We start from the raw sequence: 144,179 nt of genomic DNA on the forward strand, positions 1-144,179 counted from the left end.
CTTTGAGAAAAACTAAAATAGCGTTAAAATTTGACAAAATTTAAATATAACGGTAGGTTGCTTACGCTAAATGGCTTGGTACATATTTTTAAAAATAGTATTTTTTTTGAAAAAAAATCAAAGTGACCAAGTTTTATTGTAAAATGCTAAATAACTTACCCAACTTTAAAGAAAAATTGAAAAAGCGTTAAAATTTTATCCAATTTGAAGCAAAAGCGAAAAAAATGCAAAATATTTGACCAGGATTAAAATAAACTGAATAAATACAAAAAATGCCCAAAAAAATTGTCCAAGTTTTGGGCAAAATTTACTAAACCCTGGAAAAATTTACTATATGTTATAAGCGAGTTAAAATAAAATGCTGACAATTTTACGAAGTTCGCAGGAAATACGAAACAAAACGTTAACCAAACTAAAAATATTACCAACGAGCACAATTAGCGATATTTTTTTCTAATAGTCGTTCTTAGGCATAAAATATTATATTTTGCTTCCAAAAGACAATGTTTAATTCATACAATTTTTAAAAACGCCAAAACAATTTTTTAAAGAAGATTTTTCTTACTGATTTTCCGTGTAAATGTTAAGGAAATTATTTTCCAAGGGGATTTTAATAATTTGGGCAGCAATATAGTTTGTTATCAATTTCAATCGTCGCTTTTAAACAGTCAGTTTTTTAACGTATTTCGAGCTACGACTTGTCCTTATACAATTCACCCTCCGCACGGTTTTGTGGGGAACTGGAAATTTAATAATTGAACCCGCGGTCCACGCTTCGCTGGGGGTGAAAGGAATAATAACTCGGTGAAAAGCTGCCCCCTGTGCGTGGGTTACTATACCAACCGTTACTGGACCCGTGCCAACCTTATATTGGTTCGGTTTTAACGGTAAACTATTTCGTAACTCTCCAAGGTATGCTAAAATAGTTTAAACGCTTTTGGAAAGTTATGTTCTGCAGGTTTCTTTAATAAACTTGGGTATTATTTTATGATTTATGTTTGTTTACTTTTATCCTGCACCTGTGTCCTATTTTTAACTTTTTTTAAAACATGTAAATCTAAAAATGTGTATAATTTAGTTAATTTCATAACATTAATGTCGCTTTTCATGTGTAGGGCTTTTGTTTATCGTAAAACTAGGATATTCCGTTTTTGATATATATTACCTTACGTTTATTTTACACCTCTGTGCTATATTCTACATAATTCGTATCAAATAACCTTAAATCAGTTTCGAATGTAAGCGTGACAATTTAGTTTAATAGAATTATAATTTAAAGTTAAACAACTTCATATAAAAAGTCTGTTCCGTAATTTTATTAAAAATACTTGAGTTTCGCACTAAACTTCACTTACATTATACAATTATTAAAAATATGTAAAGCTTTAATATAATTTCGTGTTTTACAACATTTAATTGTTTTTTTTTTGTCTGAAAAGCTTTCAGCAGAAATTTCTAAATATTTTGAATCAAAACAAACTCAATTTCACGTGTCTTTGTTTGTTTATTGTTTTCTTGATTGTGACGACACAATATTAGACAAAGGGGCGACGCGATCGCGAAAATAAACGACCATACAGCAAAGAAATAAGAAATAAGGGGCGGGCGTTTCATGACGTCACGAGAATGACGTCACACGCAAGCAGAACGAAGGTAATTAATACGTGAACGAAACACACAGTGGCTGGAATTCAAAAATAAAACGTCAGAGTTATTTTCACGGACAGCTTGTTTATACGGAAAACACAGTTTAAGTCGGATGACGAGTACGTTTATCTCGGACAAACAAGGTTAGCAATAAAAATAATAATAGGTTGGGGTTGGCTATAGGCTAGTTAAGCGAAATTGTGTAACATGATATTTGCAGCACCAGTTTAAGAAAGCGAGGAATTCTATGCGAAAGAGCTAAAAGCCTTTTTTTAAAGCGACAAATTTTAACTTATATTCCAATCTGTTAAAATTTCGTAAAATGGTCTGTGGTTTAAACACATTTTTTGATTACATTTAGCAGAAATTCAAACTAAAATGTAAAAAAAAACTTTCAGAAAGTCGAAATCTTGGGGAGACAAAAGTAATTCTTCTTCGATTTTCAAAAAGTCTATCGACTAATGATTGAGATACGATTAAATCCAAAGTTTAGCGATTACAATTTAGTCCATCGGTTTACCATTACAACGCGGCTAACGACCAAAGCCCTACGCGTGATTTCTACGCTACTGCCTTATTAAATAGTCGCGTTCGCTTGTTAGCTGAAGCTGGCCAAAGTGCGTCAAATTCGTAATTGAGCTTCTTTGCTTTTAGCGACCTAAAAGCGAAAATGTTATCCGCGCTCTCCAGCAATCTTCAAAGCGATGCAAGAGCACGATAAGAAATGCGGCCTTGGGGTAAAAATGACAGCCCATCGTGTAATGTCGATTGCCGTGTTTGGCGCGCAAGGTACAAGCGACTGGTCTGCTGTACAGACTTACAGGCGACTGGTGTTCTGTCGGTTTGCTTTGCTAATGAGCTATTAGGTCACGGCCACGGCTATTAGGGCTGCCATTAGACGCATCAAAGAAGTTTGTTTTGTTTTTATTGGGAGACTTAATAGGAAAATCTTGGAACCTAGAATTTCAGCAATTGTGGATATTATAGTTCCGGAGTTTATTGGAGTGTGGTTAATTGTGGGCATAATCTAGGAAGCTAACTAATTAATCAAGATTTCCTTTGTGGGGTTTTGCGGTTACTGCAAAAATACTGTTTTTAGCTGTTTGTATTTTCTCTATTTTTGGAAAACGTTGCTAAAAAGTCAATCACCTTTAAATGACCCGGGCCAATCGTCAATTAAAAAAACAAGTCGTTGCTTTTGAATGCCCGAATTTTAAGTCAATTTCAAATCTTATTTCGCTCTGTGACCACACAATGGCATAAACAATGGTTGTTTGCTCCGGCTTTTTAAATGTCATCAAACCTTGGGCGTTGGTCAAACGTTTTTTACGTCTAAAAAAATGATTTGTAGAGCGCACAAACTAAATAGAAAGGCGTGATTTCCTATTTCAAGTGACGCAAAAGCTAAAAAAAAGCGGGAAAAGCCAACATAAGGAGAAAAAACGGACTCATCTACATATAAAACGCACTACACTGCGCAAGGTCTTGAGTAAATGCAAGCGATTGTAAAAAACGCGACAAAACAAGCGTAAAATATAACTTTCCCTAAATATTTCGCGACTTAAATGCGACATTCCTGCTTACAACGTGGTTCATGTGTAGGTCAATGAAGTTAAAAAAAATTGTTTGACCGCTAAAGTTCATGCTTTCCGATTTTAATCAGAACAACTTTTAACCGTGTATTTAATGCAAAAATGTGTATTATTAAATCAACATACCATCGTGTATTTTCCCAGGTTTGAAATATTTGAGTTTTACTTGTTAATAATCAGCTGAGCAGTGATCGTTTAACCGCTATAACTTTCCGTATTTAATCAGAACGAACAACGTATTGTTCGTTGTCCTTGTTTTACTTGTTAATAATCAGCTAAGCAGTGATCAAAAAGCAGAAATCTGCTGCCAATTAATCACAAACCACCTACACTGTTGTGCCGACTGACAGTCAAGTTTCTCGACGGGGTTCGAACCACCGACCTCAGTACTTGGAGTACTCATGCGCAGCGGCGTAAGGTCGATGTTGGAAGTGGTAATTTCCGTAGTAGGGATTCGACATCGGGGGAAATCCCGTCGAATAATCGGGAACTTCCCCCGAACCGCTACCTCCCCCGAAAACGTCGCCTGTCGCCCTCAAGTGGTAGTAACTCGACTGCTCTCCCCCGTATTGGAGCGGCGACGTCGCCTGGGGGGTGTTCAACGACGTCACGGCCCCGCTCGATGACGTCATCGAAGCGTCGTTGTACCAGCATCGTGACGTCACGTGCTCGCTGGGGGGCGACGGAGTGCCGGGGTAGTGGACCGTGGCGGGAAGATCGTGACGGTATTGTTGTTGCGTCACTGGGACGTCATGTCGCGTGGGCGACGGGTTGGCGCTGACGTCACTGTTGTAATAGTTGTTGTTGTACTGCTGCAGGTTGAACATGGACGAATCAATCACGTCACTAGTGTTGGGGGGGTATTCGGCGTCGGCGGTCTGCTGCTGGGGGTGCAGGGGGCCGCTGGAACCGGAGGAGTCGGGCCTGACAAGGTCCACCTTGTCCTGGAGCACCATCAGGGGGGTGCCGGGGGTAATACCCTCCCCGAAAACCGGGTCCTGGGCGTTGAATGCCTGCGTCGAGTCTAGGGGCTCGGTCTTGGCCACTGTACCCTGCAGCTCCGGATTGTTTGCCATTGTGTCGTCATCGCTCTTGGTGTGACGTGGTGCTTCGATGACGTCAGACTTTGTTTCCGACTTGGAGTCGTCGGATTGGTAGCTGCTCGACGATTTGCGCTCGAGCTGGAAGACAATTGGACGTTTGTTGAGTGACAATGCTCGCAATATGACTTCATAGACTAACCGGCAAGAGATTTGGGGGTATTTGAGTATTTTTTTGATTTTTTTTTAATTGGACCGTTTAAAGACAGGATAAAAATATTAAAAAAATATCAGCGTTTCGTTTATAAGACATTTTGCTCATTTAAAACAAATTCTGCTTTTGCAAAAGGACAACATTAAATAGACACAAAACTGGATGCTTTGAAGAACTTTTAAAAACAACGACAATAAACTTTTTTGGTTCAACAAATTAAAAATCATTTCAGGTTTGTTTAAATGATCAGCTCAACAATCAACGACCTCTTTTTACCTTCTGACTCTTATCCTTAGGTCCTCCCTCCGACTTCTTCTTAAACCTCTTTCTCCTGCGGAGGTAGCTGCCGTTCTCGAACATGTTGTAAGCATCCGGGTCCATCGTCCAGTAACTTCCCTTTCCTGGCTTCTTATCGTCCCTGGAATATTCGGAGAGATTTAGAAATGATAAAAGCTTTCAGACAAACTTCATTTGACGATTGAAATTAGTGTTTCTCAACCTTTTTTCGCGGCGACCCTAGTACTAAGCGTTAGTATAACAGCCAAGTTTTGCGTCTCAATCAACTTGGCTGAACTTTTTCCAAGCGAACAGAACATTAGTTCGTGTTGCTTCCGCATTTTTTTGTCAATTAAATTCAAAAGTATTCACAAAAGTTGTTTTGGTGATTTAATAGGCGGCCGCGGTTCCCAGACTTTTTAGCTTATGGCGCACGAATAAAAAAAGAATCGGTCAAGGTTCTAAAATTGCTCATTTTTTTGCATTATATGACAAATGTTACACTTATGTAATTTTTTTAGTAAATGGTGTGCATTCAGGTATTTTTGTCCTACCTGTGTGTATATTTGTAATACGAAAAATGTTATTTTGCAAAGTTAAAAATATTTTTTAAGGTAAGCCGCGGAACACAGTTTTGAGCAAGAACTGATTCAAACTTTTTGCTTAATCTTAATCTCTTTTTTTGTTTTAATCCACTCTTTCTCACCTCGGTATTTTCACAAAGCATTCGTTTAGCGAGAGGTTGTGTCGAATTGAGTTCTGCCATCCTTGCTTATTCTCGCGGTAGAAGGGGAATCGGTCCATGATCCACTGGTATATGCCGTTCAATGTCACCTGAAAGCGACGTATAAACGTTATTTAACTCAACGAATCACAATTAAAGCTCTTATTTCTTATTCAAATAACCCTTTTGGTGTGAACGAGGTTTTTAAGTTATGGTTTTAGGCAGCAGATAACAGCTGAATTTACCAGGTGAATGAATGAAGTTACAATACTTTGTTGGAATATTTTTAGCATAATTATTGGAGGTCTAATAACGTTTTAGTGAGAATATAAAAGCCATACAGAAGTAGGTAGCACTTTGAACGTTTCGAATTGAGGGGGCTTTTATATTCTTACTACACGCTAATGAAATCTAAAACTTTACTTAGTTATAGGACATTATGATAAAAATTAAAAACAAAAATTCCACACACTTTTAAACTTTAATTTTTTTTGTCTGCCAAACTGAAAAAAAAAGCATACACAAACTCTTGTAATTTTTGACTCGCAAAAAATGCAAAATATGCACACTTCTAAACTTTTTGTCAAGCAACATGGATATAATAAAAAGTGCAAAATTACTCTTCCTAATTTTCGGCTTAGGTAAATAAAAAACAAAAAATATTTAAACTTCTCAAGTGCAACAAAATGGTAAAGGAAAACAAAAATCACGCAACATTAACATTACAGTCGAACAAAACGTTAAAAAACACACTCCAAACCTTCTTATCTGGAACGTTCTGAATGGCCATAGCGATGAGTGCGATGTAAGAGTAGGGAGGCTTCACCATGTCCTTATTCTGCTGGTGATGGTGGGGGTGCATCACCTGGGAGCCCCCGTAGGTGGACGCGAACCCCGGGTGCGCCCCATAACCGTCCCCACGTACAGAGGGGTGCTGGACGCCTGCTGGGGTAAAAAAATTGGGTAAAAATTAAGTAAAGTTGTAATTTAAGAAAGAAAATAATAACAAACAAAAAATGGGTTAAATGCTGAATTTGATGATAAAATGGAGAATTGTTTAAATTGAAAGAATTAAAATGTTAGTTGGAGCTGTACATAAAAACCTAATGGCTGTAGGTTGTAGTTAAACGCAAAATAAATGCGAAATCACTTCAGAGTCTAATGTTTTTGTACTCTATCCCTCAGTTAACCTTCACATGAACGAGAGTTACTCAAAATCGCTTCATGTAACTTAATTTGTGCAGCAAAAAGATCTTTTAAACGTCGTCTGTCAGCTGCGAGCCGCCCAACGCGCGATGCGCCGAAAATCGCGTCGTAAACACGGGGTTCTATTATTACGTCACAGGGATGGCGTTTATGCGCCAATTCGGCAGTAAACAGAGTGGAGTGTCGACGAGGCGAAATTTTCAGTGTGACGTAACAATGGCCAACGCTTTCGAAGGCGCGAAAGCGAGTTTTACTCGAAATCACGGCGAAATTAAACGAGGAACGAGAATAGCGGCAATCAATCGACAATTATTCGCACTTTTTCGCGGCTAAGCCTGGGAAATTGCTGGAAATTATTCTCCGCGGTAACTGTGTCAATAAATATGAGTTTTCTGAGCCGCGGTAAACGCTGAAGGTCTGCGATCCCGGAACGAGCAAATTTTGACACAAAAAAATTTCGTTTGAACTTGACATTCCTTTCTCACGCCTTCGTCCTATGAAAATGTGACGTCATTTGTTGCGTTTTGAAAATATAATTTTGGAATATTTTTTTTACACTTCATTTTTTTTGCTATTTGTTTAGTGCCTTTACTATAGTGTTATGTACTTATTTAGTAATTTTACAAATTGGTAAATTACATGTTTAATTAATATTTATAGAGGATGTTTTTAGATTTCCATACAGAAGTAGATATCGTACTAAAAGCATTCAAAAATGCTACCTACTTCTGTTTATGATATTCATTATACGTCTAACTAAAACCTCCAGGCATTATGCTCCAAAGTAGTATTTCACTTTCCCAAACACTTTTTCCCAGCGTCAAGTTTTAAGCTTTTGATTGGAGTCGGTCTTTTTCACGCCTTTTAAATCCTATTACCCCCGTAACCCGGCTAATTCTTTAATTGTCGCGGGATCGCTATTGTGACGTGAGAAAAACCCATTGTCTCCTCGATTGTTTAACGCTTGTAATGTCAACAATGATCTGCTTGTTTTGTCGTTTTCAGCTCTCGCTTCGCTATTGATCATTTTGAAAAACGGACAACGAGTTACTTGACACATTATGTTGCGTTTAAGTCATTATACGATTTCCATTAAAATTTTAAATCGATATTTTTACATTTTCCATCGATTTTCCATTTTTTCATTTAAATTAGCAATCAAAATTTGAACATTTTATATCGATACTGTCAATATAGCGTTTCGTTTGTCTGTAGCTTACCATTCATAGTTTTAAATTTGCAAAAAATCTGTTTACACTCTTTTTACGTTAAGTCTTATTTAAATTTTAAATGGAACCGAACAATTTTTATCTTTTTTATTTTTTTTATATTTTTTTCTTTAAATTAGCAATCGATACTTGTTCATTCTATATCGACAACGGTTGTATCGATGTAGTGTTGCGTAACAATGGAATTCAGCCAGCCAGTCGTTTTTAATACAGTTACCAGCGTCAGAAATTCACAAAACGCTGGCGCTATCGAGTCTAACCGAGCGTTACATGAAACAAAAGAGTGAGAAAGTGTTTTTGTTTCTTGGCACGTGCCAGCCATTCACTGCAGTTCAGCCGCTAACTTTGTATCGACCAGTATTGTCGGGCTGCGTTGCCGACTCTTAAAATTCCACCCGAGCGTAAACCGGGAATCAAAATGGCGGCCGTTTGGAAAATATTTTAAACGAACGCGTGGCACCTTAAATGCCAAAGGGCCTAAAAAACGGGGTTCAGTTTTGACGCTCATGAATTTAAATTTAGCCTGAAATAACTTTTTCTCTTTATTAGTTTGATAATATAATCCTTATTTATAGATTACTGTTTAAGTAAATGCTTTACCCAATTAACTCGAAAGACAGTCGCTGCTATACCTTTATAGTTACAATATTGCTGTTTTTTTAGGATGTTTTTATACACTTTAAGCAATTCTGTTGGTAGGGTTGTTAAAAATAAAATAATTTTGTCGACTTTCGAAAAAATAATTAGTACAATAAAGAGAGAACAAGTCTTTTTTTTCACTAGCTTATGGTCTGGTTTATCCTGTGTTTTTTTACAAAACTTTGCAATACGGCCTGTTAATGTGTCAATTTAATGTGGATTTACATTTTGTTGGGGTTTTAAAAAGTATTGTCAAATTAAAACTTGATTAAAGTTAAAAAAAAAACGCTTTAACGATTTCGACAAATTAGCTTTGACACCAGAAAATTTACCTAAAAATACAAAACGCCCCTAACCTCCCAAAAATATTAACATCACGAATTTGGGGAAAAAATGTGTTTCCGAACCATGACTTAATGAACCGGTTTTGGGCCAATTTTCCCCGAACCGTTTTTAAGGGGCGAGTTTCGAGGGTCGTGGGTTCGAACCCCATGCCCACGCAAGCGGAAGTGAAAGCAGACTTCGCTATCCGACTCCCAATCTCACATCTGCGAGGGAAGGGTTCGATTGACAAGTCTGAAGAACTCTTTAACCGCAGGAATTTGCAAGGCACTAGAAGCCTGTCAGTTTGAGCATGTTTCCAGGGTTTGCAGAGCCTAGCGCTCGTAAAAACGGACATGGCGGCAGCTGAGTGGCTTGTTTTGCCGAAAAATGACTTGACTTGTCTTAAGTCTTTAGGTCGAATGACTTTGGATAAAAAACAACAGTCATCGTGTTTTATTAAAAAAATTGGCGTGAATTTGCTGGATTTTTGCCCCGATTTATGCTTTTATAACAGTTTGATCGCATGTTACAAAGATAATCCATTTTTTGTTGTTTGCTAAATGAACTTTTTTTTTTATATTTGCTGATCAATTTTTTTTGTGTTTGCTAATTGGGGAATCTCTTGTTGAGCAGACATGGCGGCTATTCACCCTGCTAACCAATTTATTTTGGTGTATTATTGGGAAGAAATCATTAAAACAATGCAAAAACCGTGAAAATAAAAAACTAAATTTAGTACTACTTCGACCTGAAGACAAATCAATGTACAGTCACAAATTAGAAGATAAAAAAAAAAAAAAAACGTAGCTCGTTTTGCCGCAACCACCGCAACCACCGATTGCCACAACTTGCAGCTGAGCGCTGCGGAAATTTGTGGTTTTCAATTGGCTTTTTGAGCGGAGTAAAAGAATCCTCGCCGTCCAAGAAGGTCCGGTCGTTAAAGCGAAATCATATTTTCTCAGGTCTCTGCGTTTTTATGCCCATCCGCACTTTAAGGTGCATTGAAACCGTGCTTTAGATCACCGAGATTTGCTGAAGTTTGCATTTAAAATTGTCTATTTTTAGAATTTTGACGCAACATTTGCGTCGCAGTTTTATTTTATTTTGTTTTTTGTTTTATATTATGAAAAAAGGCTCGGTTTGATTTTCTGCATTCGTTTTTTTAAACCGAAATGTTTGCTCTAAATCGGTTTTACAACATAAACATCATGCAAATATTTCGGGTTCCCCCACTTTGTTTTTAGAACTTAAGGACGAAATAAAAATATTTTCCTTACAGATGCATAAAGTTAAATTTTTACTTTTGTTAATCCGCACAATTCAAAACGTGGTTACGCGTATCAATCCTCGGCCATCCATCTTATTTACTTTCAGACTAATTTGTTTCAAATGGGAGCGCATTTAAGATTGCGATCAAACGAATAAAAAAGTAAAATTTGAAAACAAAACGGCCCTTTTTCCAGCGATTCAATAAATTGTATGAAGCCTTTGACTATGATAGAAAAGGTAACTTTTTCACAAATCTTTAAGAACGCAGCGCTGTATTTTTTACACTTTAAAAACACGTTAAAATACTAAACTCATATTTTTTTTGATTTATCAGTATCTAAAACTCAATCAACCATAAAGAAAAAAGCACGCAAATAGGAAATGTAAACCAAACCAGTGTTTTAGCTAAGTGGGGAAGGGCCCCAAATAAACTAAATTAGAAGCAGGTTAGCCAAATTTAGAAAAATTAAATAAAACCAGGGGTTGGTGATGTTCAAATAAGAACTAAAGCTATAGATTGCAATTTTTATTATTTTTATAATGTTTTATATAGTAACCGCATTACATTTTTAGCCTGCGAAACTATAAACCATCAACCAGCGGTCCAAAACCTTTTGTTTACGTTTAAATATTCAAATTTTGACTCTAGGAGTCAGCAAAAGGACAGGCAGAACCGATGCTGGCTCGAAGCAGCTATAAAGGGTTTCCCAGCCGGGCGTGGGCAGGTTAGGATGTGGCGTTTTTCCGCTTCATACTGGAATGGCAGCCAATATACACCCGCAATGTCTCTGCTGCCAAGCGTCTTGGACACTTCTGCGACCTTATACAAAGATTGTGGGACGCCCTTGCTTAAAGCCCTCGCATATAACGGCGAATTATGCCAGTATTTTTTAATCGCTGTTTTTTTAACAAAAATTACTGGAACGGCCGAGCAACTTGGGGCCAAGACCTTAAGATTGTGGACGCCCTTGCTCAAAGCCTTAACGTATAGCGGCAAATTATGACTGTATTTTTAATGGCGTTTTTTCAACAGCTTCGACATTTTACTACAATTTACCTTTTTAAATTGAGCAACTTGGAGCTACGACCTTATATTAAGATTGCGGGGTGCACTTGCTTATACGGGAAACATTAAACGGCAAATCATGGCCGTATTTTATAGTCGATGTTTTTTTGAATAGCTTTGATATTTAACGACAAAAATTATCACTTTTTAAATTTGGGGGACTTGTAGCTACGACCTATTATGATTGCTGGACGCCCTTGCTTATAGCGCCAACATAACACGGCAAAATGTGAGCGTTTTTTTAAAGCTTTACCATTTTTTTTAATATTTGGAAAACAAACAATATAAATGCTATGGTCAACATCATAAACAAAAGTAATTCATTTTGGCACTTTCTAAACAAAAAACTTGAGCTGGACAAAAATAAATTAAAAGAATAATTAAAGACAAAGGAAAAACATAAGGATTTTTAAAAACCTTTTCAATACGCCAATCAATTCAAAGCACATTCAAAGAGTTTGTGTTAACCCTTGTGTGTGCTCTCAAATACACTTCGTACCCCGCATTTCGTTTTGATATAAATTTCAACGACACCTTGTACTTGAACGCCAGTAATTTCGGCGCAGCTTAGAAGGCAGTCGTTGCGTTGGAGATCTTACATCTCGCCCCTAAGGCTACATTTCAATAGCAGGTTCTGGCTAAAAGCAGCAATTGAAATAAATTGCGCCACCACCAAAACCCTTACCAGTCAGTCGCGATTGAAGCGTCCGATTATAAACAAGGCCCGGTTTGATGGCTGTTTATGAAGAGGCCGGCACCATTTGTTGGCTTATTTTACGGCCGGGATCGCCAAAATGACTACTTTGTGTTTTGTCGCTTCGTTTTAGCGCCGTTATTCAGATCAATTCCTAAATGCTAAAAATAGGAAAAATATCTATTTTATAAAGGCAATGTACTAGAACTAATTGAAAGAATGACTGGCTATAGTTTAATGATTTTTTATGTGGCTTCTAAATAGTGACTGGTGCCATTTATTGGCTTATTTTAGTGCTGGTAAGTTGAGCTAATGATTTTTCCCTGTGTGAGAAGTGTTAATTCGCAAAAAGCTGCACAAAAAAACACAAATTGACTAAACATAAACTATAAACGCCATATCATTTTGTTGTAATTTCGAACAATATATTTAACTCTCACTTAGTCCTATTGGTTTTTAATCATCAAAAGATAGATACAGTATTGACGTGTTAGTATTGTAATAATCTTCTCCGCTTTTTCAAGGGCAATTCGAGTTCAAGAAGACCCATGCTAAAATTCATATTTTTGGCAGAATTACATCTTTAAAAAAAAGTTTTGCATAAAGTGCCAAGCAGCAAATATTACGTACTAGAATAACAGACAAGAGGAAAATTGACTTTAAACAGAGGCAAGTTCAATTTAATTTTTTTCGGTCGATTTCTTTTTTTAAAATTTTTTTACAATTTTTGTTTTCAAACTCAAGTATGGGAATACTACGTGTAGAACAGCGAAGGTAGCCATTTTGTTGTGCAGTTTTCGAGAAAGCGTTGACATAAATAATGCAAACAACGTTCCTTGGGACGAGGGCATCCAAGGGACAAGCTATAGGCGTATCTACCTTTGCTATATCACTGGATCGTGCCACAAAAGACGTTTTTATTTTTTATTTTTTTATTATTATTAATTTGTGACCAAGCCTTATACCATCTCTAACTGAAGTGCTTTTTTGGAGCCTATAGTTTTACTAAGTTATATTACGATAAATTGAAAAAAGCTTTAATGGCTGGATGTTGTAGTTAGATGTAGTAAGAATATTAAAGTCCACACTGAAGTAGATAGCGTTTTGTGTCTGCGTTGGAATGAACAAAGAATTCCTTTACATCAGTTGAAATAAATAACAATTTATTCGAAACGTTAAAAAATGCTACCCACTTATATATGGGCGTTGATGTTATCTCTACGTCCAGCTATAACATTCAGCTATTGTGCTAAAACATTTTTTTTCGTTTTCTGGTCGTGTGGATAAAGAATTTGCTTTTCCAAGTATTTTCGTGAATAGCGTTACGTAAATTTAAAAATTTTAAACAATTTGGCGCGAATTACTTTGTGTATTTATTTTATTATCCCCAACGTTATCTTAAGTTAAAGTTTTTTTGTGACTTCATCATAGAACTACGTAAAATCGGATCGCTCGACTTTAGTTGGAAAAAGTTGTTCTACAACGTCATTGTTTTACCACATAACTTCGGCTGAACATAAAACGAACTTAAAATCTAATCAAAGACTTATGAAAAAACAAATAGGGTTTTTAAAAGACTTAAAAAAGATTCAAAGCGTTTGTTGCAACCCCGACCCTGCCATAGAGAAGTGAGGTGCCTATAGTGGATGTGAAAGCGAGATAGTGGTGCGTTACGAGTGTGAGCAATATCGTCACAACAGAGGTAAACATTGACGCGTCGACTGGCGGTTGTACATCAAAGTGAGGTGCGACCTCCACACATGGACCGGCAGACCCTCAAGCGTTGCATCTGCCCGCCTACCTGCTGATTCCAACCCTGATATAACGAGCTATGGTCGAACTTTCGACCTCCTGTAGCCATTGCTTGGGCCCGGTAAATTTTGTGACTGTTTCATGATTCTGTTTTTTTTCTTCTAATCCAGTGTTTCTCTGCGTTTTTGTGACGGCCTGAATGCTTCATGAATAAGTTTTTACCCAATTATATTCACAAATTCTTTGATCAGTGAATAAGACGTACGACAAATGGCATTCTTTCGTATATTTCTCAAACTGCGGAGAAATTTCGCTCAGACCAATCTCAGTAAACTAACCATGTAAACTACAAAAGTCGGCGACCCAACCAATAGAACGGCCACAAAATAAAGCACCATTAGGACTTTAATTATCTAAAACTGATTGTAAGAGTTGTTTTACTTGTACTTTGACAAATAGTTTTAAACTTGAAGATTTTGTCGCCAATAAAAAATAACGTTTTAATTAAAACCCGACAACTTTTGATTTGTGCAGCTGACGCATATTCTGGACAGTATCAAAATACAATGCATTGATAAAGCGGTGTTCGGGAACCTGGTAAAAGTTAATCTCAACTGAACGTGGAAACTGTTTTACTTTAACGGATAATTTTAAACGCAAATAGATGATCGTTTGAGTTTAAAAACACAACATTTTACGTCGTTATATGGCATTCAGTGGCTAAATTTCACAAAATATTCGTGTTTTAATTCAAGTTCGGCTCTAGAGTTGACAACTGAGCTTCTGGCATACAGCACACTACGCAACATAAGGCAGATTTCAAGCGCTGATATAAGGCGGTTTCAAGCCTTTTATTTCGAGGCACGCCGGCCGGGCATGTTTTACGCCGAAACAAAAGTGTAAGCAAAACTCAAGACGGCGGTAGTTTGAAGACTGTTTGGGCTGCGTATGGTTTTCTACAGTATTTTGGAACTTTTTTACCTAGAAAGTTTTAAGCGAAATTATTTGACGGTGAGTTACATGTTTTACGTCCAAACAAAAAGTAGAAAAAAATCAAGATGGCTGATATGTTTGCGGCCGTACGGCATTGCATCTTTCGTCTCGATTTGACGTTTCATATTGAAAACTTGTAACGGAACGAATTAACAGCGGCTTCATGTTTAGTGCCGAAACAAAAGTAAAAAAAATAGGCGGCTATTTTAAGAAGGCGGGTATTTTGAGAAGTTTTTGAAGGCTGGTAATCCAGATCAGGGCTTTCCAAATTTTCATCAATTTCACACATAGCTTAAAACCTATATAATATGTTTTTTCTTCCCTTTCCAAATGTAAAAACAAAAACCTTAAGATGCGCAATACAATTTTTCTACAGTATTTTTCGACCGATTAATAGTTAACACCCTGAAAATTTGTGGCGGTAAGTTTTAGGCGAATTTTTTAATTGCTTAGCTTATAAATCAACTTTACGTTAACGCTAAGGCGTAGAAACCAACTCTACAGGATAAGAGTGTAGGCAGTGTACGTTTGGAAACAACACACATGCTGATATGTTCGACCTTATAGGATGCAATATGTGCAGTTGTGCACGCATGTCGCATATACATAGCGTACTTATATCGAAAAGCCTTTGGTACAGCAGCACCAGTAGTCAGCCTACGCATGTTGTAAACTCGTGCCCGCACCAGATCGGAAAAAGCCGGAGTTGTGAACTAATGTCCGTAAACTAACGCGTTCTGCAGCGATGTAGCGCGCGACATCAATTATTTGCCATCACTAGCGCGATTTATTAAGAATATCAAAGCCCATACAGAAGTAGGTAGCATTTTGAACGTTTTCAATAGTTCGCTATTTAGTTTTAACTGATGTTAAAGATTTATTTATTTATTCCGACACAAACGTTCAAGATGCTACTTACTTCAGTATGGGCTTTGATATTCTTACTACGTCTTACTACAACCTCCAACCATTGTGCTCCACTGGCGCTATTATTTGTCTTTTCGCGGCGAAAGTAACTTGACGCGAAAATATGCGAACGGTTCTCGCGTCGGGTTTCGTAAACTTGACAGGTTGATTTTTCTCCGTTTTGTGTTTGTAACAGTATCACGCCTAATACTGATACAACAATATATCTTAAACATTTTTAGCCAAATAATAATCACAAAAAAACTTTTTGCAAGCCTTAATTGAACAAAACACAAATAAAACAATGGCTAAAAAAATTCAAATTTAATTAATATGACCAATGTCTTTGTATAGTTTTGCAATTTCCCCAATTTTTTTTAAACTTTTCAGTGTGCGCTACTTTTTAAATTATTTGAACATTTCGCCACCCTTCACGTCCCATAGTGATAAACAGAACATTTCTTATTGTATGTGTTGTGTGTTTTACGAATTTTGAAGTAATGTGCCCCATAGTTTGTGAAATGGAATCAAAGTTAACATTTTCTCTTTAAAAGTCAAAAAGTATAATGTGTAGTAATGTAAAACATTGACTGCACAGTTTTGCAAGTGCTGCATGAGGCTATAATAGTATACATTCTATTTTCATTTAGCCTTAATCAGCCAGCTTTTAAGTCCATAGCCTCTGTTAGTCATATCAAACTACCCAGGGGCTGTCGGGGCCTGTTTTAGGTCAGCCAGGTATTACTTGCGCCAGATATTTGTCCAGGTTTCACGGCGCAATCATATCTGCAATTAACCTGCCGTGTTTCGAGCCTTTGATTTCCGGGCGCGTGCCAGATCGGGCATGTGACTTTACCGGACAAAAATGGGACGCAACAAATCTATAGCAGTTTTTCGGTTATGAATCCCATGAAAACGTAAACTCTCAAAATTAGAAAAAAACAAAAAAAATCTAAATTTACAAATTGTTACGTAAATGCTGTATCTTTCGACATATTCGCTGGATAAATTTCGCAATTTGTCGTGTAAATAAGTGCAAAGATAAATCCCGTGGCTTAAACTATAATGGGGACGTATAGCTGGTTTCCAAGTTTTATCTCTAAATGTTTTTAAAAATCTTCAGCACGTACGCAGTTAAAGAAAATAACTAAACTATTATTGCCAAAACTATATTTAAAAAACAGCCTGTCCTATGAAAGCGGAATTAAAAAAGGACGCTGATCTAGAATACTAACACAGCGTTGAAATTTAACGCACATTATTTGGGCTAGGGTGGGTCAAGTATTATTATATTTATTCTTCCAGTTTTCAATTTTGACGATTCATTTCGTCACTGGTTTTCGTTAATGTTAAAAAAGGTGGTAGGATTCTAGACCAGCGACAAAATCTCAGCCAGTTATTGTTAACTTGAAATAAAAAACACAAAACTTACTGTAGCTGGCCGTAGGGTAGTGGTAATATGCCGAATCTGCAGCGCTCGGGTGACTGGAGTACATTGCTACGGCGTTTGGAGGTCCGACTGTCGGCAGAATGTCGTTGCTTGGTCCGGGGTGACTGGTAGGCTGGTATCTGATTTGCATCGTCATAATTACAGCAACTTGGCAGAGCGAAGAATACAAGCTCCGTTCAGCTGTACAGAGTAAATAAGCTAAGGCCTGAAACAGTAGGTTGTATATGAAAACACCTTTGCTTCCCTTTCTATACAACTGCTGCCGACGATGGATCGTTTTACGACAACAAGTGATGTTATTAGAGGCCTCGTACCTGTTTTTACCCACGCCGTTAAGTTTTTCTTTGCTGCAAAACCCGCGAAACCTTCTTAAACAAATCCTACGCCTCAAGAAAACAGTCAAAGACCACGCGACATAATCCCGAGCAAGTTAAACAATGAGCCCGCTAATGATGTCATAATTAGCGATGTTTTTACAAGCTGGCACGCGTACGGTAAGAGTTTGTTTTACTAGCGCCTCTCTCTTTTTACCTTGCAAGTTACATCGAAATCTCTTTTTGGGCAATTAATCCCCCTTATAATCTCTTCGGCAATCAAAAACGCAACGTCGCCATTTTATTGTTCAACTCGCTGACATCTTAAAAAGCTAAAAGTTCAAAATCGCCTAAGACTTAAAACAATATTAACGCCGTTGATATTACTTAACATTATTTTTGCGCGTGCATTCGCGGCTATATTAGACTTCTCTAAAATTTATTTTTCTGCTACCTGTTGCTTGGTTTACGCCCACCTTCCAACTGAATTCCAAACTGTACAGGCCTTGCCTTTATAATAAGCTACTCCTACATTAAGCACGCTTATTAACCTTTATATTATTTTCCTTCGCCCCGTTTTGTCAAGGCAGACCAGGGTTAAGTGACAGGCCTTTCCCCTTCTTCCACTTTTGTACTGCACCAAAAGTTACCAAGCAGTTAATGTTATCGTAACCTGATGCTCTCTTCTAAACCCCGTTTTAAAAAAATCTGTCCAAGCAAGACCTACAGCGACACCTACTGGACTAAATCAAGTTGTGCTGTCGCAAAAAATCTTTGCTGCTGATTTTTAAATTTTGGCGAGATTTTTTTATGCTTAAAATAAACCTTGACTTTTAAATTAATATATGTTGCTACAATTGGGTTTTATTATTGATAACAGCGCTGCATTGCCAAACTAAAGTGGCGCGAATGCTTTTTGTCTGAACAAACAAACTTATGTTATCTTTTACGGATTGTAAGTAAATAGAAAATGAAATGTTTTTATAAGGTGTTTATAGATAATAACGAAATTCTCAACAACAGGGTTCGTATAGGTGCGTGTACACAGTTTATTGTACTTATAGTTGCTGTTTATATTGGCTTTGATGAAAACAATGTTTTTTGAACCCTTTTCTTCATAGAACACGAACAAATTATAAGGCAAGTTAAACGACTCTTTTGAGAGAAACTAGCCACTAAATTTTTTTTGAGAAAAAAGTTTTTCTACACGAGGAATTAGAACATAGATTAGGTTTTTAATTAGTAGGGAAATTAGTGTTGTACTTAGTAGCGTGGTTTGGCGTTGGGTAAAATGCTGTTTAGGCCTGATTCTGACCATGTAGGTCTTATTTCGAAAAATTTAGTTCAAAATTAGATGTTCCTACGACTAGTACACCGAAAGCCATCGCAGACTCACCGAATCTGTTGATCTATGATGCAAGCAGAGCGGACTAGAAAAACAACTAGCCTGCAGTGAGGTTCGAAATTATTACGACTATTGTGTATTAGTCTTTATTTGGTCTTATTACGAACTGTGTATTTATTCCGACGTTGTTGTTGTTCTTATTTTTATCTTTTTTATGGGTGCTCAACTGTTTCTCGGAACCCTTGCTCATATGTTGGAAATAGTTTGTCACAAAACGTCTCAAGGGGGACGGAAAAAGTAGAAATCATAATGAAAACCTAAACTTGGTGTTTAAAAGGCCAACTAATTAAAAAAACATATGCTCGTGTTCCCGAAAGGGCCACGGTTTAGAAACGCTGCACTATAAAGTCAAACAAAACCTTTACTCTTAACCATTCCTTATCCGTCTTAAGGAAGAAGGTTTAGGCAGAAGTCTTTCAAACCTTCCCCCCCCCACTTTTTCTTCCCACGCGCCCGGAAGCAAGGGACGTGCGCATTTCCATTCAGAGCCTTTATTACGTCACGGAAGCGTCTCGATGTGGGCGATTGTCGTTAAGTTCTGTGGAAGAGAGGATAATGAAAAGTGCGCACAATCGTTATCTTAAGTAAATTTGTAAGTTGATGGGAATCAAATCAAAGTTGTTCCAAAGTATGGGTTTCGAAAGGTAAAAAAATTGGTTGCAAATTCGATTACCATCTGACGAAAATTGCACTGTTAAAAATTTATTTATAATTTTTTTTCTTCTGCTCAAGGTTGTTGCATTGCAACATAGACTGACACATTTGTGTGAAGTGTATGGCCGACAGTATTGATGCTGAGTTACCCTAAAAAATTGTCCAAATCATTAATTGGGTATACTGTTGAATTTAAACAAATTTGGTGTTAGCTTATATTCGCGAAAATATACTTGTGTTCCATATTGAGAACTTTCAGTTATTCACAGCAACTAAATAGATGGTGTTGGAAAATGAAAATATTAACTACATGTGCCTATATTATTTTTGCCCCGTCGCTTCCTTACAGAACATGTTGTGTTTATTTTAAACACCGGGATAAAAAAGCTGCGTAAGTTTTGAACTTTGAAATGAAAATTAAATTTCCTGAAGTTGCTCAGCGCTTTATATGGGTCTGTTTCGATTTTAACCATCATTAAAAGTTTCTCAAGGTTTAATTTAGGCCACGTCTGCTCTCGAGCGGTAGTTTTTTACTACAATATATATCGCTTGGTGGGGCTGCTGAGTAAATGCGAAAGCCAAGTTCTGTCGAAACGATTTCTTCAAGTTCTTAAACGATTTTTATAATCCAGAAAGCAGCGATTTTCTTACAGTTTGCATCGCATGATGATTTACGGCTGAAAAAAAATTTACGTTGATCACACTTTATAGTAAATAACTTTACTCACCAATTTTACTTCCCCGACAATTGGTAAATAGCCTTAGATTATTCCGATAGGTTACATCTTATTGAGATAATATTATATCTTATTTTTCCGTGCATATTACTGGGTATCTGGCATGAATATGTTGTTGGTCTTAATACTATGGTAATATAGATTATTTTACAGTAGATACTGTTTGTTTGTGAGACTAATTGTGAGTTACCGAGCGGTAAATTATATACCGTTCGTTGCTGCCTGCTAGATCATAAACAGTACAAAAATAGTAATGATGAATATTTAGACCAGTTTGATTCTAGCATAAGACCAACGTTGCTTCTACTAATAAAGAACTATTAGCCTTTTTCTTATATCAAATAAAAATGTTGTTTTTTGTCATAGAGCAATTTTTAAACAATATCGTATTACTGCAGTTACGGGTCATTGAGCTCGTGCTTAATCAACTGTTACGGTTGACCCCACTTGGAAACATTTGCAAAGTTTGTGATCTTAACATGTTTTTTATTATTTATTTTTTAAGTTTTAACTTAACGTTGGCAATAAAGTTTTACATTAATTTGATGGTGATATTAAACAAGTATTTGCAGTCAAAAATAATCGTACTTATAGAATAAAAGTGTTGACAAACACTGCATTAGGCTTTATAATTATACAAATTATTTTTTCTACATTAACCATAATTTTTTTGTGATTTACTTTTTGAATATTCTTATAAAAATATTTTTGTTTTGTGGTTTTAAAAAAATTAGTACTACAGTCCAAGTTGGAAAGTAAGGCCAATTTCCCACTCGGCCGCGGTCATAGCCACACAATTTATGTAAAATCAACTAAAAATGCGGTCAGCCGCGTCGCGCTAACGGTTTTCAGTATAGTACTCCATTTTGAGCAGTGCAAATTTTACAAATAACGTTATTACAGCCGTGCAATTTCGAGCTGCAAAATTGTCTACCTCGTGAAAAATCCAAAGTTTCCAATCTAAGAGGTTAAGAAGCAGTCATATATTCGTTGATAAAATGTTTAATAGACGACCGTAGATTACCTTTTTTTGGAGTTGTGCCGTGCCAAAAAACAAAAGTGAAAAAGAAACGTAGATAATTTATTGGACTCAGTCAGAAGAAAAATTTACCATCAAAAAGTTTGTTGCATACATATACTGCTCGGTGGGTTTTGATACTATTAAAAAAATGACTTATATATGTTTTCATTATTTAGATTTAGAGCTTATTTTCCTAATCATGGCGCACAGAATATTGCAAAATTTATCTAAAGCTCCCTACAAATTTTCAAATCTCAATAAAATTTCAAGAACAGCTTCAAATTTACCGTTGAACCCGGATTGGGTTGAACTTGCGAAAAAACAATTGCGTGGTGCCGACCCGAAGGACAAATTAACATGGAAAACACCTGAAGGAATCGTTTTGAAACCTCTTTATTCAAAAGAAGACACAAAAGACACACCAGATGAGTTACCAGGTATTGTAAGTTATTGTGGAAATTCTAGCAACTTGGCACCTGCGAGTTTTTTCCACAAGCTAAAATATTAAATATTCACCACACTTTTGCGATATTTCAAGCTAATGTCCTGTGGAGCAATACTTTTCCAGACAGGTTATTTACCAGAAATCAAGGACCCCAACATTCATTCAAATTTTATGCAATCCACTTTTTGTACATGTTTGCTTCTATCATAAACATTTTTAAAAAATATACTCATATATTTTCATTGTTTTTTAAATCGTCTAATGTTTAAATTAATGAAATATTTCATAAATTTTTATGAATGTTAGCTTATGCCATATATTTTTGATGTTTGTTTAACAGAGTAATACTTTTTTGTCTGTTAGGTAAATACCCTTACACCAGGGGTCCTTACCCGACCATGTATGCCAACCGACCGTGGACAATTCGGCAATATGCAGGCTTCAGCACGGTTGAGGAAAGCAACAAATTCTACAGGTTAATTTTGAAATATAAGGAGGGTTATATAGAGTATATCTGTATTTATAAGTGTTTATTTGTGTACCTCTGTCTTTTTGTTCAGAGTAAAACCAAGCTAGACAACATGAGCAACGTTGGCACACTTATATGTAATATTTGACAATACAATAGTGAACTTAAAATTTTTAGCACCAGAAAAAATATCAAAGTATAAATCACTACTTAAAAGGAAGTATATTTTCAAACTTCCGAATGTGAAGTAGATCATCATTAAGATATTTATATATTCTGTATGGTAACATTTGTTCTCAAAGTTAGGGCCTTTCATAAACTATTTTAGAATAATGGATATTTTAGTTGCAATCAGGGTTTTTTTAAGGTTTGGTTTGGGTGACCGCTAAGTAGTTTTAAGAGACCGCAAGTGTTTCATTTAAATACCAAAAAATTGCAAGTCCAAAATTTGGGAATTCTCTGGAGAAATTTGGGGGACCGTTTCGGCACCTTACAAAAAACACTGGTTATAATTGCTTTTTTCTGTAGAGACAACATCAAAGCTGGTCAACAGGGTTTGAGCATTGCGTTTGACCTTGCCACGCATAGAGGTTACGACTCAGACAACCCAAGGGTCAAAGGTGATGTTGGAATGGCCGGCGTTGCCATCGATTCAGTCGAAGATATGAAAAGGTCAGTAATCAAAACAAAACTTTTCACTATGTTATATATTTGATTTTGACAAAATATTTTTGTTCAAAAAGTTTTAAATTAGCCGGATACACTATAAATTAATTACAAAGCTGTATTTATATATAATTGTGTGAGAATACCTCCATCATATTTATCAACAAGTATGAAAAAAGCTCCACTAAACCACATCTAGAATATTTGAGCGTTTGTAATATGTTTGGTCTAAATTATTACGAAAGCTTTAAAGATTGCTTCTTTATTCCTTAAAACAGATTTATTGTGCCTAAAATTGTTTAATTATTTGTATTGTGCCTAAAATAAAATGGCCCAAAATAGTGCAAAAAAGTATATATTTTGTGATACTTCTACATATTTGTGAAATAGCAATAAAGCATATCTCAATCGGAACCTTAGATTATTTGAGGGGATTCCTCTTGACAAGATGTCGGTGTCAATGACGATGAACGGAGCCGTGATTCCGATTATGGCCATGTTTGTGGTGGCCGGGGAGGAACAAGGCGTGACGTCGCAACAACTCACCGGAACCATTCAAAACGACATCCTGAAAGGTGTAAAATTATTCATGTTCATATCTTTTAAAAAAAATATATATATACTAAATAAATGAAACACTAGCTGATTTGTAAGCTGTCTTGATTTGTGTTTATTTTTTAAATGTACCCTTAGATAGGTTAAGCTGTTTTTTTTTAAATTATTTTAGGCATTTTTTACAAGGTTTACTGTTTTAATATGAAGGTGTTGGGTTGAGCTGTTTTTTTGTTTGCATTTTTTTGGGTAATGTTATTTTAAGCAGTATTTATTTATAAGATTTATGCAACTTTTTCGTTATAAAGATGTTAGAAAATTGTAGCTTATCTCTGTTTTAATTTTTAGCTCAATGTTTGTTAAAAAAAATAGCGTAATTTGTTTTGGGAAGTTTTTGCTACTTGTTTTGGAAAACATTTAGTTTTAGCCATTTCTTCTATTTTGTTTGTTCTGTATCTAATTAACCTAAAAATTTTAAACTTTATCACACTTACATCCTTAGATGAATTTTATATGATAAAGCAGCGATATGTTAGCAGGTTTGCTAGAGCGACCTTCTTCTTTTTTTGAATAGTTTCAACTTAAAGTTGTTTAAAAAAGATCTATGCACTCACAGAAAGTATTTTTGTGCTTCAAAATATACATTTTGTGGGAAACCCAGCTGATTTTATTTCTTAATCCTAGGAGTTATAAATATTTCCAGTTGTCCATTACATCAATAAAAATGTTCAAAGTTACTTTTCAGATTAACTCCAGACAAAACCTTATAATACACTATTCAGAAAATTTTTGGCTAAGTTTGTTTTATTTTTGTCTTTCAGAATTTATGGTACGCAACACTTACATCTATCCCCCAAAACCATCCATGCGTATCATCTCAGACATTTTTGCCTATACAACAAAACACATGCCAAAGTAAGTTTATTGTCAATCATATGTTTTTTGGTAGTTTTATGAAATGTATTATTTAGTTTTTTAAAATAACCCTTCATTTAGTTTTTTAAATAACCAGTCTATTACAAATATGGATCAATTGTTTGTATGAACCTCTGGGTGAAGAATGATTTTTGTTAACTGTTTTTTAGTACAACTGTAGTCCTTTGAACTAAATTGCTTAAATATTTTTTGTCTTTTCATTGGGTTGAGCATATCTACAAATAAGTGATTCTGTTGGTATTTTTACCTTTTTACTTCAGATTCAGTAGCATTAAGATCAGTGGTTATCACAAGCTATTTTCGTTAAGTGTGGCCTTGGAGTCCATATTACAGATAGAGTACTCACATTCATACTATTGGTGAAGATATAATTATTGCTCTTTCTTTAGATTCAACAGCATTTCGATCAGTGGTTATCACATGCAAGAGGCGGGTGCAGATGCAGTGCTGGAACTTGCGTTCACGATTGCTGATGGGATACAATACTGCAGGACTGGTCTTGAGGTAGCAAATATACTCCAACTATCTTTTGTATTAGTATTTATATTCTTAAAATGTTATTAAACTCATGTATTTAGTTTATTTACAAAAAAGTATTCTTATTATTGCTTTGAATTCAATCGTGTACGAATTAAGTTGTATTTCTTAATTTTCTCAAATAGAGCCTGACTTCATATTTTGTAAGTAATATCACAAGATAAATTAAATTAATACAATAAGATTTATATTTGAAGGTATTAACTAAACTCTATATTAAGTAAAATTCAAAGGTTGTTAGTTGTTGTAAAACAAAAACCAACAATGTTGCAACAGGTGTAGTTATATTTATAATGTTTATCCACTATATTTTACTCTTGAATATTTTTTACTGAATTCTCAACAGGCAGGTTTGGACATCGACAACTTTGCACCACGCTTATCATTTTTCTGGGGCATCGGAATGAACTTTTACATGGAGATTGCAAAGTTGCGGGCTGCAAGAAGATTATGGGCTCATCTCATCACAAAATTTTTCAACCCTAAGAATCCAAAGTCATGTTTATTAAGGACCCATAGTCAAACATCGGGTATAAACGTGTTTTTCAAATATATGTTATTATATGGTGCTTATAACTTATATATTGATGCAAACATTACAAATTGGAGCATTAAGAGTATTGCATATATTGTAAGTGGCGTAATACAAATTTTAAACTTGATTTGTCTAAATATGCTTTAATTGCAAAATTTTACCACCAAGAAATTTTACAAAATTGTTTAAAAAATGAACAATTTAATCAAAATGGGTTGATTTTTGTTAATTACCAAAGTTATATATCTTACAAAGACTTGTATTTTCTACACAGAGCACGCTTTTAAAGAACAAATAAAAATTTTGTAGAAAGTGAAAAAAAAACATCACTTCTTTCAGACTTTTGGATGTTCTATTTTTAGGTTGGTCTTTGACAGAGCAGGACCCCTACAACAACATAATCCGCACAACGATTGAGGGCATGGCTGCCGTGTTTGGAGGCACACAGTCCTTACACACAAACTCATTCGATGAGGCACTTGGTCTGCCAACTGTAACAAGCGCTAGGATTGCAAGGAACACACAGATTATATTGCAGGTAAGACATAGAGTGGTTCATTACTTGTATATCAAGGTAACACTCGTATACATTTTTTCATTTTAATATTTATTTTAAAAATATAAAAAACCTTAAAACAAAATGAAATGACAATTCAATCTAAATATTTTATGCAATTATTTCTGCAAGTGTTTGTATTTCTTTTTGTTGTTAATATAAGTTGAATAGAAATGATAAAATATTCATATATTATTAATATTTTTATTGTTTATATTGGGATCTAATCATGTTCCAACAATGCTAGTTGTTGATCTTTTTATCCATATTGTAAGATCAAAACAAAACCACTAAGGTTATAAAAAGATCTAAAACAACTTTTTCAATAAATTTGTTCTAGATCTTAACTATAACCTTTGGGGTTTTATTTGGATCTTTAAGTAGAATTCGTGCAAATCGCGCAAAGCAAAATAAAATGTTTTATAAAACTCTATAAATCTAAAGCTAGCCAATGCGAAAAATACAAGGAAACTTAAAATTTGGTCACCTAAGTATTTACTTTGAATGCTGGCTTTTTTTGCTGATCAAAATATTGCCTGTATGTTCGATTTTAGGAGGAGACTGGAATTGCAAATATCGTTGATCCATGGGGAGGTTCTTATATGATGGAAAACCTCACCGATGATATTTATAATGCTGCCATGAAGGTAACTTATACCTTTAAATAGTGTATGTAAATTGTGAACAATTTTACCAAGGTTTCTAAAAGAACGTTATAAGAATATCAGAGCCCATACAGAAGTAGGTAGCATTTTTAACGTTTCAAATAACTCTTTATTTATTTTCAACATCAAGCTTTACTAAAAAATCTTTGTACATAATTCAGCCAAAGACCTTATTAACTTTTTATTAATAATTGCGCTTTTGAAAACTGTAGCAATTCAACGCTAAGCATTCATGTTTTCACCACTGGACGTTCAAAATGTTGCCATCTTTTTATGTAGCTTAATTAACAAGGTAAAGCTGTTTTTTTATGTTATGGTTGTTTTAAGTTGCATACGAATAACCCAGGGCTTCTCAAACTGGGGTCGCAACCCTGCGTTACATCTAGAAAAGCGTTACATCTAGAAAATCGATTTTTTTGTTCTGTTTGATATTCCAATAACAAACGTAATGCAAAAGAAAACCCTTAAAATGCAGAATTATTAAACAAATACGTGCCAAAGCAGCCGACAAAAAATGTTGCGTTTTAAACTGGTAAACCTACAGAAGGTGGAGGAAAATTTTAATTAAATAAAAAGGGGCCACAGACTGAAAAGTTTGGGAAGCCCTGGACGTTTAAAATGTTGCAAGTGCCATCTATTTTTGTAGAAAAATTATCAAAGTCAAAGTTTGTTTTATGTTATGGTTGTGTAAATTTGCATACGAATAGCCTACCAAACTGCATAATTTGTAGATTATTCTATATCATTACTCAGTTGCGTGTATGTTAGTAATAAAAGGTGATAAAAAGTTGTGTTACAAACTGTAAACAAATATCAGTACAGAACTTGTTGAAGATGTATTTTATTTAATTGCGTGTTTGTTCGTTATAAAAGGTGATAGACGAGATAGAATCTCTTGGTGGAATGGCACAAGCTGTGGCAGAAGGAATCCCTAAACTAAGGATTGAGGAATGCGCTGCAAGAAGACAAGCAAGGATTGATTCAGGTGATAACAGGGTTACTGCAAACTGCAAAGTATTTGAATTTTTTTTTTTTTTTTTTTTTTTAAACTTATTGAAAAGTCTTTGATAAACCTATGTTTTTCCAAAAGTCTTTTAATATACTTTGAGAATGTATGTTATGTCTGGCTTAAGTAATGCCCTTATAGAAAGACTTTAAAGTCTTAGAAAAGATGATACAATTGTACATCGAAAGTGTCTTAAAAAAATAAAAATATTTGATTATGTCATTTATGCGGGATTGTTTTCCTATTATATTAAAAAAAACGTTAGTATACCGATTTTTGGTTTTTAAAACCAACAAATTTTCCTATAAAAAGCCTTTGAATGTGTTTGATATATTTTCGTAAAATTCTGTGTCAACCTTGGATTATCAAAATTATTCAGTTTGTATTTCCGCTACATCAGGGGTTCTTATACTGGGGTCCATGGAGCCCTTGGGGGTACGTTAACTAGGTTTAGGCCGTCCATGAAGGTTTAATTGACATATTATTGTATATTTAAAAAGTATTCAATTTAAAAAAAAAAGAGTTTAATCAAAAATAAAACGGTTTTGTACCGCATGTATTTAGTCTTTTTTCACATTTTTTGGACTGGAAACAGCAGATTTCTATAGTCTATTTCAATTGTGACGTAAATTTATGACGTCATAAAATTTCTTGCCTGTATTGGTCAATGCGAAGCAAATTTTTTTAAAGGAGTCCGCGGTAAAAAGGAAACCCTGCACTACATGGCGCAAGTATCAATATCATAGCGCCCCCGGCCACACGTTAATAGAATACTTACACAACTAAAATAACATCCCGCAGAACACATACACCGAAACCGAACTGTAGCATTGTTTTTCAGGTAACGAGGTGATAGTAGGTGTGAACGAGCATCGATTAGAAAAGGAAGATCCAATCGAAGTACTTTCGATCGACAACACGCAAGTCAGGGATGGTCAGGTCGGTAAAACTAACTGAATGCAAACTTGATGTGGACCTTTTATTGTTAGGTTTTTGTTGTTTGGTTAATATCAGTAGCGATGCAATGCCAAGTTTTTTTTGCTATATACAGTTTTGTTCAGAAGCAGTAAAAAAATTACCAAGTCAGGGCGGTAAAAACTGGTATATTATTATTATTTGAAAAATAATGGGACTTGATTCGGTCCATTTGTTTTTTTAAGGAGGAGTTTAATAAGATATTTTTTTGTTCGAAAAAAATGAAAATATATTTTTTCTTACCTAAACATAATGTAGGTAGCCTTTTGTGAAAATTTAGAGTAAGTCTTAAGATAATGGCCGAAGGCTGCAGTATTTACTTATAACATTGTGAGCTAAACGTTGTTAAAAAGCTGAAATGTTTGCAAATCCGACACACCCTCAATTCCCTCGCATGGTGTTCGAGCGTGATAGATACTGTTTGTAGGTTAAACTTATAACCCTGAATAAACAATATATGCTTTTTGCCGTTTCAGATCAACAAGATCGAAAATATTCGCAAATCACGAGATGAAACAAAAGCGCAAGAAGCACTTACAGCCTTAACACAAGCCGCAAGGTTTGTAACAATATTTTTTTACTAAACAGCGTCAAAATGGCAAACGAGAACTATCTTACAGCGCGGAACTAAATAACGCGTAAAATTGTGGCTACAAACAGTTCCTGCAAAAAAGTAAAAAAAGCTTTGACCCATTCTAGAATGCTCTACAAGTGACATGATTGTGTATATATTATCATTCTTGTTATTGGAGAGGTGATTCTGAATTTCGTAAAAGCTGTTCAAGGTTTTTGAAGATTTTATGTAACTTTTTCTTTAAATTTCATTAATTTTTTGAATACCCTTTTAAATCAACTGAATACTTTTACTCCAAACAGTATATCACAGGGGTGGCCAACCAATCAGATACCAAGAGCCCCATTTGTTACTTGGTAAACCGCAAAGAGCCACACATTAGACATATGGAGCGAAATAAATTGGCCTATCACTCCATTTCTTGCTCACTCCACAAAGCGATCGCGGGAAGCGCGAAAAAGTGCCTTAATTTCGTTTAATAGATAAAATTTAAATTTAGAAAAAGACGCGACGCAATGATTGAAAAAATACACATTTCTCGATATAATGTCGTATATCAAAATTATTTGGGCATATTTTTTCGTTTATCTTGTTTCAAAAGTGTTACTATAAATATAATGGCAAACAGTCTGAGTCGAAACCGACAATAATCCATAACTTAACCAAACGAAATGGAAACCAACTCATAAGTGCAACATGAACGTAAGAGCCGCATATAACTGGGTGAAAAGCCGCAGGTTGGCCGTCCCTGGTATATCACAAAATCAAAATCACCGCGTCCTATTAAATTAGTTTACCGTTTGTAGATTTCCTTTCTAAAAATATGCTTTCCACCACTAGGGGCGACGGCAACCTTCTCAGCCACGCGGTGGCGTGCGCGCGCTTGCGTTGTACAGTGGGTGAGATTTCTATGGCGATGGAGGAAGCGTTCGGGAGACACAAGGCTGTGGATAGACTCGTGAGTGGAGCTTACAAGTAAGTAATGTGTGTTGTATACTTGCTTCAAACTCTGTAGGACTACCTGAGTCCCTTGTCCAGTGGTTCTCAACCGGGGTGCCGTGACACTCTAGGGTGACATGTTTAACGAGATATTTCAAATTCTTTAGGATTCCAATTTTTGCTCCATAAGTTTCTTAGCACAATATTTTTGTTCGGTCAAAGTGCCAATAATTAAAATGGTTTTATCAACTTTGTTGCATAGTTAATGTGCTGTTGCAATCTCGTTTAGTGTAACGTTAACGACTCAAAAAAAAAAAAAATACGGGCGAAAGAAAAAATACGGGCGAAAGTGCCGCAAGCTAAAAAGCACTGGCCTAGTCCGACGTGCGCAGTGACAATTCGAAACTGATAAGGCCGCAAACTGTTAATTGTAAATGTGGAATAACATATGCTGGATTACTTCCCATCCATGTATTGTGGGTGGATGGATTATATGACGCCTATGTGTGTTGTTTGCAGAATATATTAATTTTTTTAGTTACGTTAATGGACGAAATCAGAGCCGGACTCGGGACTCCACGAAATCGAACATTTGGCCAGAGTCGGGTTATTTTTTCCTGACTCCATGCGAGAGATATTTGGCATAATTGCATCTTCGCAATTCCAACAAAAGCAAAAAAACTATTAGAAAAACGATAATTGTTAAGAAATATGTTGAAAGTTTAAAAAGTTTAATAGCAAATATGGTGAAATATTTTTCAACCACGTATTGTGAGTGGGTGAGTTATATGTCACGGCTATGATTGCTGAATAGCCACCGCATGTAAGGCTGAAATACAGGCTGGAGATTCGGGCTGGAATCAGGTCCTAAGGACTCGACTCCACAGCCTTGGTCACAAGTGTATTTTTGCCTTTGGAACAACGTTTTTTTAAAAAAAAACCCTAACCTAAACCCCAGATAATTTAAAACGTCGCTTTATTTTTCTCCAGAACTGAGTTTGGTGAAAGCGACGAGATCTCGGTTGCTATGCAACAAGTTGAAGAGTTTGAGAAGATGGACGGACGTCGGCCCCGGATCCTGGTAGCCAAGATGGGCCAGGACGGCCATGACCGCGGCGCCAAGGTCATTGCCACCGGGTTTGCTGACCTTGGATTTGATGTCGACATTGGACCGCTATTCCAGGTTGATTTTTTTGTTTTTGGGGGTGTGTGTTTAGCGTGAAAGTTGGTAATTTTATGTAGATTATTATCAACTGTTTTCTCAAATCTTTCTGGCGTTTTCACTGCATAAAAGTTTTAATGGAATGTTCACACAATGCTACATAATTTGGGGCATAATGGTTGAAGGTTGTAGTAAGACGTAATATCAATATCAAAGCCCATACAAAAGTAGGTAGCATTTTGAACCTTTCGAATAAATCTTTGTTCATCGATGTGGAAAATAAATAAAGAGTTATTCGAAACGTTCCAAATTCCACCTATCTCTTGATGGGTTTTGGTATTCTAATTACGCCAACATTTTAATTTAAAATTTTCGCAAATTTAGTAATTAAATCACATTCGAAAAAGGTGAAAAGTGCTAAATTATATTTAAATCAAGTCAGGAAAACGAAAATGGTTTAAAAAGTGAAACTCCTTATTTTCCAATTCCGCAAAAAACTAACGATTTTCCATTTCGCGTCAGACGCCATCGGAGGTTGCGCAACAAGCGATCGACGCCGACGTCCATTGTGTCGGAATAAGCACTTTAGCGGCCGCCCACAAAACGCTCGTGCCCGAACTCGTACAAGAATTGAAGAAACTTGGAAGAGGAGACATACTCGTCATCGCTGGAGGTGAGTAGACGTGATATACGAGTAGCGAGTTATTGGATGAGTAGCAATATACGAGTAGCGAGTACGTTTGTTGGACAAGTTGTGGGTTTGTTACACGGGTGCCAAACATGGAGGAGTCGTAGACAGGGTGTTTTGCGCACGGGGGAAAACTATACGATTGCCCCCCTCCTCCATGTTTAATTACATTTTCTATTACATTAAGCTTTATACAGAAAACAATTCAAATTTTAATAGAACATTCTATGAAGAAGCGGCCTCATTTTGTCATTTGTAAGCTTCATTTTGGCGCCCCTGTACCCCGACGCCCCCTTAGATCCGAGTACGTGTTGCATTGTTCTATTTTGTTATTATAGAAAATTATTGACACTTTTTGCGATCATTATAACTATCAAGATACGAATTTAAGAATCTTATAGTGGTATAATACCTGTTTTCATATATTCTGTCACTCTAAAGTCTAACTCAATCTTATGCTTTGATAATGGAGTCCATTTTGTCTTATGGCTTCTTTTTGTACCCTCATTAATGTACATCATTGAAAAACGCCAGACTTATTTTCTTTTTCTAAACACGAATCAAAATTACCTAAAAACGTTGCGATGATTAAGCATTAATTACTTTAAGTTACTGTCGGTTTACGACACGATAATTCCTGGACACATATCTAAAGTCACATTTAGTCAATCTCGAAAAAAAAAAACAAAAAAAAGTGCAGTTGCTAACAAACATAGTCATATCAGTTTACTTGGTATCAAAGCCATGTTAAACAGGCCAATTGTCATCGGGTTCTGCAGTATGAATCGAGCGTTTATTACGTCACAGGGGTTATTCCGCCGCAAGATTACCAGTTCCTGTACGACTCAGGCATAGCAAGCGTATTCGGGCCGGGAACCCGCCTTCCGCAAGCGGCGCAAGAGATCATGCAGCTGATTGTGAAGAATTTGAAGGAACGCCAGCGCTCAGGATAAGCGCTTATGATCAGTTTGCCTTTTTTCCTCTTTCTCTTCTATGCTTTATTTATTCCGCTGTCGTTGTTCTTTTCCATCGAACGCCATGAAAGACTCACCGAATCTATCGATCAATGATGCAAGCAAGGCAGGCTAGAAAAACAACTCGCCTGAGGTGAGGTTCGAACTCACGACCTAAGGGTATCTTTCATTGAGTCGTTGTTCGTGTTTTAAATAAGGGTGGCCGATCTCTCTTTTACTTTATTTCGATAACCAATATTTTGTGGGCGAAAAGTACGGCCGTTTAGATTCGATACCAAATGACGTAATTACTATGTCAAAAATCTAATGAACCGAAAATGAAAATGCTGCAATATTTATCTTAGGTTTTTAGGCAAAAAAATGGCTTTTGCGTTATAAAGCTTATTTAATATTTACTCCACCTGACATTATTTTAAAGTTGAGACTATTTGTTGGATCGCAAGACATGGCTGTATGCACAGAATAATTTCATCATTTGGTGCCTACTCTGATCCGATCATTGCTAGGGTATCTATACATTTTATTGTGGAGGTCGAACCAACCAGAAAAAAGGTTGGAATTTAAAACTTATTACCATGTCACGCATTGTCACGGAAGTATACAATGTTTTAACGACAATGGAATAGTTTCTTTTAAAACTGGGGTGGGCAATCCGAATACGAACCAGAAAGTATCTTGGTGGTCGCGTTGAAAACGTACTTCATACAACGTGTGATTTATTTTAAAAGAATCTTTAAATATCCTTGTTTTGACAAGCTGGTTAGAGTAGGAATAGGCGAGAATGCCTTACTAAATTTATGTATTCAATAAAATATTCTGAAATTTGCCTAAAAAGTTTTATTGTGAATGAGCTTTGGGCCCCATTATATTGCTTGGCGTCTGCTTTAAAAGGACATTTTCCCATTTTTTAGCATAAATATTCTTAGGAAAAATAAAAACTTGTTATTAACATATAAATGATATAACCATCATGGTAAAGGCTGCTTTCAGATCGGCACATTTTGTAAACACTTCAATATTGAACAGTTTGTACAGCCTGGTGTAAAGAAATGGTCCAATTCAATATTTGACACCAGTGGTAATTGGGACAATCGCGTACGGATTGCGAAGCTTCTGTGTCTACCCTACGTCGCGTTACGTATTTGTGCGTACAAACGTCGTATACGTAACCAGGCGACAAACTGACGTCATACAAGACACGCATGTTTATTATGAAGTATTGACCTGTTTCAGCACCCCATAAATACAAACGGCTTGAGGTGGGTTAATCAAATACCGTAATAACCTTCCCTAAGGCACCTATGGTGTGTGTGTTTTTATTATGTGTAATGTTGCCGTTGATCAGAACGACTAAGAATAGCACGAACACACCGACTAACACTTTGTGAATAATTCGGTTAAAGTTTTTTACCCGCTTCTGTGCTTTTAAACACGTATATCAGTCGTAACGAAACTTTTCTCATGAAGGACTTTTAAAAAAAGTTTCGTATTGACCTTTTTTGACTCAAATATTGTAAAACAAAGGACAAGATAAATTATATTGGTAAGCTATGTGAAATTGTAGTTAACTTAAGTTCAATAAAATTTGGCATAGTTTTGCACAAAAAATGGTTTCACCTAATAAAGTAACCGTATTTTCCAAACATTACACAACTTTTCCAAAAGAATTTAACCTACAGGCAGGATCCAATCTGCGGGCCGTAGTTTGGGTACCCTTGCCGTACCAGTGGTTCCTAACTTTTTTTCTTGATATGAGAGGCTTGTACTTCTTTATAAAACCGATCGTGCTTTTGCTTGAATTTACCACATGCCCCTTTAGCATAGTTTATAATGTTTCGCTTACCTTAAATAAATAAATATATAAAAAGCAATTTCATCTTTGCTGCAACTTATTTACAGTTTATGCAGATCAATCAATTTATCCTACTTGAAAATACAAAAGGCCAATAAGCCAATAAATATGTAATAAAACATAAAAAGCCAATGTATCTTAAAAAACCAAGCAGGTAGTTTGATTTAAATTTAACTCACGTTAGCCAATATTATTTAATTATTCAAAAATCTACATTTTGGTTACATTACTAGAAGTAGGTTAATTAACGATTTTTTCTACAAAGACAAAATCATTGTATAGGTTGTTTTATTGAACGGCAACACACAGAATGTCTTAATGCAGGGGTGTCCAATTCAAACATGCCGACGTGCCAATTTTTATCTTATAACTTCTTCCCGTGCCAAAGTTCAACAACTATTTTTTTTCTAATATTTAAAGCGCTTTTATACAAAAATAAAAGCAGTATAGTGATATAATATCAGAAGTATATAATTGTTTGTTTTCCTAATTGCTGGGATTGTTTTGTATTGTAAATAAACAATGACAATTGGCTGTATAACAAATTTAGCTTTTTTGACAATCAGCTGTATTTTTTGGCGGCTTGCATGTCATTTTTTATTAGGCAACGTGCCACATTTAGCATGTGTGCCTAATGTTGGACACCCCTTGTCTTAATGTGTTACGGTAAAACATCATTTTGGTGTTACAGTGTCATGTTAAAAAAAGAAAGAAACACTAAAAACACAAAGTTTGCAACTTTGTCAGAATTAACGAAGCAAATGTTATTTGTGTTAATCACTGCAAATTGAGAGATACTTTTCAAGAACAAAATTGGTAAAAATAATCCGGTAAAACAGTTAGTTAGGTTAAACATTTAAATAACACAGCTTTTCTTAGGTAAGAAAATCACCTAACTTCATCTTTATACATAAATATTTAAAAGCAATATATTATTTGGATAGTTTTTGTGTAATATAAACAGTTCTAGCCACCCAAAGCACAAACTGTAGCGTTAAAAGTTTGCAATTGCAACAGGCACTTTAATCTATTTATAATTTAGCACACAAAAAATACATGCATAGTTGCTGTCAAGCTAGTATACAAGTTAGAGATAAACCAATATATCAGTTTATGGATAATAGCAGCCGGTTCTACTACTGCCATTATATTGGTATCAGTAAAAAATATAGTATATAGTGACATTTTATTTTACTATGCTAATAGTATATCGAGTTTTCCTAAAAAAACAAATTTCGGAAAAAAATATTTTTTGTATTTTTATGGATTACTGTTTTCAGTATCACACAAAGTTAATTCACAAAATAAAAGTTGTATAATTCAACTAATCAAAATATACTTTCTGTATCATCAGTATTTAGAAAAAAAATTAATAAGGTTTATGTCTTTATAACAACTTTTTAAATTTAATGAGATAAAATTATATATTTACAACACATAAAATATACCAAAGTAAATCTAGTTATAAAATTAATAAGTAAAAATAAACAATTCAGAAAAAACACACAAATATTTAAAAATAAATCTCAATCACTTAAGTTAGTTCATCTCTAAGGCAGCGATAGGCAACCAGGCAACTTTTTAAAGGCATTAGTCGGCTGGAAATAGTTGTTTTATTAGGCAACTTGGGAATTTGTGAGCTTATTAAATGTGTAATATTGCAAATTACACTTTTGTTTTTAGCATTTTTCAAGTGGAAATTTGCAGCCAGGCAACTCTAATAGGGCATATTTTTGAAATATATTTGCTTTAGTGAAATTTTATAGTGACTGCACTTTGTAAAGATTCTTCTTCTTGTTCAATGTAACCTCATAAGTAGACCTAAGGTTACTGATACCTATCTAAAGTATTCTGCTACGGTACTTAAAATAAGTTACAAGTGCCTTATAGTTTTATATAAAAAGCACAAAGGAAATATATTTTTTGCTATAAAGACCAAAAAGCTTACTTAAAACATTTCTGATTTTACTCTATAAAGACAATAGCAGAGATTTCATTTAGAACAATTGTTCTGAGGTAATTAGCGTGAAAAGTACGAGTTTAATTCCAAACTTAAGCCAGGATATTACACAACATTTTTTTGACAAGTCGCAACAAATATGGGTGATTTGGGATTTTTCTTGGGTGGCGTAAGACTATATCATTTTTTGGATATGTATATATATTGGTTTTGTTAATGCTAACTGAATGTATACTAGATTAATTATCAAGGGGGATCTATGTAATAAAATAGTTTGACAATATTAAAAAAATAAAAGTGTTTGTGACATTTTGGCTTCTGGACAAGTTTTTGGAAGCTGAAACAGAATTCACTTTTCCAAAGGAAATTTCATTCTATGCAAAGACATGGTAAAAGTTTGAAGAAAGACAGATAGTAAAAAGTGTAGTGATCAATTGCTTATTAAAAGAGAAATGAAGTGATGTTAAACAACCGTTTAACACAGAGGAGTGATATTTGCGAAGTGCCACAGGATCCATTGTTTACAATAACAACAAAGTGCAAGAAGTCCCCAGTCAGTAAACTGATTATTGGATGCAAATTTTAAGTATAAAAATAGATTTTATTACTATCAACAAGTTTATATTATTTTGCATAATATTATAAGCCTAACAGTCATAACATTTTGATAAAATTGACATATTTCTGTTTTCAAACTTTTTAACACCAGCTCATGCTACCATCAGTGTTAAAATAAAGTTTTACAAGTTTTACTTTACTTGATGGCATGAGATTTTTGTTAAAACGTCTGAAAACAGAAATACATGAACGAATTTTACTAAAAAATATCAATTTTTTTAATTACATGTCTAAAACAACATTACTGCTCTGCCAATTCGGGAGTTGTAATAATAAATTCTGTTGGTACGTCCAACAGCAATGGGAGATGGTGCAACAGAATATCCTCTTTGTTAAATCTTTCTGGAATGGCATGCTCCAACTCAAAATCGGTGCTTAATCGATCAGGGAGACGATGTTTCAGCTCCGTTGTGCCAGGATTGAACAATGGAATTCGCTTTACCAAGGTGCTTTCCACTAGCTTAGTTTCAGGTTGGCGGTGTGTTAGAGTTTGAGGGTTCAAAACAATTTCTGGGACCGATTGGTCAAGGTAACTTGGTACGTCCTTCATAATTGGGTCGCGCTTGATCAAAACGCTTTTACCCTTGGAAAGAACGGGCTTTAAGAACACCAATTTCGATGGAGTCTTGTTGCATATTTCAGGGTAACTCTGCTCTAAGATGCTCCCTTTTTTGTTTGAAATTTCTGGTGTGCTTTGCTCCAGCAAAGACGGAGTTGTGTTTGCAATTTCTGGGATATTTTTCGTCAGGGTGCTTTCGGTCTTATTTGAAATCTCTGGCTTAGACTGATCCAAAGAAACGTTCGGAACTTGGGAAATAAACTGAGCCTTCTTGTCATTTTTAACCTTAATGTGATCAGGGTTGCTTAACAGCTCTGGAAAAGTTTGATCGACGTGAATATTATCAGCGTTGTAAACTAGAAGTGGGTGGTCGATATAGAGTTTCGTGTTTTGTGGGTTATTGATACCCTCAGGAACACAAATAGAATAATCACCTTCCTTTGTTTGTAACAATGGGACGGTTATTGTTAAAGTCGACTTACTTTCATCTTTCCTTGGAACTGTGATGTCAAAAGTTGATTGAACCTGAAATATTAATGTGACATTCTAAAATACACCGACTGGTTATATTCAAAATATTTTGCAGTTGTTTTTTTACACAGATGTATATTATGAGGGTTGCCATAAATTTATGTAAAAAATTAAAGACATTCTAAGACTTTTCCAAGAAAATTGCGAAGCTTTAACAACCTAAAATAGTGAGCCGCTCAACGTTTATAATTAAAATTGAAAAACAAATCGATATAAATGTCATGATCAACACAATTAAAAAAAAATTGTGACAACCATATAAACATGTTTGACAAAACTGATTAAATGTGATATCTAAAACACTTATGGATTTTCCTGTATAATAAAATGTAAAAGAAAGATATATTTAAACTATTTGGTAAAAACACAAACCTAAATATATTTGATAATTTTAAGTAATTTTTAATTTTTTATACCAGTTTTTGCTAAACAATTATAATGTAGATGTTAAAGCAAAAACTATTTATACAAAAATCAATACAAGCAATGAAACTTTATAAACTACCATATCAGTAATTAATAAAAAAATTGATTTAAATGAAAAGTAACTGATTCAGGCAAAATGAAATCTTCAAAACCATGCAACATGCAAATAATCGAACTTTGCTTAATACAGTCTTTTAAACAAATTATTTTGAAATGACTTAAATACGAGTCAAGCTTTTTGTGAAATAACTCAAGTCCAAGTCAATTTGTTTTAATATAATAAGTCAAGACAACCAAAAAAGTCAAGGATTTTTCAACTAGAAACCACTTAATCACTGAAGGTAAAGAACAAAAAAAGCAACAACAAAACCAACGTCTTTAGGAACAAAACTAACTAAGATTGACTGTTATACAAATCACATTTTGTTTTTGAAGAAAGACGAATGTAAAAGATTGACCATGATTGAAAACAAATTTATGAAAATCCTAAAAGAAATAACATAGATGTAACAACATTTAATAGTTTAAAATTACCCATTTCATTGCTGGGTTTTCATGGTAATAAGTAAGCTGTGATTTCTTCAACTCAGGTTCGGTCAAATGAAGTTTACTTTCAGTTGTTTTGTAGTCTGGTGGAATGTTTAAACGAAAAACAAGTCGAATAGCTTCTTCTCGCCCTTCATAAGGGTTGTATGTCGCCATTTAAATCAGAAATGAAAAATTATACACTATATGTGCTATTGTTGGCATAAATTAGAGTTACTTTGAAAGTGTTGTGTCAACAGCGAAGACATGTAATAAGTTATGCATTTAAAAAGATTTTGCATAATCTTTGAAACATTTATGTACAACTATGACTTTTATGTTTGCTGGACATATTTATTTTATTTTTTATCTATGAAATAAGACGGCAACTTTTAATCTAAATATTTAAAAATAACCATAGTTTTCTAATATGCATTTTTTTTAATACCGGAGAAATTTAATATCCCGTTTTGATTCCTGAATACAACAACTAAAAAACATTTTTTCATAAGAAACTGTTATCAACCTTAAAAGAAATGCGTACCACAAAACCAGAAAAAAGAAAATTTCTAAAAGCTGAAAGGTCAGAAAAAGTTTGGCAATATCTAAAACAATGTTTCCAAACCTATGTGTCGCAACCTAAACTGGATGACCATCATCAACTCAAGTAGTTAACATGAAGTAGTTAACATGGTTAGGTTTGTTAGGATTAGTTCTGGGTTTTTCTCCAAAGTTGATGAAAATGGTAGAAGCAATACAGAGACAGGACTCATATTTGTTAAATTTAAGCTTATTAATGCTACTGTCGTGTTTCGTCTTTGTTCACTTTAAGCTTACAGAAAGTTAAGTAAAGATAGTTAGGCTGCTACCACTTTGCTGTTGAATTTACGCTGAGTATTTGGGTTGCCGCCAAATAGGTTGAGAAACACTGATCTAAAACATGACAAGTTATGGTAAAATATCATTGCAACTAAGTTGGGCCAAAGTGAAGAAACACATTCCGCTGTCAACAATATCAAGATGCTATAAATGTGTCCTGTTTGTCTTTAAACGATGCCATGCACATCTATACGTTACTAAGCTCTGGAATCCATGTGGGATTGTTATGATCCATGACCAACAATGATACATAAAACTGTTGTACACAATATGAGTTCAATACAATTTAGTGGACATTTTAAAACAAGCTGTTTTCCAGGAAGAGGTAGCATTACTAGGTAATAAGGTTTTAGTATTATGAACAAGAAGATTAACATACCTAAACTTCTACATTGGTTTGGTATTAGCTAGCCTGCATAATGTGCCCACTGTAATATACAGTTGAAATGAAGATATAAAGAGGGTTACTGGTAGACTTAGGGATGCTCAAAGTAGAATCCCAAGGTATTCTAGAATAATAGGTTTCGAATCTAGAATAACGAATCCAGAATAGCGAATCCTAGTATATTTTTATTAAATTATTTAACCTCGATTTTGTTTGGAAAAGGGATTATTCTTAATCTACCCTACAGGACCCACAATCACAACAATAAATCGCCCAAACAATTTTCTAACATGTGTACATTATAATAAAAAAATCTCCCATATGTTCAACATTCTTAACAAAGTTCTGTCATTTGAAGCAGTTGTGTAAACTGTAATATGTCAACTGTCCAGGTTGTTGCCTAAACTTATATTTTTGCCAATAGTGAGTACAATGCAACACTGCACACAGAAGTCTTAAGCAATTCGGTCCTGTTTTTTCAAGCATTGTTGGGTCTTGGGGCTTATTTTTTACTAATGTGATCTGTTATGCAGTCAAATAATGCACTGCAAAGAATACAAAGTTACTATTGACTTAACGAATTTTTGACAATTAAACTGCGCATAACTGCATAACCTCGCTGAATATTGGCCTAAAGTTGACCTTAAGTAACCCTATAGCGCATTTTGTGGACGGCCAGCACGTTTTACAACTTAATGTTACTTTTGCAACTTAACGCATTTAGGGAAATTGCGAACTCCACACCAGACATTACTCGTTGATCGCTCGCCCAATAACGCTTGATTGACACTTAATTATTACACGAAAGTTATCGCGAGACGCGGTAATTGGTCACCCGAAAACGCTGACATTGCACTACCAGGTTACATTTAAAGCAAGCACTGTAAATTGGTCGCCGCAGCGAGAGGCCAACTTACCACACGCGTTTGTGCAATTAGGCGCAACAATCGGCGGTAAAACATTAAATTATATCGGTTCCAATTATCCGAAATAAACGGCAGAATTGGATTCGAATCCAGATGGGATTCGATATTCTACTTTGAACATCCCTACTGGTAGTAAATTTTCTTATTTACAGACTCTATCATTATGCTTTCAGTCATACATACAATAAAGTAGGCCAAGCAATGTATAGTAATGAATTAATATATGCTATTCTATGAAACAACAATTAGGAAGTTCAAAGTGCATTGCCAGTGATATTGGTGCAAATTATTGCAATGCCAAATTACAAGGTTATTTTTTCGGTTAAACTGTGTAAAACTGCAATGTCATTTCAACACACACTCAAACAACATCGCAAGAAACTTTACCCCCTGTTGGGAGGGCCACAATTTCAAGCATGCTCAAAACCAAATACCCTTTTAATGTCTGGCTCTTCGTGACTAAAAGATTCGTCGACATGTTTCAGTTCGGGTTCATTAATAGAAAGGGCCGAAGGGGTGACTAGAAAATCCATGGGAAGGTTAATCCGGAACTTAATTTTTTGACCATCTTCATTCTGCTCGTAAGGACCCATGACTCCAATTTTTAAACTAAATTTAGCCTAAAACCAAACGTGCCCTGCAAAAAACACAAAATGTGTGTTTTAGAATTTGTTTGCCATAAAAGGTAGTTTAAAATCGATAAACATGAAACCAAAGTGTACTTAATCAAGTATTACCAATGCCTAGCAACGCCAAAACATTATTTTTAACAGAATTTATGCAGCATTTGCACTAATACATGATTTAGCATTAATGTTGTTTACCTAAACCAAATAGTGTTTTTAACAAACTTTACCTGATTTAGCAATAAAAAGGGCGCTGGTCTAGAATCCTACCACAACGAAACACCATTTGGGTTAGGGTGCGGGTTAGCGTTTGGGTTAAGGTGGGTCAAGTATTATTATTAAACAAAGAATATAATAATACTTGACCCACCCACACCCAAACGCTAACCCGCACCTTAACTCAAATTTTGTGCGTTGATTTTAGAACTGTGGTAGGATTCTAGACCAGCGCCATAAAAAGGACACTGGTCTAGGATCGTACTACAATGTACATTATTTGGTTTAAAGTGCGTGTTAGCGTTTGGGTTTGTTTGGGTAGGTTACGCAAAATTATTAAACTGTGGTAGGATTCTAGACCAGTGCCATAAAAAAGTATGTCTGCATTTAAAAAAAACATTTTTGCATCAGTAAGAGTTTTACACATTACAGTGTTGTTGAATTTACTTGATCAGCTGATCCTGATGTAATTTCCGCTGCATTTTTATTGAAAGTTCAACAAACCTTGTGACCAAATCAACTATTACCCTGCTATTGGTTTCACCAATGTATTGATTACAAGGTAAATAGAGTCCATTTTGGTTTCACAATCTTTAGAAATGTTTATTCCTACGACCGGAAAATCTAGAAAATAAAACTATAGCTAGTTTTTAAATCATATTCCCCAAATATTTGCACGTCCTTAACAATTTTAATGTATTGAAGAACTTGGTATGCAAAACTGCCATAAAACTATTTTTTTGATGCACAAATAATAAAATGGTAATTCAAACTTTTTTCCCAAATTTTAAAACATATTCTTAAGGCCCGTTTACACTACAGCTGCACTGAGCGCAGCTGAGCTGCAGTGGGCGTGAAATTATTTTCACTACAGCTGCAGTGAGCTGCGCTGGGCGTAAAAATTGCTCCAAAATGTAACGTTTTTCTATAACTGCTCTTGGCTTGAGTTTAGCAAAGCGTAACTTTAAGCTAGCTGCAGCTGCTGCACCGGGCTTGAGTTTAGCAAAGCGTGAAACGCTCGCCACAATAGAATTTAAATGCTAATTACGGTTTCTTCAGCTCAGTACAGCTGTAGTGTAAACGGGCCTTTATTATTAAAACAATACATATACAATATAGCTTCTCAACCTATGGGTCGCTGTTTGATTTGGTTGGGTCGCCGACCGCAGTAGTGACATGTTCATACTAATTAAGATTGGTTCTGAGCAAAATTTTTTTAAGGAAAGCAATACAAAGGTGGGAAGCAATACAAAGGTGGGAAGCAATACAAATATTGTCTTAGAACAGGGATCGGCCCGCGGGTCGGATCGGGCCTGCCGATGTAATTCATCCGGCCCTTCGCCTCTTTGACAAACTATAGACACGAGTCCATTTCAAATACTGTTTGAGCATTTTAACTAGGTAAGTGTTTTGGCTTATTTAAGTAAAATATTTTCAAGCTATAAAGGCGCCATGTATACCATACCTTAAATTATGACGTCACGTTGTGACGTAACTTGTTACAATATTTCTGAAAATGTCTACTCGTCACCTGAACACAAATCCTTGATCCGGCATTTCTACACAACAAGGCACATAAATTATATTTTATAAGTGGGGTCCGTTTTGCCCCGTTTAAAAATCCACAACAAAAGTTAATTTATTCATAAGGTATGCTTTTTTCAGTTTTTTTTTTTTTTTTTGCTTAGGAGTAACTTTCAATAAGACCTTTCAGTTGATACCCTATTCATCAAAAAATATTTTGTGAAACTCGTAATATAGCATTTATCCCTCAAGGGGTCCGTTTTGCCCCGCCTTCCCCTACCAAAAGAAAAAATCGCGCTCGCTACGCTCGCCAGGTGTGCCTTGGCTTACAAAGTCAAAAGTTAACAACTACTGAGCTTGATTAACTCTCGCGTTACCTCAAAGTAGTTTTATTACACTTTATTAGTAGGCTATGGATGACGCCGCGTGAAATCGAATTTTAAACCAAACAAACACTTTTTGTTCGCGCATTGTGCCAACACTTTATTACTGCCTCCTTAAATGTAATTAAACACGTTTTTTTGCAAAAAAGATGCAAGGCCCGCCTTAATCACAATTGTTCTAACATTTTAATAGTACAATTCTTAGTTAACATTTTGTGCGGCCCGCAGAAAACTTTTTGAGTTTGGTTTTGGCCCGCGACTACAAAAAGGTTGCCGACCCCTGTCTTAGAATAATTATTAAAATTTGAAATTCTTTATTGCTAATGCCTATTTTTTGTTCGCTTACAAGAAGCTAGTTTTTATTTCTTTTACAAGAAAAAAACCATTGGGTCGCCAAAGCTTAGTCGTCATACTTACGCCTAATATTTGGGTCGCCACGAAAAAAGGTTGAGAAGCACTGCAATATAGGCATTGAATAAATTTTTATTAACGTCGTTTCGCTACTGAAAATTTGCATCACAATTGTCGCGATTTCTTAGCCGTCAGGTAGCACTGAAGAGCATGTTTATAATTACCATGGAAAACGAAAAAAGATAGCGAAGGTTTTTGGTTTAAAGGCATGGATGTCGCGTATTTCTGAAGAGTTTTTGCGCTGGTCTAGAATCCTACTGTATTTTCGTCCAGGGATTTATATTGCCAACAATATTTGTGTTAGGGTGCGAGTTAGCGTTTGGGTGGGTTAAGTATTATTATGTTGTTTATTATCTTATATTTATATTTATTTCTTCTTTGAAATTTTTAATTTTGTTTGTTGTTTCGTAACTGTAAAAAAAAGTGGTAGGATTGTAGACCAGCGCCCGAGTTTTCCCTATATGCACTGTCTAACTTTGTATTAATTGTAAGACTGTAAAAAAATAAATAAAAATGGCTAATAAGTTATGATTTGTGTCTACAGATATACAATTTATTTATATATATATATACATCATTTGTGAATAAACTTACACGATAATACAATGAATTATGTAAATGCTTGGATGTTTTTGTTGCTCGCTGTAATACCAATCGTTGCATCAGAGATTGTCGTCGAAGATGGAATCACGTTAAACAAATATTACACACACAGTGAACTTGAACAAATATTGAAGGGCACCCATAAAGAATGTGAAAGTATGAAACTTGTTTAAATTTCTAAATTCTGACATTGGTCATGTTTTTGCTTAAATTGATTTTTGTCAGGAAAATTGTTTCTTTTTTATGGCTTAGTGTTAAAATATTTTGCTACTTAAAATAAACACAAAAAATCCAACCAAATATATATATTGTTTTATTTTTAGCTTCATACCTTGTTGCTTAAACTTCAAAATAGACTAAAACATATTTTACACTTAGATCTAGTGGAGCTTAATTTTATAGAATGTGTTTAAATTTCATTGACTAATTCTAAACATAATTTCTCTGCTATAACCTAAACAGATTTGATTTTTGTTTCTAATCATAAAGTTGAAAATTGAATTTAAAGTTTTTGTTAAACTTATGCAGATGTTAAAATTTTTGATAAATGTTGATATTTTTATATTGCTATCCTGTAAACAACATGAATGTTATGAGCATTGCACTGTTTGCTATTTACAATAAACTTGAAAAATTGTAGAAAGAATATCAAAGCCCGTACAGAAGTAGGTAGCATTTTGTGAATGCTTCTGTATAAAGTTAAGTTAATGGCTGAAGATTGTTGGTGAAAGAGGGCACTTGTGTATGTTATGCAAATGGATAAAGTGCTAGTAGAAATGTTCAAAATTTACTACTTACTTTTTTATGGGCTTTGATGTTTATTGTATATCTAACTAGTACTAAAACCTCCATACAATTTCTCAAGATTTATTCAAATCGTTAAAAAAATGCTCCCTACTTCTGTATAGGGTTTAAAAGTCATTTAACATATAACTAACCTCCAGGCATTATGCTCCAAACTTAAAAAAAATGTGTTAATAAATTTTGTGTGTATCAATACAATTCTTTCTGTTGCAGGCATTACTCATGTCAGATCGGTCGGAAAAAGTGAGCAAAACAGAGATCTGTGGGTAATTGTGTTTGCCAAGAACACATCGGCTCATCAACCAGGTAAACACTTAACATCAGCCATCAATATTTGCTCACTGTATCTTTCGCTTTACGACTCCTCAAATTCGTACACAGGCGCAGGAATCATAAATTATTTCATAAATTTCCCCAAAATATAAACTATTGTCTGCGCTTTTGGTTAAAATAATGCCACAAGACAATTTCATTGAGTATATGTAACAATTTCATTGAGTATATATATAAAAAAAATTTGTTTGGCTTGTATTTTTAGAGATTGTTTCAACCTTAAAAAAACACTTGGTCTGCATCTTAAGGCATTGTCAACTTTATACTATATTGATACAAACTGTTTAACAAAACACATAAATTATATATCGCTGGAGTTTTAAACTGAAAGCATTTATTTTTGGACCATATATTTAATTTTTTTTTATAAAATCAAGAGGAATTTTTAAGCTGTTTTCAAAAATGTCCAGGATACAATGCAACTGTGCCTATTTTTATATATATATACCACAGAGTATTAGCAAGCCGTTTATTTTCCCACTTTATCGCACAGGTGTTCCTGATTTCAAATATGTTGGCAACATGCATGGCAACGAGGCAGTTGGGAACGCAATCCTCATCAACTTTGTGCAGTATTTGTGCAAGCGCTACAATCAGGTATACGAATTAGGTTAAATTTTATTTATTAGTTATTGTACTGTAAAATGTTAGGTAACCAATCAAATCAGAATGTCGAGTGTAGCTTATTTATAATTGTTGGTCACAAAGGCATCTTTATCTGCATTGTTTTACTTAAGGGTATAAAAATATGTAACCTATTAATACAGTAACTGAAGGATCAATTTATATAGCATCAATTTTATTTTTTTAAATGGTTCCAAGAGATTTTACTTATTTTTGTAGGGAAAAACAAAATATATGAAATGACACTCTGCATTTTAAATTTTAAATTATATTAAGTTAAAAAAAATTGGATTAGAAAAAAAATAAATTAAAAAAAAGCCTTCACAGAATTTACTTAACCTTACATTGTAAAGGCTTGCTGGTCTTGTTTAAACAGTAACTCCTGTTAAACACACTTAGGCGTCACCTAAAAGTCACTGTCTGCAAATAACAATTTTAAACTAGTTATTAAATTTAGTATAGGTTTTCCACAACCATTACTAGAAATTATGTTTTTCCAGTTTTGACCTTACATTGTTTTTATGTTACAACCTGTATTTATGGTTCTTGTCATATTTAAGCAAGTGTGTGCCTTTGGTATTTCGATAAACATTTTCACCTTGTATTAATCCTAAATCAAAACTGAATATTAGAATTAGGAATCTGTTTTTTTGTGCATAACATTTATTTTATACTTGTTTGGAGGCACACAGATTCATCAATTTCAACAGACGATTGATTTAGTAATTTCTATTATTTTTTGCAGGGCGACCAAGAAATTGTGCGGTTGGTTGATAACGTTGCCATCCATATTATGCCAACGATGAATCCAGATGGTTACGCGAAGGCTCTGCATACTGATATGGTATGACTGTGGACTTTGCTAACTAACATTTGATTTTGTATAGTTGAGATTCATAAAAAGTAAATAATAATTTTTGTTGCAGAATGATGTGTCTTTTAAAAGTGACACAATTTATTTAATTTAATATAACAAATGTTTTGAGTTACATTGAAATCAATTAAACTTAGTTTGTTATTATATGGCAAAGATTCTTAAATTAATCGTAAATAATGTAATTTTTAACATTTTGTTGTTTCAATTCCGTGAAATTCTTATTCTTTTAAAATTTTCTTCTGTAACAGATTGAAATGGGGCAAATTTGATAGGCTGCCATTTATAAGAGCTTTCCATTAAATATTCAGTAGCGTGGTTCGTTTGACATTTGGGACTGTGCATTGTCATCCATTGTGGTAATATGCATGACATTTTCAAGCTGTTGCCTTTATCTTCAAAAGGTGCAAAATCAATAACAGTATGTTCGTTTCTATGCAATTCGTCCTGCATTAAAGTGTGTGCATTGTTTTTTAATCTTGTTTTTTAAAATCCAAGTAAATTATATGAAAAAAAAGTTTTTTTTAAAGCTTTAATGAAGAATGTGAAGGTAGAAAAGCACAATTAATCTGTAAACTTAAAACTTAAATAGAGCATAGTTGGAATCTTGTTTTTCTGTACACATTCTATTTGCTATTTAAGAAAATTGAATTTGCCTTCAAATCATGAGGCTGATATGTTAAAAAATCAATGTTTAAATAGCTGTGTAAATCTCTACCATCAGCGTGTGCCTTGTGTTGAAAAGAGTTTAATGTTTTAATTAAACCACATTCCATACTTGTTAAATACAATCAGACTTTGCGCAGCTATTCATCAGGTGTGAATCATATCCTTTTTTAAAGCTTAGGCTTTTTAAATTGCAATACACTGTATTGACTGCAACGTTTTACCGTTTTTGCAGTTAGTGCTTCAAAAATAACTATCTGTGAAAATTCTAAAAGGTTGAAAAATTGACTTCCTGGTTTCAATAGTTTAAAAGACATGGTTTCATTTTGTAAAATTTAGCTTCCTATTATATTCAAATTTAGATTTTTCTAATGATTAACATTAATAAAACTATATTGTAGTAAAAATAAAAGTGTAAACTATTTAAAAAAAAAAAAAAAAGATTTAAAAAAAATATTCTGAGTTCTGACTATTTTATACACTTGTTTTAAATAAAAATCCAATTTACATATAAATTTATATATTTCAAATCAACTTTTAGGGTAGATTTTCACACCATGCAAATATATAACAAATGTGTTATATTAGTTTTAAACATACTTATTAAAATTTCAGGGTAATTATCCTAAAAATTACATCATTGGACGAAACAACGCGAACAACGTTGACCTGAACCGCAACTTTCCTGACTTCGACAGGATCGCGTGTACCACGAAGGAGACAAGCCACCTTGCTTTCAACCGAGAATATGTCAGACGAGCGTCGCAAGGCCTTAATGTAAGTATTTTTTATTTAGACGACTAGTCACTAAAACAACGCCTTTAAAACTAATTTTTCAAATATCTGAATATACTGTTACTGTAATATACTGTTACTTTTAACTGTGCTTAAATACCACAGACCATTTCGCCAGGGCCCTCTTACATAAATGTCCTGTAAATAAACGATATATAAAGTTTTTCGGGTGACATTAAGTTTTTCTGGTGTGTATAACATTTCAAAAAAAAATAATTAAAAAAAAATCCATGCCAAGTGGAATACGGACTGAGCTCCTTCAAAACAACGTTACTTGGTTACTTGGTCACTAAAATCGACCCGTACATCAATATTTTTCGTGTTGCGTTATGGACACTGCATTGTTATTATAAACCGCAGTTAATTTAACTTTTGTAGCATTAAGCAATGGGGATTTTACGTTCTATTAAAATTAGTAATGTCCTATAAAGTGCGTCTAATGTTGCTGAATTTGGTAAGAAAGTTGGCATTTCTTGTTTTTATCTTTATAATTTGCTGCAACTTTTGCTAGCAATATTTATTTTTATGATGAAAGCCAATATGTACTTTTCTACATATTTGTATTCTAGAATAATAGGTTTCGAATCTAGAATAACGAACCCTAATATATTTTTATTAAATGATCTAACCTTGGTTTTGTTTGGGGAAGGGATTAATCTTAATTTACCCCACAGGGCCCACAATCACAGCAATAAATAGCCCAAACAATTTGCTAACATGTACACATTGTAATAAAAAAATCTCCCATATGTTTAACATTCTTAACAACAGTCATAACCTCGCTGAATATTAGCCTAAAGTTGACCTTAAGTAACCCTATAGCGCATTTTGTGGACGGCCAGCACGTTTTACAATGTAATGTTACTTTTGCAACGCATTTAGGGAAATTGCAAACTCCGCCAAACTCCCCACCTGACATTACACGTTAGCCGCTCGCCCAATAACGCTTGATTGACACTTAATTATTAGACGAAAGTTATCGCGAAACGCAAAGTAATTGATTGCCTGAAAAAACGCTGACACTGCACTACCAGGTTACATTTAAAGCAAGCACTGTAAATTGGTCGCTGCAGCGACAGGCCAACTTACCACACGCGTTTGTACAATTAGGCGCAACAATCGACGGTAAAACATTAAATTATATCGGTTCCAATTACCCGAAATAAACGGCAGAATTGGATTCGAATCCCATCTGGATTCGAATCCAAGGATTCGATATTCTACTTTGAGCATCCCTTGGGTCGCAACCCAAAATTGTGTTGCCGTTTTTATTGAAATTGATTCTCAACATGTTATATAATACTTGGAGTTGGTTCTGAGTAAGATTTAAAACATGAATTGTGGAGGCAATACAAAGACATAAACTCATATCAATTAAATCCGAACTCGCTTTTCAAAAACTTGATTGAAGAGTATTTAATCGCTAAACTTTATCTGTTGTTCTTACTACCAGTGTTTAAGTCAACGCGAAGGTTTAGAAATACTTCTTTAGAGGTAAAAATTACACTGTTTTACCCCCCCCCCTAAAATTGTAAAAAATCAGTAAAAATCCTTAAAAAATCAAGAATATGCAATAAATCGCCGTCATAAAACTCGCATCACCGTAATTTTCTGCAATAAAAAATGGCGGACAATTTGCGCATCGGAATGACAATGGGTCGTTGTTTGAACGCCTCCAACGTGTCGTGCTCGTTATTATCGATCCAAGCGTCAACATTGTGGTGCGTCTTGATATAGGAGCCCCTCGATGTTCATTCTGCGGTCTGCGGAACACCACAGATGCCAGCTGTGGGCTGTTTGGACTCTGGCGCCTTGATAAATAACGTCTCCCCATAAGCACATACGGTTTGAGATAGGGAATAAGGGTTCCTTCTGAGAAATTTCCGTACTAGGTAAATTGTTTTTAAGATGCTGCACAGCCTTGAATGGATTAAAAATTTTACGAAATTATAGAATTAGGTATAAGATTATATAGGTACACTTATGCACGGGAGCAGATACGGTTTGAGACAGGAAAATGTTCCCCCTGAGAAATTTTCGTACTAGGTAAGGTAATTTTTGGATGCCACAAAAAAAAAATGTGGGGATATTGAATGTATTGTTTTACTTTAAACTTAAAATAGATAAATTACCTTTTGAATAGGTAGTTTATTTGCGCATTTTATCTAAATTGTTGTTGTTTTTTTGTATAAAAATAAATCACAAAAAAAGAGTACAAGAGGGCCGCTAACCAATTTTTTTTAATGAGAAATATTCGGGAGACGCCGTGCATTTCGAATAACTCTGCATATATTTATGGGGCATTGCGTTATTTCTATCTGCAATTGTGGAGTTTTTCTCGGAAAATTCGCGCAATTTATCTGCAGTGAATTTAATTTTGGTTGCCTATCTCGAATGGCTTTCGGCTATAGTAGATTCCTGCAGTCCAATACACGCAAAACTGAAAAAAAGCAACACTTTTGCCCAACCTTTAAACAATAAAGTAATTTTATGATAAAAAAAGTATATGCGACAACTTGGGAACAAAGGGCGATAGTTATATGAATCCATTATATTTTATTTGTATGTTTTAACAAATGCAATCTATTTTGCGTGTTCTGTAAAGCCGAACGCTCAGCAATGGTCAAGCGTTCGGGATAACTGACAAAAATAACTGGTGTGCATTTTAATGAAAATATAAAACTAAAAAATAAATAAATCAGATTCATTCCAGCATAAAAAAAAATTTTCGACTTTTATTTTCTCCCGAGGTTGTTTTAAGCCCGTGTTTCTTAACATTTTTTTAGTCGCGAACCAAAATCAAAGAGTAAGGACAACAGCCAAGCTTTGACGAAACCATTCTCTATACGTTTTACAAGCGAATAAAACATAAGAAATCAGCAAAATCACTACAAGTTTTAATTACCACAGGGGTCCTAAAACTGGGGGCCATGGGCCCTTTGGGGATCCGTGAACTATTTTTAGGAGGTCCATGAAGGCCAAATTGAAATATTAGTGCATATTTGGAATATAATAAATTTTCCCCCAAAAAAGAGTTTAATTAAAAATAAAGCGTTTTAGTTTTACTTCATCATCACCATACTTTTGAAAGTCTATTTGTATTGTGACGTCAATATTTTTTATGACGTAATTTTTGACCATTTCTTACCGTTGTCCACACGCAGCAAAAAATAAATTTAGGGGTCTACGGTAAAAATAGTTTTAGAACCACTGAATTACCATGAGTCATGCCTTCGTATTACTTCAGAAGGACAAATATTTCTCAGACCCAGTTTGAACAAATTAAACCAAGCGAACTACCATCCAAATTATACTGAGACCCGTGGGTTAAGAAACACTGTTTTGAACCGTCTACGTATCCCCAGTATACTACTGACAACCCGTATTCGTATAATGGCCTTAAACTCTTAGATCAGGGATTCTTAAACTTTTTTTACCGCGGACCCCTAAAATTTTCTTTCATCTCGCGTGGACCACTGTAGGCAAACAAATTTACAAAAATGACGTCATAAATTGACGACACAGTACAAATAGACTTCATAAATTTGCTGATTTTGGTTCAAAATTGTGAAAGTGAAATTGAGTCTAAATACATTCAGTACAAAACCGTTTTATTTTTAATTAAATTGATTTCTTTGTTAAACTGATTACTTCTTAAACAAACACTGCTATTTCGATTAGACCTTCATGGACCGCCTAAAACTAGTTCACGGACCCCCAAGGGGTCCATGGACCCCAGTTTAAGAACCCCTGCCTTAGATCCTGTCAAATCTAATCATGTGAGCTATAACAGTAGGCGACCCAACCAAATCAAAAGCCAGTTGATTAAAGGTTGGTTAAAAAGCACTGTTTTAAACCATCTCTGCACCTCTAGTATACGTCTTGACTAGTAATCGCTTAAAATCAGTTGGTCTTGTCAAATTAAACCAGGTGAGCTGTCGGATCGTGACTTTGTTGAATTTATTAAATAGAGGCTCAGATGGATTTTGTCTAGTTTGGGAGAAACGTGGATATTTTCCACCTGTCGCCTAATGCCCTGCCACCTTCTCAGATTCAAAAGGAGACGATCGTGATGATGGAATGGATGATGTCGAACTACTTCGTTGCTTCGGCCAATTTCCACGGGGGAGATCTGGTGTCCAACTACCCGTACGATGAAGCTTGTGGAAGGAAATCTGGCATCTACAACGGTTTGTTGACTGTTTTAATTAGACATACTGGTGCCAAGTGTTCCGTCTTAAATCTCAAACTAATAAAAATGGTAAAACTTGGAACATTATGGCTGGATGTTGTAATTAGAGGTAGAATTAAATATCATAGCCCATACAGAAAGGCAGCATTTTGAACGTTTAGAAGAAATCCTAATTGAATATTAATCTGATGTTTGCATCTGATTTGTTTTGTAGAGTATCCGTTTTTTTACTAGTTTTATAGTTTTAATTTTTTGTGTTCTATTACGCCACAGCATGTGACATCATTTACCCTTTGTTGTGTTCTATTACGTCACAGCTTGTCCGGATGACGCAATATTCAGGCAGTTAGCTCATGCGTACAGCAACGGTAATGACCACATGAAGGACTCTAAAGGCTGCTCTGATGAAGACAACTTCGTAAATGGTATCACCAACGGGGCAAACTGGTACAGCATCGGTGGAGGTAATTTGGCCGCCATTTTGTGTCAAAGTTCGCTTTTTTTGGATTACGATTTAGACAGCGGTTTGTATTTCAAAGTGTATTAATGTTAGTGTCTTTCGCAGGCTGAGGTTGCCGATTTTTTACCATTTAAAATAAATTTAATTTAAGGTATTTTACTTTCTGAATGCCGGCATAATGAAGAAGAAAAAAATCAGTTATCTGCAAGTATGTTTGGCTGATTTTTAGTTTCTCATCCTTAGTGATTTCTGTGTTTCTAAAACTGATTAAGATAGAGAAGGATGTTAATTTCCTTTAATGCAAATAATAAACGAAAAATATGTTAAGAATAATCTCTTTACCAGGCCTAATTTACACGGAAATCGACCTGACTCTACTTGTTGTGAAACGCACTCTTCCCTGTATGTTATTTATAGCATTTCGTTACTTTCGCTTCACATTTTACTTCTGGCGTCATTTTGAGGACCAATTAATCATTTAAAACAGACCTGAGTAAACTGTTGTATGCCGAGCAATTAAATCTGGCCCACGGCTTCAGTGAGATTAACGTTGATGTTGTTTTAAATTCGGTCTTAAGAGAAGATTCCAAGATTATGTAACTATGAAGCCTGTATGTAATAACAAAATTGCAAGCAATTTAAGAAAAATATACCCAAAAAATTCGGGCTCGCTTTGCTCGCCAGGTGCGCCGCAAGTTTTAAATGTCTTAAGGTGCGCCCTGAAGTAACAAAAAAGGTTCAAGCAGCACTGCCCTCAACAGTTGGTTATTTTCTTGGCAGGAATGCAGGATTTCAACTACCTTGCCACCAACTGTTTCGAGATCACTGTCGAGATGGGATGCGAAAAATTCCCCGACCCAAGTTTTCTTCCAAGGCTTTGGAATGAGAATAAGCAAGCCCTCATCAATTACGCACAACAGGTGATTATGGGAGCCTTATAGTGACCTTGGGATGCTAACTTATAAATATTTATAGCAGCAAACCTGGGCTAACTGGTCTCGCGATTTTTCAGAGCATGTGGCTTGTTTTGCTATAAAGCAGTGCTTTTTAAACTGGGCTCGCGGATCCATAGGGGATTTTTCATTTTCTGTTCAACAATTTCATTTTCTTTTTGGCAATTATTTTTTTATTTTTACTTTATAAGCGATAGATATATTATTATTATTATTATTATTATTATTATTATTATTATTATTCGAGAATATATTTCCAAATGAGCTTCATTCATGTATAATAAATCTTTGTAGCTTGTGCACAGTAAGTATAGTGAGTATTAAAATTATATTATGAGTAAGAAGTTTCGCATTTTTAAATAATAAATGGGCCCGCCATTATTTTAAGGAAGGTAAGCGCTCGGCATGTGCGCCGAACTTTCAAAATTCATGGGCGTTTTTTCCAACCAGTGCAAAAATGATTAATAAACACACAAATAACGTTACAACGCATAGATAACAGATTTTGCGTTTTTGCACGAATTAACTGAATCAAACCATTTAGCATAGTGTAGCTTACAGCGCCGTTAGGCTGAAAGGTTGAATTAAAATGGGCAAAACGTGATATTAAATAAAAAAGTGTATTTACATTTAATTAATATTACAATTTGGGGATTGATGTCCTCTAAAGTCTAACCTATATGTGGTAATTCAGGAAAGTTTTTGAACAATTCAGGTGAAATAAGACTGTGCTACAAGAATTAATTTTGCACAACAATTGCGCGCGTAACTTGGTCAAATTTTTTTTTTTTTTTTTTTTTACGTTCGGCGCCAATTGTGGTATGCATAGTAAAAATGTTTGATAACCATTGCTATAGAGTAATATTCAAATTTGTAGAGAGGTGCGACTTCATTCAAAAACCGTTTTTTATCACCTTGTTCTCCAATGACTTGTTAAAATAGTTCAGAGGTCAATAATTTGTGGCTTTAAATACGCCCGATTGAATCCTCGAGATGATCGCGCTTCGTAATTATGAGCGCATCTAATCTTCTTTGGTTGGATCGATAAATGCGAATGAATCGGTGCGTTAAGTTGATTGAAAAGCGGCTTTTTTGTCGAGGAGAAAGGGGAATTCACTTCTATATTTAAAACCTCGAAAAATAGAAACTGACAAGTGGCAACGTTGGCAAATGGTATTTTTAAGTTAGAATTATCTGACCTGATGAAGCACGGTTGTGCGAAAGCTCTTCAATATTAAATACAATTAGTCAAAAGTGCCACTTATTTTTAGTTTTATTGACGAAATAAAAAGAAACAAATACTGGGGGGATTCTAGCAAAGTGCCTAATCTTTGGCAACTAAGCTTGAAACTTTTCCAACACCAAGAAATTTTTAAGCATTTTTTTTTCTGACCTGATGGAGCAAGGTTGTGCGAAAGCTCAACAGTGAAATACAATTTATCAACACTGCCACTTGTTTTCAGTTTTTAAAAAAGGACACATACGCCTATAACCAAGAACGAAAACTATAGCTACCGACAAAATTAGTCACAGCAGGAAATGCGGCGTTTTGATCAAAGCTCCGTGTTTGGATCAAATTAAAAAAAGCCATAATGTGAAAAATTCGGCGCGCTTTTTTAGTAAAAAACGTTAAAAAGTGCAAAGTCAAAACTATAGGTTAACCAAGTAAAAAAATAAACCTAGTTTCTCAAGTAAATTGAAACCATGGACTATCGAAATCTAAGTATTGGTCAGACATTTTGATTTTATATAAAAATAGCAATAATTGTACTTTGTAGGGTTGTACGGACATTAGGGAAATAAAATAATCTAACTCTTACGTGTTTATTTAACATTAAAAAACTATTATCAATTGCTAAATATGCCAGTTGTTGATTTTAACATTTTTTATCCCTAAATATAGGGTTAGGTTTGTTAAAAAGTTTTTGCATCTCGAGACATATCCAATGATGTAATGGTTTGCGTGTTTTTGTTTTTCACTAACATAACAGATAAAAAATACTTTCACAGGCCTGATATATTAAAATATGTTTTTGTCTTTTAGAATCTAAATTTAAGAAAAATATCAGCCCTTATATCTAAAGTTTTTCAAGCCACTCTTTGTGCTATTAAAATTTCAACTATTTATCAAAGATAAATTAAACGTCCAACATAGGCTGCACCTAGAGGTACTTTATAGATTTCTTGATTTATTCCTCATTAAGATGACCTTATCTCTATCTACGTCACCCAAATGCGTCGAGAATAATCAATAATTTACACTTTTGGCCTGCAATGTATCACACTGTCTCGTTCTAACGATGTATGGCTCCCTAGGGCTTGTGTCGGAATTAGAAAAAGCGACGAATCGTCAGTTGCGTCTGCATTACCAAGTGTTGTAAACTAATCATTTTGAAATAACTTAAGTCCAAGTCAAGTATTTTATGAAATCACGTAAGTATAAGTAAGTCTTTTCAAATAATACACAAAAACGTCATAGTTAGAGCAAGTCTATTCAAAGTTAAGTCCTTGTAACTATTAAAACAAGTGAACTCGTCCGATTAAGAGCCATAACTCTACTAAAAAACAACAAAAACGCAACAAGCTAGTTGTTTGAAGGGCACAAATTAAGATAAATAACCCAGTTCTGCAAAACAAAATGCAATAAAAACACTTCATCGTTTTTCACTGTCTCGTTCTAACGAAGTATGCCTCATTTCCTCCCTTGGGCTGTCGGTGTCGGAATTAGAAAATACCACTGAATCGTCAGTTGCGCTTGCCTTTAACCCAAGTGTTGTAAACAAGTCATTTCAAATAACTTAAATCCCAAACACTGACTGTTAAGTCATTTGTTCCGAAAGACCTTGCTTCAAGTCATTAGAAAAATTTAACTTAAATGCACTTAAGCTAAGTCATTGATTTAATTCATTATAACACTGCTGTAACCCCACGGATGTACAAGCCATACTTAAGGAAACTGGTCATATGTTGGCCCACCATTTTGTGCTTTTAGATCGCGTCTTTAAAACTTCATTCGTTCATGAATAACAAGTTTAAGTTTTTTCTCGTAATACCAATGTTTTCGACCTTTTTTCAGGTTAGAAACCATTGGTTAGGATCACAAATCATGGCGGAAATTCTTATATTAATTCGCTATCGGATCGGCACCGATACCACCCTAGTATCGGACGAGTAACGATATTACCACTTGGCATCGGGCATTTGCTCCGATCCGTGCATTGCTGTATATTTAGAACAGGTCATCGAGCGTCTCATAGGGTCAATGCGGTGTTAGTGACCATTTAAAATCATCCAAAAACCCCGAATACCGTGTCACATTACCACAACCTATACACGACATTTCTCCTGACCCAAATAACTCGCAAAGTCATCAAGCAAATCGTTTCCCTCTTCTTATCTTATCTAAACCCTCCAAATCCTCTCTTTTCGTCGAATTTAACCGGATTCATCAATTCAAACGCCTCCTATGACTCTTACCGACCATATCGATCAAATCAGAACCACACTATGACGTCACAATCCTTTGTATCATTCAAATGCCAGACTGCGGCTGTGGTTTAAAATCTGTTCCCTTTGATTCGATTTTACATGGAAATGTGCGTCGTTAAAATCGCTTTGAATGGAAATTGTGGTCTGTTGGGAGCGCCAGATGCCCTTTATCACGTAACAATGCGGTAACAAATGCAGTTAAATTGGAATCACAGAAGGCTGTTTGTACGCCGGTCGATTGTGTTTCCGATTGTTTTGGAATTTTCAGTAAAATAAAATAATTCATATCATCATAAAATAAGCCAGTTTATAAAATATTGGGTTAACTTTAGGTAATATTTGTAGTTTAATGTGTAATACCTTTTTAATTCGCCAGTATGCAACATTCCCTCTTAAGGCAAAACAGTTAGGGTTAACAGATAAATATTTTTTTACAGTTGGAAACGAAAAAAAATTACATTTTTTGATTCTGTTCTATATATGTTTTTTTCGTGGAAAAATAGTTTCCTGATATTGTTTTCCTATTAAAAGTACATTACTGAGAGATGAACAATTCGCCATATCGCCGATTTTTTAATATTTTTTTTTGAGTTCTAAACTCTAAATTAACGTAATAGAGAAAACATCTTAAAATATGTAAGTTTTATTTACGTAGTCCATTAATTTCACCAGCAGATGCCTTTGAAGGGAGTTTAAAAACTAGAGCGCAATCGCAGTTCACCAAGGTTGCATTGTTTAAATTTCCCCACCGCGTACTTCCTTTTTGACGTCACAAACGAATAAATAATTCATGCGACGTAACAATGCTTCTGTTCTGGATCGATAAAAAGAATCCGACAATTAGCCTTGGCTATGCGCGTCATAGAAAATCGAAAACAAGTCTTTGGCAAATTAATTTGGACCCGAAAAAAGAGGTTAATGAACTGGCCTTGTTTGTATTTTTGGAATTTTTATGCATAAGTAGTTTTATTTTATTATGTTGACTTTGATTAAGTTGAAAATGAATAAAGAGTTATTCAAAACGTTTAAAATGATACCTACTTCTGTATGGGCTTTCATATATTCTTACCACGTCTTACTACGACCTCAACCATTATGCTCCAAAGTATTCTTTTGTTTTTGTTTTATTAAAGGAAACTGTTATTTATAACCAACCGATGTCAAACATCTCTAGGAGTTTAAAAACCCGAGTAAAACCAGGATCAGGCATTTTTTAAAGAAATAAATATTTTATAGGCTAAGTAAAGTACATATGCTACATTCCTTTAAAAAAAACTGATCCTGGTTTCACTCTGTTTTTTAAACTTTGAGTTTTATTATTTATGTACGCGTCAGCGGAACAGCGATCGACAAGCAGAAACCTGCTGCCAATGGTTTGAAATCCCTAAAGTTACCCCATGTACTGACGCCATAAACACAATTATTCTTAAAACCTAGTGCGTAATTTGCAGCTGATCGAACGAGAAAAATTGCATTTATTTGGTTTAAATTGACAAAACGTTTAATATAAAAGTGTGCTTGGCCATTAGGCACATATTTGGCTCAAAAAATCGGCATTTGTAGATTAAATTGTAGGAATGTCGTCTTAGGGCTGAATAGATTTTAGTTACTGGTGCGAAGTTTAGCAATATTACCTCAATAATACACTACAACTTGGCATTACCCGATACAGTATTTTTAAACATCCCTAGTTTAAACATATTTGAAATTAAAACAAAGAAACAAACGATTTATATTGTTACGTCATAACAGGCGACGTGCGGAGTGAAGGGTTTCGTCACAGAGGAAGGTTCGGGTCGGGGAATTCCCGGGGCCCGCATCATTGTTAAGGAGGTGGATCATCCGGTCCTCACGGCCCCCGACGGGGACTTTTGGCGCCTTCTGGCTCCGGGGAAGTACCACATTCGGGTCAGCGCCCTCGGATTCGAAGACTCGGCCCCACAAAGAGTGGTGGTTCCCCATTGCGACCCATGTAAGTATAAGTGGGTAACAAACATGATATTTATTTTGTGGGGTCCTCCATTTTTGGTTCTAGCCCCATGAAACTGGAGATTTTCGGGAAAAAGTTTTTTTTGTTTTTGTTAGCATTATTGCTTATTTTTTTTTCTAATACAGTGAAACGCGTAAAAAAACGAGAACAACTGCTTTATTATTTTATTGTTTTCCAAACTGGTCTGCTACATACATGTATAATAATAATCTATGAAAAATATGTTTGGTTTGTCAACTTGACTTATTTTTCGTCGCTAGATTCTGCAGTGAGGCTTGATTTTGTTTTGCGAAAACATTCGCTGAAAGAAGCTTCAGAAGAAACCCAAGAAACTCTAGAATTGCTTAAGGACGTCCTCGAATCCATCAACTCTTAAGTAAACCGACCAATCAGCGACCGACTTTGAGTAGACCGACCAATCAGCGACCGACTCTAATTTAACCGACCAATCAGCGCACCTGGTTCCAATAGGTTACCGCTCATGTCACAAGCAAACTAGTAGGCTGGCAAAGGTAGTCATGTGCTGTGCGGTAGTTAAATAAATGTGTACTTGCATGAAACCCCGTATAGAAGTGTTCCAACCCATTGATCGCCGTTTAATTTGGTTAAGCCGCTTACTGTAGTCGTTTTTATGGTTCGATTGAGATTTGTTCTTCTAAGAACAAAGTTCTAAATATTTGAACAATTGCGGAATAATTCGACAAAAAGCTCAAATTATTAAAATTCGATCTTATTATTGCTAATGTCTTACTTGTGTTTCGTTCACTTCAAGCCTACAAAAAGATTAGTGAAACATTTTTTTATACTTACTGCGAAAAGGTTGAGAAACGCTGATGTAAAGGTTCGCGAAGCAAAGTGAAATCATATTTTTTTTTTTGCATTTTTTAATATTTGTACATAAATGCCGTGCTGGATTAGTGCAATAAAATTTAGTGAAAAAAATATTTAAAACAAACCTTAATGAAGCATGCTGCTGCTATCCATGGCATCGATAATTCTCGAAAAACGTGATATTTGCACCTTTTTTGAAAGCAATATAATGAAATGCAGTTTTAGAATTGTTTTTTTGCCGTACTATAGACCAAGCCGTAAACTATATTTCCCTGTAATTTTCCTAAAAAATCGAATTCCGTTTAAAACTTTTTTTGTGCTAATATATTTTTCTATCGGTGCAGTGATTGTTAATTTTTTGTAAGGCGTATAGTTGCCGAAAAAATGTTAACGCTTTTCTCAATTTAAAAAAGTGTTTTTTTACGTTTTGACCATAGTTCGTTATATTTGATATATTGTTGTTGTATTTAAAACAAAATGTTTTAAATGGTGTTTTAAAAAATAGAATTTTGATTCTTGTTGCATTTAAGATTAATGAATAACCACGTCTTCGCTGTTAATTGAACTAATAATGGTCGTTGGAGTTTTTTCAGTTATCCAAAATTGGGAACGTTGTAATGAAATAACAGTTTTCTTTTTTTTGTTTTCCTATCTGGTTATGTGGTGTGTATTTTTTTCCAGTGTATTTTACTATAATTTTAAAGGTATTATTGGGCTCGCTGTTTAATTCCACTGCGTTATTTTTAACCTATGTTTTAAAACTTCTGTATTTGTCTTTAAGTTCATAACAATTTCTTCAAAGTGAATTTTTTGTTCCTTTCTGTTTTTCTTTACAAAAGGTGACTAAACAAAAATCAACCTCGTTAAGTTTTACTTCTAACACTCAAATTAGCGCCATTTCTACATTACATTGAATCGTGTATTTCCATGCAAAGCCTAATTGTAACTTGTTACGTCAATTCTCGAATGGCAAAGCTACACATTTTGACGTCACAATTGTTATTTGCACAGTGTTTAGTGTCGTTTTTGTCCGATTTAAATTGCATTGAGATTAGACCTAAACATGCTTTGCTGATTTTTCTTGCAACTTCTGTTTTTTAATATTGTTTTTGAAACCTCTTTGAACGCAATAAAGTGTTAAAATGTCCATTCGTTCGAACATTTTGTCGAAATATGTAAAAATGAATACAAAAAAATGCAGTGAAATATTCATTTTACAGTATTTTTTTTAATGTTGCAAAATTTATCTACCCTGCATTATAAGATATAGAGTTTACCAAAAGTGAATTGCTAAGTTCGTTTTGTTTGCTAAATTCTTGATATTTGTGTTTCTGTACAAAACAAAAATAAATTGTGTATTATTTTGAATAACCACGATTTTAGTGTACAAACCCCTATGTTTGGGTGTTGGAATATTTTGGTGTTTGTCATAATATTCAAGTGTTTTTGTGTCAACTCGATCAGTAACTACAACGTTTTTAAGCTCGTTGAATCCATTGCGCCGCTAGTGTATAGTTTTTTATTAATTTATTTCCTCTAGAGGCGCTCGTGCTGTATTCACTAACCTCGAAAAAAAAACGTTGTTGAATAGCTTGAAATGAAATAACACGACCATATTAGCTCAAAATAATTTTCCTATACCGCAACCTTAGAGCAAAAAAAAATCATTTTATCCTGACAAAAACACAAATAGATAAACTACTATTTTTTATATCTAATTTAGGTTCTTACTTTTCTACAGTACGTTTCCGACTGAGCGTATTATATTGCGTTGTGCTGAGATCATCAATGGAAATTAAGCGCTGGTTGGAAATATACAATAATCGCAGCAGATTGTAAAGTGTAGCTGTAGACTATTATTAGCGGAATAAACCAAACGCGTTTTAATTAAAGAAAGGTCATATAATTTACAGGTTTAAAATCAACCTACAGTGTAATAATTTGAATAGTTGGACCCTATTGACTGAAAAGGCATAAAAATGTCAATGGTAATTTAAACACATCTAGTTACCAAGCAAAAACATGACTCTAATTCATCACAAGCTTACAGCACGTTAGGCCTATCCCCTTTTTCGATTGAAGGATATGGCTTATTAATATATTGCCCTATTGCATCAGATAAAATAATTGAATTATGGTTTTGGAAGGAAATTGCCCATCAGTATTCAGTATCTACAAACTATGTGATTAATAAAAGTATGATTCGAAAACATCATTTTTAATCGTTTGTTTCGCAACAAACGCATGCTTTTGAAATTTCTGTGACGCGAAAGAGACAGGAAAATATGATAGTTTTTTGGTAAACTCCTTATAAAATTGTTAAGCAAAATATCCGCAATAATAGAATCCAAATCATGCAAGTATCTATTGTACAAACGACTTTGTGCCAGCCACTGATCTCTATGAAACATAGAGATCAGTGGTGCTAGCGCATTTACAATAACTTTGAAGGCAAAAAATTGCTAAATGACTTAAATGGTATCCTTATCAACTGATACAAAGTTTTGGGTTGCATAGGAAAAGCGAAAAGACTATAAAAAAAGCGAAAAAGTAGGTCATTTTATTTAGACTTTCGTTCGTTTGAGTTATGTCCGTATGTGAAAAATAGTTGTTATTATTAGGTGGGACATTTTGGATTTAGTTTAACAGCGTTATTAACTTCTTTTTCGTAGGTATAGGTTACTTCGTAAGTCTTAAACAAACTAACCGAACTAGTCATTCAGTTAAGGGTATTGATGTAAGACAGGCTAGAAAACATCTATAGCCTTGTTGTACAGTATACACGTACGTATGTATGCATCTCTCGTTGATTTTTGTAGGTATACATTGATAAATTTAGATTTAACACACAAAACAAGCCTTCGTTAGCTTATTTAGGCGCACGCCAATCTATAAACAAACATTTTGTCCACAGCTGTGCAAAATTCCTTATTACTCAGCTCAGTGGTTGTCAACCGGGGTGCCGCGACATTCTATGGTCTATGGTGCCATTTTTAACGCTTAAGGGTGCCGAGAGATATTTTAAATTCTTAAGGATTTCAATTTTTGTTCTATTGGTAGGCTAAGCTTCTTTATACAATTTAATTTTTTGTGTAGGCCTACGATAAAAGTGCCAAAGTTTTTTTTCAACCTTGTTGCGCAGTTAATACGCTGTTGCAATTTCGTTTATTGTAACGTTTCGGTTAATCACCCAGCAAAAATACGAGCTAGCGAAACTGTTAATAACTTTTGTAGGGTTCCGCATGCCAAAAAAGGTTGCGAGCCACTGGCCCAACTAAAAGAACGCGAGAAAAAATTTGACCGCATCAAGCGAAATACTGTTCAGCACCCGGTCCGTTAGAAACTAGTGCATTTCTAAGCAAAATGGTCTACGACAATTAAGGCATCCAAGGGAAGAAAGGTGTATATTTCAACAGGTGAGACATGACCACCGTGCTATCTGAACTCCACTAAATCGAAACTAAACAAACTGTCATAGCATTTCAAAGTGCATACTGTCAGGTCGCTTTTAGATTTATTGTACATTCACATAATTTAGCATAGCTCGCTTTCAATAAAAGAGCTTACAGCGCAGTAAAAACGGGTCTCGCAAGTAAGGCATGCATCAGTTGACTGTAGTGTTTAATCCAACAGCAGCGTGACACTATACAGCACAAGAGCGACTGCGATGGAGATTAGCTGAGTCGAATGTCGGCTAGATTTGCCAGAACGGCCACGAAAGGAAAAGAGTATCTAGGTGAAATATTTAACACTTTACCAGGCGAACACGCTAAATTACAAGCACAAACAGACATGCGTTGTTTCTCTACAAAGGTTTGACTTTTCGACCTTGAGGTCGTGTAAGTGCAATAATTTGGACCTTTAGGTAAACTCTTGGCGTAGATAAAAATATTCGCTGAAAATTCACAACAGACAACAAAGTTCAGCTGTGATCGGCATAAAGGCGAAGAAAGGAGATTTTAACCCGGCTTGAAGCCATTCAAAGTCGGCTGTGGTTTACAGGGAGCGAGCATCTGTTTTTGTTTTTTAACGTGATCGTTTTGCGTGTGCTCTCGAAAAGTCTGTTCAAAATCATTCTGTCTATTTCCTTTTCCTGTTTGCATCCTGCATATTAAGCTCGCTAACTGACCAGTTATTTCCTACCGCATAACGCACACTACGATATGAACGCCATACTTGCCAGACGTGTTTTTACTGCGCTGTAGGATGTTTGTAAAATTCAGCATAAGGCGGAGTTATGCTGAATTTTACAAATTTACAATAAATCTATAAGCGAAATATGCACTTTGAAATTCAATGGCAGTTCGTTTTCAGTGGATTCAGATAGAATGGTGGTCAATGTAGTAAACAGGTTTAATTAAGCAGAACACTTTTTTACAGCCCAGCATTTATAGTAGCGCGCAAGTTTCGAAACGGAAATCGTTAAGCGAATGTCGTGGCGCATAATTGTGTCATAAGCTAATTACATACGAAAGCATGTGTGGCATTCAGCAGCGCTAACTTTATTGAACCAGCTGCAATGAATTGACGAAACGTTTAAAGTTCAATTGAGTCCTGCGCTGTTCGAGAATCCTACGTCTAGACTCAAAACCAGCTCCACGAGTTCGTGCATGTCTGCAATTGCCGCAAGCTTAGCATATAGTCTCTTGTCTACTTTATTTGTGATAAAATGAAGAAATTGGTAGTAAAATAGTGGCGCTGGCCTAGAATGCTACCACAAATTCGTCTGGGTGTTTATTGTTAATTGTTGTTAATAATATTTTGGTTAGGGTGAGAGTTAGCGATTGGATTAGGATTCTAGACCAGCGCCAATACTTGACCCACCTGAACCCAAACGCTAACTCTCACCCTAACCTAAATATTGTTTCCAAAATTATTAGATTTATTCTAACACATTTAGACCTTTCCTTGCAATTTTAACTTTGGCAACTCGTTTTGTTACTGTTAAAAGAAATGTGGTAGGATTGTAGACCAGCGCCAAAATAGTTTTTCATCTAACGAAATGTTGATTTAATAATTTTATCTACATTTTAGGGTGTGTTTTCAGTACCTGTGAATTGTAGTGTTAGTGCTGCCAGTGAAGCGTAGAGGGGTAGTTGGGAGCTATAAGAAGGCTGCTGACCCTATCGACGAGGGCCGACGACTGCCTAAGTCTCTTACAAATTCTTAATCCGACTCCAAAGGAGCAGGCCGCTAGAATACCTGTCCTTAACTTCTTGTACTCTAAGCAAAGACAATCCACTCAGTAGATAGTTGCTCTTAGAGTATATTCACAAATCTCAGAAATACAGCGATAAACAGAGCGGTGATTCAAGCCGCTAATCAGTAAGACGTATAAAGTAGAATGAATTGTCAAATGCGGAAAAGCAATTCGCTAGGTGCGGCGGTCACACGTCAGTGGACAATGGTCACGTGTATAGTGACGTAAAAGTAGGCTATATGCTACAGAATCCCCCTTCCAATGAACAAGTTAGACGTAGGAAGGGTTGTTCATTAAAGAAAAAAGAGATCTGAAAGATTGATATTAGGATTTGGTTTGGGTGCATGTCCGAAAGTTGTGGGACATGAAGAGAAATAGCATGTAAAAATGGCGAGCGAAAAACAAGCGTGGCGTTGTAAGAAAACAATATATTTACAACTCAAGAGAGCAACGTTTTATGGGTGTTTTTATAATTTTTTGGGGGGCGATTTTGTAAAAGATTTTTCTCCGTGATATATTTGTACACAAACGATTGAAAATGCAATACAGGAAACAATAAATGTTTGGCCGGGCTCTTTTAAGCTGCGGCAACTCAAATGAACAGCTGAAGGCTGTCTGTTTTGTAAACAAAGTTTGAAGGATTATTTTCTTGGTCGCTCGGACCCTTTGTGACACAAATAAATTTCAGGCGTACATTGATGAAATGTGATACATCGAATGATAGATACATGGCGATAAATTTCATGCACAATTCGGTAAGCTTAGCGTTTGGCTTTAAAGTTATTTTTAGCAAACGTTAATTTAGGCCTCTGTGTCGCTATATTAGCGCTGTCAGACACCAACTCTGTCAGCTGTAACGCTGCAGTTGTTAGTTTGTTAGTAAGGGGGTTTTGGGTTCGTTAGAGGCAAGGAGGTATAGAAAAGCGTCGTCTAGCAAATTTGCGTAGTCGAATGCTCCCCGGGATATAGTCCATTCCCGAAGGATCTTCATAGTTAGCAGGGCTGTCTCACGTAGCTGGAGATTTCTTTAGTAAATCGACGTGATTCTTCAATAGAATTCACTTTACTGAAGCTGGTTGAACGGAAGCAGAGACGTGGCATCACGTATTCTAGTGCTGTGAAGTTCAACGAAGTGTTTGATGAAGTGCGTTCAGAGTTGCACTTAAGACTGAGATCATATTCGATCCCAATGAGCGGTCGGAAAGCTGTTCTCATGACGAGCTGGTTCCGATGCGTGGTTGAGCAGTGAGGACGCCTGGAATCTTTTGAAGTTGAGGAGCATGTTGATGTAAAGAAGCCTTCGATATTGCAGAAGGACCTCCATATGCCTTGCCACCAAACAGCATGTTTGTATGGCAATGGTAGTAGATGTGGGTTCACAAAGGGTAGGGTGAAAAGGTGAAGGGTAACGTTTGTACGGTGCGGCCGAGATTCGAACTCGGTTCGCGAACAATAAGTCAACTGTATAATTACAGCTCCAATGTGGTCCCGGTCCAACAGCGCACAATGTTACAAAAGCGTGAGAACAGGAAATGCCTTAGTGGCGCTGCGGACGACGTTTAAAAATGCACTGTGTGAAACAACGCAAAATCGGGACACGATATAAAAACTTTTTACAACACAGTTTATGTGCTTCGTAGCATTTTACACATAATTTATTAAATATTACATAATGAGAGCACAAAATTGTCCCATACTGGTATCAGAAAAGTATATACCGATTTGTTCCATTGCTTTATAGCATTTGCCGTGAAATTTACACGGTTTAAACATTGTCTTTATAGCGTCAAACGACTTAAATGTCTTACTGGGGTGTTGGGTTGTCGTGAAATCCTAGTCGGTTCGTTCCAAACGAAGTTAACTTGCGCTTTATTCCATGTAAGCGTTCGCTCCTGGGTCCCTCGTCGAGACCTCTGGAATGCGAGGACATCTTTGGTGCGAAATAATCCATCCAAATAATTTGAGTGCGTCGAACACTTTTGAGGTGCGAGATTGCTGAGGAACGCTGAAGGGGGCTGAGCATCTTCGGGGCTGTGCTAGCAAGATATTCAATCCTGTGGCTGATAGGAGAGCTATCTGGCGTCTTCGGAGAGAAACGATTGGCAGTCGATTCTCTAGTTTATAGTGGGGCAACTTGCCAATGGAACTTTCTTCTGTCATCCTAGAGATTGTTACATCGCAAATCTCACTACACACGCGATATAACACGGAGCGGTGATTCAAGCCGCTAATCAGTAAGACGTATAAAGTAGAATGAATTGTCAAATGCGGAAAAGCAATTCGCTAGGTGCGGCGGTCACACGTCAGTGGACAATGGTCACGTGTATAGTGACGTAAAAGTAGGCTATATGCTACAGCCAGTTAGTCTACATTCTGTGACAGATTGTTTTAAAGCAATTGCTGTGCTTACTAAATACCAAAAGTTAGGCTTAGCTTGTATATGTGGTTGGTTTGTTGGAAATGCATGCATGCCAGTCTGCGTTTCATTACACTTCATGGCAAGATCTGAAGTGTAGTGCGCAGAGCCACAATTTAAGAGGTGTGCATTTTATGTTTGTGCACACTAGGGGTTCATAATCATTTTTCTCAAGATTTTGGTATGTATTTTAGGTTTGCATACGAGTTGCCAGAAAAAAATCTCCGGTGTGCACCTGCCACAGAATGCAGACTGACACACCTGCACCACTATAGAAAATATGGCAGGTACTACCGCGATTTTGTTTCAACAGCCAACACCCGCATCCCAACAAAATGAAATACCAAATGAAAAATGAAAATTTGTACTACACACCAAAGTTCTCTGCTAAAAGTGCCATAAAATACTGACCGGTTGTTAATAATTTCAAGTTTTTAATCTCTTGTTATTCACATGTAGTTATTAAAACATAAGTTGGTGCTGGTCTAGAATTCTACCACAGCGTTGGAACAATTATTAAAGCAACGCACAATATTTTGGTTCGGTTAGGGTGTCTGTGTTGGGGTTTTCGGTTTGCCAAGTATTATGATATTTATTATTTGTTAATAATGCGTAACCCACCAAAAACCTAAACAATTACAGGCAACCCAAATAATATGTGTTGTTGTAGGATTGTAGACAAATGCCCGTATGTTTGACATAACAAATAAAAATTTGTAGAAAAAAAGGCATTGGTTTTAAAAAACATTTATTTATTGTTTGATTTTTGAAACAGGTGCAATCTGTATATTATAGTTTTTAAATTTTAATTTTTTGTAAATGCTGAAAAGTAATGGAAGAAAGAACTGTGCTTAAGCTGGATTTCACTGTGGATACTTCAGATGTATTACCAGGTGCATATCACATACTCAAGTTAGTTCGGAGTACTTGGAAACAAGAAGAAATAAAGCACAAGGTATTGTGTATGACGAAACAATTTTATTCAAAGCACCGATAAAACTATTGTCTAATATGGTATGCAAGGTAATAGAGATAAGCCAAGGCATATTTTGCGGTAATGCACATAAAATTTAGTTAAAATGTTTAAGAACGTTTTAGAATTTAAGAAATAAAAAACAGGGTACCCTTTTGGAAAAATTTTAATTAGTAGTTTTCAAACTTCCTTTCGGGGCCCTTGAGAGTCCGTGAAGTAACTTTCAAGTGTTTGAGCCAAATATTTTCAATTTCATTAATATTATATTGTTTATATATTTCTTGTTCTAAAAATTAAAGGGGCCCTATATTTGTTTTTAAAGTGCCAAACCAAAAAGTCCACCCAGATAAAAAGCCTGAGAATCACTGCTTTAGCTTTTTGCCAAATAATTTATTTTAAGATATTCGACAATGGAATTACAAACAAGTTGTTCGGTTTTCATCAAAACGACCAAAAGGAAGACACAGTTTTAATTCGGGTCAACGGAAATGGAACAGAAAAATTTCTCGACAGAAAAGCAGAGGTTAAAGATTAACTATTCTATGTTAAGATGTGTCATCTATATTTGACTGTCCTTTTACATTTCTAAAAACATCACCCGTTCACTCCCTTATAACTAATAAAGCGTTTTAAATCATCTGGTTTGCAATTATCCTAAGTAAAGTGACAGGGATAGGCAACATACGGCCCACAGGCCAAAGGCTGCCCACCCCAGAGTTATTTAAGACCATTTACAAAATCTTGTTTCTAATATTACTGGGTTTATATTGAATTACTATTTGGGCTTGCCAATCAGGCACATGTCTACCAATCAGCACTGGCTCAGACATAAATACACTCAACAAAATGTTGGCACACTGTCTGCAAATTTCCGTCCTACTAAGGCTATTTTCGCAAATCAAATTTAGAAAGGACGCTTAAATAAAAAAGTTCAGAAAAGACTCATAATAATAAATTTTCCCTGACATTTTTGTTCTTAAATTATATTGCTTTTAGGTATTTTATTTTAACGACTGCAACAACCGGTATTCAGGAACTAACCTAGATTTTTACAGTTAAAATTATGTCTAATTGCATTTAAGAAAAAGCCATTAAAAGAGTTTGTGTTTTTGAAAAAAAAGCTAAACGAAGCGCTTTCTTTCACAAATTCTTCACTAAGTCTTTAATTAGCAAAAGTTTGATAACCACGGATATAAAAAAATAAAAAAAATAGTTATTTTTTTCACAATTTGAAATGTTTTATTTATTTTTTTATAATTTTGTGTTGTTTTAGGTGGAAAGTTTTCAGCTGCTCCACGAGTTTAAATGTGCTCCAAACCTCTACTGTATTTTCAACAATGGTCTTTGTTACGAGTTCATTCATGGATCAACTTTAACCCCTGGTTTTTAGTATATAGAATATGCATTTCATTGTTAAACATATTGAATATAGTGGGCAAATGAATACCCTTTTCAATTGAAATTACCCCAAAAAATATTTAAGGCTAATTAAAGTTTTTTTCCCACTCAAACCCAACACTAACCCACACCCTAACCCAATTTCCCGGATAATGTGCGTTGTGGCAGGACTCTAGACCAGCACCGTTTTTTTCTTATTTTTACTTTTCATGATTTTTTGTATTGCAGACAACTCACTAAAGAACTTGCAAAGATGCACTGTATTCCCTTTGAAGGGGAAACCCCACCAGAAGCCAGCGTGTTCAAACGAATGAGAATGTTTGTTGAACTTGCGTTTCCTTCACATTTACCTCAAAGCAATGGGTTGGTTTAATTTATTTATTGTTGTTAAAATTTATGGTACATTTGATTTTAATCCTACCCCATAACTATGACCTAAAGACCTTTAAGGCCACAATTGTATTGAATTTTTTTGCAGGCCACACACAGTATGTATTTGACTGTTTCACGTGCTTTTCAGTCTTTTTTGTATTTCGAACATGAACGATGTAAGTACCTTGGAACAACATCTAAAAAGAAAATGTTTAAGAATTAGGAAACCTATTCAGTGTGCCATAGATCAGCGTTTCTCAACTGGTGCGCGGTGGTGCCGCGAAAGGAAAAAACATGTTAAAATAAGTCCAAAATTAATTCGGATTAAGACTTTAATGGACAAAATAACGTTTTTAGTCCCAAAGGCTGTAGGGCCCTTCTATAAAACCCATATAATAAAAAAAATACAGGCAATTTAAGAAAAAGATCGGTACAAAAGGTTAAGAAACACTGCCATAGATACTAGATAAGACATCTCATCCTGATTTAAGCTATATTAAGTAATAATCTAGGTTTTTAGTTTAAGTTTACAAAAAAAATGTAATACTTTTCATTGTTTTAAACTTGAGCCACCCTAAAATCGTGTTTAATATGTTATTACAAATCGTTTTCGATATGTTTTGTTTTAATCGATTTTTATTGTAGAAATGGTGAAATCATATCAGAACCGCAAGAATCTAAAGATGAGTTTAAGTAAATGTTTTATTTTAACATTTTTTTTTGGCAGAAATAGCGTAATCATGTCAGAACGTCAAAATCTTGAAGACGAGATTGAAGATATGGAGCGCCACCTTGTGAGCTTAAATTCCCCTGTTGTGTTTTGTCACAATGACCTCCTCGTTCACAACATTATATACAACGAGGAAAAAGGTGAATTAAAGACATTGTTTATGTTAAACTTTCTGAGATTTGTTTATTTAATTTGAATTTTCTTAATACATATAATATAAAGTTGATTAACAATAAAATTGAAAAAAAAAAGTTTATACAACAAGGAAAAAGGTGGATTATGATAACTTTAAGCTTATATCCATTTAGGGCACAGTTTTATTAACTTTTTTTCCGGCCACACACAATAAGTTCTGGTGGTAATGTTTGTATAAGCTTTAAGTTTAAACCATATGAACGGTCCCAGAATGGTCTAAGTTGTGAGTTCAAACCTTACCGTAGGCTAGTTTTACAAATAAGATAAGCAGGCAATATATGGTTGTTTCTTGACTTGATTTATTTATTTTATATGAAATTTCTTAATACATTTAATATAAAGTTTTTTAACAGAAAAATTTGAAAAAATACACTAAAAAAGTTTGTTTGTTTTATATTTTCAAGTTAGAATAGAATGACCAATGCCTTAGGAATTTTTTTTTTGTTTCTAGGTAAAATCACATTTATTGATTACGAGTACGCTTCTTTTAACTATCAGGCTTTCGACATTGGAAACCATTACTGTGAATTTGCAGGTAGGAATGATTGACAAATAAAACCTTTTTATTACAATACATACCTAAAAAAATTGTTTATAAAAGCTTCTTAATTTTTCAAAGTTACCGACACTTTGAGCCATCTCTAAGACGATATATATAAAGGAATCGGAAAGACTGTTCAGAACACAATAATATTAGACTTTTTTTTCAATGGCGTGTAACTTATCAGGAATAATTACTTAGCTTATTTATTATTATATAAAAAAATATACACTTTCTGTGAATTTAAGTTCTTTATTCCTACAGAAAAATATTTTTTTACACATGGTAATTGTAAAATATGTGTTAATACAATACAGCTGGTGGTGCGATGTTTTAATCCCGTTTGTTATTTTTAGAACACATGAAAATTGCGACAGTAAATTTACAAATATTATGCAAATGTAAAGATTTAAAAATACTAATGCCATTTTTTAATGCTTAATATGCAGGCGTGGAAACAGTCGACTATTCATTGTACCCGAACAAGTCCTTGCAACGAGAGTGGCTTCGCAGTTACTTGCAAGCCATGCACGAAATGAAACACCCGAACGCACCTGAACTCGAAGAGAGTGAAATTACATCACAAGTCGACACGCTTTACCGACAAGTCAACAAGTTTGCATTAGTGAGCGATTTTGCTTACTTTGTGTTTTTTTTGTTGTAAAGTTTTCAAATTTTAGGCACTTTAAAACGCTTTTAAGGCATAATTTCGGGTGAAAGACGGCGCCAGTTATATTCATTTAAAAAATGTCTGATCCTGGGTTTACTCAGGATTTTTTAAAGAGTTTTATAGTTTATTGTTCTGGTAATTTAATTGGCTCTAATTTGTAGTTAATTTTAATGTATGTTGTGTTGATTACAGAAACATGTATTAGTTTATAAATTGAATTTAGGGGTGCTTAAACTTAAAAAAAATTCCTTTAAAAAAAAAATAAAGTCAAATTTTAATGTACACATTATATTAACACTGGTCTGTAGATCTGACGTTATCATGTACGGGGTAAAAAATATGATTTTTTGTTTAGTTAATCATCTCTTAACTGTATGTTCATTTTTTTGTTTTAGTTAAATAACTCATATCTATCGTCAAATAAGTTGTTTGTTTTTTCAGGCTGGCCATTTGCTTTGGGGAATTTGGGGACTTGTGCAAGCAAAATACTCGCAAATCGATTTTGACTTTAAAGAGTAAGTAAATGTGCTACTTGATACTTAGATTGTTTAACTCTAAAGCTTTTATCACTGTTTGTTACAATATTTTTTGGGGGGGTTATATTTCCTTGTAAATTTATTATAGTTAATACATTTTAGTTCAATAGATAATAGGAAATTGCAATTTTTTCTTGGCCCTTTCTCTTGTCATAAAATGTATGTGCAATATACATTAAAATACTAGTTGTTTATAATTTTCAAAAATATTTTTTAGTAATTTTTTTAAAATAATTTTTTTAATTTACTAATTAAATTGCATAAAACAAAATAACCTCAACAAGTTATTTGAAATGTAATAACTCTACAGACTGCTAGCTGTGAAAACAAACACATTGGTTTTCTGTGAAATTTATCAAATTTCCTCTATGGTTCCTTTCTGTGTGACAGATCAATTAGTCATGAGATAGTTGGAATTACCTCTATCCTTTTTGCAAAGCGCTTTGAGAATTAGCATTAACATTTAATTGTTTTTTTTAATTAGTAAAACCCTAAGTTTAAAAACTCGATTGAAATACAGTTCCAGATTTATTGTCACAAATTTTTGAATCTTTGAAAGTCTTTGGATTGATTTCAAATTAAAAAGTCTTCAAACCCTTATGTTTTTTTTCTAAAACCTTTGAATAATCTTTTATTTTATTTTATGTGCAGCTTAAGTTGTATGTTTATAAAGTGTTGTTAAAAACATAATTAAAAATATATTTTGTCATTCATGCTGTTTTCTTTTCAAACATATTTAAAACACGTCGAACGATTTCTATGTCTTTGAAAACCAAAAAAATCTCTGAAAATTCTTCAAATGTATTTTAATATAATTGTGTGGCAACCCTGGGCAGACTTAGTTCTTAAGATAAAACTTGCTACTAATAGTTTCGGTTCCATAGAGATACAACCCTGTATATGTATGCATATAAATATATATGTGTGTGTATTGGTTTTTAATTAGATCTAACCATCAATGTTTTTACCTAGGTATTCAAAGGTTCGAATGGACGAGTATTACAGAAGGAAAGAGGAGTTTTTGGCGCTCTAAGAGTGTTTTAGCCTAAAACACCTTTTTACCTATCCTATTACGTTTAAAAATAATAAGGTGCCTAAAAGATATATATTTTTACATTAACATCTTGCTATTCTACCATTAAATATGACGCTAAAAATGCTAAAAATACATAAAAAAACTCGACCAAAGTAAAAACTTGAGGGATCTCTTTTTCATTTACTTTTTTATTAATTTTCAATATCCAAAAAAAAAATTTCTTGCAAAGACGGTGAATTTGTTTTTCAAATCGTTGACATTTTAGACCTAAAAAAACATCAAGTATTTTTTTTAAACATTTTTACAATGTAACTACCTCTGTATAGGTATAGGTTTTAAATTTATTTAGTTTAAATTTATTTTAGTTTCTACTACCATCCCCAAACATTATGACGTTGATATATGACGTTATAATGCACTTTGTTTTATTGGAACTTTCACACAATGCTACCTTCATTAGTATGGCCCATGGTATTTATTTTATGTCTCCCTTTAACATTTACCGATCTAAACCGGTCTAAGCAACGTTGTGGTGTTTCTAAATTAATTTTAGATTGGCATGCAGTTCTGCGACATACGTAAATGCTTTTTTAATTTCTTATTGGTTAATGTTTCTCAACCATTTTTAAGTAAAGCAGCGAAGCCTTTGCGAAACAATTCTCTTCACTAGACTTTTTTGAGCAAATACAATATAACAAAACAATATTAATAAGTTCGAATATTATTGATATGGGCCATGTATCTTCATATTGCTTCCAAAATTTTAAAACTTTCTTGATCGCCATTTTCAATAATCTAACCATGTCAACTAGAGATATACCGATAATATCGGCCGATATTTGGCTTCTACCGATATATCGGTATCTGTAAAAAATAAAAAAAACTTTTGCCGATATTTTAGTACAAAAATATGATACAATTTTTCCTGTACAACAAACAACTTAGCAATTTTTTATCAAAAAATTTTTGGTTTTAGCATCACACCAAGTTAATATGCAAAATAATTGTTTGATAATTAATAAAGGTATATATAATAAAACATTATTGGGATTTTATTTTTAAATAATTAAAGTTTTGAACATTTCCCAGGTATATAACAAAATCGGTATCGGTTATCGGTTGAAAAATTGTAAAAAACGGTCATCGGTATCGGTCCAAAAAATGGATATCGGTCGATCTCTAATGTTAACTATCGCAGTCGGCAACCCAACCGTATTAAACCGCCCAATTTCGGGTTGAGACCTATGGGTTGAAACACTGTTATGCAATGTGAATTCTAAACAAGGTAAATTGTATTGAATTCTCGACAAGCTTTCGCACAACCTTGCTTCACCAGTTTAAAGTATAAATTGTATATTTCAGTCGTGGGCAAATGTATTCAATGGAAGAGCCATTTGCAGAAAACACAAAAGACCCTCAAAATTAGCAAATGAAATTACGTTGACTTGCTGTTAACTATAACTCTTCGAAATCTATGTGTAGTGTTACGTCATAAACAAAATCCTGGCCTAAATCGAAAAAATAAAGAGAATTTTACGATTTGACTGGAAGAGCCGCAAAAAACATGCCGGCGGGCCGCAGTTTGCCCACCCCTGGTGTATTTCTACTTTGACCTGATAAAGCACAGTTGTACCAAAGCTTGTCGATAATTCAATACAATTTGTATTTATATCTTGCCACCTGATTACCCTGTTATGCAATGTTAAGCGGTTTTTTTGTGACACCTGTTTTTACGTCGTTTTCAGTGTGATTAAAACTGGACGCGGTACATGACTAATTTTTGGTTCTGGCTGTGTCACGTGTTTTTTCCATTATTTGTTAAGCTTTGTATTACGAGCATTCGATGTTATTCACCCTAAAGAAAGCGACTGGTATAGGTCGCCAAAACATCGGAAAAGTTGCGTTTTGAACAATTTTATGCCTGGGACCAACAATCTCCTTGTTCTATTGCAGTGGTTCTCAACCTTTTTAGCTTACGGACCGGTAAAATTTAAAAACAAATTTTGCGGACCGGTGGACCTTCAAAATCAAAGTTAACTCAAAATAAAATTACGACGAAAGTATGCAACTTAAAAGCAAATAATGGAACTTCAATTTAATAAGCAAATTGATGCTTTTTACGATAAAGTCCAAAGTAGACCATTAACTCTATGTTACGGAACAATGCTGCCAATTACGAAACTGGCGAAGTTCTAAATTTGATGGACAGGACATGCCTTCAACATCCATTTGCAATAGAGATTAAAATTGTAATATATTTGGCGGACCTGCAGGAAAGTTGACGCGGACCGGCACCGGCGGTTGAGAACCACTGTTCTATTGTATTTGTATTGGTGGGAGTGCATATATTTTTTTGCAAAGTTACAAGCGTTTTGCCTGTAAGAGACCACCCGCATAGGCCATCGAAACGCTGGCACATTTAGTAAAAAAATCTTTTTCGGATGAACAATTTTATTATTAATACTTTTTTTGCATTATTGTTTAATGGTATACTCGATCAGCTACTTATGCCATTGATATATTTATGCCTGCATATTAACTTTTAAAGCGTGTAATGTTTTACCATTCAGAATATTTGTTATATATGAACGAACACGACCTAGTCCTCGCGGGTTGTTTAGTTTGTTTTGTTGTCATTTTGTTCTGTCCTTATTTAGACGCATACTAACGTCCTGAAATAATTTGGTCAAGTTAATGCTCGACGGTTACTGATTCTAAACGATTCGTAATTTTTACATGAATTCATGCAATTATTCCGCTTTATTTCGTTTATTGCAATATAAGTGTTTACTAATTTTACCTACAGAATCTATATGTTTGTGCTAAGTTTCCTTAATGTATTTAGATTTCGGTGTCAGCAAGTTATTTTATTTTCCATGTTTTATTAATCAGTAAACAGGAAGCAGCACCTCTTTAAAATCCAAATAAAATGTTGTTCTACTTTTCTTTATAAGATAACCTAAAGTCTGATTACATTATTTACACTTAAGTAAAGAATTTTCTTTTTTTGGAATCGCTATAACATACAAATATAAAGGTGTTTCGGGTTTTTTACATGATACCTTTTCTAGATTTCGATTTTGATTAGGTTAAACGTAAACATTTTTTAGTTAATATTTGAAATCCAACGCATGCCATCGTTGCGCAGGCCTACATGCAAGCACGTGAGCATGTTACAGCTCTTGTTGTACACTGTTGATCAGCTCAAGTACATGCAGCAACTATTTATTGTAGCCCGCTAACATAGGTTACCTCATCCGGAAATCAAATCTCTTAAGTGTTTTACGACCCTTTTCCAAATGATCACGGCTGAAATGCTTAACTTGTCATCCCTTAGCACACCGAAATCCATCGCAAACCGAATCTTTCGATCAATGATGTAAGCAGCAACGCCGGCAGGCTAAAAAAACAACTAACTTTTGGTTAGCACAAGACAACTCCAAGTCAAGTCATTGACACCAAATACCAAATAAATATCAAAGTGCTGGAATATCAAAACGTTCGTAATATTCTTTGGCAGATTTGTTTTGCAAAAACTCCAAACTTAAACAAACAAAGGGGTTTAACGTACACCACAAAGCAATTTCTATTACTAAAACCAGGGCTGAGGAGTCGGTTAAAAACAACCCGAGTCCGACTCCGGCCAAAAAATTACACCCGAGTCCGACTCCGGCCAAATGTAAGATTTTGTCGAATCCCGAGTTCAGCTCTGACCCTACAGCCTGTATTTTACCCATTTACGCAACTAAATTAGGGTGGATTTTCTGCAATCCCCTCATATTGGTGTCATAATGGATCCACCACATGGTTTAAAAATATTTCACCATTTGCTCTTACACTTTTACAACTAACATTTTGCCGCCTTAACAGTTAAAAAATTTGATACTACGCATGCGCACGTCGGACTCGGGACTCGGGATTGCACTTCATGCTGTGATCCGGGTTATGTTGCTAACCTTTGGGTTGGTTCCCAGCTTTTCCTCCTGAACGAAAGGGCAAAAATTAGGTGTGTTAAAATTTTGCCGGTTATTCTATTTGCCGTTTTGTGGTTAACAACGCTTTCGCATGTGTGCAAATTAGCCAACTGTATAACAACCATCAACAATATTGTATAAATATCCAGTGCTATAAAGACTTAAGTCAGTGTTTTTAATGACGTCACTTGACTTTGTTTTTAATGACGTCACTTGAAAGTCGTTCCGGTAAATGACTTGACTTAAGTCGTTGTGTGAAATGACTTTAATTAAAAAAGAGTGATTCCATTAAACATTTTTTTTATAAAATTAAGTTATTTATCTCTATAGTTTTGGAAAACGATAAGATTGCCTCACGTTGTTTTTTGTTATTTTTTACAGTTTACCAAAAATTTAAATTTATCGTTGAATTTTGATATTAGTGACCTGACTTGGAGAGGATGTTCTCTAACAATAACTTGGTATTTTTTTAAAACATTTGACTTGGACTTGAGTTATTTTACAAATGTTTTGAGACGAGGACTTCAAACCATTTCAAAACGTCTTATTTACAACACTAGGAAAATATTTAAAACCCTGCTGCATCAAATCAAAGTAGAAACTTCTTTTTACAATGACGTGATGAAGCAAGTTTGTTCGAAAGATTTTCTATATTTCGAATTAGAAAAATACGGCTGGATCAACAACCAGAAAACCTAAAAACGGCCACATGCATTCCCATGTATCCCCATAAATAGAAGTTATATTTCGAACGCTGCCGTCTTTTTGACCAAGTATAATTCGTGTTGTTAGATGTGCTTATAGCTTAAAATTTAATGCATTTATGTTATTGTTCTGTAAATATGACAAGGAATTTCATTAAGGTAATTCTGTGCAGACGGAAGTGTTGTAGACAATTCGTTTTGAAATGACTAAAGTCCAAGTCAAGTCATTTGCAAAAAATTAAGTCCAAGTCAAGTCATTTGTCAAAACACTTAAGTTCAAGACAAGTCATTTTAAACAAATAACAAGTCAAGTCAAGTCCCATTCCAAGTCCTTGTCAAGGCTAGTCAAACCCAAGTCACAGCATTAGTATTGCAAAAACTATTTAACTTAAAAAATCGCGATAATTCTTAAGAGATATTTTGCATGGCAAACACCATAAACCAAAACAAATAGCAAGTTAACAGTTATTACATTTAATATTTAGAATGAATAAGTCAGTTTTAATAAAACGTTTCAATGAAACCACCTTTATTATCTCAAATGACTCAAGTCCAAAGTCATTTTCCCAATATACATAAGTAAGGCCATTAAGTCATTTAAAAATAGTGACTTAGTGTAAGTGCACTTAATTTTAACTCAATTTAAATATCAATTATGGAGTCAAATCTGTGGCATTACAAATGAACAACTCCGTTCAGATTCAGATTCAATTTATTTTTGTTCATCTTTGCAAACATTGAATAACAACATATCATAAATAATAACACAAGGACAAGGACCTTTCGGTCACCGAGTCGAGCTGCCCATAAAAAAAACGATGTTCTTGTGGCAGCAATAATTAAAAATGCGCAGCAAAGAATTGCCTCTGAAAGCTGGTCTCGTGCACAATTAGTGTTCCCTGCGGCTTAATTGACCGGCGATTTTACTGTTTAATCGGGCTGCTTTAGCGCTTCTTACAGGTTGGTGCGGTTTATCGCTTGTAAAATTGAGTTGGCAGTGTTTGGTTGTTTTACTTTTAGAAAGTTATTTCCAGTACGTGGTAAGAATATCGTATCCCGTATAGGAGTAGATAGCAGTTTGAATGACCGATATTGAAAATAAGTGAAGAATCATTGCAAACGTTACCACCTATGCTTGGATATTCATTATACGTCTAACTAAAACCTTCAGTCATTATGCCTTACTTATTTCCAGTAGTTTTTAAGTATAAAATGTCAAATTTAGTTTTTGACCCTCCGGTTAACAATGCAATGCACACGCTAAAGTAAAAAAATAATAACGTAATATTGTTTGCTTAACAGATTAGGAAAATGAATAGACTTTACCCAGTAATGGTTATGTAGAGGTTGGTCGTACTTTTTAAAGCAGTACAATTTCAGTTTTAATTTTATTAGCCGTTTTGATTTCCCCTTATACCTGGCAGCAACAATTTATTTATTTACCGACAAATTGTTTTTCGAGTCAAAAAGTATTTAAGGGTTTGAATTTTTTCAACAAGCTGGTTTATTTGAGATACTTAATATAAGCTAGAGCAGTGGTTCTATTCCATTGTTAAATATACCCGTTTTTTGTGTTTTTCATTACTAAAAGAACACGCATTGCTGAGATAATGTTTTGTGTTGGTATCGCGAAACAAACCTAAATCTGCTAATCTTTGTTAGTTGTAGAATTCTTGTTTTTTCTTGTATTTCACCAAAACTATCATTAAAATTGTGTTTCACAAACAACGTGATTCCTTTGAAAATATTCTATCCTGAATAAACTGGATTCACACTTTTGGAAATCGACGCAATAATAAGACCTTCTGCCAATAGCGCCGACTAAAAATAAAGAGGATCAAATGAAAAGGTAATGTTGTGATTCTATGACTCTGCCAAACCATATTCATACAGTATTTTATTAGGTGCGCCTTTCTTTCTCGTGCCTACTTATACATTCTTATAAAAGTAGTAAACCATTAACGTTAGTACATTGGGGCCGTATTAAAAGATTGCACGGGTATTGATTGAGTTAAAAATAACAACGAAGTAACTTTCTGCCACGTTTACAGTCAATAAATGCAAACGCTATAGAATTTAGAAACTAAGTTCTTTCAAAACATGACTTGGACTTTTTTTACAGATGCTTTGACTAGGACTTAAGTCATTTCAAAAAGACTTGTTAAGAGCACTGGTAAACGCAGTTGTTTTGAACAAGACAACCAATAAAATGTAACGTAAGCTTAAAATGTATTAACAAACCGACAGAAGAAATAAAATAAAGCACAAACAAGAACAGCAAAACATGGAACAAACACAATATAACAAGCGCATTAAATTAAACTCCTGATAAAATTTGGCTCCCCTTAGCTCTAATTTACAAAGAAAAAATCCATGAAAACAAACAATCTTTTGAATTATGTTTCACCAAAAAAATTTGCAAAATTTGTAGTTTTTTTTTGTTGAAATAACTTTGCCCATTTGGCGTCGCCTTTTAGAATACGCGCCATTTCTTAAATCAGGGGTTTTAATTTTTTTAACAGCGGATTTGAACAAAAAAATTTTTTTGGTTCGCGTTGGCCTGGGTCGGCATGATATTTTTTGCGATGACGTCATAAATTGACGTCATAATACAGCAGACTTAAAAAAGTTATGTATTTGGCCCAACAAATGAACCTTGCTTTGAAGACTAATTGTGATTTATGACAGATTTTGGCAAACTGGGGGTTATTCTGCATCGCGCGCAGAACAACAACAATTTAAATCAAGGTGTTTCATCTACATTTATTCGATTTTTTTTACTTGTAGATTGCAGATTTTTCGCCAAATTCGCCCCTGGGCTACACAATCCACCACGTCCCAAAATAGACAATTGGAAAACTTATGTTTATCACGATAAATCGTTAAGGGGGGGAGGAATCTTTTCAAAACTGGGTTTGTAGGCTGAGAAGTCCTTGGTTGCAAATGCAACGCTATAAAGTTACCTTTATCGCAAAAATCGCTCAATGTTTTGTAATAAAGGTAAACAGCCGATGTTCGATTTTGCAAGTCGTGGCTTATGTAGAACACAATGAATCGTGTTGCGATAAAATCGAACGCAAAGAGAATACTTGTGAAGTTATAGAAGGGCCAGTGACTCGCCGATGAACTCTGTGAGTTGCCAGAGCGAACTCGTCAATCCACTTGCAACGGCGAGTCCGCAAACTCCTAAGGCAGCTCCCGAGTAGAAGCACTTCTCAACCAAACGCAATCTGAACAAATTAAACACACGGTTAAAACGGGCTTAGCTATGTTGTTTCAGTTTTTCTGCAATGTTTTTGATGAACTAATCTTCTTAGGTTTCAACTAACATTGAAACGCTACTGAACAAATTGAACACACGGTTAAAACGAGTTCCGTCATTGTGTTGAAATGCTTTTGGTTGAAAACGCTTTTGGTGTACTAAAGCAGTGCTTCTTAAACTTTTTTAGTTTTGTTCACCCCTAACATCTATCTCCAGGTTTCATTCACCCTTGTCTCATGATATGATAAAACTATCTCGTCTATGTATAACAGCACACCTGAAATATCCACCCTGCTTGCAAGCTATCCTCCATTTCTGACGGTTCACCCTTATTCACCCCTTTTGGTTGGTTCACCCCTGCAAAAATTTTATACACCCTGGGGTGAACCATTCACCTGATTAAGAAACACTGTACCAAAGTGTCAAGTATCGGACATTCCTAGTACTTACAGTAGTGGTTGTTAAACTTTTTGGGAGTGCGGCCCGAATTTGAGTTTTGTTAACACCTCGCAAGCCAAGATACGGAAAACAGGCATTGAATATATATATTAAATATGCTGTTGCTACCAGGCATAGTATATTTCAAACAGGTTCCTCTGGCAATATATATTATTTTCTACCAACGTTTTAAAAAATAGAATATGTTTATTAGTTTTGGTTGAATTTCAATGGTTTGATGGCGTTTTACTCCATTGACCTATTCGCGTAACTATTTAGCTCCAATAAACAACTCACAATTTCGATGGAACAAACTGTTAACAGATAAGTTGTGAGTTTGTTGAGACAGTTCACCCTAATCTACTTCTTAATACCTTTGCAGAACCTTTCTTGATTCTGTGTATTTGTCTTCCTCCTTTAGAATGTATTTATTGCATCCCTGCACGTAGATTGGAATGTAGTCTTTGTATTCAAAACAGGATGGGTCCATGTAGTAGGTCTGGAAAGATTAGGTAAACAAGTTTTACTCTGTTGTTGAAAATAAATAAGGAAATATTCAAAAAGTTCAAAATTTTACCTACTTGTGTATGGCCTTAGGTTTTCCTACTACGTCTAAGTGCAACCTTAAGCCATTATGTTTTTTTACTCTATTTTAACCCTAATTTTTACAACGGGCGCAGCTGATAATACATTTTTTGCAGGATTAACTTTTCAACCCGTTATGAATATTGTTTTTACCTTTTGGTCTTCAGCATTCAGTGAGGAATGCAGCTGATCTACATTCGTGTTGCTGAACTTGAAAGTTGTCGTGAAAAAGAATTCCATCACTTCCATGGCGCTCATGATCTTTTCGTTGAGGCGAGCCATCCTAAAAACAGGTTGCTATCATTATTTCCTGGCACACAAATCCCAAACTATAAAGTGTAATTAAATAACACTTCAAAAAAAAAATATTTTGGCTAGGCCCTGGATCAAAAATTTGATTAGGTTTGGATTTTAGGATCGCAAAAATAACAAGAGTGGTTATGTCATAAACATTTTCTTAAGTAACCAGCAGTCAAAAGTTTATATTAAGAAGGTGTTCTGTTTTAATTCACGGTTTTGTAAACGTTTTACACTATAGCATACGGTTCCTTTATTAATAAAACTTTCGCGTCCCTTGATAAAATATAATATATTCACAAGTTTGACATGTAACTGTTCAAGTGCTGTATATCGCAAGTGTTTTTTTTGCCTAACAATTGTATAACAAGGCAGAGAACAAGCGATTTACATAGATGTAACGTTATAGAATAAATACGTCAAAACTATTTTACTTATGACTTATTTACGACACTGCTTTGTATCTTTCACGGCTCTATTACGTCAGTTTGAAATGACTCAAAACTGATTTGTTTTTTCAAAGCCCTTTTATTATATGGTATCCTGTATGGCATCGTACCTGGTTTTCTTCCGTAGGACAGCGAGGCCAGCGTCCATCATATAAGCTGGCATCGTTTGGCGAGCGAAGGCTGAAACTTTGTAGACCGCCCTAGGAAGTAAATACATGACGTCAGTAAAACTAAGAGTATGACGTCATTCAAAGTTAAACCACATTTTTTATCCAATTTAACAGTTTGGATTTACTGCTCTTTAAAGTTTCCTTTGAAAAACAACTTAATTCGTGTAAAATTTAAATTAAAAACTGCAAATTTTTTCAAGTGTGCGCGTAATAAAAACAGTACACAAGAGTTTACGTAAAATCCAAAGACGCAAATTGTAAAAGTCGTTAAACCACGGGTTGGCTACTCTATACCAAGTGGTAAAATTGGTGTAATTTTACGTAAAAAACGATAAAAGCAAGATTTTATGATGCACAATATGCAAAATGAACTACTATAAAGCATTTAAAACAACTAAATCCTGTGTGTTTTTGTCACTATAGGCTTATTTAACAGGACATTTCACAAAACTTTCTAGTTAAACTCGCATTTACCATTGAAAAAGTTTTACGTTTGAAAAAAGAGTCGATTTTGAAGCTACTTTTTTGCTTCCAAATTTGCTCTAGCGATTATCACGCACGTTACGTCATGCTAAATGACGTTATTACCTGCTTTGAGTGGGATGAATGGAAGGACACATGAGAGGCTTGCAGGGAAATTCCTCCCAAGTCGGTTGGCCGATGTCGACTGGAAATAACAAATACGGCTTGAACAAATACAAATAGACAAGATCAGATAAGCAGTGGTTCCCAAACTTTTTGGTCCTGTGCACCATTTTAGTCGATATTCAAATCTTATTCCCCACACAAATTTAGTTTGCTACGCAGGCTTTCATAGCCTGCATAACCTTTCAGAATATATTGAAAAATCTAGCATTTATCTAATCACGCAGACAAAATGCAAAGCTCTGTCTTTTTCTTCTTTCCTCAAAGTTTCTTTTTCCCAGCTTATATATGAGAAATGCAGCAATAACACACAGCCCACAACCAGAAAGAGATTATAATTGTAACACAAATCCCCCCTACAAATTACAAAATCCCTTCCCCTAGTGGCAACGACTGAATAAGGTTTAAAGGTCAAACGTTATGCAGAGAAGGCCGTATGCAACAATCCAAGTGTAAGTTTGTAAACTTTTCCCGAATACTTAAAAATATCCAAATGAACTTAGGCTAATTAAGGCTAGAATCATTGTGCCAATGATTTAATTGATTAACGTTTAAGTTATTTAAAAAAAGACTTGTTTTAAACAATATTATAAACTTCCAAAAACCCTTGCTCTTCGTGACATCTCAGAAAGCCAAGGTTTTAAAAATGAAGTTTTTACGGCAAGACTAGTTCCATTGACAATAGCTTAAAAAAGGCCATTGTAGAGAAAATACTTACTCAGGTCCTGAATCTTCATAGTGTTTTTTCCCGATGCGGTTATGGCGTAGATGGGAATCGAACCATCAAACCTCGGATTTGTGGATGTGAAAGAAGATAAACTTTCTTCCTCAGACGACGAGTCACCTGTTAAAATAAATACAAAGAATAGTTAAAGGCAACTCCTTAACTCAATAATGAACTTCAAAGCCAGACAGGCCGAGTAAAGACATAATCTTCTTTTAGACGTTTTGATACGAACTTGAACTTGAATCATCATCAGTTTAATGAAATAACGTTCCACATTTTATAAGTGAGGTTTAAATATATGTCAATCACATATTGCTTATAGAAAAAACACATACAGTATTTAAATCTATGTTACATGGTTGGGTACACTATGCACGAGTCTGTAATGTAGCTGTACTGAAGATGATACAAGTTTGTACCAAAACGTCTTTATTCAATGATGTCGATTTACTTGACCTATATGACTTCTAAAATTCATCACTAAGCTACATTACAGATCCATATATAGTGTCAATTACTCCCTTTAATACTTTTAGAGACTTTATATTTTAGGTCCGGTGCCCGATGTGTGTATGAAAACTACTAAAACATAACTACATCAAACAAAAAACGTTAAGAAACCCGTGCTTTATTAAACCAAAGCTAAAATTATTTGCATGTGGTTATCGGATCGGCACCGATACCACCCGAGTATCGGACGAGTTCCGATACCACCGCTCGGTATCTCATATCGGTCGCGATACGATATTATCGGACATCAAAAATCCAACTCACCCTCATTTTTTGCAGATCCGATGAGCGAAGAAACTGCACTGTCACTCTCGTAGCCGAGCGAGCACCTCCTTTCTGCTGAGTCACAAGCGGTCTTCATCGCGGCGCAAATCACGCCGTTCACTATGAAGTCGACCGGTATGACGTCACCTCTGACGTCACCGTTCACGATGAGCGCCTTGAGAACCCCCTTGGCGTAAGCGACCATGAAGGCGGTGGGTCCATAGACGTTGGTGCACCAGCCCTGGGTAAAACACATTTCGCTTAAATGTAAGTAAATTCTGTTTGTGTAGTGGACGCAATTTCCCGAGGTTGGTTGTTCGAATCCAGCCCACGAGATGTACGTTTTTTTTTATATTTATCAGACTTCGTAATAGTGGTGTTATGGAATCTCCCCCGTGACCTAACAATGTGCGCAATTTTTACCCAACGTTTACGACATATTTATAATAATACACCGGTTGCCTTCGGAAAGACTTTTAACGAAGTCAGTTGGACTTATCAGGGTTGTAGCGCAGGTAAGGCGAGGCAAGACAAGGCTTAAAAACTCTAATCTGCAGTGAGGTTCGAACTCATGACCTCGGTCGTACCGGGACCGTCGCTTTACCAACTGAGCTATAAAAGCTTAGAGGGGAGCGAGTCAAGAAACAATCATAGCAGCGTTGCCTGCTGTATCCTGTTCGTAAAAATAGCCTGTGGTGAGGTTCGAACTCACGAACTTGGCAACACGGTAAAGAACTATAGTTTATTGTTTAAAATCGCCTCTTAAAAGCCTTATCAACGAAGTTACGTTAATATCCAGTATCAGCTAATGGCCTTAGGTACACTATGCAGTATTCACAGGCCTGTAATGTAGCTTGATAATGAATCTCAAAGACAAAAAGATAGAGTAAATCGACATCATATAATAAACGATTCAATACATCTACTTGTATCATTATCAGTTGATGTTATTTTGAGATTCAATATAAAGCTAATGACCTACAATAGTTAACTGACAAGTGCTTTGTTTTTATACCGGCATTGGTTCTTTGTAAGCTGGCAAAACCATGCTGGGTCTGACGATGCAGATTGGAAGATGAGATCCTTCTCTTGCAACGACGTCCTCAGCAAGCGCCTTCGTCAGCGTGTAAGTGTTCGGTCTGAAACGAAAAACGCAACTTTTAGCTACAACTTTAAACCAGTAATTATGTTACACTGGAAGCCTTCAACAGACTAACAGTCGATCAATGATGCAAGCAAGGCCAGGCTAGAAAACAACAAGCCTGCAGTGAGATTCGAACTCACGACCTGGGCCATAACTGGACCGTCGCTCTACCAATTGAGTTACACAGCTTTGATTGCATTGTTTTAAAACTCGAAATATATAGGCACATTGGCGAAAGTTGTCGCTCTGCAAAAACTTAATTTTTTCGTAAAAGCGCGAGAAGTATTGACGTCAAGAGAATACTTTGATTGGTCAGATATTCAAAATAAGACTAAAAAACACACTAATCAATCTTATCCTAAATTTTCTTTGATCCCTTGTGAACTCTGATAAAAAATAGCAAAAACAAATCGATGTAATTAAAAAAATGGCATTTTTTCTGTTTTTTTTAGGATTTTAGGGGTTTTAGCTCAAAATTTCTTTCGTCGTCAAGAATTTAGTTAAATTGTCGAATATGGTCGCCTACCTCTTGCCAAGAAGTTGCGGCGTGACCTTGGTGATAAGGTCATCGTCCATCCACCGGAGGGAGCCCTCGAGGTCGAGGTAATCGATTCCAACATCGTAAAACTTTTCATCGGTCTCTTGTCGGTCGCAATGGACGTATGCTGGACAAAAAATGAAGTAAAATATTTAAAAAATGTTACACCTATGAACACTGACTGATCTGTGAAACAGCTTTTCCGAAATATTGTTATAGGCAGGGCTGCAGATTAGGGTCTCGGGACTCGGGATTTAAAGGAGTCGATTTGTTTTGCTTGAGTCGGTCTCGGGACCCGAGTAAGACCACGTGAAGTCCCTAATCCAACTTGCAGATGCAATGTACCAAATTTTAAAACTAAAATAGACCGCCCACTGTTAATTGTAAAGGTGAATTAGCATAAGGAGGTTTTTTTCCAACCATGTATTGTAAGTATTGAGAATAAATTATATGACATTCCCATAAGTGGATCGGTGATTATCTACCGTATATTTAGTTACGTAAATGGTCGGGATACAGACTGTATAGAGTCGCAGCTGGACTTGGGACTTGACAAAATTGCACATTTGAACTCGTGAGTTGAACTCTGATTATTTTTAACCGACTCCGCAGCCCAGATGATTAAGTGGTTTATTTTATCGTTGGCCAGTGTTACTGCAGGGCTGATCATAGTTTATAGACGTATGTATTTATTTTGACCATTTCCTCATAGGCCTACTTACCGGTCGAAATGTGAACGTAAGCTTGAAGGTTGTTTCGTTTTCGGGGAAACACCTTGAGGATTCTCCTCACACACTGTACGTTTACCTCGAACGAGAGTCTGCAAAAAATAGATTTATTGTTAAAGGTTCAGAGTTTCATATTAATTATCGTTTAAGTAAACTTAAAAAGCCATTTTGCGCCAAGTTGTAATATCTAGTGTCATTATGAATGTGTATTTTTTTTAAATTTAATTTTAACCCAAGTCATTTTACTCCATGACTTAAAAAGTCAAGTCAATCTACCGAAAAGACTTAAGCCAATTCTTTACAACACTGTCAATATCGCAATCAAATACGAGGTATTCGAAATTATCAAACTTTAAAAACAAGACTGTTTCATTAAAAACACTGATGAATCGTCGTATGTAAGGTGGCAAATAATACCAACAACAAATGTGGTTTAAGTTTAATGGAAGGTGATAGAAGTCAAGCAATAGAAGCCATTTTCATTTTAACTTTCAGTTATGTTTTTTCAACATTTAAAAGGACTATAATGTTGTAGCTACGCTGCTGTTTTTTTTAAAGAATGTTTGTGTCACCTGAGGTGTTCGTTAAACTTAAGTGCCCTTACCTGAGGTGTTCGTTGAACTTAAGTGCCCTTACCTGAGGTGTTCGTTAAACTTAAGTGCCCTTACCTGAGGTGTTCGTTGAACTAAAGTTCCCTTACCTTAGGTGTTCGTTAAACTTAAGTGCCTTTACTTGAGGTGTTCGTTGAACTTAAGTGCCCTCACCTGAGGTGTCGTTAAACTTAAGTGCCCTCACCTGAGGTGTTCATTGAACTTGAGTGTTGCAGCGCAGTGGATGAAAACCTGGCATTTCTTCTGTAGAATCTCCCTCGAAGCTTGATCCAATCCAAGATCTTCAGCGCCAAGGTCGCACGAAACAAAGTCGAGCTTCGACGCAAAATTCGGCTGCAGCTCACGAAGAACGTCGAAAGCCTGGAAGGGTAAAAGGTTTAAACGCCGAAAGACTGCAGGGGTGAAAGTTTTAACGTCGAAAGCCTGGAAGGCTGGTTGTTTCAACTTCAAACTTCGGTAAGAGCAAAGGTTTTTACGTCAAACATCTTTAAAACAAAGGGTTAGAATGTCAATCGCTTGGAAGGGTGAACTATAAACCCCAAGAGCCATAAAAAGATGAAGGATTTGATGGTAAAATTATAACAAGGTATTAGTTTTTAAGACAAATTTTTGGAAATGCAAGGATTTTAACGTCGAAATTGTGGAAGCGTAACGGTTTATTCTCAAGAGTCTACAGTAGTGAAAGGAGTTTGACGTCAAGTGTTCTGGGCGGCCAAAATGCGACCCCCAAACACCATTTCGATCACGATACACAAATGGCGCCCCAGGAGATAAAACAGTAAATACTTTATCAAAACTTATTTACAGTGACATATGCCATTCCCTCCCATCGCCCCGTCTGCAAACAATTAAGGCAAGGTTTCTCGAAAAAAGTTGCGCTGCAAATATTCGAGCTCTATTTGCGTCGAAGTTTTTCGAAGCCGGCCGCGTCTTCCCCGCAAAGTTGCAGCGCTCTCGCGGCCTTTATTCGGTAAACAATGAACCGTTTGTTCGCACACAAACTTCAAGGACTCGTGTGGCAACTTGTGACTAACAGGGAAAACACATTGTGGCCGCTAAATGACGTTTTCGCCACTTTAAGTACGTTTGGAGCTCAAAGGTTGGAGGCAGTGTTGCAATGACTTAAGTCAAAGACAAAGACTTGACTTAAGTGCACTTAAGTACTCCTGTTAAATGACTTGACTTAGGTCTTGTGGACAAAAGATGTGGGTCGAAACGAAATGTTTGCATTTTTTTTATAAAATTGGGATATTTATCTTAAGTTGATCTTAAGTTGTGCATATATAACAATTTGCTTTTTATATGTTGCGACTTGTGTTATTTTTCACTTGAATTATTGCTCATATAATTAGACTCATGTACTAGATTTAATGGTTTATTTAAAGTTTAATTTTATGACAAGGACTGGACTTGAAATTGACTTGCTTTAGTTATGACTTGACTTGTTATTATTTCGAAAAGACTTGACTAGGACTCAAAATGACTTGTTTACAACACTGGTTCGCAGTTATTTGTAGGATAAATATTAAGAACCTTAAAGAAGTAACTAACACGTAGGAATAAATCATCATTTATTTTTTTACATCAAAGACCATAGCCTACTATTTTTGTTAACATTGCTGAAATGAATAAATATTTATTCAAAATATTTAAAATTCCACCTATTTCTGTATGAGCGTTTAAATAGCTAGGCCTATGTGTTTATTACACAACGTAATAAGAACCTTAAATAAACAACGACTTTAAATATTTGTGTTTTTTGAAAAGTTGGAATAATTTTAATCACCAAACAACCTCGTCCGCTAAACGGGTGATGATTTTATTTGTCGAATGACTTTGAATAATTTCTCACTAAACGGCTTGTTTTGATTGGTAAAACATTTCATAATAAAATTACCAAACCGCAAAAATTTGCTTCATAGGGAACACAGTCTTCCAAAATGCTTTAGTTTTTTTTGTATTTGCTTTGGCTCAAGAAAAAGCTTCATTTTAATAACGCAAGGTAAAATCTTTCAAAGAATATTTAAAATTAAACGTTTATTCCACTATTCCTACCGGAAGACTAGCAAGAGTTTCAAACTCTTTCTCTTGAGTTTGGTTCCTAAGCTTTATTCATAACGTTCCCAAAATGCTACCAAATTGTTTCCTACTTCTGTCTGGACTTGAGCATATATTCCTTCTACGTCTAACTACAACCTCCATCCATTATATTTAGATCAATTTCAAACGTTAACAAACTTCTACCAGATTTTTTCCCTTCTGCAAATAAAGGTTTGATGATCACACACCGGTAAATTGACGAGCGCTTCCAATCTCTGCTTGGGAGTTTGATTCCTCTTGTTCCTGATGAGGAGGATGATCTTCTTGACATCCGGACAACATCGGAGCAGTTTCTCAATGATCCCTTGTCCGAGGAATCCGGTTCCTCCAGTTATTCCGATCGTCTTGCCCGCGAAGAACTCCGCATTGCTCGGGTACTCCTGGAAAAAAGCAAATGTTTTTTTTAATTTTTTACATTCAACAATTTTTTTTAAACACGTTTTTTTCTTCTTTTTTTAAAAATAATTTACCAAACAAACAATATAGTTTAACACCAATCAAAAACAGCTCCTCTGGAAATTTTAATTCTATAACGTTTCGGCAACCTATGTAAGCCGCCTTCGCCAGGGTGAATGACTGAACGCTTGTACAATAAACGGTTAACTTTAAAACTTGTTTTGTTCGAGTAAAATTTTTTCAACCTAAACTATACTAAATTAGATTTAAATTATGGCTTCTGTCAATTAAAAAGGATTAAACTTACCATATTTTCTTTGTCGACTGTTTCTCTCCGAAATGAAATTATAATAGAAAAGTCTAAAAATTATCGGAAATTACCTAGAAAAATAAAAACTGTTTTATCATGTAATTTTCAAGTTTAAATTGAAACCCGTTTCAAGTCCATGCTTTTCTAGTAAACGAAACATTTTCGTTGAATGTAGTAGGTGTATCGAAGTCCACTTAGAAGTAGCTGACATTTTAAACGTATATCTCTTCATTGATTTTCAACATTTAAGTTTGAATTTAGCTTAAAAATAAATGTTAAAGCCAAAAAGATCGAGTGTTCGACATCAGCTTAACATGTGCGTTTCGATCTTCGGTTGGTGTGACTGAGAAGTTCGAATGCGTTACAAAAAAAACAAATTATTATTTATAAGCCGACAAGACGAAGTATTTAGCATTTTGTTTTCACAAATGAAAAAGTATGACAATTTAGATTCAAAATCGTTGTATATGTTTAGAAACATTAGAAACAAACAGCTGTATTTTGATCCTTTTCAATAAACGTAAAAAGTAACAGCTCGAACAACTTCATTTTGGGTCCAGAAAACCACGAATAAGAACAAATGCTTGTCTGAAAAACAGTCCTATAATATTAATCCAGTTATGAAAGTAAACCATTATAAACCATTATCTGTCCCCAACATTTATAACCATTATGCTCCAAAGCTTGAACAACCTTAATCTATTTTAAGTCTTATGTATTGCCGTGTAGCTGACTTACACCACCGCATATATATAACTCGAACAGATAATGTTTGCCCAACTATACAAAGATGCACTTTTTTCTCGTTTTAGCCGAATGGCTTGTTGTCGGTTGAGGGAATGTTGGTTTAGGAGGCTGAACGTTTTTCCTCTAAGCTACCGGATAACACTGGGCCTTATTGGAAAAGTCAACAGGGTTAGGGATTATTGTAAACCGACAAAAACATTTAAGTATCTACTTAATTATATAAATTATTAGGGGCGTTTATTTAGAAACGTGTATCTGGTGTAACTTGGTAAAAAATATCGCGTTTAGTCTGATACCAAGTAACGTGAAAATTCAAAAGTCAAAAAAGGTAAATCGGAAAAATGAAAGGTTTTAAATGTAATTAATTTTTTTTTTTTTCAGGACATTTAGCCAATTTTTTTCTTTTGCCATTGCAAGTTCACTTAGCTTTTTTAATTTGCTAAGGAAATTTACCGTTTAAAATAGAAAAGGCTGCTGGGTTGTACTGCAAACCATAGCTAAAATAGAATTACCAGTTTGCTATCGGATCGGCACCGATACCCTGGTATCGGACGACTGCCGATACTCCCACTTGGTATCGGGTATGGGCTCCGATTGGATAGCATAGATATCTCTATTGATAACAACGAATTTTTCTTGACAAAGCGAACAACATTAAGTGATGTATGCCAAAAGCGGGACTCCGGAATTAGCAAATCAAGTTGAGGAACATACGAGCCAATAAACGACTCTTTCCTTGAGGTATTTTAAAGCCCTTTTTTTACCGCGGACCCCTAAATGTTTTTTGCATCGCGTGGACCACAGTAAGCAAGAATTTTTCAACAATTACGTCATAAATTGACGTCACAATACAAATAGACCTTAGAAAGCTGCAGTTTTCAGGTCACATAATGTGAAAGTAACACAGAGTTTAAATACATTCAGTGCAAAAACATTCTATTTTTAATTAAACTCTTTTGTTAGAAAATTCGATTACTTCTTAAATATACACTAATATTTCAATTTGGCCTTCACGGAACCCCTTAAAACAAGTCCACGGACCCCAAGGGGTCCATGGACCCTTGTTTCCCCCTGGTTTAGAATGCTTAAAAATCCCATTAATATTGATATTGGTTGTTGATAATTAAAAATAGACCGATAGTGTCAAATTGTGATTACAACCAAATGACCTCTAGTTTGAGTTTTTTTCTAGTTGAAAATAAAGTACTATTTTCCCTCTCTTTTATGCGGAACTTTCGAAGGTCGAATTGCGCCTGTAGCTTATCTTAGCTTTGTTTAATAGCGTCGTTAAGTAGAAACATGACAAATATTTGCTTACCTTATAAGGCAAGCGTTTAGCGTTTCGGGTTCGCGGTTGGCCCACAACCCACATACTGCATAAAGGGATCCCAGTCTTTGAACGGCTAATCAACGTAACAGAAAACAGAGTTTTATGCATATATTTGGTTTCCGCTTCGAAGTTAAAACCGATCTATGTTGTTATTTTCTTTAATTGCTCAAAATGCTCTGCCCATAAATTGTTTTAAAAATGTTGGAGCATTATGGCTGGATGTTGTAGTTAGACGTATAAGCCCATACAGAAGTAGACATAATTTTGAACGTTTTCGGACTTAAAGCAGTGGGTTTCCAAATCGGGGTCCAAATACCAATTACTAATTGGGGTAAGAGACGCGTTTTTTTAGGTAGGGGGTGTATATTTCAAAACATGACGACTTTACTACCTAACTCCACTAATGCTAAACAAACTGTACTTTCATTGCAAAGTGCAAATTATCAGCTAGCTTTTAGATTTATTTTATCAAATGTCGTATCTTTATAGAATCCATTTAAAAACAGGTTTGCTCAAAAGTCAAAATGAGTGCTGTGTGGCGCAAAGTAGTTGGAATATTAAAAACAAAAAAAATTTTTTGCGTAGTGTTGTTACATCCCCTGATGAAGGCACCCTGGATAGGTAGCCAAAACGTCGGTAAATAAATAAATACCAGAAGAATTTATTTTCAGTATAAGAGTTCGGTATCTTCACAAAGTTGCCGCGCCTTCTTTGTACGTCACAATGGGTTCAAAGGTCACATTGCGACCCAAGGTTTCTCAGAACTCCCGCCGCTGTTCGAAGGTCACTTTTCAGCAACTGTCCAGCTGTCCACCTATGACGTTACAATAAGGTGAGTGACGTAAAATTGCGAGAATGCGCCGCTGGAATTTTTTGTGCAAATAAAACGAAAACATAAATTGCAAAGCTTGATGTAACATTAACTGAAGATAATACAAGTTCGCATCGAAACGTCTTAATCAAGATGCTGTCGATCTACTCGACATTTTTGGCTTTGCAATTTATTATCAAGCTACATTACTTGCATATGCACCAAAATAACATTTGTTACCGGTATAAGTGTTGTTTGGATATATATTCCAGTAACATTAACTAAAGATGATACAAGCTCGTATCGAAACATCCTAATCAAGATGATGTTAATCTTCTCGACCTTTTTGGCTTTGCAATTTATTATGAAGCTACATTACAGATCCGTGCATAGTGTACATAAACAGTTTTGATAAAATGTTTATGTTTAAATGTTTTCTATTTTGTATTAGCCTTGCTTTTTACTCTATATGTATTAATCCAAAATTTCATGTTTATAACTAAAGAATTATTATTCCATTCGATTGTACGTTAGAGAGAATCATACCAAATGTTCTGTATGAAAGTACAGGCTCTCTGTAAAAGTAACACCCCTGTTTTGTTGTTTTAATTCAAAGAATTTTTTTGACTAAAATGAAACTATTAGTCAGAAATCACTACTTTTTCATAATTTAGTTTTTTGTACGGTAACTAAAACATTTATACACAAGTGTGTACAACTGCTTTCTGATACTTTTTATGTGGTTTCACTTTGCTGGAAAACCGTCAAGATTTTCGGGGAAGTTTGGTTTTAAAAAACTGTAAAGAATAAATATAAAAGTTGTCTTCCTATATACCTAAGGCAGTGTTTCTCAACGTTTAATTGCGATGACCCGAATGACAAGCGCATAGACCTAAGTAGGCTATAATATTGAAGTTTTGACGACCCAATTTTCTTCATTGAATTTTGGTAAGAAAAGCAAAACATAAGACAAATAGTAAGATAAACGAGTTTAAACAATATGCGACTGGTCTATTTGTAATTCTCCCACAGTTTTGTAAGGTTTTAGAGAATGCTTAGGCTACTGCAGAATCAATTTCAATAAATTTGACCATGTGAATTACTGCAGTCGGCGACCCAACCGAATCAAGTGGAGACTCAATTTTGGACCAATAGGTAAAACACACTGGCCTAAGGGCTAAACGGGGCCAGATTAAGGGTAATGTAGGACTTGGGCTGTTTACTAGAGAAGGCCTAAGTTAGCAAACCAAGCTACAAAAAGTAATAAAAATACATACAAAAATGTAATCTTTAAAAAAAAGCTCGTTCAAATTTTTCCAGGGCCTAAGGCTATAGCCTTAGTAGTCCAAATCCGGAAGCTATGTTGTTTTAGTTTTTTTACAAGCAGTTAGATTAATTAGGGGCCGGTCATCACCCAAATTTAACCCCCTGCTGTATATTTTTGAGGGGTCGCCCGAACCGAGTTCTTAGCCGCTTGAATTCTGACAAGCTCGGCACAATTTCACTTAATTGTTGGTCGACTGCAAACACAGCGATACGCTGCCTCGTGTTGTTTACTTTTACTTGAAAAACTTATGCCTGTGTGGTTATGATTGGGCTATGCGGCATAAACCCTTGTTTGCACATTGGTTAGCCTTTGCTTTTATATTGCTTTGCGGCAAAGCCCGAAGCTATTTTAATCCTTTTGTACTCTTAGTTAAAGTTAAATATTTATTACTGTGTAACTATAAAAATACATTTAAACTTTCTAGAACTTTTAATGAGGAATTACACAATCTCTTGTGCATTGGTTGGTTTTCTTTGTTTCATTAAATGAGAAGCATTCAGCTTAAATTGTTAAGGATTCCTTGTTTTCAAAGATTTTTTCAAGACTCCATGTTGTTTCCTTAAGATTGAGACAAATAGATATGCTTTGATTCCCTAATGATTTCAGTTGTGCATTTAATGCAGTGATTCCCAAACTGTGTGTCGCAGCACACTAGTGTGCCTCGTGAAATTGTCAAGTGTGCAGCGAAACTTTTGTAATTTTGGAAAATAAGTTGTTTGTATTACCAATAGGCATACACGCAAGCAGTTTAAACTTAAATGCGCACTAGCTATTACAAATTAATCATATTAGGACATTTACATGTAGTTCTCGTGTATGGGCGATTTTAAAATGACTCTATTATTGTTATGAAAAGTATTTGCCAAATTATGCCAGGCTAAAAATTGTACCCATGCAACAGCTTACAATGGCGGAATAAAGCCAACATAAAATATTACCGCTAGGCACATTGGTTTTATAATGAACATTTTCAGTGACGATTTTCCCTGTAACTGTTGAATTTATGAGTTACACAAAAACATGTGCAAACGACCTTTGCATGTGTGTCACTTACCCTTCATCCAAACAAGCATGTATAATCATGGGTCAAAGCAGTGGAGGGATTAAGCCGGTTCGCACCCGTTCTATAGAACCGTCTCGCGAAATTTGACGAGATCAGCAAACCGGTTAGCATTGCTGGGGACTGTCAATGGATTTTTGCATCTTATCTGTAGCTCACGTGTTTTTTTTTTCAAAGTGTGTATGTTTTCTCTTTTTTTTACCGATCATCTGGTAAATGTACACCAGCTGGTTAAAAAATTTCTAATATCACCCAGAAATAACATTCACCCAGAAACAACATTCAAAAACGTATGGTTTCATCATTTAGTTTTAATTTACTTAACTTTTCATGTTTGTTGTTTCTATTATTCCCTTGTATGACGCAGTGTTAATGTAGCCTATGCCAGATGCTCTGTTTATTTGCCAAATATTCAAATTATAACTTGCATTTATAAAGGTTAAATTGGCCAAACTTTTAATTTATAACGTTACATGACACCTTGGCACATAAAAGAGATTAGAATTCAGCCTGAAATAACAGCATTTATGTTTCAGAGGACGTTTTTGCCGAGCCCTTGAAACAGCTTTGTCAAACCCCAAGGGTCCAATTGAACCCTGGTTAAGAATCACTGCTCTATGTTATAGTCTACACTTCTTCATATACTCCGTTGCTTCTTTGCTGGATTACCTTTTTGGTATGCAATATAGGATTTAAGTACATAACTAACGGAATAGGCCTACTCTTGTTTAGACAAGTTGGTAAGAGTACAAATAGGTAAGGATAGCTTAAAAGAGTAATGTATTTAATAAAATATTCCGAAATCAAGAAAAAATGTCAGGGCTTATTTTTGCGTAAAAAGTTTTATTGTGATTACATTTTCCGGGTCAGCTCCGGTTCGAACATCGTTATTTCTGAACTGGTTCCTAAAGTTCCGGTTCGGATACAATATACTTTGCGTAAAATCTCAAAATGTGGGTCGATAAATGTAGAGAATTATCTTTATATTGTAAGTCATTTAATCTAAGTTACGTGACGTAATAAAAAACAGCAACTCATTATTAAAATATCTGAAAAATAAAAAAAATCCACGTTTATTTATTTAATATTCATATTTTTTTCATAAAATTTCGAACATGGCGTAACTTGAGTCTGTAAAAAGCTGGTTGTGACGTCATGCTGGAGTTAGCCGCTTTTTATGACACGTTGCAGGTTCTTTCTAATTATTCGGTTCAGTTCCGGTTCTGTTCCTCAAAATCTTACGACTTCTTGATTGCAAATGAGCCGCGGGCCGATTATATTGCTTTGCGGGCCGTAGTTTGGGTTAGAATTGAATGACCCGTAGTAGCTTTAACGTGGCTCCATTAACTTACCTCGGGTAACCTCAAAGACAAGTCTTAAAAACCCTAAAATCTGGGGTGGTGAACGCGTGACATGTGAATGGACTTTGACCCGGACGTTTCAAGAAACCCGGTGGATGTTCGCGTAAATCAAAGGTCAGAACGCCCTATACTTTTTCTTTTGTGTTTGCTCAATATTGCGAAAGTTAATGCCGGTGAAAGAAAAAAATCGTGCAATCGTAACTGGGCAAACTTGCCCTCTTGTTTGGAACAAATACTCGTTTAAAATATTTGCCAAAACGAACAAGGGGTTTATGTTAAACCTTTTTTTAATTAACAGTTGCTAGTTTTCTTTGGTATTGCAACCGGTTGCACCTATTTTGGTAACACAGCCTTTAAACATTTTTAATCTAATATTTTTTACTTTTGCTTTTCTTGCAAATATTTGATCATCTTACCTTTCAAAGTCCCAAAGTCTGTCATTTACCACGATACTCTTAACTTTTTATTATCTATACTTTACAAAAAAAAATTAAATTGTCTAAATGCTAAAACCTAAATATTTTGGCGTATTTTACAAACAATTGAAATCAAATCAAACTTACCCCTCAAATTCTAGTTAAGTTTGTCAAAAGCAAACAATTAACTTCTTCTTAAATTGATTTGACCCCGTGTCGCAATATGATAGTTAATACGACACTTTTAACACATAAGTTTTCACGAAATGCGCGCAGACTCGAGGCAGACAAACAACGCACGGATAATGACCGAAAATATGACGCAGGTGAAATAACTGTAATCAGGATAATCGTAACTTTACGCAGAGATTTTTTCAAATCATCGCCGCGTTTTTGTGGGCAACCTTGAGAAATCCATTTTTTAATAAGCTGGATTATTTTGCTTTGCTTTTTCAAGTTAAGATGATGAAAATGTAGAAAAATGAAATTATCCAAATTGCTTTGATAAGTCGGTTTTCGCAAGTTTACGTCACGCTGTTTGAATGTTGTGCTGTTACGTCACAAAGGGAGCATAAGTTACGTCAAAATTCCTCTCAAAAAATAAATATTCTTGCTGATGCAAACTCATTTACAAACAATGTTTTGTCACACTCTTAAAAATCTTTAAGTTTTTTCGTGGCCATGGCCTTTCTACAATATTTCCTATTTTCACTACGTGGAAAAAATTTCTCAATTTTAATTGTGTTTTCTAAAATGTCATCTTACCCCGTTTTGATAAAATCATTTTAGCCCAAAGAGCCGTGCGTCTCACCGCACCAAAATGAAAGTTCCGGTAAACGACTTAAAGGCGTTTTTTCACTTTTGCGCGCATCGTTAACATCTTCCTAATGTAGCTTTTCTATTGAAACGAACACGTTTCAAACTTAAAATTTTAACAAAACTAACAACTGTGTGGTGTTTTTAAGATTACAGTACTTCTCAATGACGTCACACTTATACGTAACTTTGTGACGCTATTTCAAACAAATTCAATGCCCCCCCCATCCCCCCAAAAAACATAGATTCGATCATAGATTGTAACGTCACATTTTGACGTAAATTCGTCATTACTGAAAACACCCCCCAACCCTTAAAAAAAAAAATAGGAATCATTGATTGGCGCCTCGTCACGGGTATATGTGTTACATCTATAAATGTTGAACTTTTTCTCACTTCAGGCAAGTAAGTCCAAAAACTTTTATCAAAAAAACAATATTTAGTCCAACACATTGAACGCAAAGCGCTGCATTTTTTTAAATAAAGCCGCTGACTGAAAAGTTTTAGAAGCCTTAAGCCTGTAAGACCTATCACTTAAAAAACTAACTGGTTAGAAAACCTGTAAAAAAAATTTTAAAACCCACCTGTGTTCTAAAAACAGAAATAACTGTGGAAAAATATGGTGAATCACGTACCAAGGCCGATAAACGGTTAGTTAATATGTGGTAAAAAGCAATGTGTAAAAACGAGTTTATTAAAAACAATGCTAAGTCAAAAACTTTAAACGCAAAGTTCCGCAATTTTGTTTAATAAGGCAGCTAACTTAAAAGTTCCAGCAGCCCCAGGGCAGTAAGGTCTATCGGTTAAAAAAATGCGTGGGGTTGTCAAAAATAGCAAAATATAACTCTAAATGATTAGAAAACCTGTATATAAAATTTAAAACCCACTATGGTGTTTTAAAACAAAAAAACAATTGTATGACTGTGACTATACGGTTAGTTAAAATGTGTGGCTAAACGGTTAGTTAAATGTAGTAAAAAAACAATGTCAAAAACGAGCTTATTGAAAAAACAATGTTAAGTTCAAAACTTTGAACGCAAAGTGCCGCATTTTTGTTTAATAAGGCAGCTAACTCGAAAGTTCCAGCAGCCTTGTTGCAAACGAGCTGTGCTAAGCTTTTTCTGATTTGCTTGCGGTTCAGACCACACGTTTACCAAAACCAAGGTCGTTTCTAGAAGTTGTAAAATGAAGCAGCACCTTTGGCCTCACTATTCGTGAAATGTGGGCAACGAAATGAGCTTTGACATAATCCACAGTCTAGATATTGTAAATGTTCTGCAAGCGTCAAAAACGTTTATCATAATTTTTTGGTGGGTTAATCTTTTATTTATAATAAATGGCTGACTGAATTTGACGGAGGACTTTTGTTTTTTGGTTATTAAATCTGGTAAATAACTTGCACTCTTTCCAAATTTAATTTTTAAATCGATTTTAGCAGACACATATTCACGTCGCATATGTTGCTATGTTGTACTGAATTTGTAATGTTTGAAATTGAAAACCACCTTGACCCTCCAAAACAAATATCGACCTCGATTCTTGATCTGTAACAGCGGAATGGCTTGGCAATGCTCGTATTAGGGTAAATACTTTATAAAGCTGTTTAAAAATATTATTAGAATTAAGCTATACTGACGATGGCTTTACCGGCGAAATATGAATATATATATTTTTTCTCAACGTCTTTAAAAAGTGTCTCACCGTAGTTTAGCAGTACATGACCATTTTCGCTCTGCTTCCGAGGTCTGTTGGTTTAGTTACTCCAAACGCAATGCAGATCTAGGACAACGGAAAGAGCAAATGTATGTCTAACATCACCGACGAGTTTAAATTTATTAAGATTTGTTTCGATTTTCATCACATTTCTTTCACAAAACTTTCCTTAGCCTTACTAATTAAGGAGATACGACTGAGTCATGGGAATCAAGATTTATTTTTACCTTCCTTTCAGTCAAAACGTCTTTAAATTTCATGTTGCAGCTTTATATATGACAAAAATATGTTTGAGAAACCATTAAAATATTACACACACACACACACACACACACACACACACACACATATATAGGCTATACCTAAATTGAATATTGATAAAAGGATTGAAATCAAGCTTTATCTTTAATTTTAACCTTTCAAAAATCTTTAACGTCCATATTGCATCTTCATATATGTATAGTCTACCTAAATTATATCCTTCTAAAAGTATTGTTTGCAAATTAAAAGATTAAAGTTTATTAAGTGCACAATTTTTAATTTGGTGACATACTTGTATTTTTGTTTTGAAACAGTTCAGTCGCTTGTATTTTTAAATAAGCTTTCATATAGCCAACAGTGTTTAGCACTTGGGTCTTCTTGTTTGCCGTGTCTAGTCACGTTACTTATGCAATGAAGCCGATCACCGTTTTTTTCCACTGCTGCTCTTTTCTGATAATCGCGCCACTTCGCGGAAAGCGTTGAACTTTTCGTGTGTGTTGAACTTTTTCCAAGGTCGCCCGATAGAAGACCAACTCCTCTCGTCGTACATAAAAGATGGTGGGCGGCTGACATTGTCAAAGGGAAGAGCTTAGGTGGGTTGTTCACAACGGCTAATGTAAGCAGTTTAATGCGGTGTTACATTGTTTAAATTGTGTCAGGGGTGCTCAACCTTTTAGCTGTTCATGACAGCTTTTATTTTTCCCACGGCCGCCAGTGGTAATTGTTTTAGAGATGACTTTAGAAAGCTACGTCAAGAGATGACTTCAGAAAGCTAAGTCACCTTAATAAAAAGACATGTTGTTTAATGCGCAGGAATTTTGTTGAATTGCTATTAAAGGTGCGATAGTTGTATTATTGCTGCGAAACATCAAAACGCTAAAATACCGACGTAAATCTTTTTATTTTTTATATATTTTTTTATATTTGTAATTAACAATATTTACCTCAAAGAATGAATCCAAAACAATTTTGTGATGCAGGAATTTTATTCACATTAGAACGATAATTTCGTGATAAACAAACGTTTTTAATTGTTAAAAAAATCGTCATGAATTTCAAAAATGATGCAGTAAGTACAATGGTTGTTAAATATTGTAACCTTAAATTGTATTTCGTTAAATAAGTTAGTAATTTCCTATTGTTGACTAAATGTTTGAAAGTTTGAAATGATTACGTTTACTCGAAGTATTTAACTCAGTGGTTACCCCCCGAGGGGTCGTGGCAGGTTTTTTTTTCGCCGTATAATATTTCTCAAAATAGAGACAGGAAAAAAAGCAAAAAAATAGCAGTTAAAGGAATAATCGAATCTAAAAGTCCAAGATTTATGTTAAAAGACGTTTGCTTCAGTTAATTAAGCGTTTTTTGAACGCCACCATTACTTTATTCAATGTCCGAAGCATGGGTCTAGTCCAGGGGTGACGAACCTATTTGCTGTCGCGGGCCACTTTGTCAGTTACCGCCGAGTAAGCGGGTCACACAGCTTTTTACTCATACTATAAAACCTGTTAAAATTATAAAAAAAGGTTCAATGGCAAGCTAAGCTACACTCAACTAGTTACTACTGCAATGTACTGAAGCAGCAACAGGCTCATGGTGTTAAATTTCATTATTATTAGTATATATTTTATGGCACAACAATGAATAAACAGTTGAATCCTGAATTGATGGTTACTGGATGGATTTACACAACAGTTTTTACGATCCCTGCATGATATACGCCAGTGGTTCTTACCTTTTTTTAGCCGCGCCCCCCTTTTGTAATTTTCCTATGCCCCTACGAAAAGCAATTCGGCATTTTTTGATTAATATCACTGAGACAATATGAAAATAGTTATGTGTATTGCTGGTGGCGCGAAGCGCGAAATTAAATTGGGGTTTAATTTCTTTGAATTGGCTAAATTGCAATTTAGGGGGCTTTTAGCATTGGGCACACAACAAATTGCTTGTGCTCGACACATTGATTTTTATCGAGCTGATTTTGAGCAAAAAAAGTCAAGCGCAAAAATTAAACATTACGTTCCCGTTTTTTAAAAGATGTGACGACACACAATACAACGGCAATATTACAAAGAACGTTATAGATTTGCGCAAAAAAGAGTCCCCCTGTTACTAGCCTATTATCATATATAAAATATGGAACAAAAACAGTTCGAAAGGGATAACTTTTATCGTTTATCTATAAGTTAGCAAAAGTGAAATTAAATAGGGCCGTTATTTCTTCGATGATATATGTATAACTTACAGACAGAAAACATGCAATGACACTCAAAAGAGAATTTGTACTTAAAAAGAAAAAAAGTAGAAAATAGAAATTACGCGCGTAGCGCGAAAATTTTGGGTAGTTAAAAAAGTAAAGTTGGGAAAAAAACAGAGTTTGTACATCTGTAGGAGTGGTTCCTAACCTAAAGGAAACCATTAAAATCACTGAAAAAAATCAAATAAATAAGTGGAGCTCGCGCCCCTTAAGAATTGCTTGGCGCCCCATCGGTTAAGAACCGCTGATATACGCGTTATTTAATCCGGCTATCAGCTCTTGATATCCCATCGCAAAGAGTAGAAGCGGGCCAAAGAAACTTTAAGACTGCCTTGTCCACACATGAATGATTCGCGGGCCACACAAAATTATTTTGCGGGCCACGTGTTCGTCACCCCTGGTCTAGTCTCATCCTGGTCTACTATAAATACTAGATAGGTTGACTATTTGACCGTCTTTTAAACAAGTCATTTTAAAAAGACTTAAGTCCCAGACAAGTCATTTGTAAAATTATTTATGTCTAAGTCAAGTGATTTGGAATAAATAACAAGTCAAGTCCCAGTCGAAATCACCAGTTGCCTAAGTTAAGTTTTAACTACAGAGCAAGTCAACTTCAAGTTCTTGTCTTAAAAATTAAAACGTTAAGCTATTAAAATGTTTAAACTCGTACGATTCTGCGCAATTGCTGAACTAACTAAATAAATAAGTAAAACAAAACATATAGCAAGCGATTTCTTTTATTTGCAAAAATTTGAATAAAAAGCTCAATTTCATTAAAAAATACTTATAGAAAACATTTCATTTCAAACCCAGACTTAAGTCAAGTCATTGACTTAAGTCATTACAACACTTGACTATTGGAAAGCCGTTTTGCCACATTTACACAACTCTTAATGAAAAACCTTTTATACACAATTCAATTGTCTATAACAAATTTTTTCTCCACTTTAGCAACAACAAAAAACGAAAATACTGCCAAAATTACATTTTTAACCTATATTAATCGCTTTAAAATCTCGATTTTTCACGTTTTTTTTTCGAAAAAATTTTTTGTTCGAAAGACGAAATATACCTTTCGTTTGTTAAAATATGTTTTAGAAAAATATTTTCTGTATATTCCAGGAGTACCCGAGCAATGCGGAGTTCTTCGCGGGCAAGACTATTGGAATAACTGGAGGAACCGGATTCCTCGGACAAGGGATCATTGAGAAGCTGCTCCGATGTTGTCCGGATGTCAAGAAGATCATCCTCCTCATCAGGAACAAGAAGAATCAAACTCCTGAGGAAAGATTGGAAGCTCTTGCAAGTCTTCCGGTTAGAAAAAGGAAATAAACTTTGCTGAATTATCCTAAATCAAATACAAGTGTTAAATACCCGACCTATTCTTGAAATATGGTGACACTCAAATTCAAGACAAAAAAAACTAGTTTGTTAATCACACTGAAAATCTATTTTAACCTGCAATGACAAGGTAGATGTTCAGAAACCAGCCCACACTTATCATAAAAAAACTATAAGATTTACTTCAAACAAATTCTCCTCGTAAACCGAATCTCCTGCGTATGCCCTTGATATATCGTTTAATAAAAGGGCAGAATTGATTCATTCTTGTTGAAGCGCGTAGATCACAATTTTTTCTAAAAGAAAGTAAAATGTAAAGTAAGGGGTGAATGTGTAGTGGCAGTATTATTCGAATTGGCCAAAAAGTAGGAAATAAATGAAATGTCAGCATATGTGGAGACCCAGTCCTCGGACAACCGGTCTCCGTTTAAGGAGTCGGTTGGCCACTTGAATGTAGGGACAGAGTTGAACTGCGCAGCGGTGTAGGACTGCAGTTTACTTGTGCCTGACGTAGCTTTTACGTGAAACCTTGAGAAAGTTAGCACACCTCGCCTGTTTTCTATTTGCTCTTGGCGTGAACCGACTGGTAGCCAACCAACATGTGGACTTTGGCTTGTACCGGTGATCTAGAACAATTCGGTGAGCTTATTGCTTCAGATTGGCGCAACGACGAGCATTTTACGACCTATGACTTTACTACCTGGCGCAACACTTGCGTATAAAACGTTACCGTCGTAAAACTGGTAACCGTAAATCAGCGGCTCCAAACACTTTTGTATTCCCACAACTGGTTGCGTAATTGATTCCAATTGGGAATTGTTTGTTTTTACAGGTTGCGAAAGTTTGACAGACCGAATGCGTTATAGTAGCCTAACTATTATTTATTTAGATTTTACATCTTAAAAAGTTTATTGCACTTTACAACAAATCGTTGAAAATCTAGTCAGCTGAGCGCAGCAATCATGCGATAATTCAATCGACTTTTTTTTTCTCTTAAAATATTGAGTTAAAGTATATCAGGTGTTTAGTTTAAACTACTTATATCCGAACAAACGCAGATTGTGATGTTATATAATAGGCCTAATACTAACCAAACAGTTGTCCAGCATATTGCTCTCGGGTTGTGTAAGCAAAAGAGACAAGGATTAAAAGAGCGGTAAAATGCGTCATTCGTTGCAATTTGTCCGAAATTATCCCACTGTGTTTATCTTTGCAGCGCAATGCACACATGTAGTGCTTGTAGCTTGTAGGCCTATGTAAGGAAGTAACTCGGGTTTGGTTGAACTTCCATGTTTACTGCTGATACTGGTTGAACATCCTCGACATTCATAACGGGTTTCTTAATGATATCTCACTGATTCTCAATCAATTAAAAACACTTAATTTGTCATAAAATGAATTTCTGAATTTTTCCTTTAATTTTCATGCAAAAATCTTTCACCCTTTCAGGCGTTTTGCGTTAAACATTTACCTCTAGCCTTCCAGGATTTTGACGTTTAAACTATTACGCTTTCTTGATTTTGACGTTAAACCTCTATCCTTTTAGGCCTTAGGGCTTTGAGCGTTTAAAGTTGAAACTTTCACCCTTCCAGGCCCTTGGCGTTAAAACCCTTGACCTTATCCAAACTTGACGTTAAAACAACCAGCTTTTTTTACGTTTTAACCTTTCACTATTTAGGCTTTCGACGTTTAAACCTTTCACCTTTCCAGGCTTTCGACGTTCTTCGTGAGCTGCAGCCGAATTTTGCGTCGAAGCTCGACTTTGTTTCGTGCGATCTTGGCGCTGAAGATCTGGGTTTGGATCAAGCTTCGAGGGAGATTCTACAGAAGAAATGCCAGGTTTTCATCCACTGCGCTGCAACACTCAAGTTCAACGAACACCTCAGGTTAGGGCACTTAAAAGCACAATACATTAGTTTCACCTTGAATTGTAGTTAGGATCTCTGTTAAGTGTTAATTACATTATGCTCCGCGGTCATAGCCGCACATTTCATGTAAAATCAAACTGAAATGCGGTGAGCAAAAAAGAAATTGCTCAAATACGGCAAACTTTTGTCCCGCAAACGGTTTCCAGTATAGTTTATTACTTCACTCAGTTTTACTAAGGAATAAAGATTAAACTAAGTACAGAACTTAGTAAACCGAAAATCAGTTTGTCTTAGTAAACTGAAAATCAGTTCTGTACTTAGTTTAATCTTTATCATTGACGTGCAACCAGAATCCTTTGTTTTCACCAATCGGATTCAGGCAGATTTTGTTTTTCGAAAGAAAACTTTGATTACTGAGGAATAATATTGATTTTATACATTTCCACTGATATAAAATGTATGTACATATTAATATCACAGTTACTGAAGTTAAATTATCTGTAATTCATATTGCACCGCATGCTTGTTAAGTGTTAATTACATGATGGTGTAAAATATACCCCGAATTTGTTTTATCTTTGCTTGATAACCACTGGTTTCTTTATTAATTTCTACAGGTTGGCCTTCGAGATGAACGTCCAGTGTGTGAGGAGGCTTCTCAAAATCTTTCCACCGAAACGAAACAATCTCCAAGCATTCGTTCACATCTCCACAGGTGTGTATTAGCAATAGGCAGTGTTACGAAAAGTTCAATTTAAATTACTTTTTTATTAAGATCAAGCTTTCAAAATCCCACTTTTTTCTAATGCTATATGTGATTGGCTTTGAAAATTTGTTTTAAGGTTACTCTATATAGTGTATACACTATATATTATGTATAAAGTATGTAAGTTACCATAGCTGTGTGGACTGTAGGATCATTTATTTACTGAGGGATTCTTCGGAAAGTTGCGAGATTGATTGCTTAAAACATGAGCATAATAGTTTTTAACTGTCACAGAGATCAGAATTCAATGTATAGTGAATAAACAAGCAAAAAAGACAATTCATTTCATAAAACTTTTTTTTTGGCATTTTACTGTTGCCTTGTCATGTAGGTCGATCGTCAAGGTACAAAATTGTTGTTTCGTAAACAATTGTATCGTTTAATGTAGCGTTTCCAACCGGTGCGCCAAGGAAGGAAAAAACATGTCAAAATAAGTCCAAAATTAATCGGATTAAGACTTTAATGGACAAAATAACGTTTTTAGTCTTAAAGGCTGGAAGTCCTTTTAAAGATATGCAACTATAAACCCCATAATGTAAAATCAGTAGGAAAATTTACCCTATATTTTCCAGCGTATGTCCACTGCAACCAGAAAGAGACCGACGAAAAGTTTTACGATGTTGGAATCGATTACCTTGACCTCGAGGGCTCCCTCCGGTGGATGGACGATGACCTTATCACCAAGGTCACGCCGCAACTTCTTGGCAAGAGGTAGTTTCAGCTTAAAATATGTATTTAATTATTTTTTTAACCTGAAAGTGGCCTAGAACAGTGCTCCGCAACCTTTTTCACTTGAGGCACACCAGCAGGCTAAATATATTCGGAGGCACAAAAACGAAGTATATGTCGATAAAGATCGCTGGAAATTTCGTTTTACATTTTTTTTTTTTTTTTTGCTGTTATGACGTTACACATTATGACATAACTTGAAAAATGTTAAGCACTCATTTGACCAAAATGCTGAACCAGCCTCTAAATAGGGAATGTACCAACTTTTCAATAAACAGATTACACATATCAAGTCACACAAATGCAACATTTTTCTAAAATAACTAAGCCAAAAGTTTTCAAAAAAAAAATAATTTTGTATCAAAATTCCTCTCTTGACTCAAATGTAACCTGTTTTGTTTTCGTTTCAGACCGAACACTTACACGCTGACAAAGGCTTCTGGCGTAATATAATTACTGGTTTAAAGTTGTACATAAACGTTGATTTCGTTTCAGACCGAACACTTACACACTGACGAAGGCGCTTGCTGAGGACGTCGTTGCAAGAGAAGGATCTCATCTTCCAATCTGCATCGTCAGGCCCAGCATGATAATACCAGCTTACAAAGAACCTTTGCCGGTAAGTTTCTAGTCTAAGTATAAGTTAGATCTTTTTTCAGTGCAGAAATAACACAAATAGTTCTAGCCTGACCTCTTGTTTGCACAAAAATCCTTAGTGGATTGACTGAATCGGTTAGTCCAGTGGTTCTCAATGTTTTATGGTTTACAAAGAAACTATAAAATACCGACTTGAATTTCAGTTGAAAGTGGATTTCTGTAGTGTCACTAAAAACAGAATTGGGGCATCGCAATCAACTCTATGCATGTAGGAAAATATCATTTGATTTATTGTACCGAAATCATACACAAAAAGTTGTATTAGGAGGCTTTCAAATAGACAAAAAACTATGTTCTTAAAAAATTTCAACTACAAGCTTTGAAATTGCACCCCAAAACCACTGGGTTACTGAAGGCTACCAGTGTACTGCTTAATAGTGTTTCAAATTTCACTGCATTATAGTCTTTGATATCAAAAATTGCTGCTTTTTCTCCAGGGTTGGTGTACAAACGTGTACGGACCCACCGCTTTCATAATAGCATACGCCAAGGGTGTGCTTCGTTCTGTGATTGTCGACCACTCCATAACCTGTGACCTCATACCGGTCGACTTTGTTGTCAACGGCGTGATTTGCGCAGCGATGAAGACCGCTTGTGACTCAGTAGAAAGAAGATGCTCGCTCGGCTACGAGAGTGACAGTGCAGTTTCATCGCTTGGGGAAACTGGCTTACAAGGTTGTAAATACAGATAGATTACCAAAAAGTTGGCGTTTTTGTTCATATCCGCTTTTGTTGTAGTTAGATGTAGAATGAATATCAAAGCCCCTACAGAAGTAGGATGCATTTTGTCATCTGACCATGTGAAAATCAACAAAGAGTTTTTTTAAATTTCCACCAAATGCTACTTACTTATACACGTGCCTTGAAATTCATTCTACAATTTACTTTATTTTAATTTGTACAAAACTATTTTAAGCTTGAGAAAAAAACGCTTGTATCTAGCCAGTGTTTGCATTTATTACCACTAATTTTGTATTCATTTGATAAATAAACCCCTGTTCGAAATCATGTAATTTTTTTTACTTCATTGTTGTTGTGTTCTTTTTGTATTTTGAGTCCTGTATAAAAAATCTGTTCCAAAACTGCATTTTTACTCTAGTTTAGTCATTCTGAATTACCAAGAGGTTTTTAGGTTGTCTACTATGAATAACTAATTCCACCTATATTTATTGAATAGTTTGATCAATTTAAAACAACCTGTTAAACACGAATTTCCAGGGGATTCATCTTCGGACAATGAAAGCATCAGTTCCTTTACGTGCGACCGAGTTCCGAGGGTCAATGGATCACTTCCCATCTACCACGTCAACTCTGGCATCAAAAATGGCCTTGCTATGGACCGCTTGAGTAAGAATGGACAACTTTAACTAAAAGTGTTACATCAGTAAATGTAGGTTTTAGTGTTTCTTAACCAATGGGAAAAATTGTGTTGCCATGTTGATTTTGTTGGGTTGCAGGCTGCAGCAGTTTACATATCTAAAATTGTTCAGTTAAGTTGGGCAAAGTTTTGCCGAAGGGAAAATTTTAGTCTTAGTTTAGCGTAGTCTTACTCGAGTCAGGAGTCCGACTTTCACCAAATGTCCTGTTTCTGCGATTCCCCAGTCCGGATCCGACTCTACAGCCTGTATTTCACACAGTTATTAAACGAAAATTAGGTAGATATGCTTAACATACCACTCGTAGTGTGTCATATAATTCATTAACCCATAAGGATAGCCTAACTTCTAACTTAAGCCCCGTGTTCTCTACTCCAGCAAAATAACCGACTCTGTTGAGTCCCGACTCCACAACCCTGGCTTAAATTCATCATTTACAATTTTTATTTTTGTTTTCAGTTTCGCTTGCAATCAACAATGTGGCAGAGAATCCAAGCGACCCATTCCGTGCCCCTTGGGTGTTATGCACGAATAACAGGTGAAATAGATTCTTTAGTTTCGTTTTAGTGATTGTCACATTTTATCAAAAATTGTTAAATATAGTTTTCCAAAAAAGAGTTTCTTGTGCGAAAGCTATTAAATACAATTTGTTTTTATAGTGCCACCTGATTACTCTATTTAACATGAAGAGATATAGTTTTCATTATTGCAACGCTTTCGGCAAAGGCGTGTTCATGGATTTAAACATTTTATTTATTTATATGCAGAAAGCTGTACGATCTCACCACCTTTTATTCGCAAACTATTCCTGCCCATGCGATGGATGCCGGTCTGGCCCTTATGAGGAAAAAACAAAAGTGAGTTATACTTGAAATAAAATAAAATCTAAGCAGAAGCTGAAAACTCTAGTTTGCCACCTATGCCTTATTGTGGATTGAACACTTTTTCTGAAAATTTTGCGTTTGCTGAAATTTTTGCTTTTTCTGAGATTTTAGCTTTTGAAATTTTTGCTTTTTTTTTTAATTTTTGCTTTTTTTTTAATTTTTGCTTTTTTTTGAAATTTTTGCTTTTTATGAAATTTTTGCTTTGTTGAATCGTGCAATGTTTTGTCTAGTTTGTTTTATTTTATTTTTTTTAATATTTAAGGCCCGAGTCTAGATGGAACTTTATTTTATCTTTTAATATCTAGCTTTTTGTCAACCTGTCTTTACACCTCTCAAACTGTTAGGATTTAAACTTCCTTTATTATGTTATAACAATTATCTGTTTTTTTTCAATATGACATAAAATTGGATTACTTGTTTGAATGACTATCACCATTTAGGCAAGAATATAGGATTTTATTTAGCTTGAAATTATTGTCCCAGTTCACAAAAATACTTTATTCTGAACCAAATGCTACGCTAATCCTACAAAATATAATGTTTAATTTCAGAATGGCAAAGACTTCAATATTTCTTTCTTTTTTCAGAATGGCAAGACTCAATGAAAAGATCATGAGCGCCATGGAAGTGATGGAATTCTTTTTTACAACAAACTTTAAGTTCAGCAACACGAATGTCGATCAGCTGCGTTCCTCACTGAATGCTGAAGACCAAAAGGTGAAATATTAGAATGTCTTTTACTGCAGAGCATCTAATCATAGGTTTAAATTTGTGTGTTGTACGTTTGTTACAAATTATTTGAATCCTTAAAAGCGTTTAAATGCCTTTGAATTGATTTCCTATTAAAAAGACTTTGTAGAACCCAAACTGAATATGTAAAAAAGAAGATATCTCCTCGCCCTAATACACGTTAATGACGACAATAACTTCAAGTGGATGGTAGCAACTTACTATAGACTTTGTCTGAGTCATAATCAGTCATTTATAAGAAATATATTTCGCCAATAAAGCCCTATATTTTCTGCAACCTTATTTTTTCAGCGGTTTTTGAACAGTCTTTGAATTAATTTTATGCTCAGTATAAGTTATGTGTTCAGAAAGTGCTGTTAAAAAAACAATGAGATTAACTGACGATGATACAAGTGTGAATCGAAACGTCTTAATCAAGATGATGTGGATCTACTCGAACTTTTTGGCTTTAAAACTCATTATCAAGCTATTTGTTAATTGTTTCTCAGGCTTACAACCTTGATTGTGGGGTTTATCAGTGGGAAGATTACTTCACAACTTACATCGCCGGCTGCAACCAGTTCATTCTAAAGCAGAAGAACAACGATCTTCAATCGAAACTAAAACTAACCAAGTAAGCGACTTTATGCTTGTGGAACTTTTGTTTAAAGCCAGAAATTTTGATCTTATAAATACTTTCATATTTATTTGTGACATGACACTGTAAACGTAAAACAAAGCGTTTTTCTAAAGAAGATTCGTGGTGACTTCATTATACACATTTTCCACCAAAATATCGAAATCCCTAGAACAGTGGTCGGCAAACTATGGGCCGCGGCCCAGATGTCTGCCGCGAGTTACTTTTGAGCAGCTGAGTGATATCATGTAGTTGTGGGCCGCGTGATGGCCGTACATTCATTGCACTTTATTGGAAATGTTGGTGTGGCATAGAATTTTTCATTTGGCTCAGTTTAAAAAGACCCACGTGCCCAATGTGGTCCTAAATGCCTGTCGAAATATATTTTTTGTCAACTTTTACTATGTGTAATTAAAAAATTTTTCTCGCTATGCGCGTATATTCTTCGTTGTATAGTATGTTTTATAATATGGTATGGCAGAGTTTTAGGCATAAAGGCGCCGTGTAATATTTCACCTAAAAATCAAATATTCAGAATCCGACACTGCTTCATAGTGATTTTAGTGGGCCTACAATAGCTCTGAAAAAAAATACTTTGGGCCGCGACAAAAAAAAATTGCTGACCACTGCCCTAGAATTCGTAGTGGTTTCATTAGATCACACTTTTTTCGCCAAAATATCGAAATCCCTAGAATCTGCCTTCATATTTGTTCATATCCTAGTTTCGCCGATTCATCACCGAATTTCCTTTTTAGGTAAAACTCTATTGGATGGTTGGATCCGTTTTTTATGTTTTTACTTTTGGCTGCCCGATAATCAGATTTATCGTATCGCTACTGGTCCGATACTGACGTAGTATCGGCGCCCAAATGTGTGCATTTAAGCTTTGTTTGTGGTCTTATTAGAAAGTATTACACAAAAAGTTGAAATAAACAAAGTTTATTCATGCGTTTTATCTTAAAATGCGATTAGATGGCTGAACCCGTTTTAACCTTGTGTTTAATTTGTTCAGATTGCGTTTGGTTGAGAAGTGCTTCTACTCGGGAGCTGCCTTAGGAGTTTGCGGACTCGCCGTTGCAAGTGGATTGACGAGTTCGCTCTGGCAACTCACAGAGTTCATCGGCGACTCACTCGCCCTTCTATAACTTCAAAAGTATTCTCTTTGCGTTCGATTTTATCGCAACACGATTCATTGTGTTCTACATAAGCCACGACTTGCAAAACCTAAAGTGGGTTTTACCTTTATGGCATGCAAAAACCTAAATCCACTACAAACTGTATCTAAATGTCTCAATATTAATAATTTTTCATGGATAGTGCGTATTTAAGTCTAAAACGACTGTGTCTATGCATATTGGTAATACAAATAATTTATTTTCCAATATTACAAAAAGTTTCGTGGCTCACTTGACATTCTCTCGGGGCTTACAAAGAAGCATTGAGCGGTTTTATTTTCCCGCGTGTAAAGATTTCGTTTGGTTCGAATCTCATCGCAATAGAGCTCTCTTTGTATTCTGGGCTAACATAGCTATGCAGAAGGTATGCTGTACAGGAATAGCAAATATTTCAGTGTTGTCATCCATTTGTGCAAATGCTAACTTTTCCATTTTTACTGTGTAATTATTTCTTCGTTATTGTTCTGTTCCAAAGCTTACACTTCTCTTATACTTGTTCTTTAATGTTAACATAGACTTTGTTTTTTTATTTCAATGCCTTTCAAATGTAGGTAACTGTAAAAATTACAAAGATTTTAATACTGTGTAGAAACGCATCGTATTTGTAAATACAGCCGTTTTTTTGTGGCTATGTTTTATGGTTTAGTTATTCTTCATATTTTACTGGAATAAAAAAGCTATTTGACAAAATATATTTTGACAAAAAACTGTATGTTTTGTCTTTAGTGGAACTATTATAAATGCAAAAAATTCGCGAATCTTAAAATTAAGCTTCTTGTATATCTCTTCCGCTTTATTAAAGTTGCTTTAGCTTAAAGGCATCGTTAGTCTCATCACCTCATATAAATGCTTTTGACAACCTAAACGATATAAAGGCAATTTTTCGCTTCGTGCTACAGCTTTGTAATGTAACTTTCGTATTAAAAGCACCACTTCTCCAACCTGGAAATAAACCAACTGTTTGGTTTTCTTGAGGTTAGTTGTGCAGCTGTGTGACGTCATACTCGAAACAATTCATTGCCCCCCCAAACAAACATCCTAGATCCCCGCCTGCCAGCCTTGGCGTACATTTAAGTCACTGTCTCGTTTTTTTACCGGTGCGTTTTTCCGGCAGTGTACATCGCATAGTGGCTTTTAGTTTTGCTGCGTACCGCCGGGTTTCACAGCAAGCCATTCTGATCCAATTAACACAGGGGTTCCCAACCTGTGGTACGTGAACCACTAGTGGTACGCGTAGGTTGAAAAAATGATTGCTTTTTTGATAGATATAATCTACTGTTTTATAGATTAAGCCTTAAGCTACAAATAGCGTTGAATAATGCTACTTGTAAGCTAAAAATGGATAAAAATATGATTCAATTAGATTATTATACTGCTAAAGTGGTACGCGTGACAGTACAGAGCGTCCAAGTGGTACGAGATCGTAACAAGGTTGGGAACCCCTGAATTAACACAAGACCAAAGTAACAAATTGAAAAACCTAGCTTCCAGTGACATCCGATTTTATATTAAAGGCCAAGTTATTGTAGCAGATAGAGGATACAACTCACGGCAATTGCAATATTTTTACATTTGCGTTAATTTTGCTAAACTCGCGCCTAAAACTTAAAATTTCTCGCGTTCCATTGGCATTTACTATATTACGTAGCACTTGAGCAAGGTTCGTTGAGAAACACAGAAATAACACAATCAGGATAAAATGCTGGATTTTTAGTGACAACTTATAAGGGCTTGATTGTACCCAGTGGCGTAGCCAGAGTATTTTGCGCCCGGGGGCAAACTATAAATATGGCGCCCCCTCCAATCACATTTTCTATTACATTAACATAATATACCTTACTTTATGCGGCAAAACAATTCCAATTTTAATAGAACATTGTATTTAAAGAAGAAGCAGCCTCATTTTGGCATTTGTTAGCCTCATTTCGGCGCCCGGGGACGTATGTACCCCTCCGCCCCCTACGCCTTTGGTTGCACCCCATAACCCGAGCAGTGATGAAAGTCGGAACTGCGTTGGTAAGAAAATTTTTATCACGCTATCCCACCATCTGCCTGAATATTCTAAACTAGGTCTGCGTTGCATATTTGTGCACTGCATCGAACCACAACGTCCAGTTTCCGATCGTTGCTTGTTTTAGACGTCCTGTTCTTACGTCATCTCGAAAACTTCCATGCATTTTAAGTCATATTACTTTTGGCCTTGCACAGGAGGCGTTTAAATCACAGTCTCTCAAATTTCTATTTTGAGTTTTGTAATAATTACTATTATACTTTCCTGTCCTTCTTGGAGCAGCGGCTTGCAATGCAATCGTTTTGTGCCTTATATGAAACCGCAAGACCTGGTGAAAAAAACGGCTGATTTGAAAGCGGCCATTTAAACTGGCCGATTTGTGTTGAGCAAAACGAATTAAAGGCGCAGAAGCAAACGCAATCAGTTTAGTGCAGAATGAGCCGTAAGCAATCACAAGAGAAAAGCATTTGATCATCAGTTGAGCTAGTTGTGTTGTGTTGTAGTTGACCTCTGTGTTAAGTTTGTTGCTGATGAAAGCTGCAAGTCTACTTTGATAAGGTAAGTTAAGAGTTTTATTTTGTTTGTGTATCACTTATAACTTAGTTTAAGACTAAAGCAACCGAACTATGTTTTTCTTTTTTTGCTTACTATTACTGTAATGTTTTTTTTGTTATTAAGAGGAAAATTTAAATGTGTATTTCAAGCAAAACATCGAGCAGTTATTGAAATGTAAAGAAAGAGTAAAAGGTTGGGGTTTTATTCCACATTTAAATTACCTTTATTTAACTCATATTGACATTATTCGCATTACAGCCAACCATTGTTTAACTTCCATTTATTCGGGCGAAAAATCACTCAAAAATCGAAAGCAGAAAGTTTACAGCACGAATAAAAGTAAAATACTGCTGTTCAATGTTTGTTATTTAAAAATATTTCATTGAAATTAGTTTGGTGTTGACTCAATTCATTGTTAATTGCGATGGTTTTGAAGGGTTTGAAACATTGAAAGTTGACTTTAGGTGAGTTGGGTTTTTTATTTACACATCCTTGCAAGGAAAGTGATACCACCTTGTAAAGTGCCAGTGCCACAACTTTATATGTGGCGGCCTTACAAATAAAACGCTGTGTGAAAACTAAGTGGCTTGTGAAAAACTTATCGAAATTACACAACAAGGCAACAGGTAAGAACCATTATACTATCAGTTATATAATTGGTGGTTTGCATTCAAGTCTAGCATGTTTGCCGGCATTACAGTTTGTAATACAAATGTGCTATTTTCAAAACTACGAAAACTGCACGCCACGCTTCAGAATTACTCGATGCAAACAGTTTTAGAAGCACCGTTTAACGCAGAGTGGTTGAAACTAAGGCACGTGGACCAATTGTTGCCCGGCGCAAAATCGTTATCTGTGGAAAATTGTTTAATTTAGTGACGCTCAAACTTAATATCGATGCTTTTTTCACATGGCATCCTTTGTGTTTGCGTATACTAACCATATCAAGAACATACAAGAAAAGCTAATACAGTTTAATAAATAAATTTGTGTTTGTGCATTATTCGTTGTTTGAAGCGCAGACGAACTGTTCAGCAAGGATAGAAAATAAACCCTGTTGCTACTGTTGTAAGAAAATACGAAACGACAAAAATATGCAAAGGAATGCATCGGCTTTAGTGGTGCGTTTGCATGCAACACAACTTTGTCCGTTCACTTTATAGCCAACCTGAAGTTAAACTTTTTTCGCTATGGTCGAAATTGTTTGGCGTTTCTTTTGTTTCTATAAACCCTTGGTTTACGATTGCAAGTCAGCGCAAAACTCTTTTCCCGTTGATAGATCCTCATTTCGACCTCTGCTCCTCATAGCAGAAGGCATCTCTGACATCTCTGGCGTCTGCGCCTTCTCCGGGCTGATCGCTGTAACACAAAACAAATACAATAAAATACTAAGTATACATCACACACCATACTACAGGGCTGCGGAGTGGGTTTAAAACAACCGGGGTTCCACCCTGGCTAAAAAATAAAGCCGAATCCTTCATAGAGTCCCGTGTCCGGCTCCGACTCCACAGCCCTGTAGTACACCTATCCCCGTAACCATAGTATGGGTATATATGCCAATCCAATCATAGCAGTGTAATACAAGTAATCCACCCATATAATGTGGTTTTGGTAAAAACATATCCTATGCTTTTTTTCCTTTTACGACAGTAGCCCTAAGAGCCTGTAATTTTTTCACGCTAAAGTGGTTGGATATGTAATTAAATATGTCCACAGACGTAGAAAACACTTACTCCCAGTGCCTGTGCAGAACATCACATCCTAAATAAACCAACCAAGTAAAATTGAATATAAATATTTTGGAGCTTAATGGTCGGAGGTTTTAGTGAGACGTAGAATGAATATCAAAGCCCACAAGAACTATAGGTAGTATTTTGAACGTTTCGAATATCTATTTATTCATTTCCAGCAGACTATTTTGTATGGGCGTGATATTCTTACTATAAATGTAAATAAATTAACGAAGGCTAACTTGTTCGGAGGGACGGATCTCATCGGAGACTTGTTGTTGATTAAAATCATGTTCTTGCACTCGGCTTGTTTCTGGTTCCGGGGATGCTTCCTTGTTTGTAGCGGGGGATTCGGGCTCCGCATATTGCTGTGGAGACAATTGATGAATATCATTTATAACCTAATTTTCCCTAAAGGGCACTTATACTATTGCGGAGCTGTATGGAGCTGCACGTCTAAACCTAATTTTTGCAAGCACCGCTACTTTGATGGGCGAATATAAGAGTCCTGAAGTTATATAAAAAAAGCTAAAATGAAGTTCCACAAATGGTTTCTGTGCACATTGTTTTTAAATGTTTCAAACACATTTACGACGAATAATGGCGCATCAATTCGGGGCGAATAACACTGCGCTTAATATATTTCTTTTACCGGATCCATGCAGCTATGGTGATGCGAGGTATATCCACATTACACTTTGCGCAAAGCGGCGGTGGACTCAGCTGGGGCTGCATTAAAAACTAGAACATCACTAAAATTGTGTTTACCCGAACCGAAATTAGCAAAACGTCACTGCGCAACGTATTTTTTAGTTTTCTCTGCCCTAATTTTTGAATTGGGGGCCCTTACATAAATCCCAGGTTCGCGCCACTTGTTCTGATTCTTTAAAACATGGTTTTGCGTCCAAAATTGAATCTGTTCAGCAGAGTCAACGGATCGAAAAATCACCTTAAAATTCTCCTTCAATATGATAAAATAGGCAAGTTGCTGTTTTTAAACCTCTTTTTGAATTGCTTAAATCCGTGACTTTTATTGTAGTAAATGTCAATTTTATTTTTTAAAACGCACTAATTCAAAGTTATATATTTCTATCTATGTTATTGTAAGGATTCGCATGAAGTTTTCACTCTGACCCCAAGTGTAATGCATCTGCGCTAACGAATGAAAATATTTTCAAAAAAATGTTTAACTAATATTGTTGTGATTCAAAACTTTATTTTCAAAACTTGTGCATTAAAAAGCCATTAGAAAAATTATTGTTATAACACTTGGTATCACCAGTAAGAAGCATGTATTGGTCATTTAATGTTAAAATGTTCTTACAAGATCTGTCTCATCGTCCAAATCTTGTTCAGTGTATGTTCCTTGGCTTTGACTTGCTTCTGGTTCCGCTTGCCTTTCTTGATATAACTGTGGAGACACATTTTTAAGACGTGAATCGATTATATAACGATTCTATGTTCTGTATATGTGTTTGATCAAACTACTTAAGTTACTCTTGGCGGCAAAAATGCAGAATGTAGGAATGCGCAAAACTGTTGAGGTTACCTCGGTACATTGAGTACTTGTATTGTTGGTTTGGTCGGTTATTTATAAAAGTAAAACTTGCTATAGCGGATTTACGCGTAGCTGTGTAACAACATTAGGCGTAAGTCAGACTAAAAAATAAATTATCACATTTGAACTTAGAAAATGCGCCTATTTAAATCGCATTTGCCACGATATAAAAATTGATTAAACGGCTTCTAATTATAATTAACCGATTACTCGCGGATTCGTTATTGCGCAACTCGCTCTACTCGTTACTCGCCCGAGCCTTGCTATCAAACTAAAACTTGCTATAGCGGATATACGCGTATCTGTGTAACAACAATAGGCGTCAGTCAAACTAAAATCACATTTGAAATTAGAAAATGCGATCTGAAACGCAACTGCCATTATATAAACATTCATTAAATATCATTATAATAATAAAGTCATATAATTAACCGATTACCCGGAGAATTGTTATTGCGCAACTCCCTCTACTCGTTACTCGCCCGAGTCAAGCCAGGCTGTTTCGTTCTCGAAACTTTGTGTTTAGCTTTTCTTGCTTTTAGTTCTGCTTCTTAGTTCAGTCGAGCCTGGACAGATCCAAGCAAACTTGATCTCAGCGAGAAACAAGCGAATGCATTCGATCGCAAAAAGGTCAGACCTCCAAGCGCCTTACTTCACAACTTATTCGCCTGAACGCCACTAACTACCATCAAGCTGGTGATGGGTATTTGGTAAATATCGATATATTTCCTCATCTAAACATGTACATTCGATGCAACGGGAAGTATCGTTACGTCACACGTCTAAGCACTGACGTCACTAGTGTCGCAACGTTGCCTCGGCAACATATTCCCAAATTCTGAGTGCCTACCTTGCGCAGAGAATCCACATCAGCTTCATCGATACCGCAATAATTCAACTCCAGCTCTTGTACATTGTGGGCACAAGTTCGGAGGAAAGCGAGTCCTTGCGATCCCAAGTAGTTGTGGTACAGGTCCAACTTCCTCATCTACATAAGCACAGCATAATGTAAGATACAAGCACGTGTTAGGCTGCATACAGGTTCTACCAAATTAAACAATGAATCTTCAAAGCAAGCTTTTAGTAAACATATTCGCAACTTACACCAATAAAACTGCTATTCGTAATAGGTCAGGAAAAAACTCTGGGATGTATAAAATCTATTGGGACAATTGTGGAAAAAAATAATAACTTTTTTGGTACATTGGTTAACTATAGCAGCTGAAAATTTATTGAATGCCTATAGTGGTTGTAAATATTGTCATTTTTCATTAAATCCACAATTTGTGTAAAGTGAACATGCGTCTAAAATAAACCAGACCCGGGTCATTACTTCAGGCTACGCGTTTTCTACACCCGCTCAATTAAATCTACATAAGCTTTATGAAACACTTGGCCATGGCTCTCCTCAACCTTGTTTTTTCCTATTGTATCTACGTGAAAGAAAAAATATTTCGCAATACCCGCGAATCTAAAGTATGTTTCTTGTATGTCTTAGCCCACTTGAAAACCGGTTTATCCATCGGCGAAAATTGACTAAATTGACTTCCAATTTTAACCACCAAACATTTTAAGCACAATGATGTGACCCATGTATTTCAGTTCACAGAGCCATAAACAATAGAAGCCTGCACATTTGTTTGCATACAAGGCTTAACAAATAAGATTACTCATAGTTGTGCTAATAAATTAGATGCGCTTAATGTGATCTGAATGATCAATTGAGTAAAGGGCAAAAAATACTGTAAAAACCGACCAACTGCATTATTAAAGTTAAATGCCTTTTAAGTTAAAAATGTTGCCTTAATTGCAAATCCCTACCAAATTATGTACCAAATTATCCGCGTCATATCGCAACATAGAAAATTAAAGTTTTTAAACGCTATGTCCGTTACTTGTGACGTCACGATTTAATTCAATTGCTTTAGTAATGGTGACATAAAAAAGCCGTTTATCAAAAATCTTTTGTCCAACAGACAACGGTTCAATTAACAAATTTTACACGCAATGCTGTTGCCTGGTTTATCCACTTCAATGTCATTCCAATATTTAACACACCCTTTATTTCAACAACACACACTTACAGGTCGATCCATTCGTGATATGGCATTAGTTAGAGGTTGCAGATCGGAACCAGCGATTTTGCAGCTCTCCAATTCCAGCTGGTTGATGTTGTGTACACTTGTTGCCAGGCAACTCAAACCACGTGAACCAAGCTTGTTGGAACTTAGGTCCAGTTTCTCCAACTGTGACAATAAAAAAGGTTAATTGGTAGATTTGCCTACTCTACAAACTTACACAACATTTACGAATATAGAACTGGTGACTTGAACCGCATTAATTTAATTAGGCTACTGTATTTTACGGACCATAAGGCGCACCCGATTATAAGGCGCACTGTCAATAAATTGCTGTGATTAGTTTTTTGTTCATACATAAGGTGCACCGGGCTATAGAACGCACCCTTTTTTTACTTGTTACGTAATAAATGTAATCTAGTCACAATAGTACAATGAGCAATAGAAAAAATGAGGCTAGTGAATATCACGGTTGCAGTTGCTTTTACCAGTTTATTGTGTAAGACGGTGGTTTATTTATATAATATTAGTATCAGTACTGGTTTTGAGTCTAGGCAATAAAGCACTGTACCGTACTTGATCCATACATTAGGCGCACCGGCTTATAAGGCGCACGATCAATTTATGAGAAAAAAAAGATTTCAAGTGCGCCTTATGTTCCGTAAAATACGGTATATTTGGGTGTGCTAGGATTGACCATCGCTTATAATGCACATTATCAGGAGTATTGTTTTTAAATAATAACTGTATAAGAAAAAATAAATTTCAGAGAGCTTAACTTAAGGGAAATTAAGGTTGAAGCAATAAACTTATTTTAAAATATTAGAGCTATATCAATATTTCACTTTAAACAACCTATAGTGTTAAATATCCTGCTTGACTTTCGCATAACTAACTATTTAGCCTTTGTGTTGCTTTTTACAGAGCAATTCGTTTAAAATGCCAAATCCAAAAAACTCGAAACTTGATGGGCACAGTTTAATTGTACAAGGAAGATGAGTTTAAACCAGGCCTGTACAAATTAAAATGGTGCAAGGGCCACAACAAGCAAAAATAAACTATTTTGCAGGGCACATATTGAGGAAAAATTTTGACAAATGATAATTCTTAAGTTTGTCAATGAAACTATTTTCGACGATACGCTTGGTGCTTCTAATCTAAACTATGTGGCCTAAGGTTTTAAACTCGTAAAGACTCGCTTTCCTCAGGTATCAACTCTGGGATATATATTACCTATTGGGGTTGGACAAAATAATTTTATGGGACGTTTTAGTGAACTCTAGCAACATAAAATTATTAAATTAATTGTTATTTTTCGTTAAATCACTAAAATAAGCCAGGCCCCAGGTGATTACATCCGTGTACGAGTTTTAAAAAAATGCACAACAGGTTAATTATATCTACCTAGGTTTTTCAAAATCACACAAATAAAATGCAGAAAGAACCCGGCGTTCGTATTTTAACGTAAACCCTCCCGCTTAAATTTATTCGTATTTCTTATCCATTCACTTGGCGATAGACTAAAGCTATAAGAATTGAAGTGGCATTAAATAAAAATTGCAAATCTAATAACAATAATATTGCGGTCTAACTTTAAAAAATTATTGCATCAATTTTGGGCAAATAGTTTGAATTGTAGCCAAAAAAATTAATTGTACAGTACAGTCTAAGTACAATGCTGCACTGAATGCACGAAAATAAATATCTCAACAAACTAGTACCGGTTAATAAAAACAAACAACCGCTTAATGTTATTTATTGAGCAGGTCGATACATATTCGGTTGGTCTTGTAAGGATTTTCATGCAAGCAAGGCAAGTAAAAATTGCCTGCGGTGAGATTCGAACTAATGACCTCGGCCATACCGGGAACGTCACACAAGCAACTGAGCTATGCAAGATCAGCCATGCAGCAAACAACCACTAAATGTCGCTCCAAAATTGCGGAGATATAGAAGTATGAGGGAACGTAGGCGCTTTTCGGTTTGCAATTACTTCAACAGAAAAATGTTGTTACAAAGTAATAATCGTAATTCAAGTGTTGGTTGGTAAAATATTCTCACATAGGTAAGCACAAATAAAAAGGGTGTTCAGTTTATAATTGTCCATTGAGAAGAAGTGCTATCAGAACAAATGTATCCAGGCCAGGGCCATTCAAAGGCCATTCACCAGGGGTGGATTCATGGGAGAGGGAACGTAGCTGCATTATTCCTTTTTGTAACTAAGTGAATACAAAAATATTTCGCAATACCCGCGAATCTAAGTTATGTTTCTAGTATGTCTTAGCCCACTTGAAAACCGGTTTATCCATGGGCGCCGTGCGTCTTATCGCACCCTCGAAAATTAAAGTTTAGGAAAGTTAAACTTTACAAAGACATTTTTTCACGCTGCACGCGAGTGCTTTTCCGTCTTTATAATATAAAAAATAGTCACGTTTTGACGTAGAGCTATGTCCGTTACTTGTGACGTCACGATTTGACGTAACATTGTGACATCATACCTGCAACCTATTTCTTGCGCCCTCTAACAAAAACCTGCATACACCCCTGCCAGTAACTACTTAAAAAAAATCATCAAAATCCCGTTTACGGAAAAATCTTTTGTGCACCAGACAGTGGTTGAGTTAGCAAATCTCATACGTAATGCTGTTGTGTTGTTTGTCCACCTCAATGTTATATCAATATTAAACACAACCTTCATTCCAACAACACACACTTACAGGTCGATCCATTCGTGATATGGCGTCAGTTAGAGGCTGCAGATCGGAACCAGCGATTTCGCAAATCACCAATTCCAGCTGGTTGATGTTGTGTACGCTTGTTGCCAGGCAACTCAAACCACGTGAATCCAGCTTGTTGTAACTTAGATGCAGTTCCTCCAACTGTGACAATAATAAATTGGTAGATTTGCCTACTCTATAAACCCACACAACATCTACGAATATAGAACTGGTGACTTGAACCGCATTAATTTAATTATATTTGGGTGTGCTAGGATTGACCATCGCCTATAATGCACTTGATCAAGAGTAATTTTTTTAATATTAACTCTAGAAGAGAAATTAAATTCAGAGAGCTTAACTTAAGGGAAATTAAGGTTGAAGCAGTAAACTTATTTTCAAATATTAGAGCTATATTAATATTTCACTTTAAACAACCTATAGTGTTAAATGCTCTGCTTAACTTTCGCATAACTAACTATCTAGCCTTTGTGTTGTTTTTTTTGCAGAGCAATTCGTTTAAAATGCCAAATCCGAAAAACTCGAAACTTGATGGGCACAGTGTAATTGTACAAGGAAGATGAGTTTAAACCAGGCCTGTACAAATTAAAATGGTGCAAGGGCCACAACAAACAAAACAAACAATTTCGCAGGCCGCAAACTAAGGTTGTGTAATAGGTCAGGCAACAAATACGTAAAATCGCAAAGACTCGCTTTCCTCCGATCAATAGGTCAGGTGACAACTCTGGAATATATATTACCTATTGGGGCAATGATGGACAAAATAATTTTATGGGACGTTTTAGTGAACTCTAGCAACTTAAAATTATTAAATGAATTGTTATTTTTATGTTAAATCCACTAAAATAAGCCAGGCCCCAGGTCATTACATCCGTGTACGAGTTTTAAAAAAATGCACAACAGGTTAATTATTTCTAGCTAGGTTTTGTAAAATCACTGAAATAAAATGCAGAAAGAACACAACGTTTGTATTTTAACGTAAACCCTCTCGCCTAAATTTATTCGTATTTCTTATCCATTCATTGACGATAGATTAAAGCTATACGAATTGAAGCGGCATTAAATAGAAATTGCAAATCTAATAACAATAATATTGCGGCCTAACTTTAAAACGTTATTGCATCAATTTTGGGCAAACAATTTGAATTGCTGTCTAAGTAGGATGCACTGAATATCTCCACGACCTTGGCCTACAGTTTGAAATAACAACCACCGCTTAATGTTATTTATTGAGAATGTCTAAACGTATTCGGTTGGTCTTGCAAGGATTTTCGTGCAAGCAAGGCAAGTAAAAATTGCCTGCGGTGAGATTCGAACTAATGACCTCGGCCATACCGGGAACGTCACTCAAGCAACTGAGCTATGCAAGATCAGCCAAACTTTCGCATAACTAACTATCTAGCCTTTGTGTTGTTTTTTTTGCAGAGCAATTCGTTTAAAATGCCAAATCCGAAAAACTCGAAACTTGATGGGCACAGTGTAATTGTACAAGGAAGATGAGTTTAAACCAGGCCTGTACAAATTAAAATGGTGCAAGGGCCACAACAAACAAAACAAACAATTTCGCAGGCCGCAAACTAAGGTTGTGTATTAGGTCAGGCAACAAATACGTAAAATCGCAAAGACTCGCTTTCCTCCGATCAATAGGTCAGGTGACAACTCTGGAATATATATTACCTATTGGGGCAATGATGGACAAAATAATTTTATGGGACGTTTTAGTGAACTCTAGCAACTTAAAATTATTAAATGAATTGTTATTTTTATGTTAAATCCACTAAAATAAGCCAGGCCCCAGGTCATTACATCCGTGTACGAGTTTTAAAAAAATGCACAACAGGTTAATTATTTCTAGCTAGGTTTTGTAAAATCACTGAAATAAAATGCAGAAAGAACACAACGTTTGTATTTTAACGTAAACCCTCTCGCCTAAATTTATTCGTATTTCTTATCCATTCATTGACGATAGATTAAAGCTATACGAATTGAAGCGGCATTAAATAGAAATTGCAAATCTAATAACAATAATATTGCGGCCTAACTTTAAAACGTTATTGCATCAATTTTGGGCAAACAATTTGAATTGCTGTCTAAGTAGGATGCACTGAATATCTCCACGACCTTGGCCTACAGTTTGAAATAACAACCACCGCTTAATGTTATTTATTGAGAATGTCTAAACGTATTCGGTTGGTCTTGCAAGGATTTTCGTGCAAGCAAGGCAAGTAAAAATTGCCTGCGGTGAGATTCGAACTAATGACCTCGGCCATACCGGGAACGTCACTCAAGCAACTGAGCTATGCAAGATCAGCCATGCAGCAAACAACCTCTAAATGTCGCTCCAAAATTGCGGAGATATAGAAGTATGATGGAACGTAGGCGCTTTTCGGGGTGCAATTACTTCAACAGGAAAACGTTTAAAAAACTAGTAATTGTAATTCAAGTGTTTTTAATTAAGTTCGTAATTAATTCTCATTAGTAAACACAAACAAAAACAATGTCCAGTTAATAATGGTCTATTGAGAAGAAAAGCTATCAGAATAAATGTACCCAGGCCAGGGCCAGAGGGGCCAGTAATCAGGGTTAGAGGCCAGTAATCAGGGGTGGATCCATGGGAGAGGGCACGATGGCCATGGCTCCCATAAACCACATTTATTCCTAATGTAACTAAGTGAATGCAAAAGTATGGCTTTTTTTTCACGCAGCACGCGAGTGCTTTTCCGTCTTTATAAAATAAAAAATAGTCACGTTTTGACGTTACGCTATGTCCATTACTTGTGACGTCACGATTTGACGTAAAATTGTGACATCGTACGTGCAATTTTTTCATGCGCCCTTATACAAAAATCCGCAATCCCCCTGCCAGTAATTACTTACTTTTGGTGACATAAAAAATCCGTTTACCAAAAATATTTTGTACACCAGACAGTGGTTCAGTTAGTAAATTTTTTAACGCAATGCCGGTTGCCTGGTTTATCCACCTCAATGCAATTCCAATATTCAACACAACCTTCATTCCAACAACACACACTTACAGGTCGACCCATTCGTGATATGGCGTCAGTTAGAGGTTGCAGATCGGAACCAGCGATTTCGCAAGCCTCTAATTCCAGCTGGTTGATGTTGTGTACACTTGTTGCCAGGCAACTCAAACCACATGAATCCAGCTCGTTGCCACCTATCTTCAGTTTCTCCAACTGTAACAATGAAAAAGGTTAATTGGTAGACTTGCCTACTCTATAAACCCACACAACATCTACGAATATAGAACCGGTGACTCAAACCGCATTAATGTAATTATATTTGGGTGTGCTAGGATTGACCATCGCTTATAATGCACTTGATCAAGAGTAATTTTTGTAAATATTTACTGTGGAAGAGAAATTAATTTCAGAGAGCTTAACTTAAGGGAAATTAAGGTTGAAGCAGTAAACTAGTTTTAAAATATTAGAGCTATATTAATATTTCGCTTTAAACAACCTATAGTGTTAAATGCTCTGCTTAACTTTCGCATAACTAACTATCTAGCCTTTGTGTTGTTTTTTACAGAGCAATTCGTTTAAAATGCCAAATCCAAAAAACTCGAAACTTGATGGGCACAGCGTAATTGTACAAGGAAGATGAGTTTAAACCAGGCCTGTACAAATTAAAATGGTGCAAGGGCCACAACAAGCGAAAAACAAACATTTTGGCAGGTCGCATACTAAGGTTGCATAATAGGCCAGGTAACAACTCTGGGCTATTATTACCTATTGGGGATGGAAAAAATAGTAATGTTATGGGACGTTTCGGTGGACTCTAGCAACTTAAAATTATTAAATGAATTGTTATTTTTCGTTAAATCCACTAAAATAAACCAGGCCACTGGTGATTACTTCCGTGTACGACAAAAAATGCACAACAGGTTAATTATTTCTAGCTAGGTTTTGTAAAATCACTGAAATAAAATGCAGAAAGAACACAGCGTTTTTATTTTAACGTAAACCCTCCTGCTTAACTTTATTCGTATTTCTTATCCATTCATTGACGATAGACTAAAGCTATACGAATTGAAGCGGCATTAAATAAAAATTGAAAATCTAATAACAATAATATTGCGGCCTAACTTTAAAACGTTATTGCATCAATTTTGGGCAAAGAATTTGAATTGTAGTCTAAAAAATGAATTGTAGTCTAAGTATAATGCTGCACTGAATGCACGAAAATTAATATCTCCACGACCTAGTACCGGTTTATAAAAACAACAACCGCTTATTGGTGTTTATTGAGAATGTCTAAACATATTCGGTTGGTCTTGTAAGGATTTCCGTGCAAGCAAGCCAAGTAAAAATTACCTACGGTGAGATTCGAACTAATGACCGCGGCCATACCGGGAACGTCACTCAAGCAACTGAGCTATGCAAGATCAGCCATGCAGCAAACAACCACTAAATGTCGCTCCAAAATTGCGGAGATATAGAAGTATGAGGGAACGTAGGCGCTTTTCGGGGTGCAATTACTTCAACAGGAAAACGTTGTTACAAAGTAATAATCGTAATTCAAGTGTTGGTTGGTAAAATATTCTCATATAGGTAGGCACAAATAAAAAGGGTGTTCAGTTTATAATTGTCAATTGAGAAGAAGTGCTATCAGAATAAATGTACCCAGGCCAGGACCATTTAAAGGCCATTCACCAGGGGTGGATTCATTGGAGAGGGAACGTAGCTGCATTATTCCTATTGTAACTAAGTGAATACAAAAGTATTTTGCAATACCCGCGAATTTAAGTTATGTTTCTAGTATGTCTTAGCCCACTTGAAAACCGGTTATCTATGGGCGCCATGTGTCTTATCGCACCCTCGAAAATTAAAGTTTGGGAAAGTTAAACTTTACAAAGACATTTTTTCACGCTGCACGCGAGTGCTTTTCCGTCTTTATAATATAAAAAATAGTCACGTTTTGACGTAGCGCTATATCCGTTACTTGTGACGTCACGTTTAGACGTAACATTGTGATATCATACCTTTTTTAGTGCCCCCTCAAACAAAAATCCTGCATTCGCCCCTGCCAGTAATTATACTTATGGCGACATAAAATTCCGTTTACCTAAAATCTTTTGTACACCAGGAAGTGGTTCAGTTAGTAAATTTTACACGTAATGCTGTTGCCTGTTTTATCCAGGTCCATGCAATTTCAATATACAACACACCCTTCATTCCAACAACACACACTTACAGGTCGATCCATTCGTGATATGGCGTCAGTTAGAGGTTGCAGATCGGAACCAGCGATTTTGCATCGAACCAATTGCAGCTGGTTGATGTTGTGTACAGTTGTTGCCAGGCAACTCAAACCACGTGAATCCAGCTTGCTGCGATACAGTCCCAACAATTCCATCTACAATGACAAGAAGTTTTAACTGTTATGTATCTTCCCTCTATTAGCTTCCATAACATCGAAGGTGTCGTCTGCTAATCCTGGACCATACGTGCCTGCAATAGGGAGCATTTGCCCCCTCAACATCGGGAATAGTATGGGATAAACAAGAAACTGTTGTGTCTTTAACGCAAAATTATTTTTTTGCCGGGTAGAATACGTTGCTATGCCCCCCTCCCCCCCAACAAACTGTATTTTTGATCAAGTAAATGGAATTTTTTTAGCGTTCCGCGCGAATCTAATTATGTTTCTAGGTTTAGCCCACTTTGATCAAATTGTTTTAGCCCAAAGGCGTCGTGCGTCTCATCGCACACCCCAAAATAAAAGTTTGGGCAACTTAAACAATATAAAGTCGTTTTTGGTTATTCCCTCTTGCTTCCCCCTACGAAAAACTATTTGGTCTTTTTGAATTACATATCAGTGAGACAATTTAAAAAAAACTAAAGTATCTACTGTTGGCGGCGCGAAGCGCGAAAAATTGACTTTATCAAGTTGATTTTGACAATTGTGTTGTGAGGGCATTGACTCCACAGCAGTAACAAGACTCCGTAGAAACCACGTAACAATGTCGACTGCAGCGCAAAAATTAACCATTTCGTAAATCATGTTTCAAAAGTTGTGACGACACACAACACAAAAATATTATAGATTCGCGCAAAGCAGTTGCATCCCCCAGTTGCTGAGGTGTTATTATATTAAAATATGAACAAATATTGTTGGATAGGAGGATAACATTTATCGTTTATCTGCAACTCAGCCAAACTATATTTGAATAGGGCCGTTATCGTTCGGGAATATGTGTATTTCAGAAAATAAATATGTATTAGACAGAAAACATGCAGTGGTAATCACAGGAAATTTTGTCAAAACTAAAATGTAGATAATTTGCAGAAAATATGCAGTTTTAATTAAAAGTGGCAATAAAGAGAGTTAGTAACAAAAATAATCCAAATCGATCGTAAAAAGTAGCAATTAGTCTAAAATTCGAGAAAGTTTCCTAATCCATGAATTATTTCTTCAGTTACTTAACTACACACGTGTAATTTTAATGTAAATGAAAGGACACCGTAAAAACGGAATAAACACGAAACGAAACCATTAAAATCACTACAAAAAGTGAAATATTACAGTAGCGCTCGAGCCCAGGGGCGCCCGCAGAAAATTTTTCAGGGGGGGGCAATCAGGGGCGTAACCAGAAAATCAAAAAAGGGGTCCTAAATTTTCAACTTAGCGAATTCCCCTATTTTTCACCTGATGTTAATGAATAATGACGTCATTAAAATTGTGACAGTATTACGTAATAGAATGGTGATTGCAAGACGTGATAGATAAAACCCAGAAACAGCCAAATACGTCCAGCAAAAGCGAGAACGTGCGTCGTCGACAATCCTGCAGGCGCCAGCTGCGAAACTAGTGTGCGATCGTTAGCTTCAGGCAACAAAACAAACCAAAACCGTGAAATATGTGTGTTTAATTGTAGTAGAATCATACATAATTCGACTATCAGCAGTGCAGTTTTCAAGTTCCATGAACGGAACAAGCGCTAAATTACAAGCAAGCCTTTCACCACGGGCAATACTAAACGAAGATCGTTTTTACCGGGTGTTATTATGCCACGATTGGCGCAACATCTGCGCCGAGCTGTGTGCCAAGTCAGCTAAATTACAAGCTTTGGTTGAGGGGAAATAAGTCGTGTCCATTGCACACTTAGCACGTGGTCTTAGAGTATGCTTGAAGAGCATAATTTTGCGTTAACTATCATTACTTAAAAATTTATACTTTAAAACGCGCACGACAGTCACCATTATACCTCCTTTTAAGAATCTGTTTCATTTATAACAAATGTCGATGTTACACCAACATCGGATAATAGCGCAGAGACCGAACAGCGAGGAACATACGCGTATAACTTAACGTTTTTTAGCGAGAAAAAAGGTTTGACTAGCGTTGTCAATTGTCGAATACACACTTGCTAATCAGTCAACCTAAACCAGCGCTTCTCAACCAGTGGGGCCATAAGAACATTTAAGGAGGGCCACATACCAATTTAAAAAGCTAGATTTAGTTTCATTTGTGTCATTTTATTTCATTTTAAAGGAATAATGGTTTGGGAGGTATTAAAAAGGAATGTAAATTTATTGTTCAGCCGCAAGTATCTCACTAATGCACGGTTGATTAAACAATCTGTTTTGAAATATATTCTGCTGTGTTTTGTTCTAAACCTATTTTAAAGTTTTTTTCTGGGCCACAGAATTTTTTTGCAAGGTAAATGGGACACGAAAGAAAAAAGGTTGAGAACCACTGACCTAAACAAATAACGAAAGAGAAAAACTATCCAGCGTTTACGGTCGACCAAACTAAAGACGAAAAACGGCGTTTTGCACTCGATTTTGGCTTCGCATTAGATTAAGACGCGTGACCCAATTACTTAAAAAGCACGCCGCTTCGAACAGTTTGTTAAACCATGACAAAAACGAACCAAAAACGATAATATCAATTACAAAAAGGGGTGGTTAGAACTCCCGCCACCTCTGGATACGCCACTGGGGGCAATGGATAGTGTATATTATTTTTAACCTTCATAAGTAATACACATTACACTTACAAATAATACTAATAATCACATTTTGAATTCCAGGGGGGGCAAGTGCCCCCCCTTGCCCCCCTGCGGGCGCCCATGCTGAACATCTGGAGCATTATGGAATAAACAAGAAACTGCTGTGTCTATGACACAAAATTAAATTTCCTAGGTAGAATAATAATTTGCTAAAAATTTGTATTATTGTCGTAATACTGAAGTACCGAAATAAGTCAACATATTTGCCTGAAAAACATGCCACTACCGAATGTGTTTAATGAATATAGCATTGTGTGTGTGAAAGCAAAAGCCGCTGTCGAAACTGAATTTTTCTTATTTGTCGTGTTACAAACATTTGCACAAAATATCCAGATATTGGAGCAAATAAGCCTAATTGTGAAAACTGAACGCGCAAAATAGTGTGTATCTGAATAAACAATTTTTTGAACGTTTGTGGTTTACAGATAAATTTTCCATGTGCTTGTCCCAGGTCTCCAAACCCTCTTCGGCTGACATTTTTGAGTGTTTGTTTGCAGACCTTTTTAAACATCTATCAATATGCACAAGGCTGTTAGAACAGTTTGAATTATTAACTAGACAAAATCAGAGAGGCTAATTTTTTGTAAACAAGTGCCGACTTCAGTTGTATGGAAGCGTGTATTATATTCTCACTGATGTATTAAGGATAAACCTACATGTCTCGGTATGTTTAATATAAACAGTTCGTAAAAAATATTTTTGCCCCCCATCCCCCTAATTTATGTCGAGGCCCACGCATGTGCGGTTAATGCTAACGTATTTACTTATCACAACTAACATAAACATACGGGATGGTTTCTGCGTGAGATGGCGTCAGTTAGAGCTTGCAGATTTGACCCAGCAGTGTCGCAATCTAACAACCTCAGCTTGTTGATGTTGCTTGCACTTGTTGCCAGGCAACTCAACTCACGTGACCCCAAATTTTGCACGATGAATTCTTCCATCTACACAAAATATAGTTTGGTTTTTTAACGAAAGTTTTAAACTTACTGATAAAACCTATTCAAACTGCTAAATACGGACAGAGGTCAAATTCATTGTAAACCGGAAAAGTTGTAAATGTTAATTTTAGATTCTACTCGATAAATATTTGCGCGATCAATTGCTCTAAAGAACTAAACACATCAAACGTACACGACACGTGATTCATCATTATAGTTGGAGTTAGTAAATTTACCAAAAAAATTCATAATTCAGTTCAGTCATTTTACAAAATTGATTTTCCAGATTTTTGAAGCGTGTTCGAATATCGAGTGTTATGTAACGGAATGTGAAATCTGCATAAAACGGCACAAATTGTCTTTCCAAAAATGTCGTTTTTATTCAGTTGAATTGACAAGTAAACGTGTATGCATCATTCATGGCTTCGTAAACTTACTGGACACAAATCATCATATTCGCTGAATGACGACGAAACAAAATTATTTATTTGATGAAATTAAGTTGAAAGTCAATAAACTTAACAATTAGGCGAATTATAATGGCGGCAATTACAAAACCATGGAATTGTCACTTGTTGCACGTAAGACTTCCAGGGGTTTCTTTGCGTGCGATTGCTTCAATAAGAACCTCGAAACCGGATAGATCGCTCTTATAACGTTTTATTTTAAACTGTACTTAATTAAGTCGTTGTAAAAGTTAAAATTCCATATATTTATGCGCTCAAAATTATTTTGCTAAAATTCCTAATTACAGTTTTAAAACTCGAACTGTGGTTTAATGTACCTGAAACTCGCTTGCTTCTATTGTGTTTTTTTATTTATAAAAAATTGCTTTTTTATTGGTTCAAAAAATTATCCCTCATTAAACACGAAACTTGCGTTTAAACGTTTCCAGTTAGTATCATCAACGAAATAATAAAACCTTGATGGTGACTACGAACATCCCAAACACTACCCATGCTTGGTGGGACTTTCCCCTGTGCAGTTTCACGCGTCCGCGTTTCACCCAGGGACTTCCCCTAACCGCTTGATTGTCGATAGTGTGATTGGATAATCGCGCCCGCCTCATCGCAATAATGACCATTGTGACATAACCGTGTCAATTGTTTTACGTAAGTTTACTTACAGGTGTTTCTCTGCGTGCGATTGCTTCAATAAGAACTTTGAAACCGGACAGATCGCTCGAATTGTTCAACACAAGGCGGTTTATCTTATGGACGCAGGTGGACAAGGCAGTGGGGTCACGTGATCCAGTTGTCGTCACACTTACTTCATCCATCTACAAAATAACAACAAGATATGTTGGTGGGTGCTCTGTCCCAGATAGATGAGGTTCTCAAACTTATGCGCCGATCAGTTTGCCTCGCCCGCCATTGTTGGCTACCTTTAGTCAATGACGTGGTTCAAAAAGTGTAAGCAAAGTCGCTGCAGAAAAAATGCGGGTTAATATGACGTTTTATTGTAAACTGTAATTAATTGAGTCGTTCCTAAAGTTGAAATGCCATAATATTTATGCGCCTAAAACAATTTTACTAAAATTCCTATTAACTCAGCTATAGAGTACGCCCATTGTTAAGGCATGAGATCCGAACAGTTTTAATCTCAAACTGTAGTTATTGATCCTAAAATTCGCTTGTTTGAACTTTGTTTTATTTAAAACTTTTTTTTTGTGTTTGTAAATTAATTATCCCCTCATTAAACACGAAACTCGCGTTAAAACGTTTCCAGTTAGTATCATCAACGAAATAATAAAATCTGGATACTGAATTAAAAAACTTAAATACTTGCTGGGGGTGGAAGCGTTTTACGCTGTAGGGAAGACAGTGACTACGAAGAGTTTGGGGAGTGCAGAGTATAACATCCCAAACACTAATGTCCAATAACAAACTGAAAAACGTAATTTGTGGCGCCAATTAAGACGGTTATATCAGAAAATAAAACAGAAAAGTATTAGTGTATAAAATAAAACAAATAAAAAAAATGCGTTTTGCGTTTTTAGCTAAATAGACTCAATTAAAGTCGCGCATATTATTACGCAACAAAGTTGTACAAACCGCGTTGGTAATTTGTTTAATTTCACCGGTTTAATCTCAGAGGCGAGCAAATGGCGGTCTGTTTTTCGGCATAACAACGCCATTTAAATGTCGTAACATCATTTAAACGTCGTAACATCATGAATATTTTTGCCGACTATACAGCAATATGTGTGCCATCAATTCTCGGTGAACAACAGGAAATCAAACCGTTGTGAAAAACAAGTTGTCCACTTATGTCAAAAAACTCGGGGACACTCTACTGTCATCATGCGGTGATAGAAGTTTAAAGTACCTTTTAAGAGCAGGGGTTGGCAACCCGCCAATATAGTTCATCCGGCCCTCCACCTCTTTCACAACTTGGCAAACGGCCGTTGCCAGAATTTGTTGTCTATTTTAACTACATAAATGTAAACATTTTGCGCACTTTTTGCGCATTTTTTTCGGCCAAAATGCGAAGTACATAAACTAGTACTATCAACAATGGACGTTACGCTATCTTAGTATGTCTGATTGTATTTTATGGTGCTGCACACTAGTTCTTGTGTGGTTTAAATATAAAAATAAACTATATCGACATTTTAACGGTTCTATTAAAATTACATCATATCCTATTCAAATTACATCATAGATTAACGATTAAATTTTTCGCATATCTTTTTTTTCACTTTCATTGTTGGTTATGATTAGACTATGTTTATCGGCGGCAGCACACTCGATGAACCTCACGTCCTTTCGCTACCCCCGGGGAACAATATTTGCACAATAGCTTTTCTTCACGCTTGGCGCAAACGCTTTACCGTCCTTTTTTCAAATCTAATATATAAAATGGAAAAGTTTGTGGGTCAGCATGTTCGCGTTTTAGGGAAACAGACAGAGAAACGTATGGCTCCTATTGCTCCTCTTAAGCGAGTCGCACTTTATGTTAGGAAACGATAATTGAGCTTTAAAAACAGGCTCATACAACTCAAAATGGCGGAAGGGACACAGCAAGAAAACTAATTTTCGCGTGCCGTTTCTTAATGTCGAAGTAACCACCATAATGTTTATATCATGCAATATCTTATATATATAAAGTGGAAAGTTTGTGGTTCAGTCTTCAGCATGTTCGCCTTTTAAGGGGACAAACAGAGCAACGTATGGCTCATATTGCTCCCTCTTAAGCATGTCGCCGGGCAAGTCGGTAAAATAGAAAGAAACTCGTGCACTCCCAGACAGAAAAAAATTGGTTTCTTTCTATGAGAGAAAGTCTCGCATCTCAAGCGAACGCCGTCGCAAACCGGTCACGGGTGAGCAATTTTTATACCATTTCAAAAACATCACACAACATTCGTTGCATGTTAACTTGAAAGAGCGGGCGTGCGACTTGCCGAACCTTATGACGAAACGGGTTAAACCTTTTCACACATTTATAAAGCAATAACCTGCGTGAAGTAAATTGCCTTGGTAAAAATAAAGTTTCATGTGGAAAAGTTTATATCGCGTTTATTGTAGCGGTTTGAACTTTAAGCAAATTTACTTTTAAAAGAGGATTTTCTTTCGTTAGATGCAGTATGGGTTTTACGTATTTGCTTGAATTTCGCCAATTTGAATAATTGCTGCTACTACTTTTTAAGCGATTTTCCATCGATATATGTCACGGGTTTTCGTTAGGTAAAATATGCGAGTCGTGTTTAGTAGCTCCATTTAAAAAAACACACAACGTTGCAATTTGTTTGTTGTAAATACCGCAATTTTTTTTGTAATTATCGGCTATAATATACGGCTTCAGCCAGCTTATACAATGTTGGTAACACGTGAATTAGTGATTTTTTGTGACCTATTTCAGACACAAAACTGCTTTTTAGGTTATAAGTTAAATTTTCATCTTTACACTGTTTAAACCAAATGAACAATTTACTGGAAATTTACGGCAACAAAGCATTAGATCTTTAAAGCCACGCCGATATGTCACAAAGTTAAACACGCCATTCCGCTTTCACATTAATACCGCTTTTACACAGGCTGTGGGGTGTTACTCTGATTGTGGGGAAGCATTAGGTTAACCGATTTTAGACACACGATATGACATGATTTGAAATTTCTATTTAGTGACACGCAGTGCAAGCGCTTATAGCTTTTTGCAGTTTGTTTAACCACGTAAAAGTCTAATTTTACAGGTTTTCGTTACGAAATATATGCGAGACGTGTTTAGCCAAGTTTGTGTGTTTACAGGGACGCCGGAGCGATTGCAGGGCAAGGGTGGCGACTTTTTTGGTAAGGGCAACATAGACCGCAAGCGAGCGTAGGGAGCCGAAATATTGGGGGGTGCGGGGGTATTCCCCCGGCAAAATTTTTGCAGCCACGCCCTCTAGATTGGCTTAAAATGATACCAAAAATGTTTTAACAAATGTCAAGGATGTCATGTCATATCATTTTTTATGAAAAGGGCACTTTTGCCCCCCCCTCTTGCCCCACTCGGCAAAGGGCAGGAGGGGCGCTCCCCCCCCCCCTCCGCGCCCCCCCTCTCCGGCGTCCCTGTGTGTTTAGTACCTCAATTAAAACAAACACACACCGTTGCAATTTGGTTTGATGTTAAATACCCCAATATTTTTTTAAATCATCGGCTATATTATGCGGATTCAGAAAGCTTATACTATGCTGGTAACACGTGAATTAGTAATTATACGGCCACAGCGCGTTCGCGACTTTTCTTTAGTGACCTATTTCAGACACAAAATTTCAGATACTGCTTTTTAGGTTACAGGCCTACGTTAATTTTTAGTCTTTAGATTGTGTTACACAAATTGAAAAAGTATTGGGAAATTACGGAGACAAAGAATTAGATCTTTAGAGCCACGTAGATAAGTCATATAATTAAACACGACATTCCATGCCGCGTTCACACAGGCTGTGGGGTGTTACTCTGAATGTGGGGAAACATTAGGTTAACTGATTTTAGACATACGTTATGACATGATTTGAATTTTCTATTTAGTGACACGCAGTACAAACGTTTAGGCATAAGCAAATTTGTTATGACATTACAACAATATGTTTGCATTATTTATGCCTCTTAAGAACTTCATACGCTTCCTTAACATAACTTTCGGGTTATTTGCTGATTCCATAATTATAGGCTATAACATGAGGCTGTCAGTTTAACATGGTACAACGTAATGTGCAATAGTAATAAAGAGCCAAAGTATGATGGATTGTTTCATTTTGTTTAACCAGATAAAATTCAGGTAGACTTCGTACATTATGGTGATTATTGTGGTGTAATTATTTTTAACCAGTAAGATTAACTGGAAAATATTCTATTTAACCTGGGAAACGCCGGGTATTTCGTCTAGTGTTAGATAAAAGCTGATTTTCAACTAAAAAAAAACTAGGTCGCCACTGATTAACAGTTGTTATAATGAAACGCTCAAAACTCAACATTTTAGGAAAATTTTAAGTTTATATTTATTACGGCTCGCCGAGCCCTTTTTAAATTTGGGTCAGGTCCGCGACTAAAAAAGGTTACCGAAAATTAAAACTTAAAACAACAGTAAAACTTCACAAACCTTGTGTTTGGTTCTCGCCATTGTCTCCATCAACATTTCTAAACCGTTGCCGGTAAATGCGACTGGGTTGTGAGTATTCCCGATGCTGATGACCAACTCTCTTTGTGTTGCTCGAAGCACGTGGCAGAGACTTGACACTTCACTGGGAAGGATCGTTCCCGTCTTTATATGAAGCTCTCCAGGGAGGGTTTCGGCCACTTTCGCGGTGATTTCTTCATCGTTTGATTCCTGCGCCAAACTGCAAAGCTTAAACAAATTGGAGTTAAAGCTTTCGTCATCGTTTGATAAAAGTTGAGATCCAAGCGAATCAACCAAGCCTTTCAGCAAACGTTTCTTGCTGGCAACATCGGTGGAAGAGATTTTAAAAATAGGCTTTAGCTTATGGTGGAGTCCCGTGTTTAGCAACCCGAAAAGAAACCGAAGAACCATTTCCCACGTATTACTTTCCATGCTTTGTAGCAGCCCAGAAAATGTAGCCAGGTCAGTATCGAACAACAGCTTGAGTGATGTAAAAAATTCTTGCCACAGCAAATGAATAAAGAAGAATACTTTATCCCCTTCCAGTATACGAAGGTTGAGGTCGCTAGAGAAAACTTGCATGTTGAGAAAGTCCTCCATTCCTTCAGCATCAAGTCCGACTTCATCAAAGTCTTCTTCGTCGAATGTGATCTTGTCATCGAGCATTCCGTGTAAAGCCAGGTCTGAAAGTTTGCGCAAAATTCTTGGGTGTTCCTTAAACTTAATGGAGTGAATGCAATCGGACACAAAAGCCGCAAACACATCTGTGAGCGTAAAATTGCCATCTTTAGTGCCATGCTTTATGATGTAAGGAGCGACGGTTTTGGCAAATATAGGAAGAAAGCACAAAGCCTTTGCATGTGGGTTTTGATCAAGTGACTTGGTGACTTTTTCATAATCTTCTTTCTCTGGGCAAATTTGTCGGAAATACAAATCTTGAGAGGTTTCGTTGAAGCCGATTACCTTGACTACAAAGTGGGGCTTGCAACTTGGATGTAGCTTGAGAAAAGCTCCCGGTCGTGAAGTAAGCAGCTTGTGAGCATTTGGAAGAATGTCGCCACGGAGTAGGTTTTGCAAAATGACAACCGGCGTTGCGCGATCGTACAATCCGATCACTGGAGCATCCAAGTCAAGATCTTTGAACCTAGGTTCGTCCAAACCATCCAGGAAGATAAACAGCTTGTTGGATTTGGAAAGTCTTTCTAGTATTTGATCATCCATTTCCTTTGTGTGTTTCAAGTTTGGGTTGGATGACAGCAATTCTAGAACACCCATTTCTTTGTTAAGATTTAAAGTCTTTAGGTATTTAAAAAGCCAATATCCCTTTTGATCTGCTGGTAATTTACCTGCAAGCTCCGTTAGTGTCTGTATAGTAGCAGTAGTTTTTCCAATTCCAGCTATTCCAGTCATACCGACCACATTGCCATGCCTCTCCACGTAATCGTCATTTGCTGCTTTATTTCTAAATTTCTTACTTTTGGCTTCATCGATTGCTTCTTGTTTTGCAGCAGCAAATAGTTGGTTGAGTTTAAGCATGGTTGAGTTGTCCTGGTTGTCTCTGGGTTGCTTCAATCCTTTTAAACCAAACTCCTCTAATGGTGCTTGCGAATCCCGAATGATGTCAAGAGGAACTGGGTTGCTTGGTAGAGTTCCGATGACCTTGTCAGCTGCTTCCTGAGACTTTTCTTGCCATGATGCTTCTGAGTAATATTAATATTATTAAACTTGGTTAATTTTATATCCACATTTTTTACATTAAGGATGGCTTTGACTTTTAATCTCTCTGTCATTTAGCGTGGGCTGTCGCGGTAATAAGCAGCTTACAAAGGCGTGCGTTAAAGCCATATGTGACGTTAAGGAGGTCCTCTCCAACCTTAAGCGAAACGTTAACTTTATAGCGCATCAAATTACCAAACTTTAAACCTTAGCAAACAGCAGAACCCTAACAAAAGACTAGAGGCGGGCTACTTGGTTTGCACTAACGGTTACCTTTATCTGTGTTCATCTTAACAGTCCAACACTTAAAAAAATCTCAACTTGTTTAACAAAAATCTCAACTTGTTTAACTATTTTGCAGAAGCAAGTTAGGAACCGATGAGGCATTGCAAATTGTAAAGATGAAGTATTTACACCCACGAATGTAAAAAAATTTTGCGGAGCACGGGTTCAGGAGTCACAATATGAGAAACAGTGAAAGTTTTATTTTTTACCGATTTATTGACGTTTGGTCTACAGGTTATTATTGATATTAAACCACGCGCGTCCCCTTGTTAAAGTATTAAAAGTTAGTAAGGAATAACCTGTCTTACTACCCAAATTTAACTTGTTATTTTGTAACTTTAGTTCAAAATGCAATTTGGGCACGCTTTGATTCTAGGTACTGATTTGTGATATGTGCTATATAAACATATCCTACAAAAATGCTGCTTAATACAAATTAATAAGTAACAGTTTGTTCTCGTAGATAAAACATAAACAATTTGCTTAATCGTAAAATACAACAGCCATTGGAATTTCATGTAGCATTCTATATATATATATTTAGAAACCAGTGGTCCCATATGCTTACCTTAATTCGAATGAATATAGCATTGTATAGCATTCTATATATTATCGTTGATTTTGATTGACTTAATGTTAGTGCTACAATTGTGTGATTATGGTTAATAGTTAAATAAAGTGACGTTTAAGAATTTTGCATTTCTGCATGTTTGTGTCTCACTGTTATGAGTAAACGTTATCACTAACCACTGTTAGATGAGGGCGCTGCAGAGTCATGAGCCACATCCGGTCTTGGTTGGTTTCGAGCGTCAAAGAAGTTGCCTTGAACGATAACTTGATGTATTGGACCACGATGCTGCATGTCACCAATGTTTACATGCTCGGCAATGATTGGCTGGCTGTTTCCAGGTGGATTCTGAGCTGCATTTGGATTCTGTGGCGAAAACGTTGATGCTGTTAAACTTAAGTGTATTTGTCATTCAACATCCAAATATATATTTGTTAAACACGAAAAGAAACAACTCTAATAACAGCATTACAAGATAACTGTTTTTCGTCCTCACAAATTTTACAAAATAACAAAAAGTTACAAAACCGAAAATATAAAATACAACAAAACATTTAAAAATACTAAAAAATATTGTGACTATGAAGCTAACTTTCTTTTCCGCGCAGACATAGTTCTCCGTATTTTACTGAAATATGTATCTCTTACCAAGTGTAAGTTTTACAATGTTTTATCTAAAGATAAATAGAGCGGCAAAGCAAAGCACTCTATACTATAACCCTAGTAAAAATCAGTCGGACTTTTGTTAACGTTGCTGCAAATTGAAAAACTTTCACGGACCCACAGAAAAAAACTTTGGATTCCCGTTTGTTTTTGAATCTAGATTTTGCGTAAATTGGCAACAAGACAATACTAGATAATGATGTCGAAAGTCGAACACATACTTTCACTTTAAACTAAATCCTCGATCACCAATTTCGTT

The 144,179-nt window shown here is 35.5% G+C and overlaps 8 protein-coding genes across 9 annotated transcripts in view; 4 read left to right on the forward strand and 4 right to left on the reverse strand.

The window, feature by feature from the left end:
- Window positions 1-1,506: 1,506 nt before the first annotated feature.
- Window positions 1,507-17,219, reverse strand: LOC146137253 (uncharacterized). Its single transcript, XM_083393623.1, has 5 exons — window positions 17,004-17,219; window positions 6,254-6,438; window positions 5,476-5,603; window positions 4,770-4,911; window positions 1,507-4,420 (listed from the first exon to the last, which is right to left on the reverse strand). The coding sequence occupies exons 1-5, from the start codon at window positions 17,155-17,157 to the stop codon at window positions 3,623-3,625; spliced, it is 1,407 nt and encodes a 468-aa protein (XP_083249749.1). The 5' UTR covers window positions 17,158-17,219; the 3' UTR covers window positions 1,507-3,622.
- A 4,132-nt stretch (window positions 17,220-21,351) lies between these two features.
- Window positions 21,352-33,648, forward strand: LOC146137254 (methylmalonyl-CoA mutase, mitochondrial-like). Its single transcript, XM_083393796.1, has 16 exons — window positions 21,352-21,589; window positions 21,961-22,072; window positions 22,595-22,738; window positions 23,153-23,307; window positions 24,106-24,199; window positions 24,610-24,724; window positions 25,104-25,287; window positions 25,655-25,830; window positions 26,403-26,495; window positions 27,387-27,498; window positions 28,361-28,458; window positions 28,971-29,053; window positions 29,909-30,043; window positions 30,998-31,190; window positions 31,692-31,842; window positions 32,665-33,648. Exons 1-16 carry the CDS (start codon window positions 21,352-21,354, stop codon window positions 32,808-32,810), a joined length of 2,229 nt encoding a protein of 742 aa, XP_083249922.1. The 3' UTR covers window positions 32,811-33,648.
- Window positions 33,649-34,839: 1,191 nt separating this feature from the next.
- LOC146137255 (uncharacterized) lies at window positions 34,840-42,122 on the reverse strand. 2 transcript variants are annotated; one of them, XM_083393304.1, is made up of 2 exons: window positions 41,927-42,122; window positions 34,840-38,345 (listed from the first exon to the last, which is right to left on the reverse strand). In XM_083393304.1, exons 1-2 carry the CDS (start codon window positions 42,083-42,085, stop codon window positions 37,503-37,505), a joined length of 1,002 nt encoding a protein of 333 aa, XP_083249430.1. In that variant the 5' UTR covers window positions 42,086-42,122; the 3' UTR covers window positions 34,840-37,502. The 2 variants fall into 2 exon arrangements, with proteins under 2 accessions (XP_083249430.1, XP_083249429.1); XM_083393303.1 differs by lacking the exon at window positions 41,927-42,122 and adding an exon at window positions 39,312-41,907.
- A 3,100-nt stretch (window positions 42,123-45,222) lies between these two features.
- LOC146137256 (carboxypeptidase D-like) lies at window positions 45,223-62,516 on the forward strand. The gene is made up of 10 exons (XM_083393302.1): window positions 45,223-45,411; window positions 46,273-46,365; window positions 46,886-46,989; window positions 47,762-47,860; window positions 49,172-49,333; window positions 53,403-53,541; window positions 53,861-54,007; window positions 54,784-54,923; window positions 60,198-60,417; window positions 60,696-62,516. The coding sequence occupies exons 1-10, from the start codon at window positions 45,258-45,260 to the stop codon at window positions 60,809-60,811; spliced, it is 1,374 nt and encodes a 457-aa protein (XP_083249428.1). The 5' UTR covers window positions 45,223-45,257; the 3' UTR covers window positions 60,812-62,516.
- A 7,147-nt stretch (window positions 62,517-69,663) lies between these two features.
- LOC146137257 (ethanolamine kinase 1-like) lies at window positions 69,664-78,224 on the forward strand. The gene is made up of 10 exons (XM_083393797.1): window positions 69,664-69,837; window positions 70,256-70,378; window positions 71,129-71,244; window positions 71,288-71,290; window positions 71,482-71,616; window positions 72,353-72,495; window positions 73,002-73,085; window positions 73,541-73,716; window positions 74,203-74,276; window positions 75,270-78,224. Exons 1-10 carry the CDS (start codon window positions 69,715-69,717, stop codon window positions 75,328-75,330), a joined length of 1,038 nt encoding a protein of 345 aa, XP_083249923.1. The 5' UTR covers window positions 69,664-69,714; the 3' UTR covers window positions 75,331-78,224.
- Window positions 78,225-83,108: 4,884 nt separating this feature from the next.
- Window positions 83,109-95,304, reverse strand: LOC146137258 (fatty acyl-CoA reductase 1-like). The gene is made up of 13 exons (XM_083393798.1): window positions 95,251-95,304; window positions 92,668-92,859; window positions 90,564-90,739; window positions 89,763-89,860; window positions 89,029-89,167; window positions 88,374-88,497; window positions 87,359-87,599; window positions 86,576-86,701; window positions 85,801-85,879; window positions 85,153-85,242; window positions 84,450-84,579; window positions 84,086-84,210; window positions 83,109-83,241 (listed from the first exon to the last, which is right to left on the reverse strand). Exons 1-13 carry the CDS (start codon window positions 95,302-95,304, stop codon window positions 83,109-83,111), a joined length of 1,707 nt encoding a protein of 568 aa, XP_083249924.1.
- A 3,177-nt stretch (window positions 95,305-98,481) lies between these two features.
- LOC146137259 (fatty acyl-CoA reductase 1-like) lies at window positions 98,482-115,413 on the forward strand. The gene is made up of 13 exons (XM_083393799.1): window positions 98,482-98,511; window positions 106,404-106,595; window positions 108,333-108,508; window positions 109,108-109,205; window positions 109,829-109,967; window positions 110,481-110,604; window positions 111,080-111,317; window positions 111,861-111,989; window positions 112,478-112,556; window positions 112,786-112,875; window positions 113,490-113,619; window positions 114,141-114,265; window positions 115,281-115,413. The coding sequence occupies exons 1-13, from the start codon at window positions 98,482-98,484 to the stop codon at window positions 115,411-115,413; spliced, it is 1,683 nt and encodes a 560-aa protein (XP_083249925.1).
- Window positions 115,414-120,390: 4,977 nt separating this feature from the next.
- LOC146137260 (NACHT, LRR and PYD domains-containing protein 12-like) overlaps window positions 120,391-144,179 on the reverse strand; it is a 23,912-nt gene continuing 123 nt past the window's right edge. The window contains exons 2-12 of the mRNA XM_083393692.1: window positions 143,437-143,623; window positions 140,671-142,388; window positions 136,216-136,368; window positions 134,937-135,092; window positions 131,331-131,492; window positions 129,152-129,313; window positions 126,096-126,257; window positions 123,385-123,546; window positions 122,151-122,288; window positions 121,067-121,153; window positions 120,391-120,471 (exon numbers count right to left, since the gene is read on the reverse strand). Coding sequence (XP_083249818.1) covers window positions 120,391-120,471; window positions 121,067-121,153; window positions 122,151-122,288; window positions 123,385-123,546; window positions 126,096-126,257; window positions 129,152-129,313; window positions 131,331-131,492; window positions 134,937-135,092; window positions 136,216-136,368; window positions 140,671-142,388; window positions 143,437-143,623 — 3,168 coding nt within the window. The remainder of the gene's footprint in view (window positions 120,472-121,066; window positions 121,154-122,150; window positions 122,289-123,384; window positions 123,547-126,095; window positions 126,258-129,151; window positions 129,314-131,330; window positions 131,493-134,936; window positions 135,093-136,215; window positions 136,369-140,670; window positions 142,389-143,436; window positions 143,624-144,179) is intronic.

This window comes from Ascidiella aspersa, chromosome 7, assembly GCF_963924565.1.
Source record: "Ascidiella aspersa chromosome 7, kaAscAspe10.2, whole genome shotgun sequence".
In the NCBI taxonomy this organism is placed as follows: Eukaryota; Metazoa; Chordata; class Ascidiacea; order Phlebobranchia; family Ascidiidae; genus Ascidiella; species Ascidiella aspersa.

Bases quoted from the DNA above. Each gene is read 5' to 3' on its own strand.
- LOC146137253 (XM_083393623.1), bottom strand. From the start codon at position 17,157: ATGACGATGCAAATCAGATACCAGCCTACCAGTCACCCCGGACCAAGC. The intron at 6,439-17,003 runs GTAAGTTTTGTG...TTTTTACCCCAG, and splicing joins CTACCCTACGGCCAGCTACA to CAGGCGTCCAGCACCCCTCT. The intron at 4,421-4,769 runs GTAAAAAGAGGT...ATTGTCTTCCAG, and splicing joins CTAAGGATAAGAGTCAGAAG to CTCGAGCGCAAATCGTCGAG.
- LOC146137254 (XM_083393796.1), top strand. From the start codon at position 21,352: ATGGCGCACAGAATATTGCAAAATTTATCTAAAGCTCCCTACAAATTT. The intron at 27,499-28,360 runs GTGATAACAGGG...ATTGTTTTTCAG, and splicing joins ACAAGCAAGGATTGATTCAG to GTAACGAGGTGATAGTAGGT. The intron at 28,459-28,970 runs GTCGGTAAAACT...TTGCCGTTTCAG, and splicing joins CGCAAGTCAGGGATGGTCAG to ATCAACAAGATCGAAAATAT.
- LOC146137255 (XM_083393303.1), bottom strand. From the start codon at position 39,479: ATGGCGACATACAACCCTTATGAAGGGCGAGAAGAAGCTATTCGACTT. The intron at 38,346-39,311 runs GTAATTTTAAAC...TTAATATTTCAG, and splicing joins AAAACCCAGCAATGAAATGG to GTTCAATCAACTTTTGACAT.
- LOC146137256 (XM_083393302.1), top strand. From the start codon at position 45,258: ATGAATTATGTAAATGCTTGGATGTTTTTGTTGCTCGCTGTAATACCA. The intron at 46,366-46,885 runs GTAAACACTTAA...TTTATCGCACAG, and splicing joins CACATCGGCTCATCAACCAG to GTGTTCCTGATTTCAAATAT. The intron at 46,990-47,761 runs GTATACGAATTA...TATTTTTTGCAG, and splicing joins TGTGCAAGCGCTACAATCAG to GGCGACCAAGAAATTGTGCG.
- LOC146137257 (XM_083393797.1), top strand. From the start codon at position 69,715: ATGGAAGAAAGAACTGTGCTTAAGCTGGATTTCACTGTGGATACTTCA. The intron at 71,617-72,352 runs GTTGGTTTAATT...TTTTTTTGGCAG, and splicing joins CATTTACCTCAAAGCAATGG to AAATAGCGTAATCATGTCAG. The intron at 73,086-73,540 runs GTAGGAATGATT...CTTAATATGCAG, and splicing joins CCATTACTGTGAATTTGCAG to GCGTGGAAACAGTCGACTAT.
- LOC146137258 (XM_083393798.1), bottom strand. From the start codon at position 95,304: ATGTGGGTTGTGGGCCAACCGCGAACCCGAAACGCTAAACGCTTGCCT. The intron at 92,860-95,250 runs GTAAGCAAATAT...GCTTTTTTCCAG, and splicing joins CTAAACGCTTGCCTTATAAG to GAGTACCCGAGCAATGCGGA. The intron at 84,580-85,152 runs GTACGATGCCAT...ACCTGTTTTTAG, and splicing joins GTCCTACGGAAGAAAACCAG to GATGGCTCGCCTCAACGAAA.
- LOC146137259 (XM_083393799.1), top strand. From the start codon at position 98,482: ATGGGTCAAAGCAGTGGAGGGATTAAGCCG. The intron at 108,509-109,107 runs GTTAGGGCACTT...TAATTTCTACAG, and splicing joins AAGTTCAACGAACACCTCAG to GTTGGCCTTCGAGATGAACG. The intron at 111,318-111,860 runs GTTGTAAATACA...ACGAATTTCCAG, and splicing joins TGGGGAAACTGGCTTACAAG to GGGATTCATCTTCGGACAAT.